The sequence below is a fragment of the Cimex lectularius genome, unplaced genomic scaffold, assembly GCF_000648675.2.
Source record: "Cimex lectularius strain Harlan isolate CLEC.00 unplaced genomic scaffold, Clec_2.1 scaffold52, whole genome shotgun sequence".
Lineage (NCBI taxonomy): Eukaryota > Metazoa > Arthropoda > Insecta > Hemiptera > Cimicidae > Cimex > Cimex lectularius.
The window spans coordinates 1,805,621-1,949,799 of NW_019392742.1; the positions used below are offsets into that span (position 1 = coordinate 1,805,621).

Below are 144,179 nucleotides of genomic sequence, written 5' to 3' on the forward strand. Positions count from 1 at the left end.
ATCAACTAGTCAGAAAATAAATATTTGGGAAAAGGCTTTTTTAATTATACATAAAGTCGAATAGATTGATAGGTTTTCAATTTGTTTCTAACTAGACATGCCTCTTTTGGATTTCCTTATGCTAATTCGAATTTACATCTCTAATGAAGTTAGTTTCTTAAGTAGCTAGAGATTTTGCAGACTTTGGATGGAAAAACACCAAAACAATTATATTTTAATTTATGCATGGAATGGTTTTATGATGAACGAATGGATATGATTAAGAACGGTGGAATAATTTAATAGATGTTAGACTGTCCAGATATCAGCAAAATACGTACATTTACAAGGTTTATAAACATTTTCTGTTGTTTCTTCTTGAGTTGTGCGGAGTGAATAATCTGTTAATTTGTTCATTTTCGAACAATTTGGTCTGCCTGCCTTTGCTGTTTTGGTCTGTCAAGCTCTTGACGACTTTTCACACTCCTTAGTGTCTTGGCTGGGATATAAGCAAGTTAAGGCAAGAAGACATACTCACGTCTTGTCTAGACCATATAAGCTTATCAATTGGGGAATTTTTCTGTCCCTTCCATTTTTAGGCAGCCAGATGTTTAGGACGAAGGCTTCTCGAACCAATCCTGAGAACCAGCAGTGGCACAAGTGGTAGTACCTTTAGAGCTAGCGGGATAAAGAAATCTAGCGACTGGCAGGCCAAAACTGTGAGGATAGGCGGACCAGAATTATCGGAAAGGATTAAACTACAAGATGCATTCTTGTTATATTTCTCTTTGAGGTCTGCAAGCTGTATTTTGTCTTTCTAAACAAACTGATATACCTATCCGCGTTGTATTAATCTGTGATAGAAGTTTGACGTTTAACCATCTTGTGTAGCCGGTCAGGGATGTAAGGAAGACAAGAAACCAAAAATAGCAAAATGCCAACGCGTGTGCTGACGAAAAACAACGAGGATGGGCGGGCCAGGATGACTGGAAATAAACAAACTGCAAGAATAATTCTTGTACATTGTTTTGTTGTGTACTTAGGGTTTGAGAAGCCCTCTTCATATGGTAGACCTCATTAATAAATTTTACAAATACACACGTTGTGGGTTGATCTTTTCGATTATCCTGGTCCGACTATATTCGCTGTTTTGAAGTTTCAGACGCTAAAACGAACAAAGTGCAATAATCATTCTTGTGATATTCTTCTTAAAGTCTATTAGGTGATGGACCAGTATTTTGTTCGTTTTCGCGACTAACAAACTAAATAAGTGAGCATAAGTGAACCAGGAAGGGCCGAAACGAACCAAACTAGAAAATGCATTCTTGTGATATTTCTTCTTAGGGGTCTGCATAGTGATGAAACCGTGGCTTGTTTGCTTTAGAGGCTAGCGGACCAAAACAGAGAGGATAAGCAGACCAGAAACAAATGAATCTACAAGATGCATTATTGTGATATTTTTTCTTGAGGCCTACACGGTCGTTTATGGGTGCGGTTTTGGTCTTTGGGATCAAAACCTAAGAAAATGCAGATCAGTCACCCTGCCTCAAGAAGAAATTTCACAAGAAAGCATCTTGCAGTTTATTCGTTTTCGCATCTGGTACTCCTAAAATAGCGAGGATAGGCGTACCAAAATAATCGGAAACGAACAAACAGTAAGATGTTTTGAAATGTCTTCTTGAGGAGTGATATATTTGTTCGGTTTTCGTTTTATCAGATAGATCAAAACTAGTCTTGGTAATTTCCGGTCATGATAATCCACCATAATATTCACCTGCCAGACGTTCTTCAACGTTCTTCAGTAGCTAGTAGGCTAGATAAAAGCAAGACACGGTAAGACAACAAATCCTCAGCCAAAATGGCAAAATGCAGAAATGCGTCGGCAAACCAAAAATAATATGGATAGACGGACCGGGGAGAGCGGAAACAACCAAATTACTCTATGGATCACTTCAAAACGTGATATTTATGGACCAATACAACCTTTATTGTCACTCCAACAGCTGATTTTATTTGACCTTATATATTTGATATAATCAACGATTAATAACTTTAATAAACTGCACTAAAAAAAATGAATGGAAACACCGGTTTCATCGTCGAACTTTCCGGGCATATTATCAGGATTTTAATAACTTTAAAAGGAATAATTTTAATCAACAATTTAAAAAGTTAAAAAATATTAATATCTATTCGAATTTTTGAAATGTGTTAAGTACAATGAAATTAAATGTCGATCGAACTGAGAATGCATTGGTCATCAAAATGATCGGAAACGACCAAGCTAAGAGGATATTTCCTTTTTAGGATATTTAGAAAATGGAAATGTGCAAACTAATATTTAACACTTTCACAATGTTATAACTATTTTTTAAATTGGGTTAATTTTTATGTAAATTAATTTTTCGAATAATCGAATAATAATCTCTCTTGTTACTCCAAACTGTCTTACAAGACCGTCAATTTGGTTTTAACACCCATTCATCCCATACTATTCATCAACTTCAAAGAGTTACAGATTTCATTACTTTATGTCCCGAGCAGAAACTGTACGAGACTGGAGTGTTTCTAGATGTTTTTCAGGCCTTCGACAAAGAATGGCATGAGGGATTATTATATAAATTACCCCTTTTTTTACCCAAGGCCTATTATCTGATTATACAATCGTACCTTAAGGAGAGATTTTTCGCAGTAAAGCAGGAATCAGAGACTTCTGAGATGGAAGACGTGCTTGCAGGTGGGCCACAAGGGTCAATACACGCTCCGCTATTGTGCACAATTCTTTACTTCTGACTTTCCACAAATGAGAATGCACTTATCGCCATATACGCAGATGACACCGCCGTAATAACAACCCTCTTCTACACAAGCTTCACTTATGTTGCAAAACCACATACCAATGAAAAATGGAGCAATTTCTGGAAAATAAAATTTAACCCGTCAAAGTCACGACATACTACCTTTACACTCCGTCGTTAGGCTTGTCCTAGCATATAACAATGAACCTCTTCCTCAATTTGAGTTAACTATTTAGGAGTTACATTTGATAGAAAAACAAAACAAAAAACAACCGACTGTCAAAATTACCATTAAAATCAAAACTTTCGACACTACTCAAACCTATTTGGATATACCGGTGTCAAGTTTATGGATCGATAAATTATTCAATTATTCAAAGATTACAAAATTTTAACAAAGATCACAGAAATCTTCACAGTTTTGCCATCCATCAAAACATATTACAGACGTTTTCACAGTTTATTAAAAAAGCATACTAACACATAAATACGATTACTCCATACCCCACAATTACCGTATGGATAAGAAACCTCTTAAATGATTAATACCGTTTTAATAATCCAGACCGGCTGCCAATAACTACTATAACTTCTCTCAATTAATTAATCTTTATGTAAGGTATTGGTTAAAATGAAAAAGTTAGTGTCACGAGGGGATTCGAACCCACAACCTTCGGCTACACGTTTAACGCCGTTGCTCTACCACTTGAGCTATCGTGGCTTCGTTGCACTCGGACACCAACTTCCCATCTCAACCTACAACCTTTCGAATTTTCCCTCCTTTTTTGTCATTTTTCAAATGTCGTGTAATCAGATTCGATTCTTGGCGACAAATGAAATGGCCTTGGAGAGCTTTAGTGAAGATATACTTCGTTTTTTTTTACTTATTAAATCCATTATGAACTTTTTTGCATGCCTTTGCCCCGTAATACATTCCCAATGAACCGAGGACTTATCCTTAACCAACTGTCTGATGGATCGACGTTTTTGGCAAATTGGTATGTCCTGATTAAACTTTCCTTAGAAAATTTATTACTTTGTCTCTCAGCTCTGGTAATTATGATATGGAATTACCCCAAATAAGGGTAATTTTGTTGTTTTCTTATTCAGAAATCGTGAGATGCGGTCTGGTGTGATGTAGGTTTCAGAAAAACATTTTCTTTATCGTGCCAACGTTTTGATCTTTATTGAGATCATCTTCAGGGACTGGGATTTATAAACATTGTTTAAATTTTGCAAATACATGTAGGATGTGAAAAAAGCCTGTGTATTTGTAAAATTTAAACAATGTTTATAAATCCCAGGCCCTGAAGATGATCTCAATAAAGATCGAAACGTTGGCACGATAAAGAAAATATTTTTCTAAAACCTACGTCACACCAGATCGCATTTCACTACTTACAAATAATCATTAAGTAACGGCCACCAAACACCACACATAAATGATAAAATCGTTTAGTTTTAATTATATCCTAATTTAACACTTGAAGGAATATTATTACTGTTGAAATAATGAAAGTTATGGGCTTTTGGCAAAGACTAGCCCTTCCTGAGTAAATCATTTTCTTAACTTGACATTACTTGCGGCTTGGAACAGAAGTTGTGCTCAATTTCCATGTTCCGATATCTTTGATGGCATTCAGTTTCTTAAGCACTAAGTCGAAATCGTAATTAAGAGAGTTTAACTGAGCTCCTTGGAAATCCTTCCATTCACATCTGGGATTCAATCAAGTGCACATCTCCGTGAACTTTCCGGATTACGCTCTCCATCTCTTTCTCTTCTCCCGGCCGAGCCGGCCCATAAACCAATAGAATAAATCCCTATCGATTTCGACTTACCGGTTATTTCCTTCCGCTCATTATTTATAATACACAAAAAAAGAATGAGAAAGATTGAGGAATAAATGGATTGGACAGATTGAAACTGTTTAAAGGGACTTTGACATAAATAGAAAATGTTTTATGTTATGTCTTACAGACTCTCTTTATTCAATCACGTCCAACAAAAAGATGAACGTAACAACGAATAAATGAGAGATTCGTTTTTAACTAATGACAAATTGTTTGTGTCATAATTATTCCACGTTACTACTTTGTACGAAATCAGCTCAGATTCTCGTCCGATCGGCCGGTTATCAGGCGAGATGAGGCTAAATAGAGATGTAGGTCAGAGTCGTAACGTTGCAATTGCCTCGGTGTCGCGATGAACCGCATTTATCAATGAGCTTCCGAGATAAGATTGCAACATTTTTACTCCCGATGACTTTTTTCACTTCCTCACAAATAATTGATCTGACCCTTCGTGTGAAGGACGGCCGTATAAGACACGTGCTAATCTTCATTGCCAGGAGTTATGAAATCGAATCATTAAAACGTTCATTCTGTAAATACGAGGCTGTGATTTTAAGATGTATTCGAGACAAAAGATATCTGCGGCTGAAAAACAAATCCAACGCCGTTTACATCCAGTTCGGTCGAGAAAGGCTTCCTCTTTTTCTCAACTAGCTGAGATCATGGGTCAGAATAGATTAGCCATCACTGCTCCGATTTCCATAAGTAAATTTCATCGGGGAGATGTGTGTAATTAGGACCGGTTATATATATGTATGAGCTTGGAAATAATTGTGTTTGATCGAGGAGGGCTTCGTTTACCCTTTTAGTGGAGGGCAATGGATTAAAAAAAACATTCTATTAGATCAAATCAATTACAACGATGAGCTTAACCCTTTATTCAGTCAAAACGCTCCACTAATTGGCCAAGCCCTTACGAGAGAAGAACTCATTTACAAAATCATCAAATAAATTAAAGTAGCGATAAACCTTGTTTTTACTTTACAATTAATTAAGGTTTTTAGTTGAGATGAAAAAAAGCTAACGGCACGAGCGGGATTCGAACCCACGATCTTCGGCTAGATACGCCTTGGTGTTGAGATAGGAAGTTGATGTCCGAGTGGATCGAGGTCACGATAGCACAAGTGGTAGAGCAGCGGCGTATCTAGCCGAAGATCGTGGGTTCGAATCCCGCTCGTGCCATTAGCTTTTTTTCATCTCAACTAAAAATCTTAATTAATTATAATGTATTAATTGGTCAAGCGGACCACGAAATTAGTGAACTTGTTTTTACTCTTATCGGCATTTCCTCGCTTTTTTCATTCGAGTGAATTTTTTTTTGCACGCAAGATGACGTTAACTGTTGGAAATTTGGTATAAAAACGCTATTTCATTATGTAAATCTAAAGTAATTGAAGAAATCTGTATTTATTTCTCCTAAACAGCACATTTACACTTTTAGAAGAGCAGGAATAGAGAGAGATTCCTCAATAACGTATTTTGGCCTGATTCTGTACTAAATTGAGAACTAAACTCCCAAGTCTAAATAGGGTATTTTTTAATGTCGGATTATCCAGAGGTCGTGGGTTCGAGTTCCGCTCGTGACACTAATTTTTCAACTCGACCATACTTTGCATAATAAATGCAATAATTACTTTGATTAATTGGACCAACTAGAAACATGTAATATTTATAGTTTAATTATAACTACTTTCAATTCGGTAAAAATAACAATGAGTGTATAAAATAAAATAAACAAAAGTGAGGGAACAACTTAATAAATTATTAAATCCATTATATTTAGTGGTCTATTGACCAAATTACAATTAATTAATGTAAAAAAATTAATTTTAAAATTAAAAATTAAAGTTTTTTTAAATTTGTATATATTTCCTTGTTCATTGTTACATTTTACCTACTTGAAGGTAGTTGTAATGTGCTACAAATTATTTAACAAAAATAATAATAAAAAAACCTAGAAATACTGCTTAATTAAACAATGATTTAATCTGATTTATAATTTTTACGAAAAGTTTGGTTGAGACGAAAAATTAGTGCCACGTGCGGAATTGATTAACGAATTAATCTTAAAATTAATTAAAATTATGTAAGGTTGAGCTATCGTGACAGTCAAGTGATAGAGCAGCGGCGTATTTAGCCGAAGGTCGAGGGTTCGAATCCCTCTCGTGGCGCTAACTTTTTCATTTCGACCAAAACCTTACATAAAAAGATTAATAAATTACAGTAATCCATATGTTTTTTCCTATTTAACCAAAGTAATAATTTAAATTGATTTACGTTTTTTTAAATATATGGCAAAAAGGGGTAAATTTGAAAAAGCTGTAGGTTCGGATGATGAGTTGGTGTCCTGCGGGACCGATTCACAGTTAGCTCAAATGGTTAGAGCAGCGGCATATTGAGCCGAAGGTCGTTGGTTCGAGTCCCGCTCGGTTTCATATCAACCACACTTTTCGTAAAAATTATAAGTCAGTTTAAATCATTGCTTAATTAAGCAGTACTTCTAGTTTTTTTTAACCTATTTTTTAAAAAATAATTTGTAATACATTACAACTACCTTGAAGTAGGTAAAATGTAACAATGAGCAAGAAACTGTATTCAAAATTCATTAATTTCGTGGTCCGCTTGACCAATGAATATATTACAATTAATTAAGGTTTTTAGTTGAGATGAAAAAGTCAATAGCAAAAGCGGGATTCGATCCCACGATCTTTGGCTAGATACGCCGCTGCTTTACCACTTGCCATTGACTTTTTATCTCAACTAAAAACCTTAATTAATTGTAATATATTCATTGGCCAAGCGGAACACGAAATTAGTGAATTTAATGATTTAAAATGAAGTATACTTCACTAAAGCTCTCCGTGGCCATTTCATTTGTCGCCGAGAATCCAATCCGATTATACGACATTTGAAAAATGGCAAAAAGAAGGGAAAATTCAAAAAGGTGGGGTTGAGATGGGAAGTTAGTGTCCGAGTGGATCGAGGTCACATAGCTCAAGTGGTATCTAGCCGAAGATCGTGGGTTCGAATCCCGCTCGTGCCATTGACTTTTTACCTCAACTAAAAACCTAATTAATTGTAATGTATTCAAAATTTAAAAAAAAAAAAAATTAAAAGGGTACCCTTTGGAATTACTCCAATGATTCTAAAATGTTGCCTGTCTAATTAATGTCATTATCTCTTTGCTGTCATTGCTCTTCAGTCGGCGTTGAGATTTCGAGGGAATCTGTTGGGAAGCAAAATTAAAGTAAAAGTGATTTATAATTTGTTTTTTAAATTTAACTTTTTTATATCTTGTTTTATTTACGATAAATCTGTTCCGTTCTTCTAAAAACGTTGTTAAACGCCAGATCCCATATTTGTATTATATTGCCTTGGATTGTAGACAATGGTATTGAACTCTTTGGCACAAAGGGTGCCGATAGTTACAATAACTTATTTTTACACTATCCAAAGAATCATATACCTACCGAGTCCATTTCCTTCTTCCTATATTCCCCGAGATTAGGAGGCAATGCTACAGGCCTCTTTAGCACCAAGAGTGCCGACATTTATAATACTTGGTTGAAATAGTGAAGAACGGTCAGGTTAGAAGTATGTCAGAAAAACGCCCTTTTCATTTAATTGCCGATATTTGGCCCCTTTATTTGGGTCAACCTACACAGAATGGAATCTGTACCCCATCAATTGAGGTACAGATTCAATTTTCCACAGAAGATAAACATCTTGAATTTATCCTCTATCATCAACGAATCACGAATAAGACACCAAACAAAATAATGAAAATCAATGAAGATAGACGGACCAAAATGGTCAGAACCAAATTACAGGTTTATCGCCCCCACAGACCTCAAGAAAAATCTTGCACCTAATTAACACTTCATAAGAGCAAATTTCGTGCACAAATAACCAGAGCAAATATTGTCTGAGAAAAGTACAGAAGGCTGTTCCAAAAGTTATGATTAAACCTCAAAATGACCTTATGACTGCATACCTATTAATCCAATGACTTCAGAAATCTAAGATCCAGTGCCTGCAAGATTTCTTAGTTGTTAACGTTTTATTGACAAGTATTCAAGTGCAGAACTTGTAAGAGACGTCGATCTAAACAAACTATGCGAAAAAGAGCGAAGTACAAAAGAAAAGAAACCGAGAGTAGCTCAAAAGCCTGTTGACAGGAATTAAAAAATTGTTTTCCTGATGGTTGAACAAACTTTAACTTGTGTTTCTGTGATAATGATGATGGTGATGAGGATACTAGGAAGCGGGGTTTGTGCTCCTCAGGCACTGCAGCTTTCTGGCTTATTATACCTTCCTAGTTCAGTGCAAGCTCTCATAAGTATTAGGTCATTGACTGTTGCTGCTACAATTTCATTCCGAGGTTTTTTTTAAGGTTAAGTCTCCATTGAACCGTTGCTTGGCATTCGAAGATGATATGGGTGGCTATTTCTTCCTCCTCACTACCTATATGTTCCGGGCCTATGTATGGTCTTGCAGATCCTCCTCTGGCCAGTGAGTCTGTTTTTTCGTCACCCAAAATTCTTTTGTGTCCTGGCATCCAAGATATCAACAGGTTGTTGTGTTTCCCCATGTTTTGGAAATTTCGGATGCATTCACTGAGTAGTTTTCATGTGATTTTTTTACACGCTAATTAATGTCAGGAGCAGGACTCGAACCTACGTCATCAGGATAGATAGATACTCCGTAGATCACGGGAATATCTATCCGTCGAATATCTATGTCGCGGGTTCGAGTCCTGCTCGTGACACTAATTTTTCATCTCCATCGACTTCGAACCGTACACTCGCGGGTGTGGACGGACCCAATACCCAATAAGTAACCCAATGACAGTTCAACGTGTCAACGTGTGTATTTCGCACACCAACACCTACCATATCAATTTCAACTTTCTTTGCATAAAAATTGATATACTAGAAAAAAATTAAAATTAATTAAGGTAATTAAATAAAAATAATTGATCTTCTTATATCTTATCTTTGTATCTACCACTACATCTAAGCAAGATTCAGGTAACCTAGAATCCTTCTGTTAAGGATATAATACTCTTTCAAAGTACTTGATCGAAATTTCTTTAATTTATTGATAATAATAGTTGTAAATGGAAGTTTAATCTGTAAGGTGACGCGTCTAGCTAGTTTGCGAAGGGTGATGTCGATCCGAGGGTCGCCTTAAGGACAAAGGATGCTAAGGACCCTAGAGCAAAGTGCATACTACCTGCTGGGATCTGTACAACACAAATCCTCATACGATCTGGATCAGTGCCTCTTTTGTTTTAATTCTCATCTGTCGAGTCTGAAAATACGCGACGAGAGAGAATTTCGATTTTTTTTCACCACGATTCCCAGTCTCATGGGGACGCCTGTCCGAGTTTCCGTCCGGGCTCGATAATTTCGTAATTGTGTAATAGTGTAATTGAGGAAACGGCCCGGCTATGTGTGCAGCATGCGATTAGGGGAGACACAATCGCACTCTGATTGCTAACGAGGCCCCGAGTTTCACGTCATTGTTCACCTAAGTTGCCGCCCTTTTAACTCCCTAATGGACAGAATCCACCTAGATTCACTGCTTCGTTGATCAGCTATACATCAATTAAAACAGAAAAAAGTAGTTACTTTTTGGGTTTCAGTAATGCTTTGTTGTAATTTTGCTCCAAAATTAGCAAATGTTATATTGAATGACTTTGAATATAAATGTACGTTTCAAGCTGGCGATTTTTTTCCTTTCTAGTGCACTATAATGGTACGGATTCAGCCAAAAAGGTTGGTACATACAATAGGTATGATGAAGCCAAAAAAAAGCATGCATCACAAGTTATGTTGATGATGTAACATTCGGGGTGTTTAGTAGAGTATCACCCGTTCTGTACTCATAGCACACCGGGAGTCATACTACATCAAGGAACCTGATTAGTAAGCCCGGTTTCAGTGGTTTGTTGTACACCACAATCTATTAGTAGGTACCTTCACCATGTCTTCTTTCCTAAGATGCTCGTTGGTTCTTTGGATCCCATTACCGCAAAAGGATTCAGGACATAACAGTTATAGAAGCCCCTTTCTTTGCAAAAGTGTCCATTCGTTCCCCTTTACTCCTGAGAGCCCGGGAAATCCCATATAAAATAAGAAATTAAATATAGATGTAAAATTTCGGAGTAATGTGGCATGCTGCCCCTTTGAGAGGTATTGCATTATAATGTACACCTATAGCACACTCGTGACTCCCAATTCTAGGAATTTGATTATTAGGCCCAATGTTAGTGATATTTCTTTAAAAAAAAGTGTAGTACCACAGCCTGTTAATAGGTGCGTTGAGTTCGCTTCTACTAGTTCGCAGAATCTGCACCTTCCTTCCTCGAGTGCCCATTCAGTATGCAGTAGGAAATCCTGTTAGTATTGGAACCCCTTCCGTTGCCATGGAATCTTTCTTTTGTTTGCTTCCATATCCGTCAGGAGGTTTTTGAATTGTGTATGTCAGTGAGTGAATTCCACCACTGAAGGGTGCAGTACTTCCCAACACAGCATCCCTTTTCCTTGCAAGGGCGTCCTCTTCGTTTCCTTCTACCCCTGCGGTCCTGGAAAATATCATATAATGACCGACAGGCATGTTCTTTATATGTGGATGTATGTTTTTACATAAAAATAAGGTTTTTTGGCATACTGCGTGCACTGAGAACTATTGCATATCCAAACCTGAACCTACAGCATACCGGTAAATCCCAATTCAAGAAATTTGAATATTAAATTCGGTTTTACGAGTTGTGTTTCTTTTAGGGTTACGTTGTACATCCCCATACAATTTCTCCTGGGTATAAATGTACCACCTCAGTCTGTTGGTACATAATTGGGTGGTCTCTTTTGCTTTTGCTTTTTGCAGACGGACTGTGTTGTTACCAATCTTCCTCAAATGCCAATTCAGTCCGCAGTACCCCGTTAGGAAATTTGTTAGGATACCGAGTCTCTTCCTCCTTCCACATGTCATACAGGAAGGCTTAACGTCCAATTGCCCTTTGAGTGCCGCGGACCAGGGGTTTAAATCACTTTAAAGTACATTTTTCATATCATTAGCAGTTAAAACCATGAGCTCTGCTAGGATTCAAACCCAGTACAGCTAATGTGGCAAATACGAGTCGCATCTGGAACACTCGGCCCCCTTCTCCTGGATAGTATGGACCTCAATACCACAAAGGGAATATAGTAGCAGCTATAGCAGTGTAGCAGCTTCTTTCCTTGCAAACAGAATCTGCTTCTTAGTTCCCCTCTACTCCTCCGTGTCCTGGAGATCCCATACCAATAGGAATGCATCAGAAGTAAACAAAATGACCTTACACTTAAGGATTTTTGAAGTTGCTCACACGAGTTTCGGCTTTGCGCCATCTTCAGTGAGGGACTGTCTGTCTCATCATCATGTAGGGTTTGATATGCCGTTCCAATTTGTTCAACGTATGCATCTGCATTAACATATGTTGCTATAAACAACGTTATTGTCTAGTGGGTCCGTTGTGAGTAGTTTGTTTTTGTTAGTTTATTTGTGTTATTGTTGGTCCTTAGAACTTCGAGTTTGGTGAATAAAATTGTTAGTTTCTTCTCTTGTGTACGTGACATTGACCACTTTTAGATGTTTGGTGTTTCGTTTTTACGATGTATTTAATAATTTGTGGATAGTGATTTTTCTGTATCGTCGTTTTATGTTATTTTTATTATTGTGTGAAGATCTTTGTTAATGTTTTTAGTGTTAAATGTCATTTTTTCAGACTGTGGATCATGTACCGTAGTGCTGCAATTTTGCGGTGGGTAGATTGTGGATTCAGGATGTTGTTGATTGCATTGAGTTTTGGAAGTCCAGTTTGTTTTTCCAGTGAGTATTAAACCTAAGAAGTTTGTGCTATTTTTTTTCTGTTTTAGAGAATTGCGTTGAATTCTATAAGTAGGTTTTCTGAGGTATTGTCTATTACGGTAAGTATGTTGATGACCTATTCCGTTTCCAAATATATAGTCGAAAATGAAAGTTATTTTGGATACCACAAGCCAAGAAATGCACTTTATAACAAAACCCGTTCAAAAAGTGGAAACAAAGATACCACTTAACTATAAGTAAGCGTGACAACACCACACATTTGTGACATCAGAACGAAAATTAGTTGAAATTTTGGTCCACGGCGGCAATTCCATAAGGACGAGGCCAAGATGCATCACTTAATTAATAAACGATAATTGGGGGCGGGGGTCGAGCAGGGGCGGTGGTGGTTCCGGTGGAGGATGACGTAGAGCCCCCGTTAATTACCCAGACTTGATTTAGTGGCTCGCCGCCCCTGCCACGTATAATGTCTTAATCAAGGCGGCCATGCGTGCCTCGCTATGCCCCCGCAGTTCGCTTAGGACCCTCTATTTTATCATATTCGTTCGCAGTCACCCTGAGTTTTTACCTCCGCTTCCTCGAAGTGATGTCTGGCGAAGGGCAAAAACGGGTTCTAGATGGATGAATTATGAGTCCTTTTTACTAAAGATTGCCCATTTGAACAATTTTCATTTTGTTCTTATAGAATGTGACAACTGCACGAAACTTAACAGATCTCGGAAAAACCTCCTATGGATTAGAAATTTATCCAATATAGAAATCGGACGAACATTTACATTTTAATTACTTTTTTTAATTTAACCTTTTTCTTTTTCATATCTGCGAGATGAGAAACTGTAATTATGCCGTTCCGATGAACTGCCAATCCTCGCTGTCAGAAAAGCATATCGCTACCGTCACTAGTTGATCAGTAGTAAAACAGTTCAATAAACGCCAAAGAGACAAAATCAACGATGGAAGCTAGAAGCGGATAGGCTTATTCTTCTGCCTCTATCTTCTTTCGTCAAAAACGAACAGAAAAACATATGTGTGTTTGAAAATGCCACACTAGGAGTAACATCGTGGGATTCTTCTTGAGCTAGCGGGATAAAGAAATTGTGGTTATGTCATTTTTGAGTGTGGCAGATTAAAACGTCGAGATTTGATCGAACAGATGATTCAAATCTAAAAAACGTCAACATGCAGTCTGTTGATATTTCTTCTACTGCAGGGAGATGAAGCTGTATTTTGTTCGATTTCACGACTGACCTAGCACAACTGCAATGATAAGCCATGATAGAAGCAAAGGAAGAGCGCCTATCCTCTGCTATCTTCTTTGGTTTTTCTGACTTTTTGGGTTTCTTTCCATTGTCAGCTATTCATGTGTAAACACAGCCCGCGTTGATTTTAGATTGAAGGCTCCTTGGGCCTACCCTGAGTACCAGAACTGGCATTTCATCTTGAAGTAGCAGGGTAAAAAAACTCTAGTTAGTACGTTTTGCGAAGTCGATCATTTATAGAGTGTTTCTCAGGGGCAGAAAAAAAGCCCATGTATTAAGCCGAATTCGAATTCAAAACCACTGGATTTGAACCCAGTACCTTTACCTTTCCATGATGATTTTACTGACGCACCTTTATCAGGACTAAGAAACGCGCAGCAGACCAAGAACAGGAAGGATAGACAAATGAGGATGCTTCGAGCTGTACCATCCAAAACGACACAAATGTTCCTTTTATTTAAAAAAAAATTCTACCAATAACATCTACGAAAAAATTCCACGCTTACCACCAATCCCACTCCAATCACACAACTTTCCACCGATCTCTTCCCAAATTTTCCTCCACGTCTTAAAATAGAGAAAGACAGTGGCAACTTGCTGTATGAGATTGACAGATATGACACTGAGCTTCGCCACTTGATTTGTTGTTCACTAATTTATTGAGGAGTCTTCCGTTGGTCCAAAAAAGCTGTAGACCATCGTGGATGGTAGTGCGCGGCACACCCAGATCTTAACCCAGTAAAGCCCGACGTATCCTTAAGGACGCTGTTTAGATTTGTTTACAGTCCATTTCCAAAAGAAGTCGAGTGGGGTGGTCGGCCAAACTAGCGTCCTTGGAACTTATGTCTCTACACATTCCAATACGTTTTCCCCCTTCTTTTATTTGCTTAGTGCCTAATACCTTTCCTTTCCAAACTGAAAAGACCTCATCTTTCACAATGGATATCGATACAAAGTAGATATTTTTTAATTATGTTTTTTTCTTTTTTTTTAATCCCTTTTTATAATATCTAAAGAAGGTCCCTTCTACTTGTTTTAATTTATACAATAACTATATTCACAAACCTTAAAAGTTAGTGTGATCACCAGAGCAGCTGTTCCAGCACGCTAAGCACTAAAGCAGTTGGATCTTCACGTATCGAGTTTTATAATAGGTTTTTATGAAATATTTCACATCCTAGCGTATTTATAATTGTTATAAGTTATTTTAGACACTTGCAATCCTTACTTGGACCTAATATGTCGAGATGATAGATGAATTCGACCATAAAATTCAAAAATTACCTTTTCATTTTTCCTTTCATACTCTTTTCTCAGGTTTGAATTTACTATCTTTTCTTTTAGATAATGGCTATGGAGGAACAGGGACTAGACGTGAAGATCGAATCCCAAATCGAAATCCATTTACTGAAAAAAAGACTATGATAAGAAAAAAAAAAATTGCTCCTACGAATATGCGATTCGTGTAGAAAATGGTGTTTCTGTTGTTCGATGGAAAGATAATTCAATTGTCTCATTTGCACATTTGGGGTGCGTCCTGTAACGAATGTGAAACGATCGTCACAACTAGTAAAAAAAAAAAAGTAGTTCAAGTTCAATGTCCGTCTGTTATCCCTAAAAATATAACGAAAAGATAGGAGGAGTTGATAGGATGGGACAAACTATCAACCTAAACAGAGTTTCGATCAAAAATCGTAAATGATATTGGGGACTTTTTTCGTGGATGTTGGATGCCTGTGTCACTATATGCATAATGTTTGGCAAATCAAAAGGCTTACTGGAACCACGATTCGGCTCGATTTCAGGAGAGAGTTGATTATAACTTATTTGACGAAATATAAGGACCTAAGGCTCTCCTGTAAAGCCCTCAGCTGGCTTAGTAGAAATACGATTAGACCAAAGGAATCATCTGATTCAAAAATTGAAAATAATAAAAAAAGGGAGATGCGTTCGGACAAAATGTAAATCCGAAAATGAGACATCTGCGGTTACAACTCAATGTGGAAAGTACAATGTTGGGCTTTGCGTTACTCGATTTGAGGATTATCACACAATGACGTAAACAAAAGTTTGGACTGTTTGTCAAATAGTATAATATTATTTGTAATATAAAATATTGAATTTTGGTGTGCAATTTTTTAAAATTTCATTTGTTTATATTTTAATCTGGTTTTTTTTCTTATTTATTCTTTCAGCTAAACGTGATTTTGTGTTCCTGTTTTCATTAGGACGTAAAAAATCTTATTTTAATTACATATTACATTAATATAGTTAGACATTTTTAACTCAATAAATTTAAAAAAACTTTCATCAATAATATGTATTTGCATATTTTCACCAATATCCAGAATACCTCCCGCAAGTGCCTAGTGTGTCCACTGGGACACGTATCATAACACGGTTACTGACAACTATATATTTTTTATTTTATTTTTACAATAAATCATAAGCACGCCAATTAAATATTTTAGAATCAAATTTTTTCAATTTACAAAAAAAAATTAATCTGGGCACTACTGGGTTAAGCTAAGTAATGAATGTGTCTGTTGTTGGTCAAAGCATCTGCCCGGGAGAGATCTCGACATAAGCATGCTTTTAAGATTTTTTTAAAAGCCAAATTTATCATTTTACCAAAAAAAATCAATGTTGTGTTTACATGTTAAGTCGACTAATAATCTCTACACCTAATTATTATGGAAAATAAATAAATACATTTTTTTGGTGTGTGTCTTTGAGTGTATTATATAGACTATTATTTCATAATCTGTTTCTTAATATTTTTCCTGCTAACGGAAAGTTAAAATTTTCATTATAAATTGTAATTGGTAGATGTTTTGAAATTTGAAAATGGGAAGTATGATTGTTTGTCATAATTTGGACAGTAATATGACAATGCACATTGCACATATGCAGCCTAAAAAAAAGTCCTAGTACTATCGTCAATAACGTAGTAACATAACAATAGTAATTTTTGTATTGTTTTTTCAAATGCTATATAAATGCAAATATATAATTTGCCTTTAAAATAAAATACTACAGAAGACAAGAATGAAGATAATTTATTAAAGGAAATAATTTTTGTTGATAATTTTGGGAAGAATACCAATCATGCTAGTATGAGAGATATCTATCGGGACAGTTATGTACTAACAATTTAGCAGGTTACGCAAAAATACACATCTTGATATTTAAAAATATATATCTATAAAATAATAACCATGTAACATATATATTTGTATAATTTTAAAATAGTTATTGGGAAAAATGTAAAATAAAGTAAACAGTTTATTCTATTAATCACTCTCACTACTGCATTTAATGTGTTGTTCAAAACAAAAGACAATTTCAACATGTTTTTTATTTGGCATTAAACAGAAATAAAATAATAATCAATCAATTACCTTGTTTCATTAATTTGACATAGTAAGTAGAGAAATCAAGATGCTTCTGAAACATCGTCTTCCCTTAACTGTATGATGATAGTAGCTGCATCATCCATTGGAAAAATTCAAGTGACCGAGAAACGAAAAGCTATTTTTTTCTTAAATTATTTTTCATAACTTGCACTGATTGCACCTGGTTACATCTCAATCTTCTCAACTCACTTTTACCCTAGCGAGGATAACCACTGCTCCAATCTACTGTAATAGCAATCAAAAACTACTGTATACTAATATTAATGTATATTGTATATGTATTATGGGTATTGTACCTTTTGCAATGGCTCCAGTCAAGCATTTGAGTATGAGAGTGTGATTCAGAGGAAGGCAATTTTATTGCCAGCGTGAATTGCTGGATGAAAACTGTCAGAAGACTGAGTGTAAACAACTGCAATAGGAAGGATTCTTCAGCTCTTCAGAGAAACAGGGCTTCATACTAGAAGGATCGACCTAGGTCTATGGATGAGAACAGTATATACATCTATCATCAGGCTCTATGAAACCGCAGCATTACGGGAAATGAGATAAGAAATCTGATGACAAGTCCAAAATATTTCAATTTCCTCCAAGACTGTAAGAATAAAAATAACCTCAAGGCCCTGCACTTCATTTGTGAACCACTTCTTACCACAGCTCAGAAAATGGCCAAGCTTCATTTTGCACGGGAACATGTGAATTGGACATTGGAAGATTGGGGTTCACTTTACAGATGAGGTGAGAATTGGCCTCAAATCATTAGGGTAAGTTCATATGGAGACGCTCAAGAGAAAGGTACGCCTCATGCTGTATGATACCTCAGGTGGCATTCCACGTTGTCATTGTTGTTCTGGGGTGGCATTTCCTTTGACGCTCGTACCGAATTGGTTGTTGTGCAAGGAAGATCTCTAACTTCACATAGGTACTTGCAAGACACAATCGAAGGGCATGTAGAGCCATTTGCCCCCCCACAACAGTGAGAGTTTCTCGATAATGCAGGCTAATGCCCGGCCCCATAGAGCATGTACTGACGATGACTACTTGAATGAGGTTGGAAATGAGTGCTTGTTGTTTCCAGCTCGAAGCCCAGATTTGAAACCTAATCGAACACATTTTGGATGCGAGTACGACGTCAAAACCGAGGTCCTAACACCATATTAGAGTTGGAAACGACTGTTTTTGATAAATGGGAAAGAATTCCTCAGGATTTTATCAGAAATATTTTACGAGGAATACAAAGACGTTTAAACTTTAACGGACGTGATTCGTGCCAGTGGTGGAAATACTCGGTATTAAGGGGACAAATTTTTCGAAATTTACATGTTTGTTTTTGAATTTTTTGATCTTTCCTCAATAATTGATTTTGGGAAATTAGGTAATAAACATTTTCTTTTTAAATATCTTATTTTTACTACCAAACCTATTTTTGGTATGCAAAATATGAATAAACCTAAATACATTAAAATTTAAGGGTGGTGCGTTAATTTTGTCCATCAGTGTATATATCAATTATGTATGAAAAAAAGCATTTGTAAGTATGTCGTGCTCAAATGCAGGGCCGATGGAAACGATTATCCGTTTATTATATTGTTATAATCCATTTATTCTAACAAATAAATAAAAACTGATGAAAGCACGGAATTCAAATATTGGCGGGATTTCATATAAATTACGTCATTGATTGAGACTATCATGATAAGCTCTTATCAGTTAATGACAGGTGCAGTGTTTATTTGGTGGCTCAACTATTTTTTAGTTTTTAGAAAAACCCTTTTCCCCGGCTTTAGAGCCGTTATTAAATAAAGAATGGCATCTTATTTTGGAGATTCCGACAGCGAGGATGAGCTGCCTCCAGGCTGGGAAGAAAGGGCAACTGCGGACGGTTCTGTCTATTATGTCAAGTAAGAGAATTCCTTATTTCCTGCCCCTTTGTCGCACATATTGGTCATCAAGAATTGAAATTCTACAGCCATACGACCAAGGGGACGCAATGGAACCATCCTAGGACTGGGAAAAAGAAAAACGTATCTGGAGGTAAAGAGAATGGGTCACCTCCACTGGATTTGTTGGCAGTCCAACGTTATATCTAGGTCTTGTACTGTACACTGTAAGATCAGGGGTTACACAGTCATTTCAGCTTCTGTCGCAGGCATTTTTAAACCCAAGCACATTCACATCGTAATACACTTATATATATTTCAATTAACTATTCTTTTTATTTTAGATTTTGGTTGAGATGAAAAAGTTAGTATCATGAGTCATGATAGCTCAAGTAGTTAGAGCAATGGCGTATCAAGCCGAACGTCGTGTGTTTGAATCCCGATCGTGACACTAACTTCATCTCAACCAAGACCTTACATATAAAGAATAAGAATTGAAATAATTAACATGGCCAATAAGACCACTAAACATAAATGGCTTAATATATTCTTGATGATGTATCTAACCCATTATATTTAGGGGTCTATTGACCAAATTACTTCTTTCAATTAATCAATCTTTTTTATGTAGGGTTTTGGTCGAAAAAGATCGTGGGTTCGAATCCCGCTTGTGACACTAGCTTTTTCATTTCAACCAAATCCTACATAAATAAGATCAATTAATTGATAGATATATGTAATGTTCACTCAAGTAGTGCAGTGGAGTATTTGTTTATTTCATGCAAACTACACTTACATTTATTTGTTTATTTCCCACAATAACTAAGTATAAAGATTAATAGTTTGGATCATCTGTGACCACAAAAATTTAGGTGTTGACATCATTGTAAGGTAAAGGTTCCGGTTTGGTACTGAAATACTTACAAATGGCCTTTTTTTCACCGGCACCATGAGGGTTCATGAAAAAATTAATAGTTGACTTAAAACATAAACACAATATCAATAACTTGTTGTTTACCTTTTGTAAAGTGTTACTAATCCTTTTACATACTTTCGATTAAAAAGATAGACAATCAGTTCAATTTAGATAAATTTTTCCAGAGCCACCTTGTCAAGTGAGTTAAATAGTTTTCAATTAAACAACAAATTTTATTAAAAATTTAATTATTCTTATTTTTTCTTAAAAACGTGGTTTTTAATTTAAAAGATATCACCTGGTTAGATGCTTTGGCCATCAATGGATGTAACACTCTACCATCCACGATGGTTTCCAGGGTTTGGGGCCATCGGAAGTCTAGATCAAAGAGAGTATTGTTTTATTGCTCTTACAGCACTATGTAACCGCCATTTAATGGCTTCCTTGTTAGGTAGTCCACTCCAAACAGTCCTTAATGTAAGGTTGAGCCCAAAAACAGTTATCAGATGAACTCCAGACATACTGCATCAGGTTCTAGAATGGAGATTATTTGCAAATCAGCATCTTGCTTACGTGAACAGTCCAGGGCTGTTCTCTTCACAGAAGCGTCGGTTTGGTTTGAAAATCATATGACTAGGACCATGTGTAAAGAAGACGTGGAGTACCTATCAAGGATCTTCATGTGCCATGCATTAATGAATGGCCTTTTCAAAGTCAGATAGTTGTGGCATGGGGTGGAATGTCCATGTCAGAACTCATTATAATATAGAATGGATGTTTGCCTGTACTATGGTACATTGACAAAGTTCTTCCATCTAATCTAATTAAGTGTCTATGTGGTCAATATTCTGCCACTGGTTAGGGAGTAGTTGCTGGAGTAGCTGTCTTCCTGGGTGTTAAAATGAAGGTAGTTGTGAATAAGACAATGTTTCCTAAATGAATATAATCATATTCAGTTTGGTTGTCTTTGTTCATCCTCGTCTGCCTACTCTTGCTGGTATGGTCTGCAAGATTCGCCATTTTCAATAGAGGTTTTATTGCAGGCTTAGGTAATTGTCGACCAAAATACAGGTTTATCACCTTACATACCTTAACAAGTAATCTTATTAATTACACAAAATCTAGTATCTGGCTAATATTTTGTTCTTATTTTGAGCCTAGAAAAAGGTAAATGTTATAAAAGGAAATTTAAAATTAAACAAAACTGAAAAGATGTTTTAATTAGGGAAGTACTTACATAAATCGTTTTTACTTAAAACTTTTCTTACTTTTTTGTCTAATGTTTTGTTAATAATTGTTTTAATATTACTCTCAAATTGAGCAATAAACCATTTGGATAGTTGTTCGAACATGTTCTTAAACACTCCAAGGTTAGTGGCATTGACTTGTATACCGCTCAGTTCATCGAATTTTAAATATTCAAGTTTAACTTCACATTTTGGCAAATATGTTAACACAATGCTCATAGTTAAAGAATTTTTTTGGATTGAGATGTCAAGCTGGCCGGCTTGATGTATCCCAAGGATGTCTAGTTTGTAGTTTTTGTAGCCGGCTTTCATCTCGGAAAGTCCCAACGCCACCTTCAAGCCGACCGTGCTTCCTTTTTTGACGATGAGAGTGTCGCCCGTTCTATGCAGCGATGCTGGATTTGTGAAATACCCCGATGTCGCCTGAAATGTACCATTGTACGGTGGTTTTCCGATTTTCTTGTTTTGATCTGGCAGATGGATTGTCACTTCTCTATCCCGTATGAAAGCACCGTGCACAAATTGTAAAATTAGATCGATTGGCTTGTTCAGATTAATAGAGACATCGTTCTTAAACAAATTGTTGTTAATTTCTTTGCTGGAGTACTCATGGGACAGTAGTATGGTAATAGCTAATGCCAATAAAAACTTCATTTCTGTATTAAAAAAATAATAAATAAAAATACACACAAAAATTGGTCAATCAGCTTATTTTAAGCTATTGTATGTATAATTTACCTCTTATTGTGGAGAAGAACAGAACGCAAATACTCTTCTTTCATTACCAAACAGTCAATCTAATCTTAATTGAATTTAATCGAGTCAAGAGTTTTAATTGATTTACTTAAATTGCCTAATTGATTACTTAGCAATTAAAAAGTTCGTTTTATTAAAAATAAAGTTTTAAATAAATAAAAGTTTATAATTTAATATATATATGTGTTTCAGAAACAGGAAGTGAAAATATTTTTTATTTTTAATGCTAAATAGATATATTTTTAGATCAGACAGAATTGTTTGAATGCCACAAACCTTTTATTTTCAGAACTTCCATTTGGTTGGGAGAGAATTATCGATGAGAATGGAAAAGTGATGTTTGCAGACCATGCGAACAAGACAGTGACGTACACGGATCCAAGGCTCGCGTTTGCTATCGAAGAGAAGGAATACCCATCTGATTTCAGGCAGAGGTTTGATGCGTCCAGCACAGCTCTACAGGTCCTGCATGGGAAGGATCTAAGCGGAAAGACAGCAGTCATTACTGGAAGCAACACGGGTAATTTACAATTGGGATGCTTTACCGATTAGGAAATATGTGGCATTTACTTTGTTGGGAATTTCAAGGCATCGGATTTGAGACCGCTAGGAGTCTGGCGTTGCATGGATGCCATATCATAATGGCGTGCAGAGATGAAGCCAAGGCTCAAACAGCCATTGATAAAATAAAAGCTGAGAGACATGATGCAAATCTCACTTTCATGAAACTCTGTCTCGATCAGCTACAATCAGTTAAAAACTTTGCTGAAGAATATAGAAAAACATATGGGTATGCTATTATTATTATTAAAAATTCTACAACTATAAAACAAACATACACACTAAAATCTTAAGGAGTTCAAATATTTTTTTTTTCATGTGCCAACTTTCCAAAATTGAATTTTTTCCTAGATAAGTCATGTGACTTAGCCTATTTTCCATCTTACTTACCACCTGCTTACATGTTGCATATGCTGTCGGCAGAATGAACGTTTGAAATGATTTGAATTGTTATGAAATAATAACCGACATAGCAAAACTAAGCACAAAATAGTTATTAAGATTAATTAAGGTTTTTAGTTGAGATAAAAAAGTCAATGGCACGAGCGGGATTCGAACCCACAATCTTCACTAGATACGCCGCTGCTCTACCACTTGAGCTATCGTGACCTCGATCCACTCGGACACTAACTTCCCATCTCAACCCCACCTTTTGAATTTTCCCTCCTTTTTGCCATTTTTCAACTATCTCAACTAAAAACCTCAATTAATTGTAATATATAATTGGTCAAGCGGACCACGAAATTAGTGAATTTAAATAGTTATTAAAGTTGAAAGACACCAAGTATTTCATGACAGTTTGATTTATAAAATTATATTATTTTAATTTATAAATAGTTATTGTAGATGATCAATGTTTTGTAGATTTATCGACCAACTCAATTCAATGAAGGTCAATGAAAAATTTTTCTATTCTAAATTTTTGCCAAGCTTTTGGCACTTTATTGTGCCTTCTTCAGAGCTAGATTTTTGGTCAAAAGTATATAAACATAAATTTTTTGATTTTTATGTCAACTAAAGCCATTTTTTTTCTTTTTGTTCCTCACCTTTTTCATTGAATTGACTTTCATTGACCAACAGAATATTATAATCAATGTTATTTATAATATGTTTGAATGTTTATAATTACTTAGTGCTAGATCACGCAAGTCAGTAATTTGCAAACTGCTTTCTAAAATTTGTTAAAGGGTGATGATGATGAGAAGGCTACTATGAAGTGGTGGTTTAGTATTCCCCAAGCACTGCAGATTTTTGGCTTGTACTTTTTCTAGTTCCTTAGTCCAGGTCAATTGACTCCATTTTCATAGTAAAACGGTCATTGCTTTTTTTTTTTTTGCAGGGTCTTCTTGATACCTTAGGCTAGGTTGCCATCTTGAAAGATCAAAACAGTGCAGATAGGTAGATCAGAACAGTCAGAAAAAATAAATTCTTCTACACGTATACCCCTGACCAACCCCATTCACTGTACAGTGCTTCACCTCAGTCATCCTTAAAACATTTAAAAGAAAATGAAAATTAATTATCTCCATTAAAATATCCTTATCTTCTTGTTTATAGTTTAATTATCATCCTCATGCGTCAGCGTACTTGAAAACGTTGCATCAAAATATTTATTATCTTTGTAACAATTTAGTCTGAAAAATCTCTCTACTCTTTAAATAAATAGCCAGTTGCTAATTAGTTGTTTTAAAAATTGGCTTTACTTGCTTTTGTACAAACATGGCTTGTTGGTCAACATCATGAATTCGTGATAGTCCAGTAAGATAAGTAGTGCAAGTACGTTTTAAAAATGCAATTAATTAACTGAAGACAGAGCAGAATTTTATTTTTTATTTTTTTCATTTATTGTTTATTTATTTTTTCATTTTTTAAAGTGCATTATTAGTGACAATACAAGATAAATAATTAGACAAAACATAAGACTATTTTTCTAATCCTAGTCATTTATTATGTTTCTGCTACAACCTTTTACATATTCACTATTTTTCGTGGTCCACTTGACCAATTAATAACATTCAAGTAATTAAGGAATTAATTAAGGTTTTAAGTTGAGATAAAAAAGTCAGTGTCACGAGCAGGATTCGAACCCACGATCTTCGGCTTGATACGCCGCTACTCTACCACTTGAGCTATCATGACTTCTATCGAAAAAGGAGGGAAAATTCAAAAGGTGGGGTGAGATTGGAATTTAGTCATGACTTCGAAGTCACGAAAGCTCAAGTGGTAGAGTAGCAGCGTATCAAGCCGAAGGTCGTGGGTTCGAATCCCGCTCGTGACACTGATTTTTTTATCTCAACTTAAAACCTTAATTAATTGACTTTTATATATTGTTTAATTTTCATATCTTTATTTGTTTAAGATAAATTTCTTTTACAGGAAATTGGACATACTCATTTTAAATGCAGGCATTTTTGGAATTCCATACAGTCAGACAGAAAATGGTTACGAGACTGTGTTCCAAGTTAACCATTTATCTCATGCATTCCTAACACTTCTCTTGGAGGATTCTCTGACCAGGGGCGTGCCTTCGCGCGTAGTCTTTGTTTCATCTGAATCCCACAGGTGTACAAATAAGACCAGTGTTAAATAACAATAAACTTGATTTTTTTTTTATAGATATTCAAGTCTAACCGCAGAGACTATCAGCGAAGGAGCATTGTCACCGAGCAGGGATAATTACTGGAGTATGATGGCATACAACCACTCCAAGCTCCTGAATGTTGTGTTCGCTGGTAAATTATCAGAAAAATGGGCACATAAAGGCATAGCTGTGTTTTCACTCCACCCTGGTAATATGGTATCGTCAGAACTATCAAGGTACTGGTGGCCATATCGTTTCCTCTTCTCAATTGTCAGGCCGTTTACAAAATCTTTGGTGAGTAATTTTTATATATTTACAAAAGTGATTATATTTGCTCTTAAATTAGTTTTTAAGAAGGTATCACTATTTTTGTTCAACAAACAGGTCATTCGAGTCAAACAAAATATTAGCATAACAATAATTAATTATAATTTTTGTTTCAGCAACAAGCATCTAGCACTACAGTTTATTGTGCAACGAGTTTAGATTTGAATTCAGTGACTGGACTCTATTTCAACAACTGTTTTAGGACTGAACCAAGTAAAACAGCAATTGACCAAAAATTTGGTAATAAAGTTTGGGAACTGACGAAAGAAATGATTTTAAAAGCTGGTTTTAAAATTGATATGTAATCTAGTTTTATTTTTTTAATTACATATGTGAAATGCAAAGTGTTCTTAAGATAAATCCATTTTTATGTTAATGTGTTTGTATAATAAATTTATAATACATTTAATGCTTTTTGTGTGTATTTAACAGATTTTCTGTTGTTTTATCATTACAACTTTGGTCTGCCTATCCTCGCTGATTCTAAATATTTCACATTTCAACCTGCAAAATCAAGAATTAAAGCATTCTAAAGTTTTTCCTTTAAAGGAGGGTTTAGTGACTGGGGGTGTTTTGGTGGCCCTGACAAGGGCCGGTGTTGTTCTGGAGTATTGTGATGATGGATCGAGGGCAGGACTCTGTGTGTGTGCATGTGCATGCGTGTGCGTGCGTGCTGTTGGTAGTGCTCTGTGTCCGAGAGAGCCATTGGCCGAGGTCCGGGACCGTGTGTTTGAAAGGACTAAGGAAGTAGTTGGCTAGTAACCCAGTTGGCTGTGGTGAGAAGGCGAGTTAGAGGCTAATGCTGTGAGTACTCTTCTTGTTGTTGTTGGTGCTTTATTAGTGATTGACGAGAATTTGTCGAGTAGACAAGACTCAAGGTGAGATCTCATCGGGGAGACGAGCCTGAAGCCAGTAGGACAGGGTCCCTGCTCATATGTACAAAATGGCTCTTCTCTGATTGGCTGTAGAGTGGAAGGCAAGACCTTACCAGCACCGATGGTGACACCTAGCGTGTACTGTGGTAACTGCAGGTGGCCACCACAGAGGGTATTTCAACTACATGGTTATACATTTTTAAGTAACTGTTGCGGCCACTGATGCTCCCACTGCCATCCCCTCAAGTGCCCTGTAATAGGCAGGATAAGGCTATGATACCTAGCAAAGGCATTCCTGTGCTATTTACACCTAGATACCAGAAGAATTCTGTTCATTAAAGAAAGATAGATCTTCCAGGAAGTTCATTAGGAGAGATAGGACAACAGATGAGAGGTTAGGTGCTAAAGGAGGTGTGCTTCAACTCCAAATAGGGATGAGAGTGGAATTAACAGCACCCTCGTTTGCTTCTGCCCGTTCACTGTTTATTTAGTTTAAAATTTTGCCATTAAAGTGGGTAATAGACAGGAATGGTCTTGATAGTCTAGCATTGTGGAATTGTGAATTTAAATTCACAAATAAACAGTAGAGATTAAAAGGATTTTTCAACAAAAGGTTGTTATTGAATGGCATGAAGAGATGTTTTATGTTTCTTGTCATAATAACCTTCATCAAAATCCACATTATGAACAGTTGAACAGATTTAACACTGCAAGCCACACGGCCTATGGTCTGACAATGTGAGGTTGCCTGAAATAAATTCTAGAAATAGGAAAAGTGGTTGATGGGCTATGAGAGAACAATCTTAGGATGAGACAAGGACGAGAATTTAGACAGGAATTGGTTACGGTATGGAGATAAGTACCAAGATTCTTGAGAAAGACCCCACCGACAAAAATGAGTAAAATAATTTTGAGATCAAAAAACGTATGTATAGTCGCATAAAATAAATGAAAATCACTCATATAACAGTTTTATTTCAGTTCCCGTTGAATTTGGGCTTAGGGCTGAAGGTTTTTAGCAGTCTGGACGCAATCCAAAGGTTCAAAACCAGTATCATACTCAGAAGGAGAACGTTGAGTTGCCTGTAACATTCGAATGAATCTCTTAACAGGTGTAACATACCGTATATTACCTTGAGTTCGACGACAACGGTTTGGCATGGGCCGTCCACATGTAATGCTGGAGACATGGCAACAAGACCATGGCTATGGTAAAAAGCATGATCCGTTTGTGTTTAAAAGGGGAACAGTACAAGCTAGAACAGGGAACCTGGTCTACCATTCTCTCCATCAAATTTCTACTCATTTTTGACAATAAAGCACTTGGCTGTTCGTAAGTAAATTCTAATCACCTGTCTTACAACAGCGATTGTTCATGTATGCTAAAGGCGCGTCTAAAACTATCAATAAAACCAGTTTAAATTGGTACAAACATATGGATCGGAGGCTCATTTTTTGGCCATATTATTCATTCTTCTATTTCAAAAGTCAAATACTTTTTACTACGCATATAAAAAATCCAGCTACGCAGTTTGGATTCAGAGCAAAATTAGTGAGTTCAACGACGAAATATGAGAATATTCGACGACAAGAAAGTGGTTTGATTGCCTGTGAAATGCAGAATGAAATGATAGAAAACGATTAAAATTTAATCCGTCGACCCTTGAGAAAATCTCAAAAAATAAAATCGCTTCGGCCTCTTTCTCGACACTGAATAGGACTTCGAAAAGGTTGGCTTGATGGTTTATTAGTTAACCTTAAAACATTACTCCTTGGAACTCAGTACATATCCTTCACGAGAGAAAAAAAGTTTTCTGTCAAATAGCAAAATGCAACATCAAGGGCTCAAGTTATGAAAGGAGTACCAGAAGAAAGCGTCATAGGAGCTTACCTAAATTTTGCGTTCAAGACTATTCTGGTTTGGTACGACGGATTTGTCAAAATCCTAACGTTGTTAAAACGTTCCTAGTCACAGTCCTAGTGATACGATCTTACCTTGGAAGGCAGTCTAGTGTTCATACATTCAGATTAATGCTCACAAACTATTTTACATAGTTGTCATTTTTCAGTTTCATGGAAATATTTAAACAGATTGTTTAAATCTTCCTTATCTATCAATTATGATGTGAATTTTTTCAGTTGAGACAGTTGCTTGGTTGTCCAGGATAACAAGTGTTAAGGCTTGAATGAACTTTTGAAAAAAAAAGAGTATATTTTCCACTTACAAATAATGACGAAAATCGATATTGGGAACAATATTACGAAACAAAGTGCTTCAAATACTGGTGCTTCACATAAAGAAATACATCTATTTAATTTTAATTTTTTTCTTCGATTTTTTATTAGCAATTACATCAGTGGGCTATGTCTATTATAACTAAGCATGACTTGTTAACAGTATATAAAATTTGGAAATCCGTTTTACCAATGGCAAGTGTAACAGTTATTTTTTTAAAATAACAAACCCAATTTTCTGATTGACAAAGAAACGTTTTACTTTCCTACTGTTTTGCTTATATTTTTTACAAATCACTTTGTCAAAATGTGGTCCACAATTTTTTTTTGGTTTACAGAAATATAGCAAATTTTGTGCACTTAAAGGAACTACTTACACACTTATGTTTCTCGAAAAATGACAAAAGGAAAATGTATCAAAGTATATTTCCACAAAATGTCTTTTTCTAAATTCACCAACCGATCCCTAAGAAGGCAGAATTCAGAATTAATAGATAAGGCAGTAACAATGCAAAGTTCCTTTCCATCTTCGAAAATATATTAATCGTGTATTATATTTTTATATATTTTATTATGATGGATATGTATTATTCTGTTGGACAGTAAATTGCTATGATATATTTATTGTTACAGACGGCTTCATTTTTTGAGGCCAATATTTTCCATATTAATATATGATTTTCATGTTATCTATCAAAAATACTCAGAATACAAAGGTATATAATCATAATATTTTGATTTTCCTTATTTTTATTTTATAATTATACAAACTGTAAGCAGGTATATACAAAAAGATGATTGTATTGAAAAAATTGCTTACACAATCTCAACTTTCATTACTTTGCTCGAAATTTAAAGAGGAAAAAGATATAGTTTTTCTTACATTTCTCAGTCTCTTCTAATAATATCTCGCCGGCATCTCAAAACGACAATTTCAAAATCCCTTTGCACAATTTTTAAATATTTTAAACATCTTCATGGTAACTTAAAACCTGTATACTAATTGTTTCAATGGGAATTATTTTATGATATATAAGGGATTGAAGAATGTGGGAGCACTAGGACAGGCGGTGATGTACGCAAAATTATTACAATAGGATGATAGGTTTTGATCTGAACTTGACTACAATCAAAAAATAAAATAATTAAAAAAAACACTGGTTTTTGGGAGGGCTTTCCCAACAATCCAATCACAGACACTTCCTCTTGCGTGGTAACTTCAACACTATTTAACAACACAATAAAATACAAAAGAACAACAAAAATAAAATCCTTATCCCATACGAATAGGCCACAAAGTCGAAAAATCTCCCCTAAAACATTAATTTGCAATAATATGACACAGAGCAAAATTTCTAATTAGTTCTGAAAATAAAATCTATTCTATACAGAAGAAATAAGGGGGAAAACATATCTATATTAAAAACAAACAAAAATAAATTGGCAAAACTGTACACAAAAGTCAAATATTTTTGAAGCACAGACACACGCAATTAAAAACCCTCCATTTCTTAAATCTCATTTAGAGTCCGTTCAATTGCTTTTGCATTTGTCTAAAAGGGAAGGCTTGCCATGAACATGTTCTCGATGAGGGGCGGCGCTGGGACGAGATCCTCCAACTTGAGATAAAAAATTCTCTGGAGCCCCTGGACGCTCAGCGATCGGAGTTCGGGAAGTTTACCGAGAAGTCTTGAAAAGTAGTGCGACTTCCTCTGAGCCTCGGCGTTATAAGTGACGTGATCTCGGAGGGATCCGATGATTTTCATTTGGAGCTGTTCTACCTTGTGCGCCTCCCTCAGACCGTGCCGTTCTGGAACAAACAATACATCATGTAAGTAACAAAAAAAAATCATCATCAAAAATCATTTTCAAAAAGAGGAGGGGATAACATGCAAATCTATTTTACGATAGCCTTTCGCCCAGTTTTTATGCCTGATTTATCAAATAAATTGATTAGTTTGTATATTTCCTCTGTGCATGTGAATATTCTGGATTAAATATATGAAAGGAAGGGGGTGCTTAACTTTACACCCAGGCATATTGAGTACTCTGGGGTAAGTGTGTGACGTCTGAAGAGTAAAAGTAAGTTATTAGCGAAAATGGAGTTGTTCCAACCCTGCCCCAAGGGATGGCACTACTTGGGTGTAGTGTATGTGTATGTTTTATAGGGTCCTGTGTTTTTTATGTTAATTTAATGTAATGAATGTAATTATTAGCGTGAAAGGAAGAGGATGTTTCACACCACATCCAGGAATATTGAGTACTCGGGGGTGAGTATGTGACGTCTGGAGAAAAGTAAGTTATTAGCGAAAATGGAGTTAGTTCAATCCCGCCCCGAGGAATGTAGTACTTGGGTGTAGTGTATGTGACTTCTATGTTTATATAGGGTCTGTGCTTATGCTAGTTTATTGGAATGAATGTAATTATTAGCGTGAAAGGAAGAGGATGCTTAACTGCACATCCAGGAATATTGAGTAGTCTGGGGTAAGTGTGTGACGTCTGAAGAATAAAAGTAAGTTATTAGCGAAAATGGAGTTGTTCTAACCCTGCCCCAAGGGATAGTACTTGGGTGTAGTGTATGTGTATTTTTATATAGGGTCCTGTGTTTATGTTAATTTAATGTAATGAATGTAATTATTAGCGTGAAAGGAAGAGGATGCTTAACCCCACAGCCAGGAATATTGAGGATTCTTGGGTGAGTATGTGACGTCTGGAGAGTAAAAGGAAGTTATTAGAAAGAATGGAGTTGGTTCAAACCCGTCCCGAGGAATATAGTACTTGGGTGTAGTATATGTAATACTACTGTATGTCTTTATTCTTTAATATACATACAAAGTATAGTATATGTAACTTCTCTGTTTATATGGGGTACCGTTAATTTATTGAGATGAATGTAATTATTAGCGTGAAAGGAAGAGGATGCTTAACTCCGCTCCCAGGAATATCGAGTACTCTGGGGGATTGAATGTGACCTAGACTTCTATGTTTGTGGTGATGTATAAATATGTATTGTATATTTTATTCTATAGTTGACAACCTAAGGTAAAAATGAGAGGTTAGCATTTTAAGATATCATCTTAGTTTTCATATAAAAGCAGGAGAGTCAGACGCTCAAATTGCAGGCTGAAAAATACCCGTGAAAGACCAGTAAGAGATTAAAAACACGCAGAGGGTCGGCGATGACCTCAGCTGCCCCTAAACTTCCCACATTATTATTATTATTATATGGCCGCTGGTTTACGCTAGGTTTTGTACAGATTATCAAATGTGCAAAAAAAAAATCGGTTGGGTGCTCTGATTTTGAGATCAGGCCGATCAAACCCACAGAAAGACAGGAACAACTTTGTTCTAAGTACTAAGCCGGGTGAAGGAGAGAAAGTGGGATATTCGCTTTTCTAAGAGAACCTTCGTATCCGATGTTATTTATGGCAAAACGTCCACTAGATAAAAGATCAAAGATTTGCGGCCTAATTATCTATTCTTTCTGCAAGAAGACGTAATTTTTTATTGTAATAATCAAATTATTGAATATTAAATAAAACAAATTAATATATCTCGTATAAATAAAACAGTTTGCTAGAACTTTTTTAAACTGAGTTTACTACTAGAATTGGTCATCAAATCATGACATTTCTGCCAACTTTCATTTGTTAGACACAAATTTTCCAAGTTAAAAACTTTTCAATGGGTTTTATTGATGTTGTAAGATACAATAATTATTATTAGTCAAAAACCACTATTTATTGATTAATGTTGGAAGGGGCGATGGGTGGGCAGGCACACGCGACTCGTTTCACATTGACAGTTAATTGGTCATCCGAGTCGAAACCAGAAACCGTCGTTCAATTATTCACAGTTGACGTGAGAGGATTTTGAATAATTTTGTACCTGGGAGCTTTCCTTATTTGGCCGCATGCTCAATTGTCCAATTGGACGGAAAACGCTATAGATTCAGATTGACAAGAACGATTGTTTAACCGAAACGTGTTGATCCATGACCAATCGTCATATTGTGCCATACTTTTTTCCCCTCCAGCGATGAAAAACATCAAAATGTACATATCAAGATTAACATAATTTAAAAATTAGATAGATTTAATGACGGCTTGTGGATGTCTACAGAGATAAACCTGACGTTTCGCCATATTCAGTTTTGTGTTATTTTGTCATCGTGTAGAAAGTGATTTCTTCTACTCATATCTTAATCAATTGTTGATCTATTTAACACAAAAAATGTATAATTAAAATAATAAAATCAAATATGAACTATGAAATTTATCTTGGCGATCTGCTATATGGTGAAATTATAATTGGATCGCCTTTGACCATCCAGGTCTGTCCATTATCGCTGGTTTTGATTGTCAGGTTTAGGGAGATTGCTCTGTTAAGTCTGATTAGGGTGAGGTAAGACAAAAAAACCAAAACCTGAAAATGGCGAAATGCCTGAACAGACCGAACCAGCAAAAATAATCGGACCAGGTTGGAGAGGATCAGCGGGTATATTCAATTTGAAAACTTAGATTTTCATAGTTTCTCTAAAGATATTAATAAAAACATTAAATCTACGTTAACTAAACATTAAGTGAAAAATTAATTTTACTTATTTTTATGTAAGGTCTTGGTTGAAATGAAAAAGTCAGTGTCATGAGCGGGATTCGAACCCACAACCTTCGGCTCGCCATACGCCACCGCTGCTCTAACCACTTGAGCTATCGTGACACAATGGAATTAATTATTGTCTATATTTTTTTGCTTTGCAATTTTTAGAGGTTGGTCAGAGATGTAAGAAGGGTGAGGGAAGATAAAAACCCATCAATGCGTCTGACAGACTAAAATAGTGAGGACAGGTGGACCAGGATGACCAGTACCAACCAAACTCCACGGAAAACAAGGTACTCGTGAAATAATATTTTTGAAGCACACAGACGCAATTAAAAACCCTCCATTTAATATTTAAAAAAATTCACTAATTTCGTGGTCCGCTTGACCAATTAATATATTACAATTAATTAAAGTTTTTAGTTGAGATAAAAAAGTCAATGGCACGAGCGGGATTCGATCCCACGATCTTCGGCTAGACACGCCGCTGCTCTACCACTTGAGCTATCGTGACCTCGATCCACTCGGACACCAACGTCCCATCTCAACCCCACCTTTTTTGAATTTTCCCTCCTTTTTGCCATTTTTCAAATGTAGAGCAGCGGCGTATCTAGCCGAAGATCGTGGGTTCGAATCCCGCTCGTGCCATTGACTTTTTTATCTCAACTAAAAACCTTAATTAATTGTAATTAAAAAAATAATATTTTTCAAATTATTATCTTCGGAGTAACTGAAAATTTAAATTTCCCAATTAAAAATTGGTTGTTTTCGGATGTCTTGACGCACCAAAACAGCGAAGTTAGGAGGACTAGAATGGTCTCAAACGATTTAATTATATGACTGCAAATGTCAAGATCAGACTTCATTAGGTAATTTTATTAGTTTGTATGATATTTGGTCATAGCTCATAGACTATAAAATTCATCGGAAAAGTTAAATTGTTTTACTTGTTATGAAGATAACAATAAAAAAACCATTTTGTTTGGTCGTTTCTGTCTATTTTGATCGGCATAGCCTGCCTTGCCGGATCAAAATAGTAAGGATAGGAGGACCAATGTGGTCAGAAAGGACCACGTCACATGACTAAACATAAAAATAAGATTTCATTGGGAATGTTAAATTTTCTTAGTTGCTCTGAGGATTATAATAGCAAAATGGTAGTTTAGTCGTTTTTGGTCTTTTTGATGTACCTATCCTACTTTGACCTATTAAAACAGTGAGGAAAGGCTGACCTGGATGGTCAGAAACGATCGAATTATATAACTGTAAATATCAACACGACACACAACAGTGTCACATATACACAGAAAACACACTTTGAATCCTGAATATGATCTCAGTAAAGATTGAGAGACATTGAAACTAAAAAGAATATATTTTTCTAATCCTACATCACACCAGATTTCATCTCACGATCTCTAAATAATCATAAATATACAGTCCATATTTCATTGGAAAAGTTAACTTTTTCTTAATTTCTCTAATTTCGTGGTCCGCTTGATCAATTAATATATTACAATTAATTAAGGTTTTTAGTTGAGATAAAAAAGTCAATGGCACGAGCGGGATTCGAACCCACGATCTTCGGCTAGATACGCCGCTGCTCTNAAATTCAAAAGGTGGGGTTGAGATGGGAAGTTAGTGTCCGAGTGGATCGAGGTCACGATAGCTCAAGTGGTAGAGCAGCGGCGTATTTAGCCGAAGATCGTGGGTTCGAATCCCGCCCGTGACACTGACTTTTTTTATCTCAACTAATACCTTACATAAAGATTAATTAATTGAAAAAAGTTATTACGTTCAGATTTCATCCTTAGTTTTTGTGTAGAAAATAATCACAAAATTAAGGTGAATAGACGAAGGATTTTGCGATGAGACGGATGTTTGTTTTTTTAAACGCCTCTGATTATACTAATTTTCTCTGTTATATCTGGCCTAGTATATGCTTTTGGTATGAAATGACGCACAGACTAACCAATACGATGCATTTGACTAGCAAAACCAGCGAGTAAAAAGTAAAAGAGGATGAACAGAACAGATTCTTCACCCCTTAAGAGTAAAATGTTTTAATATAATACTGTTAATTTGTATATTTTTTCCGACATGTACATTTTTTCATGGCAAAATGGTTGTTAACATCAACCGATGTAATCGCAACCAACAAGGGCAGAAAGGCGCTCCCCCTTCTGCGTGTTGGTAAATTTTTAACGCGGATGAGTGTCCGAAGTTGGCTTACCTGTGATTAGTGTCAAAGCGCATAGGCAGGCGAACGAGGAAATGTCAATCTCCATCGCGTGCAGTGACTGACAGAATTCTAGAATCGGGTGAAGCCAGTCGCCTAGGCTCCGCTGGCACTGGTTCCTGCTCAGGACGACACCGTTACAGAACGTCATCTTCATGTCGACGACTCTCGACCTGCGTCAAACATGGGTTTATTAGACGTCGGCTTTCTATTGTATTTAATTGTCGTTGCGCATTGGTCCAAGGGTGATTGAGGGAAAGCCACCGGAAGGAGCATCCCATCGCGATTCGGTGAAAGTCACCTAAACTTAATAACACGAGATTAATCAAAGGCCGAACGCTAAGACGAACCTTCAGATATCCCGGGGAAAAAGATTTCACGTGTAGCCAAAGTTAAAATTGACTATGAAAAAAGCGTGAGAACCAAGAAAGCAATCCGCCGAACGTGAGTGACGAGAGGGAATATTATAAACGAAATTCGAGCTAAAAACTGACACGGAACAATCTCAGATCTTCCATTTTGTTTTACATACACATTTCTCTCGTTTTTTTAGAATTAATAATACATTTTTCTTTATTTGTACTCTCATATCATTTTCGTTAAGGTGGCTCCAGAAATGCGGAATTCGCCGAATCCCGACCAGTGGGCGATTATTCGCCGAGCAACAATATTCATGATCGGCTTTTTGTCGATTTTCTTGTCCGCTTCAAAGTGCACGAATATTCTTGAAGTGGCCGCACTCGAAGCATCAACACATTCGGGAATCAATTGTACTTTACGTAAATCAACTGTAATCATCAATCAACAGTTATTTATTATTTACTTCCATTTACTGCTATTTATTTTTCAATACTAACCGATTCCTAACTAGTATAGATGTATTAATGAAAGAAAAACAGAGCTCTATTTCTGTTGGCCCAACTTAACAGTCTTGGAGTTCCTCGATTTGAACCAAAAATTTGGAACGCTTCCCCTCCGAATTACAAAAATTGGAACGAGGTTATCGATGAGTGGAAACGGATCAAAATGACATATTTCCATTTACTGCTATTTATTTTTCAATACTAAACGTTTCCTAACTAGTATAGATGAATTTATGAAAGAAAAACATAGCTTCGTTTCTGTTGGTTAAGAATAAATCGACCCAACATAGTCTTGGAGTTCCTCGATCAAGCTGAATCAAAAATTTGGAACGCTTTTCTTCGGACTCACCAAATTCGGAAAGAGTTTTTCGATGTGTGAAAAAGGATCGAAAGTAAGATGGGGCAACTTTGTGGCCGATTTGAGACTAAGTTTGTAGCCACTACACAAAACGTGACCGCAGCTTCACTGTTGTCCATCGCGATTGATAGTACATGTAAGGGCTTGCACCACGAATATTCGCTATTTCCGCGCAAACTGGGTGGCTGTACAAACCCCGCATGTGTATGCGCTATTTGGCGAATGCCAATTCATCTCGAGACTTGGAAAATATTCGGCGGCAATCGGCATTCAGCGAATACCGCTTGTCTGGAGCCACCTTTACATAAAAATATCCTAGAGCGCCTAAATTATACAAACGTCGACTCAACTAACATACAAACTAAATTGCTTACACGAAATACGGGTTTCTAAAAGAATAAACACAAAAGTTTTAACAATATTATCATTGTTGCAACATACCTGTACGCTAACCGGAGGACGAAAAGTTCTAAGGAGGCGGATTGAAAAAGTAGGTCTTGGTCTTCTCTGCAGAGTTCTGAAAAGCCTGGGATTTTTTCAGCAAAGTGCCTTATGACGTCCACTGAGGAAGTAAGGAGATTGTAGAATTGCTGGGTTTTCTCTGTCTCGGACATTTGCACGTCCTCCTCGTTCGGCTCTCGGTACTGAAAATACACAAACTTTTCACATTGTCCATATGTCACGACCTGGTCTAGTTTTCACTTCGAATTTCCGTACGTGAATTTGACAGATATGCGAAATAATTTACCTGAGAATAATCCAGATTCGAGATGTCCGGACTAGTGTCGAGATGGGCTCGAACGAGTGCGGTGATGAGTGAGACGGGCGGACTCGGTGGCGACTCCTGGGGCGACTTCGGCTTCGAAGGCAGCCTCCCTCGTCGCCCTTTTAGAGAGTCCGTCCTGACTACTTCTTTCACCATCCCGACGCTGAGGCATTTCTGGAACCGGCAGAACTGGCACCTATTCCTCCGCCTCTTGTCAACAGGACACGACTTTTCGGCCAGACAGACGTATTTACTACCCTTTTGTACTGTCCTCTTGAAGAAACCTACGCCAACAACAACGAATACCAATTAAGCGCACATAAATCACAACGTACATCTTTTTTTGAAAAATGTGTTCATTGAGTGATTTTATTTTTAAATATATGCATATTAGCAGCATATTTTTTTCAAAATTGTTTTCCTTTTAAGATTTAGAAAGAGATAGTTTGAATGGCGATCGTGTTTTTAGAGAGTGTAGAGGTACACCTCCGAAGGGGGAGAAAACAATTGGTTACGGATCGATCTGTTACGAGTGAAATCGCATACTCCGGGTCTCATATTTCACCTTTCTTTTCTCACCCTATGAACGTTACGCTCTGAAAATCCGTTCGTTTACAAATATTTAAACATTACTTTATTTTTGTTTGTTTTTTATTCGGGAGTGCGACATATGATGTTCTTTGCAACGTTTTACCTTTGCATCCTTCGCAGGTCCTAACGCCGTAATGCTGACAAGCTGCTGTGTCTCCGCAGACTGCACACAGCTGGGACGGCGAGATGGCGTTCGGCCGTTCCGTCGGCGACGAAGACGCTGAAGACGAAACGGAAGCCGAAGGACAAGGCGTCGTTCCCTGGCGCAGTTTTGGCGAATCGCTACTGCTGCATAAAAACCATAAAAATATTTATAACAACTATTAAACAACATTATAAACATCGAATAGCAAAACATAAAGCGGGCTCAATTTACATACATTTTAGTTGCTATGGAAAATAAGAAACTCGTTAATTTTTAAAGCGAATCGGTTTGAATTCTGTTTTCAATTGAACGGTTATCCCGATTTTTTAATAGTAACGAAATAGCTGTCTTTCAGAAAATTTTTGTAGTTGCACGTAAAAAGTTTCTCAGCTTTGATAGTAAATAACAGCGTTGGCTAACAGGTTTACGGCAAAATTCATATTTCTCAATTGAATTCTGATAATGAATTTTCCCAAAAGTCGACGACCAAGAAAGAAGAACATGATGAATATCGAAATTGGTAAGAGTGAAAATTGTTACTGAAATAAAAACGGTTTTGTATATTTTTCAAAATGTATACACTAATAATCAAGACATAATAAACGGACTTTCTTAGAACTTCATTTGCAGTATAAACAAACTGACAAATAATGTGTGGTCATTTGTGACTGTTAATCGATATTTATTTAGAAATCGTGAGATGCGGTCTGGTGTGATGTAGATTTCAGAAAAACATTTTCTTTATCGTGCCAACGTTTCGATCTTTATTGAAATCATCTTCAGGGCCTGGGATTTACAAACATTGTTTACATATAACAATTACATTTTGGATGTGGAAAAGTGAATGTATACAATGCAAAATATATATTTTATTTTTTTAATATTTTATTTATTTATTTATTTTTATTTTTTAATTTTTTATTCATTTTTTTTTTATATATTCAATCAAAGTATTTCTAAAAAAAAATACTGACAAATAATGTTGTGTGTGTAAATTTTAATGTGCAGATTGGCCGTTTCATGTCACCTCGATCCACCTATTCTTGCTGTTTTGTTCTGTTTGGATGTTATTATATTTGGTCGAGTAGCTTTCATTATGTTAACTGTTGAATGTAATAGGATGTCTATGTTATTTGTGTAATTCTGATTGAATTAATATGGACTTTTTCGTTTGTTCTGTTCTGCTATTTTGATTTGAGTTTGCCCTGGTTTGCTATTGAGTTGTAGCATAGTTTTGTTTATTTGTTTACAATCATTGTTCAATGGTGTGTTCGTGATAATTACATTTTTAATAACTCCAGTATATTTAGTATAGACCAAATTACATCTTTCAATTAATTAATCTTTTTATGTAAGGTTTTGGTTGAAATGAAAAAGTTCGAACCTACGCTCAAGTGGTTAGAGCAGCGGCGTATTGAGCGGAAGGTCGTAAGTTCGAATCCCGCTCGTGATACTTTTTCATTTTAACCAAAACCATTACATAAAAGATGTTAATAACTTTATTACTATCTTTTCTTGTGAGATAATTTTTAAATAAGCGAGGTGATAACTACAGGTTTTTTTCGTTTTACAGATCTTTTCGATCATCGTGGTCCGCCTATCCTCGCTGCTTTGGTCTGTTTCGGCATTTAGACATATTCGACGGTCTGTTCGTGTAAGTTTTAATACTTTAATTCTGAAGTTCCTTGTGAAATAATGGTTCAAAAAAGCGAGGTGGTGGCTACATGTTCAATTTTTTACATGATGCTTCCGATCCTGATCCTTCTTTCCTCGCTGTTTATCTGCTATTATTGTTGGTCGAGTTTCTTTACTGTTTTAACTATTGAAAAGTAAGGGCTGTCGGTTATTTCCTTGCTTTTGATGGATTTAGTGAGACTTTTTCGTTTGCTACGATTTGCTATTCTACTGCAGAATCGTTTTATTTTTATGTTGTTTAGTTTTATAAGTGTAAGTTTTTCCACATGTCTGTTTCGGGATTTCGTCTTCGTTGGTGGACGGTTTCTTGTACATATTTTTCGTGTGATTTTATTACGTCGTTGAGGAGGTGATACAGTATTTTGGTTGGTTCCAGTCCTGATTCGCCTATCATCACTGCTTAATCTGTCAGATTCAGTTCTACTAATAGCACTAATACTTTACTTAACGGTTGCAATAAAAGTTTAATAGATAGAGTGCAAGAAAGCTTATTTATTTATTTTTTATTTAGGTAAAATGCTAAAAGACGCGTTTTCCAGGTATGCCTTCGGTTGGTTCTATTGCTTTTTTGAGATGTTTTCATTCTGTTTTTGTCACTTAGCCATAGTCGCTGGTAGTTGAAGTTAACTTTGAATAAACTGTTAGGTATGGAACAACGGGTTAGGTTGATGATATATGCCGTGCATAAATTAAGTTATAAGATGATTAGGTATAATTATATATGTTTTGAATGAAAGTAATACACGAGCTTCGTAAGTGATTAAAATGAAATGTACTATTATTATGTTAAAGATAGCAACTCCCCGACGGTCATATGACCATATAAGCATTGTCCGGTATTACTAAAATAAATTCTAAAATATATAGTGATCAATAAAGACAATTATTATTTTACAAGTCTATGTTGGTAAGTACGTCTGTTTCGGCTTGCCGTCATCATCATCAAGTATATCTGACTAAATAACTAATTTTGTTGTGAGATTTGATACCGTTGAAGTTGAACCATGAAAATTGCCGGAGGCAGCTCGCTGAGAAGAAGAGGAAGAAATGTGGCATGAAAGGCAACATTAAAAAGATATTGAAAGGAAGGAGATCGTGGCGCGCCGATTTTGATCCAAGAGATCTAAATAAAAAAAGGCTTTGCCAAAATTATTCAAACCGGCAATTATAAGGCTTCATTTATAGGAGGCGTCCGTTAAAACAAAAAGAAAAAAAGCGGCATAAGAGGTCTTAGCATCGGCCTTGCCAAGGCTGAATTTCCTATCAGACTTTTAAAAACCCTTTTATTGTTTAACTATAAACCGATTTTATTGCTACTGCACGTTTTTTGGGATTGAACACCAAACGTAGTTCACAAACTGCTTACAAATTTGCAAGAATGCGCTTCTAAGATGATTTCGATAATACCAAATAATACTCAGATTTCATTTGAAATCGAGTCCTCTACGATCCGGAAGTTGTTCTGCTATGAATTTCTAATACTCTCGTCTGCTGCCGGCTTCAAACCTATAAAGTGAGATTTTTACGGCTTTTTTTGACTCGTGATTACCTAGTTGTGCTAGGATGCAAGGTCAAATTTCACGATTCTCATATCAAGGCCGGATCTGGGATGCTTGCGTGGCCTCTTATCTCGACTGCCATTTTAAGAAAGGTTTTGTATCCTGTGCCAGATTTGATTAAGGGTCGGAAGTGATTCGCGGAAGGACGGATAAAATCCATTGTGATAACTTAAGGTTGAAAAAATCAACCGTCCTTTTATGGTCATATACCATCAAATCACGATAGTATATGTATTTATATCTTAAATTTACAATGTAAGTATAAATTTGAAAAAGCCGACAAAAAAGTAATGGTTTTGTTATTATATGCTATAATATAAGTAACTACTTGCGTAAAGGCCAAAAGATTTACTGATAAATAGAAGTTGAATGGCTTATTTAGTAAGCAAGTTACAAGAAGACGACCGTTCAGTGGGCGCGTTTTTTATGTTTAACTAATTTCACCATTAATATGCTAAACTCCTCGAATAATGTCCCCGTCGACAGTAGCAAATTACGGATCGATTTAGTGACAATTTAGAACCCGCATGGCTAATTTAAAAAACAAGAAAACGGGATTGAATGAAGAGATTAATGAGTCGATCGTCGCTGATTTGGGTCAATCGAAAATAGAAATAGATCGATCTGGGCCTTGCCAAACGTCTAGTCCCGGGGAGCATTACCAGGATAATTTTCATGCAGTCGACCTCGAGGATACAGAACCTGTTTCGAAACACGAACGGATTGGTCCGGGCGAGTTCCACAAACCGACTTATATTTCAGGATGAAATGGGGCTCGTGAGAACGAACATACACCGGTATGTAGTCGTGGAATGAAGTTATCCTTGGTCTCGGTTTGGTGTAAGTTCTTGATGCGGGCAATTGTAACTAAAATGGTTTTTAATAAGAAGTTAAATAAACTGGATTTGGTAAGTGTCTGAAGAAGCCGGATAGGTAAAGTCGGAAACGCTACTGTCTCAGTCAAGTGCGCGAATTATCTTCAGACTATGTTCTAATCGCTTTTTTCATGGGGTACACCTTGTTTAGGGGCTTTTTATTATTTTTATATATTTACAAACGAATTTTTTTATTGAGAATAAGCTCACCTTGTCGATTCTGACCTTTGGAGGGGAAGAGAAGCTCGCCGTTGCCTTGGGCCGAGGGTGGTGTTGACCGACAGTTCGGTATTGGTCGGGAAGTGCGGAAGGCTGTAGGATTCCTGGTGAGCAATAGGGGCGGTGGGACCTTCATAGCCGGAGGGCGGCTGCGCCTGCGGGTGTTGGTTGAAATAGCCCTGGTAGTATTGCTGTTGCTGCGATGGGGGCGGAGGTTGATGGTGCGGCGGGGGCGGTTGCTGTCCAGGCGGCGGCGGTGGTGGAGGAGGCGGCTGGTGGTGGTGATGGTGATGATGGTGGAACTCGTACTGGGCCCCCGGTGACGCCGCGTCTTGGGGTCCGGGATGGTGGTGATAGGCCGCTACGTTGTAGCACTCGTCTTCCATCTTGAAGCCGAGGCTGGCGTACGTCTCTTGGAAACTTGGCAGGGGTGGAGGGTCGGGGGATCCGCTGCTTTGTTGGTGGAAAACGACGTCGTGGAACGGGTCTAAGTCGTCTGGCAGGGTCGTGGCTACTTCCTCCGGATAAGGCGCTGAGAGCAGTTCAGCAAAACTGCTTGATCCGAACGAATTCTGAAAAGAAAACAGAAAAAACTTTAGAATCGTCTGATTTTTTATCTTTAAATTTTAGTTTAAGGAGACATTCCATTATTGCTATAACAATTTAATAATAATAATTTGATAAAATACATTCCAAGTATACAAATCTGTATTTAGCTAATCGACGGCTTAGATTGCGGAGATTCTTAAGATCGGCTAGAAACACAGAGCAAAATTTTCCGTTTTACTTTCTTTCCCTCAACGTGAGATTTGAAATACGACGTTGTTAAACGAAGAGATTAACCATGGGTAACCCGAGACCGACCAATATTAACCATCCTCTTATACGCCTATGGGAGCGCGTTTCTCGCTCATATCGACGCCCCCCGTATATGAGTGGCTTAGATTTAATTTATACCCGTCCTCGGCTCTGGCTCGGATTTAATTCCACCTAGGATATTTATTACTCTTGGAATAATATAAATCTGAGCCGGGTACAGCAAACAACCGAGACCACCGAGCAATAAAAAGTACCTCGCTCGAATTCGCCATTATGCTTGTGTAGAGTTTGTTGATCTGGTGTTTTTAGAAATAAACTTACACAATCGTGTGATAGACCTATTAATGACAAAAAAAATCATTATTTAATAATTAAAATCAACTTTTCGTTGGCATCAGGGATGTGGACAATAGTTAGATAATCTCCTCGCTAGTTTGGTCTATCAGTGTCAGAACTAACACTTGAACTGATCAGGCACGTAAACCATATCGATCAATTTCCGCCAATTTGATAATGTAATTTTTAAAAACTAATAATTTTAAAAAGTTCACCTAAGTTTTTTTAATTGAATATTTGGTTGTTTTCGATAACTTATTTATCTACAATTAATTAAGGTTTTTATTCGAGATAAAAAAGTCAATGGCACGAGCGGGATTCGAACCCACGATCTTCGGCTAGATACGCCGCTGCTCTACCACTTGAGCTATCGTGACCTCGATCCACTCGGACATTAACTTCCCATCTCAACCTCACCTTTTGAATTTTCCCTCCTTTTTGCCATTTTTCAATTGACTTTTTTTATCTCAACTAAAAACCTTAATTAATTGTAATATATTAATTGGTCAAGCAGACCACGAAATTAGTGAATTTAATTATTTATCTACCTCCGCTAGTTCAGACGCCATCTTCAAGACCTTGGGTTATAAGCAGGGCGAAGCTAAGCTTATTAAGAAGTGAATTTGTTTTATGTTTTTACTGTTTATAACCGTATGGAACTCAATTAAGAAAACTAAAATAAAACCACCATTAAAACTGCAAACTATGGTAATATTCCGATCCTGTATTGAAACCGGAAGATTCTTGTTGAAGCTTGCAAGGTGGTGGACCTGTAGTTTGGTCTTTTGTGGTCATCCTGGTTAATACTCGCTGTTTTGGTCTGCCAAACTGTTTTCAATCTCCAACCATACAACAATACCACAAGTAAAAAACAATTGACGTTCATTGAAAGGTTTTCATAAAGCCATGCCGTATCAGGTCTGGCAGGCCATAGGACAGAAGATAGCTAGACCAATTTGATCAGGAACAGCCAAATTTTTGAAAGCTGCACTATTGTTGTTATTGAACATAAAAGCTCATTTTTAACCCAGCAGAGACAGAGAGTTTTAGAAGTATCTACCATTGTGTCAAATATAAGTGTTTAACAAACTTATTAAACGCTTAAAAGGAAATATATTGTCATAAATAAATTAAAACCCTATAAATGTAGAAATACAAATGCCGAAAGTTGTCTGGCGGAGTAAACAAGCGAGACTAGTCTGACCAATGTTATCGGGGAGACGGTCACATCCAAGTCCTAGACGCAATTTTTCACCATTTGAATTGTATTTGTATACTATTTGCATGTAAATAATTTTTATGTTATGGCTGTTCCATTGGGTGGATCCGCGTTGGAGGGATTTGCATTTATTCGGGCATCAGTTGTTATAACAGAGCTAGCGGTTCGGGAATGGCAACTTGAAGCGATGATCACGTCTGAGGAGTTATTGAGTAGAAAACGGCCTTGCCGCTTCGGTTGTCACTCCAGTGTTATTCGAAACATAATTCAGTCCGCCTCGGGGGTCTCTTATTACAAGTAGCCCCGTTCCAAATGCGGCCCAATCCGTTTAGATAATGCATATCGACACCCCCGGGCCATTCTTGAAATAAGCAAGGTGAATTGCTTGTAACTACCGTTTTTAAGACGGGTTCATTTCCTTGACACCCTCCATCTATGATTGATCTTTTCCAACGACGTCGAAACTGTTCCACTGATTTAATAATAGTTGGCCAGATTTTCTCGGATAATCTAGGTCAAAAATCATCTCGGCATGTAATGTATCAATGTCATCCATCGTAAAGTAAACAATTTAAAAAAAAAACTAATAAAAATTGTTCATTTTATTTACAAACGTACATTCTTTTAAAATGCTTCAACTGTCAACACCCTTCCAAGTTGTCCCTACATAACATTTCTAATAATGTCCTTTACAAATTGAACATTCCGGCAGAAATTTCTTGTCAATTATTACAAATAAGAAAAGCAAATCTTTTGAATTTACAAGTATTCATCATTTCTATCTTTTGAATTTGTAAATGGTCAGAAAAAAGGCAAACAAACAAATTTTTTTTACGAGGGTTCGCATCAGCAGAGGTCATATAAACCCTCAGGGTTCCAGTGTTTTTGAAAAAAAGCCCATTCGTAAGTATGTCGGGTTCGAATGCAGGGCCGCTGGATTCGAACCCGGGACCTTTACCTTACAGTGATGAGCGCCATGTCAAAAACTAAACCTTGCGGCCACCGACGCCCCTGTATGTATATTATTATGATCATTCTTTTAGAGAGTTGAGTCCATATTTATATCTTAGATATGTTAGTACTGTTTGACTAAAACATGGAAAAAAAAACTTTATCAAAAATAAAAAAAATAAAAGGTATGATGTCTTCTCCACGTTTCGAAAGTTTGGGCTTTCTAGTAAGGCATGGCAGTTATCCCTAAAAATGTGAGCTCCTGCTGATTTTGGTTATAGAAGATTATTATAAATGCTAAAAAAAAACTTTTGAAATTGTTAGTGTATAGAACAAAGGAAACAATCTTGCAGTTTGGTCGTTTCCGATTATTCTTGCCCGCTTAGTCTTAAATCGTGGTGCTGTCTTTGTTCTGTCTGTCCTGTTTTTTTTTCCACGGTTCATTTTTGCATGTTTATTCACGACCGACTAAATAACACTAAACTGACTTTTAATGAGCTTAGTGTCAGCCTGCTTATTGATGAAATTCCGAATTGTAAAAAAAAAAAACGGGGGGTAAGCAGGCAGGGATGATCGAAAACAATCGTACTACAGGTTGATATTTTTTGTACATTTGTAGTTGCATAAGGACGATGTCGTTTTCGATTTATACCGCATTCAAAATGTGTAAATATACTAATTCTTGCAGTTTGGTGTCTCATACTAGTCTGCCTACCCTCGCTGGTATGGTCAGTCAGACGTGGCTCGGCATTTTGTCATCTTCAGTTTGTCATCATGTCGAAATCGTGCAGGTATGTTTGTTCTGCCTGTTTTATGCAGAGCCAGTCTGGGTGTTCTCGTCGATTTTTGACCAGTTGTGATTTGTGTGTTCAACTTGTGTTGAAAAATGTATTTATTTCTAGGATTTTAAGTTCTCCGATTTTTTCCCTTTTTTATAGTCGTGGAGTAATTTTAAGCTTAGCTATGTTCAGGGCTAATTGGTAAATTTAATTGGTCTGTAATTTCTACGTGAGAGTAAAATTATTCATTTTTACCGTACTCTTTACTCTCGGTTTAGATTTGTTTGGTAATACGAACTAACTATCAGTGACGATTGGAAATCCAAAATCATTAAACAAAAATCCGTAAATTATAAAAATGATATAATCTATCAATCAACGTTCGGTTGTAAATAAGGACTGGGCGTTTTTTTCAGCATTCGAAATACCATCTACGGCAAGGGTCATAAAAAACCGAGATAAGTATACTGAAGAATATCCGTTCAACCGCTAGTTTTGCAACAATTTGTCATTTACCGGCTTCGTATATATTTTCCACGTCGTTTCAGAACATCAGGCCGTTCTGAGGTGGTCGACCTTGCCTTCAATAGAACCGATCATTAATCACCTATTCAAGTTTCAGAAGACCCAGAGACTCAATTTTTATACGATTGCATTTATTAACCGAGAATCAAGTTTTGTACGAGTTTTAAAAACCGGATGCAGGACAAAATAAAAATCCTGTCAAGTAACTCGCCAAGTATTTATTTTTAGAGTAAATATGAAATATTAATCGTTAAAAATTAGTTGTCTTTTTTTATATATGAAAAATGGAATGGATAATATATTGAATATATAATGCGTCCTATATAAACAATGTTTGATACAAAGTTATCTTTATAATGATTTACTGACATGGATTTGAAAAGAAATTTCGACACAATTATTTTGTGTTTTGTACGGGGTGATAACGTAGATACAACAAACTTTCTTTGGTTGAAATGTTATTTTATTCTTTTGCAAACATTAGTTCTTTGAATTAATTGATCTTTTTATGTATTGTTTTGGTTGAAATGAAAAAGTGTCACGAGCAGGATTCAAACCCACGACCTTCTGCTTTATTTTTTCGATTTTTTCCTTTCAACCAAAACCTTACATAAAAAGATTAATTAATTGAAAGTAGTAATTTGGTCAATCAAACCACTAAATTTAATGGATTAGTTCTTTGGTTGGAATTTGATAATATTCACTTTTATCCATTAGTTCTTGAATATAAAATTGGTATTATTTGTTGCCATGACGTCATTTTTTCAACAATAGGAAGTCATTTCAGTTGACAATTGATCTTTTTATGAAATGTTTTGGTTGAAATGAAAAAGTGTCACGAGCGGGATTCAAACCCACGACCTTCTTCTTTATTTTTTCGACTTTTTCCTCTCAACCAAAACCTTACATAAAACGATTAATTAATCGAAAGTAGTAATTTGGTCAATTAAAACCACTAAATATAATGGATTAGTTCTTTGGTTGGAATTTGATAATATTCAATTTTATCCATTAATTCTTGAATATAAAATTGGTATTATTTGTTGACATGTCGCCATTGTTTCAACAATAGGAAGTCATTTCAGTTGACTTAATTGATCTTGTTATGTAATGTTGTGGTTGAAATGAAAAAGTTAGTGCCAGGATCGGGAGTCGAACCTATGACCTTCTGTTTTATTTTATTTCTTTTTTCGATTTTTTCATTTCAACCAAAACCTTACATAAAAAGATTAATTAATTGAAAGAAGTAATTTGGTCAATCGGACCACTAAATATAATGGATTAGTTCGTTGGGTGGAAAATTTGATAATATTCAATTTTGTCCATTAGTTCTTAAATATAAATTTGGTATTATTTGTTGACATGACGTCATTTTTTCAACTTCAGTATGGTGAAGAAATGTGCGAAATGCCTAAACAGGTATGACGAGCGAAAACCGACCGGTTACGCAGGCTGGGACAATCGGAGCTATAACAGCGAGATTAGGCGGACCAGGATCATAAACTACCAAAATATATGTCTCCGATACTCCATTACAACTGGAGATCGTTCGTTGCGCTTGACAAACCAAAACAGCGAGTATACGCTGACTGGAGTCTAGGTTGATCACCACGACGCCAAACAAATCATCATCCATGGTTTGAGCTAAATTTAAAAAAACGTAATGTCTTAAAATTTGTTAAATAAAAATACTTTTTCGGGTCAAAAATGCAAATTAAAGGACTTAAAGCAGCAAATTGTTCCATTGCCGGGTTTTGCAAGCTAATGATAGTAATATCGTGTCAGATTATCCTTACCCCTATTTAACTGTAACTGGAAAACTGGTAGATCATTATGTATTGGTTTCACTTAGTTTTCGAAACTAAATAACACAGATTTACCGCAATTTTGCTCACTTATAACGAAATGAACTAATTGTAAACAATAAGAGAAGCGTGGTTGAAAAACATTACTTATAGTTAGATATATGGCTTAAAAAAATGTTAATGCAAAAAGATTTGATTTAAGAGTATTACGGTAAACTAAACAAGTTTCAAGATTCTGTGTGCAAATTAATGCCATTAAATTTAAGGTTTTCATTGAGGAAGTTCAAGCTATTGAAAGATTTTATTTGGTAAGGATGAAATGTAATTCCGACACAAAAATATTTGACCAAAAAAATAATAATAAAATGCAAACACTTGGAGGAAATTTATGTTAAAAAACTCGTATTTGATGGTTATTTTAGTATAGAGCCGACCTTAGAGCACTGGGAAATATTTATGCAATCACCAGAATCCTCCCGGTTCTCCAGCAGACTCATTAATCGGAGGCTTTACATTCATAAAAAAAAGTCCAAAAGACAAGAGGTTTCTCGGTTACGGATGGATGTAAATAAAACAAACACAAAATAGGCCTCATTAATAACAAAACCCGGGATAAATTGAAACGGAGTGGGCGTGCCTTTATCCAGGTCATTGTGGGTTGTTACGAATAAAAAAAAAGATATGTTCCTGACAAATTTTTAAGCGGTTTTATCCAACTGGATAAAACAAATCAAATTGTAAAATATATGCTTTAAATCTCACGCTTATCAGCGCTTAAAATGGCTAAAACATTTCTCCTTAGAAAACCATCCCATTTATAAACATTTCAAAACCATTCCTGACTATTTTATTTACAATATCTTTTGTACAAATTTGTCTTACAAACTCAATTTATTACCGTGTTTGTAGAATAAGGAAAATATCCTTGCAATTCATTTATATTTTTACGCGTCATTTTCATTTTGCTAGTGTTTTGTTTGGTGGATAAACTAATGCATGAATCTCTAGATTATTAGTGCAAAAATTGCTTTGGTTAATTGTCAAACCAACATTTAATTTGAATAATACATATTGCAATATAATTGCAGGAAGCTTTCTCGTGAGAATTATTTCTAGCCCACTGTCATTCTATTATGGAAAACGGACGTACAGTTTAATAGTTTGAACAGTTTTTGTTACAAACAAAACCCTATTTTTATTTTTTATTAGTTTTTAACAGTTTTTATTAGTTATTCCATTATCGATCAACTTTGATTATACTTAATTCACTACTTTCGTGGTCCGCTTGACAAACTCACGTGCCATTAACATTTTTTTCATCTCAACTAAAAACCTTAATAAATTTGATTATACTATGGTTTGAGATATTATTTGGTACTCGTGTTACAAACTTTGCCAGTGGATTATACATTCAAAATGGAATCAAAAAGTCCTAATTAACTATGGTCTGGATCTCAACAGTTTCGGAGTTATTTCCCTTTTTCAGATTTTTTTAGATTTCACAACTTTGTTTCAAATAAACAATGATAACTCCAAAACTGGAAGGTTTTGGACAAATCCGTTGATATCATTGTTACGTTAAATTATCAATGAGATGGGATAAATACTAAACTTGTAAACGTTGGTGAACTAAGCGTTTTAGTAGGCAGAACTTTGAAAAATAATTGTGATCCAGATTGTTCGTATGTGAAAAATTGATTCATATTTCTAAGGCTGATGACATCTTAAGTTTAAAACGTTTAAAAATGTTTTTTTTATTTATTTTTTTTATTTCTTATATAATTAGGTTTATTGAGAATTTCGCGCAAATAAGTTTTGAATGGAAATATTATCGCTATGTTACGAAATTGGCTGAATTTTTGTAAAAAAAAATCATACTTTTACCATGTTATGGTAGTGCCTCGAGGAAGGCCAAATTTCGGTTTCAAACCCAAATTAAAAACGTTTAATAAATTCATTCAAAATTTCCTTAAGTTTTTCATTTTTTTAAATCTTTCCATCTTTCCTCTTTACCAATCCATCAACAACGGTTTTTACCTTTCCGTCATCAATTTCTTCATATTTTAAAAAGTAATTAAAAAAGCAATTACACCACTAAAAAGGATATTAAATGGAATACGTTTTCTGAATTTTGCTGGTCTATAGATTTGAAAATTGTAGTTTAAAATCACCATAAAGTTTTTCAAGATTGAAAAAAATTTTTTTTTTCAAAGTTCTGGCAACTAAAACGCTTATTTCACCAATATATACAAGTTTAGTATTTATCCCATCTCATGGAAAATTTAACGGAGTTTTCAATGATATCAAAGGATTAGTTCAAAACCTTTCTGTTTTGGAGTTACCATTGTTTATTTGAAGCATAGTTGTTAAATCTAAAAAAAATAAAAAAAGGGAAATAACTCCGAAACTGTTGAGATTCAGACCATAGTTAATTTAGGACGTTTTGATTTCATTTTGAATGTATAATCCACTAGCAAAGTTTGTAACACGAGTACGGAACACCCTGTATAGCCGAAAGCTTGGCGAATGCATAATACAGTGTATTAATTGAAGGTTCACGTAGAGAAAAATATCTCAAACCAGAGTGTGTTTTTTTGGTAACACCTTCGTAATTGGTTAATTTTATTATAAGAATGTCATAATTTAAGTAATTAACCATACGTTTTCTGCGTTTTAGAAAGAACAAAGATGTGAATTGCATGTGCTCGATATTTTTAAGTGGTAGAGTATATAAAGGTGTTTTATTTCTTTTGAAATGAACCTCCATAAGAAGAATGGTTGCTCGACGTCATTTCGGTGTTCATTTTGACTGCAGTCCACCCTCGTAGAATAGCCGCTTCTGCCGAACTCGGGCCCAATCCGGATCACGCTGCAAGACATGCGCCTCGTCAATCTAGAGAAGCGCATGCCGATTTCACCCCTCCACGATTAATAAATTAATCCTTGGCTCTGGGCCGGAAATAATTTTTTAAACAACTGGGCCAATCTGACAACAATCTCGGTATGTTGGAATAAAAAATGTATTTTATTTGTGTAAAACATGGGGTGGCGTTAAATCAATAACAATCCTGGTCCAACTATGGAGAAAAAATCACATAGTTTACATATTGATTAACACTCTAACAAGCATAATAACAAAACAATTTATATGCACAAGATGGTCCATACACTTTTTTAAATTTAATGACGAGTCCTCAAAATAGGTAGTGACCTACATTGGAAATATTCTAAGATTAAAATTATAGTAAAAGGTTGATTCAATTTTAGACATTTTTAAGCTTTACATCTGAACGTAAATGGACACGAGACTCGATGAACTACCAGCCTACAAAAGAGAAAGCTTGCGGTTTTATTGACTGACAAGTCTGAGTGATTGATCACTGACGCAGTCAATCATCAATGTCACGAGCGAATTAAATTATTGGTTCATTAATTATTTAGGGTAAATAAGTAGGTGAGCATTTATCAGATCATCCTGGCTTGCATGTATTTGCTAGTTTGATCCAACAGATGCGTTTGAGCGTTTTACATTGGCAAAGTGGCAGGCAAAACCAGCGAGGATAGATGGACCATGGATGATCGGACAAGGCTAACAACCAGAATTGTGAGATTTTCTCTTGGGATTTGTGGAGTGATGAACCTTTAATTTAGCCGTTTACGATTATTCGTTGACCATTCCAATGTGCATAATTCCACTGTTTTGTTTGCGTTTTTCATATCTCCCTCGCTATAGGGTCGTCAGAAGGTCGACAAACTCACCGCAGACGATGGCGGGAAATCGAAACGCGTTTACCGACCGAAAGATAGGCAGAAGCTTTTCGCCTATTTTCTTCTTAAGTGATTTGTCAGGAGGCCTAACAACACCACTTTCCGTTAAGATGGCAGTATTCCAACGCGTCTGGCAGACCAAAACAAAGGGGATAGGCAGAAGCTTTCCTGCACATCTTCGTGTTAAGTGGTTTGTCAGGGAGATAATAAAGTCAAGGCAAGACTATCAGTGATGATGGCGGGAAGTTGAAACGCGTTTGTAAGACGAAATCAAGACGCGTAGGCTGACCAGGGTGGTCAAGCCGACCGAACAATAAGTTTACCACATCGTAAATCTAAAAACAAATTTAATCATTTTTATTTTGTTCTATCATAAAATTACAACTTTTTATTTGGGTTTCTCGACATTTTTCATATTGGTATCAGTGGTCATCATCTTCACAAATCCTAACTCGGAAACAATTTAAAATTGCAATTTGTAAATAAACCCATAATATTTCGTTTAACTTTCAGAATAACAGGAAGATATTACGCCGAATCAGTTCAATCTAAAAAGTTTAAAATTGCACTAAAACAACCAGTCTTCGATATAAAAATTAACGATGAATGACAAAGCTGTAGTGTTTTTTTTTGTTATTTTACTTTTCGGAAACTTGAATTCTCCTTAAAAATGCATTGAGGGTAAAACATCAAATCTAATTTGGCACAATTGTGTATTGACCCATATTTATAAACTGACATTGAAACTATCCGTGGTTCGTTTTCTATTCGGACTTTGCCTGTAGACTCTTAAATCTGGTCATACATCAACTAGACTAAAAAAAAAAATTTAGTTTAGCCTTTTCAATAAAGGCAGGTCTATTATTTTTCCTTTTTCTTTGTAGAGTTAGCTTAATCAGGTTAAGTGTAGATGTTTTTTTTTCGTTTGAAATGGAGAGTGACTTGTGAAATGTAGTCCCCCAACCATTTTTATGGTGATATTTATGTATTTATTTCTTGATTTTCACGAAAGTATTCCGACAATCCGAATGTCTTTCTAATCCGAACAGGTTTCGGTTGTTTTGGGGAAAATTTTTTGTTCGGAAAATATAATGTTTTCTGCAGTATTAAGGGTTAGTTATTTTGGTTTCTCTCGCGCCAAAATCCACTGCTGATTTTTCTCTTAATTTTCATCCAAACAACGTGACTTCTGATTGGTGATAAACCTATAGTTTGGTCCTTTGGCGAACTTTTTCAGTTTGGTTTTGGTCTGTTGTCATAGTTGTTTTGTCTATGAGTCGTCGCTGACTTCTACGGTGGGTTAGAAACAAAATTATTGTTAAAAACTGAAGATGGCGAGACACCGAACGCCATCGACAAGCCAAAATTATGAGCAAGAATAGATCAAAGTGATCCGAAAAGACGTAACTGAACTACCACCGTTGTCATGTTTTTTATTTTTTATCTTTTACTTTGGCTTATTTTCAACGTACATGTGCTGCCGATCTGCATTAATCGGCCAATCCGAATTTTTGCTAATCTGAACATGGCGGGACTCAAATTTATGTCCAATTTTCGATCTTCTGGATTGTCTTGGAGCAGACGTACACTTGATTTATAATATTTGATGGATCCTTATAAAAATATTGCATACTGAAATTTCTGTTCAGATTACGGATTTATTTACGATTAGTATTCCTAAATGTTGTCCTGGTATCAAGTGATTAGAGGTTAGAGTGATGCTCTAATAATAAGAAAAGAGGGTTTTTCTTTACTTGAGCAAAGAAAAGTTTAATACAGCAAGCATAATTAATAAGACACCAACAACAACAATCTTGTAGATGATAACAAAAATCTTGAAAATAGTGGGAAGGACAATAGTCGACTGACGCAGTGAAAAATCTTCAGCTACCTCAAATCTACAACCAATCAAAATGACAAATTGATCAAATTAAAAACCCTTGTGAAACAGGCAAATAACTTGGATAAGAAAGTCTCATTCAGACCGATGCACCGAAACTGGAGAAAGCTTTGGATTTGGTTTAGATATTGCAGATTCGATAATATGAAATTATTGGCCGAGGCAGAAGATAGCCAATGTAGGTTCTGCCTAAAATGTATATGGAAAAAGTAGTAAACAACACATGGTACTGGGAAGTTCTAATAAGAAACAAGGTTTTCTTTACAAGGAGAAAGAAAAGATCAATACTGCAAAATAATTAAAGATACACCAAGAAGGTTGTTGAGGCTAATCAAAATCTTGAAGATAGTAGGAAGCATATAATATAGTTTTACTCAGTGACAGGTCTGCCTGTAATTATTCAATAAATTTAAGTCGTTGAGCAATTTTTAATTGAATCGTTAAATGATTGCTAGTTAATGTTAAGACTGTAAATATACTGTTAATAAATAATATTAGAATAATAATACTAGTATTAATAATAAATTAATACTAGAAGAAGTTAACAAATATCAAATGATTCTGCTTTTCAACTAGCTTAATCAAATGGAATTAAAATCCATTTTATGTTATAAGCAAATTACAACTTGTAACTTTGCAATTCGAACATTTCTCAGTAGCCTCTTAAAGTCAGGTTTTCATCGGTTTCATATGGTTTCCCCCTCCTTTTGTTAATAAATCCTCGAGTTGTTTATTAACAATAAAAATCCCCTTGCCAAATATATTTTTTGTAAATTTATTTCGGATAGATTTTCATGGCGGAAGGGCTAATTAAGGTGTGCCGTGCCCGTGCATCGAGAAGGGGTGGTTATGGTCGGCCGCCCTCGCCTTCTGACATTTCGCCGCCTCCCTGATTAGTGGAGGCGGCACCCAACCGGCACCGCTTTATCGCTCCGCATTCAAATTACTTTCCCCCCAAGATTCACATCCCTCCCGGGGCTTCCAATTTTTCATCCTTTTAATAGAGACATAAAATTTCTTTTAGAAAAAAAAACACAAAAGAAGATTCTTCAATAAGCCGACGTTTATATTGCTCACAATAGGCCAAGACACTTGCAGGGTGGTACATGAAAAAAATATATTGTAATTTTAAAGTGAATATTTTTTTAACTCTAACTTGCCCTGGTTAAAATAGTCGCGAATCCACAAAATACTCCATTTTAGACCCCAGAAATCCGACGGAATCATGATTATCCTAGTGAAAAGATTCCAGAAGCCTCGTCTTTTCCAAGTGTTTACTGGATTTGTTATCAAAACGTGAAATTTCTTTTAGCAACAAATACAAACAAGGGTTTTATATTTTAAAATAAATTAGAGACCCAATAATCCGCACTAATTAAGACTGAATAACTGCAATAGTGCAGATACAACCAGTAAAACTGGTCTGATTTATTAAGGAATATATAATACCGGACCCCCTACACACATTTACACTTTGAAAATTAAGTTTGAAGTTTTGAAAAAGCTGTACAATAGTGTAGTTTAAAAATTGTTTCTGATTTCTGATCTAAGGCCCGCTGTTTCGGTGAGTTTTTTGGCTATCGTTTAATATTTTTATAATAAGTTTTGTTAAAACACGAAACAAGCCGAAACACACAAACCAAAACGTTTGGAAGGATCAGACTGTAGACTCATCACTTTGAAGTCTTCACAATTTAAGAGCAAATGTACGGGTAAATCAGCAGTAGAGACTGGAGTGGGCAAAGTCACTAACTCACCATTAATAATTTTCAAGTTTAACTTGAAAATACAAAAAACCTCGCTTCGTGTTTGGATTATAATATTTACACTGGGTAGTATTTTAGCATAATCGAAATCAAGGTAATATATTAACAGTTCGTTTGCTTTAAGGTTATAAAGGACATAACAATGAGAAAAGTTTAAGATGACTGCGCTCATAGGAATGCATTTTGAAATTTCACTTCAATTGAATATCTGAATATCAATGAAATTCTTCTAGAGATTTGACGTTGTTTCTCGAAAACATTAAAAGCTGTGGCGTATATTTTCTTAAAAAATTGTAACTTCCCAAAGGATGTATCGTTTCGCAAATCTTAAGATGACTGCTCTCGTACAAAAGTACCGCATGTATTTATTAGCGCGAATGTATTTTAAACAATCACATCAATTGAAATTCTTCTAAAGGTATGACATTGTTTCTTAAAAAAATTAATAGCCCTGGCGTATGATTTGTTAAAAGTAGTTGAAAATTCCCAAAGTCTTCCAAGTGACAGTCAAAAGACTCATAAATTTGTTTGCCTAAGGCGGGATATAAAGAATATATCGCAAATCGTAACATAACTACGCTCATACGAAAGCACTGAATGTATTTATTAGCGTGATGCATTTTGAATTATCTCACCAGCTGCAATTCTGTTTTTTGAAAACAAATAATAGTTCGATCATCTTAAGACCCACAAGTTTAATGAAATTTTATTTATAGTTTTCATAATATCCCAGAATGTTTGTAATTACTTTTATCCCCCCACTTTTATCTGATGAGACTTTTTTTCTATAAGATCATTCGAGAAGAGTTCTTATCCGACGTTTTTTAATATTTACAATCGTCAATGATTCATCAGTTCCATCATGATCCAAAACGAAGATTAATGATATTTTTTTTAATATTATGTTTTCTGGAGTGTGGTTATGAATACATGCTGGATGTATTTATTATCGTCTATGTACTTACAACTCTTACATAAACTAAATTGTTCCGGGAATCGATTACGTTCCTTGCACAAATGTACTCCGTACAAAACTCATCTCTGGAGAAGAAATCTGTACAAAATTTGATATAATATTGAAAAGATCTTTGGCATATTTAGAAAAAATGTTTTCATGTTACAAAATAAACATGTATTTAACTTTAGGAAATTATATCTACTTATTTCAACGACAAGTTTCGTTTGGAACTTTAATATTTTATTTATAACAGGATTACGAAGTCTTGCAAGCACATCCTATTTTTTGCCAGTTTTCAAAAAGGTGAAAACGTTTTAACCAGTGTTCGATGAACACTGGTTAAAACGTTCAGTAATTGGTTCCAATTTGTTTGAAACATTACAAAATAACGAGGGGTGAATTGAGAAAGGTGCAAAAGATCCTTGAGAAATTTTAAACTGGCTTTCCCAATTTCGTTTTTAAGCAAGGTGGAGCCGGCGTTTCATATTTTTCTTGATTTAATACAACCATGAACTTTCTCAAAAAAACAACAAACAAACTACAGGGGTTCTATTACTTCAATAATCCCACGTTTTAATACGATTCAATGCTGCATAATCGAAATGTACTAAAATAGATTTTTCAATAGTTAGTTTACCTAAGCGGGGTAATGAATATATAAGTAAATGTTCGGATAAGTTCGTTCATGCGTACGTGATGAATGTATTTATTAGCGCGTGTAAAATACCACATCGACTGAATCAGTCCAGAGTATTTTCTTACATACATCCTGATTTATAACTGATCGAAATAGTTGCAATTGAAAACAGACGTTAGGTGATATTTTCAATAGTTCGTTTACTTCAGGCCGCGTCGAGGTTATATCAAAATGTATATATTACCAAGAATTTTTCGAATCTATACTTCAACTGAATTTACCAGAGATTAGATTCCGTTTTTTACATTAAGCCTGATTTACAACTCGTTGAAACAGTTCCAAATTATCCAAGAATCTTAGAAACTCTGATAAATCTGACGGAATAGAAATTACCGTTTTGAGAAGATTCTAGTAGATTCAACCCTATGTAGACTAGACAACAAAAACAACGAATGAGTTATTCTTCAATAATCCGTCTTTTTACTATTTACCGTCAGCAAAACTTTAGCACAATCAGACACTCATAAGTGAATGTTTTATTAGTGGTTAATTTGAGGGGATAATGCTAAACATGGATCATAATTATCTGTTATTTCTCTTAAAATGATACAAAAAGAATTATAAAAACTTATTTATTAGCGCGAATGTTGTTACCATTGCCAAATCAGAGAACTTGTTCCAGAGATTCGATTTCGTTTATTGTATAAACCAAGATCTCTGATTTATAATTGGTTGGATAATTGGTCGAAATACGTGATTAAAAATCTTCAGAATCTTCCACATGAAACATATGATCTGAATATTGCAGATTCGATTGATTCTCTGACTTAAATGTAGAACACTAATTTATAATTAGTTGAGATGGTTGAAAATCTTCTAGTCACCCAGGATTCCAACATAACTGCCATTTTTCTCTCTTTTTAATTGTTTAACTTGTCTTTACTTGTCCACTTAATTTAGAGGAATGCCAATTAAGAAGAAGAAACACTATTTTACTGCATTCCACATCATCATGAACTAGATTTCAACATTAAAGTGGTCAACAAAAATACCATTGAATATTTAAAAAATAAAAATGAAGTGGAATGACAAATAAAAAACAAAGGAAGAAGAATTTAATTGCGCGCCACATCAGTTTTAAATTAAGGGGAAAATATCCAGTTATGTTGTGTCACGTTGTTTAAATCACGGCGCTTGTACTCATGTACTATATGTATTGATTAGTATTCTCATTAACAAAAACAAACTAGAACTGTTATTTTTCTTGAATAATCACAGCGTTTTTATTATTTACATTCGGCAAAGATTTCATCATGGTAACATGACTTTTTCAATATTTCGTTTACTTGAGAAGGTAATATTCAATATTGTATTATATATATGTCATACGTGCTTACGAGAACGATCTTCGAACTCTCACATTAACTGAAAAGTTCCAGCAATTTGGTTCCCTTGTTTACGTCCACTATGGCAGCAGTTTTTATTTATTTATTTTTTATTTCCATATCGAGGTGCCGGTGTTTTTGAAAAATCCATTTTACGACGATAGCTTATATAATGATTTCAATATAATTGATAGTACGTGATAAATGAAATGATTTACTTGACACTGTATCGAAAATGGATTTATTAGCGAGAATGCGCTTTGAAGTTTGACTCTCACATCAACTGACCGTTCCTATGATACGAATCCGTTTTTTACATAAACCAGGAGAAATGTGTGGTGATTAGTGACCGTTAATCGATAATTATTCAGAAATCGTGAGATGCGGTCTGGTGTGAAGTAGGTTTCAGAAAAACATTTTCTTTATCGTGCCAACGTTTCGATCTTTATTGAGATCATCTTCAGGGCCCGGGTTTTACAAAACATTGTTTACATTTAACAAATACATTTAGGATGTGGAAAAGTGAATTATACAATGCAAAATATATTTTTTATATTCAATCAAAGTATTTCCACTCACTCAAAGTATTTGTCTTCTGTGTAATTGTGCCATTCTTGCGTGTCGTGTTGAGAGTGCCAGTGAGATTTTGCTGTTTTATGTTTATACACGTTGGATTTTGAAGGGGTGGAGAAGGAAGTCTGTATAGAAAAGACATTTTTGTATAAGGCGTCGGCTTCTTTGAGGTGAAAAGAGCCGACGAAGGGAAAAAATGTATTGGTATGGTTCGGCCAGATTATCCTTTCAGGATTATATAGAAAGGGATAAATAGGAAAAGGAAAGCTAAATTGTTGGACAATTAGACTATGTGAAAAATATTTGATGTGTGGAATGTAATGTAATGATATATGTATGTTATCTATATTGAATTTGATTAATGATATTGGCATAGCTGCGACTGAGTTTACATGTATCTGTTCTGTAATTGATGCTGTGTTTATCTCTGTTGATATAAACCATTTCTAAGAAATTACGTTTATGTTTGTTTTGTTCTGTATATAATATTTTTGGATTTTTGAAGTTGAAATTGTGTTGGTGTTCAAAATGGTGGGTAGTGAGTGCTGTAGGATTTTGCTTGGTTTTTTTTTGCAATCATAGATATATTGCTTTACTCTCTTGTCCAAGACCGACTTCCTTCCCCACCCCTTCAAAATCTGACGTATATAAACATAAAACAGCAATTTTAACACATTTAACAAATACATTTAGGATGTGGAAAAGTGAATTTATACAATGGAAAATATATTTTTTAAAATTCAATCAAAGTATTTCTACTCACTCAAAATGTTTGTCTTATGTGTAATTGTGCCATTCTTGAGTGTCGCGTAGTGAGTGCCAGTGAGATTTTGCTGTTTTATGTTTATATACGACGGATTTTGAAGGGGTGGGGAAGGAAGTCGTTATAGAAAAGACATGTTTGTATAAGGCGTCGGCTTCTTTGAGGAGAAAAGAGCCGACGAAGAGAAACAATGTGTTGGTAATGGTTCGGCCAGATTATCCTTTCAGGATTATATAGAAAGGGATAAATAGGAAAAGGAAAGCTAAATAGTTGGACAATTAGACTATGAAAAATATTTGATGTGTGGAATGTAATGTGATGATATATGTATGTTATCTATATTGAATTTGATTAGTGATATTGGCGTAGCTGCGACTGAGTTTACATGTATCTGTTCTGTAATTGATGCTGTGTTTATCTCCGTTGTTTTGTTCTGTAATGTTTTTGGATTTTTGAAGTCGAAATTGTGTTGGTGATCAAAATGGTGGGTAGCGAGTGCTGTAGGATTTTGCTTGGGTTTTTGCAATCATAGATATGTTGCTTTACTCTCTTGTCCAGATATTGGGATGTAAGACCGACGTAAGTTGCCGGACAGTTTAAACAGCTGATCTTGTAGATTACGTCAGATTTATTTGTTATTGGTGTGGGATCTTTAATTTTGGAAAAAAGTGTTTGAATTGTTTTATAATTTTTGAAAGCTATTTTGAAGTTATCGGACGAGAGAAATATGTTTAATCCTTCCCCACCCCTTCAAAATACAACGTATATGAACATAAAATAGCAAAATCTCACTGGCACTCTCAACACGACACGCAAGAATGGCACAATTACACAGAAGACAAACACTTTGAGTGAGTAGAAATACTTTGATTGAATATAAAAAATATATTTGCATTGTATAAATTCACTTTTCCATTCCCTAAATTTATTTGTTAAATGTAAACAATGTTTGTAAATCCCAGGCCCTGAAGATGATCTCAATAAAGATCGAAACGTTGGCACGATAAAGATAATGTTTTTCTGAAATCTACATCACACCAGACCGCATCTCACGATTTCTGAATAATTAATAAACCAGGAGAGTAAATTTATGAGCTGGATTAAATAATGTCAAAATTGTTGTTATTTAAGTTAGTGTTTATTAATGGCTGTCAATAATGTAATCTGTAAATTTACGAAAATAAACTAAATGTGGTCGTACTGCCGATTAATATGTCGTTGTTAATATTTGCAATGCGAGGTGATTTCAGCATAATCAAAAACACGTTTTTTGAGACACTTTCCATAGTTGGTTTCATTGAGACGGGTATCGAGGCTATATCGAAAATGAATTTATTAGCGAGAGAGTTTGAATTCTCACGTCAAGTGAATCGTACTAGGGATTCGATTCCGTTTCTTACATAAACCACTGATTTATCGCTTTTAGAAATAGTTGCTAATCCTCAACTTCTACCAGGTGAAACCCTAGAAAGACACCGTAAATCTGTCCGAATCGTAATTATCCTTTTGAAAATATTCCAGAAGCCTCGTTATTAACATTTAACTTCTCCTAGTGTTTACTCCAGGCGGTTGTTATTAAACAGGTCCGGTTCGCTTCAGGGTGGAAATGAGTTACAACCCGTGCTGGCCGTTGGTAATTACTGTGACAGCAACTCCTCCAACGCGGTGAAAGCGAAACGCCATTTTGTCCATCGGCCGACTCCTCCAGCCGCAGTTATTTGTCTTTCATAATTTCCAATTGCGCAAACCAAATTAATCGGAGTGGGCTTTTCACGGGTGTCCATTAATTCCTTGATGCCGAGGATTTGTTAAAGTTGCAGATAAAGGTCGTTTAAAAGAGGTCGTTAAAGGAGCAATTTTTCTCCCGGTAGATTTCAGGTGCAAAAATATAACACGGATGAAAATCCATTATAAAAAAGAAAAAAAGAACGGTCCGAAAGTGATGAAGTAGATAAACCTATAGGAAGTTTTATAGTTTCTCGATAAAAAAATCCATTTCAATTAATGGAATAAATCAGATTTTACAGGCTTAAAGTGTCTAGTGGCCTCTCTGAGTCCCTAAAAGACACAAACACCCTCGATAACATATGTTTACACTATTAAAGAGCTCCCCTCGTTTTCGGCGCTCGGGTTACCGGCCTTGTCAAAGCAAAAAGGGTGATCTCGGCCGGAGGGAAATGATTATCCTGTTGATGTCCTGGGTGAATTTATAGCTGCCCCGAAGGGAAATGAAATGATTCTTCGATTCATCGGCCGATATACGACACCGCAATCTGCTCGCAGCTTAATCAAGCCGCTTTATACGCCGACATAAGGGAGTGGGTGTGATTTCCGGCTATTAACCGGCCCCGGGGTCTTTCAGGATAACAGATCACCCGATCGTATGCAGGAGGTCAGAACGTTTCGACGTGACAGAAGAAAGGAGAAATTATTTACTTTTAAATCTTAAATCCAAAAGCTGGAAAATCGATATCATATAACTTATCATATATATTAGTTCATTTATGTCTTATGCTGGGGCGTCGGTGGCCGCAACGGTTTAGGCGTTGACACGGCGCTCATCACAGTAAGGTAAAGGTCCCGGGTTCGAATCCAGCGGCCCTGAATTCGTACCCGACAAACTTAGAAATGGGCTTTTGTTAAAAAACACCGGCACCCTGAGGTTTGATATAACCTCTGCTGTTGCGAACCCTCGTAAAAAAAGAAGAAAAAAAGTCTTATGTATAAACTACAGCATTCTCAATGGTCATTTTTATTTCTTCACTATACATTAATTAAATCATCTGTAGATTTTAAAACTTTTTTAAAAAGTTTTGAAATGTATTTTGAATATAGTAGTACTACCAAATGTAACCTGGTATATGGAATATTGAGGTATCCTAAAAATAAGCCACTCGAAGTATAAATAAATGAATAAAAACTTTAAAATATTGAAATAAATAAAGAAAACATAACTACCACATATCAAAACAAAACTTGCATGTAATGTGGTCGATTCTGAATATTAGGATCCGCCTATCCTGTCATTGCAGAACTGAACAAAGTGGAGAGACAAAATCGTCCTCATTTAACATTTTCTTAGTTTGTTAATTCATTGCTATGTAGTTTGGTCGTTTATGATCATCCTGGTCCGCCTACCCTCGCTGTTTTGCCCTGACACGACAGGATCTCCATTTCAACATCTTCTGTTGTCAGTTCGTCGTTTATTTTATTTTTTTAGTCATGTTCCTTCTGAAAAAAATTACCATCAAACCACCCCTTAAGATGACGAAATTCGGTTAATGGAAGGGGAAAATGTGACTAGAACGAATCAGCGAGGACAGGCGGACCATAATGATCGGATAGGTACAACACTTAAAACCATCAAAAATAAATCGTACATGTTGCTTCAAAATTTTCAATTCTTGTTGCGTTGATATAATAATTTTATTTTTGGTTGCTGACACAACCTTGCCTGCAGAACATCGTACTAGTCTGTCACGGCAGGATCAGCATGTCATCAGCTTCAGTATGTGTTTCTTTTTTTAAAATTCCTTTTTATAGGTTTGGTGATTAACAAAATAACTGAAGGTCGAGAAATTTCGGAAAGTATCTGAGAGACCAGGAAGCAACCAAAGCCGGATAGTGATGATCAGTACGTCTCAACTACAGATACAACACCCTGGCAAACTTCAACAATAAATCCTACAATCTGTTATTTCAATTTTTAAATTCCGTTTGAGTTAATAGCACCATCATAAATCGGAAAAAAATACTTTGCTGTTGCAATTTTTCAATTTTATTTGAGTGATAAATCACGGAACAACTTTAAGGAGTATAATTTTTATGTTTATGCTTAGCAGACCAAATCAGAGATTATATGCAGCCAAGGAGGAACAAACGACCAATCTACTGGTCGATTCTTATGCTAACTATGCTATTATGGACTAATATTTTACCGATTACCTTATATACAACGTTTTTTGTTAAAACTAACATTTTTACGAGAAAAACAACGATTGACCTGCTTGTTTGTGATGGGAACTATAGAATTAACAGGATCCAACCGATATTCCAGTTAGAACAAATCGATAATTGATATGAACAACTCAGAAGAAATTTATACCTGGACATTATCCATTTTTCACCCACTGGTTTGGATGTAGGCTTTCGTCCTTGGGGTCCGATAACCATCTCAGTTATATTTTACGACGCGGCTCTACGGACCCAAGCAGACACAAGTGACCAAAATCCTAGGAGACGAATAATTTAATTGTCGTCTTGCTCCGACTCTGATGCTAATGTCCAGTTATTAACATCTATTACCATAACGAGTTATTCCATTTGGTTAATTTTACGATGCAGTTGATATAATAACAGTCATTTTATCCAATTTAATTGGCAAATTCCTGTTCAAAGAATTGTATGATTTGTATTCCTTTGGTCTAGAGGAATTACCCGTATGATGTTTTAAAATTTAATTTAATTTGGTTAATTGATTAATTTTATCTTTGTTACGGATTACATGACAACCAGTCATAGATTATCATAAATACCGTTATAAAGAGCTAGTTTGTATTCTAATTCTCGTCCAGAAAATAAAAAATTATATTAATTCGAACACTTTTATTCTTCTAAACAAAAATAAGTCGTCGATAAGGAAAATATATTATTTTTTCAATTAAAAAGTAGGCATTTTAACGTTGGATTGATTTTTTTTAAACAAAGTACAATAAAACATTAGTGATAGCTCTTTTAAGTAAAATCTGCAGCAGATATATCCTCAGATGGTATTTATTTTTGTGGAGTATTCATAAATATGATAGAAAAAAAGAACACTTATGAACACCGCGAAAATGTTTTTAGTGAATTGAATTAATTATTAAATTTATAACATTTTTTCGGAAGAGGTTCAAGAAAATGTCAGGTTATATTAAAATTTTAATTTTGTGAACGGATCGCACAAATACATTTTAAAACAGTACAGGGATTACAGGCAATTTTATAAAAAAACAGTAATTCATCCATCTCAATTTTTGAAATGTCGAATAATTTCTCAAATTTTAAACCAAAACCACTTAAAAACCATATACAAGGGGAAAAATCGCTTAAACAAAACCGATTGCTGCCCGAAGCCCAGGTCGTATTGGTGCGATCCAATTAAGCAAATTATGAAAACTGATTGAATAAATTAAAAATCTGGATGATAAAAAGTAAAAGGTTCGGAATATTAAGAGGCACAGGGGGGCCAATCGGTGGCCCAAGGATGAATTTGATTAATGAAACTTACTGCAACCTTGTTAATTTTTTCAGAATTTCAGAAGACTAGAATTTTTTTCAAATAAATTTTCATGTTATTTAGTGTTAAATTTAATAATAAATGATACTTGAGATTTTTTCATGAAATTGGATTTAATCAGAATCTCCGACAGAACAATATACATGTAAACCATATGTCAATTTAAAACATAACCGAGAAAAAAAAAAAAAAAAAAAACAGCATGAGTACTCTATATGGGTTTTACGTCATATTAATCTGAAGTTGCGTATTGTTTTATATTGAGTAACCAAAGCCGACTGTAGAAAGATTACAAAAGTTTAATAATTTTTAAATAAAACTCCATGTGTACGGTATACTAAGTTCCATAAGTTTTTCCTCCGAAATTTTGTTTATAAAAGTACTTTCAGGAGACAAAACCGGTGTAAAGAACAGTGAAATTTTATGATTTCTTTACCAAAATAACCACTATCCGAAGTACAGAATCACTAATATAGCCCACTAACGGAATTCAGAAGTATCATATGTTTTTTACCCAAAGCAGACTGAATACAGAATACAAAACTTTTGTAATTTCCTCACTACAACCTCATAGAAGTTTTCATGTCCTTAACCAAAAATCGCCCGTATATTAAATTCAAAAGTTTAAAAAAATCTTGTCAAATACAACCCACTAAAGGAATTCAAAAATTTCATACGTGTTTCACCCAAAATAGCCTGAATACAGAATACAAAACTTTTATAATTTCCTCACTACAACCTCACTTCTATGGAATATAGAAGTTTTTCATGTCCTTAACCAAAAACCGCCCGTATACTAAATTCAAAAGTTAAAAAAAAATCTTCTTCAATACAACCCACTAACGGAATTCAAAAGTTTCACACGTTTGTCAATCAAAGCAGCCTGAATACAGAATACAAAAGTTTCACAATTTCCTCTCTACAACCTCACTTCACGTAACTTAGTCAAAAATCGCCGTTTCCAAAATAGAAAATTTTCACATAATCTTCACTAATGTTTATAGAATTCAAAAGTTGCGCAAATTTTTCTATGTCTGATGATTTTTTTAAAACCAAAGAAGCCTGTTTACTGGTTAAACAATTTTCACAAAATCTTCACCAATAAGGCACATCTACATCAATACAGAAGTTTGTAAGCTTTTCATCCAAAGCAGCCTTAATACAAAATACAGAATTTTCATAACTTCCTCGCTACAGTCCCACCTCTATGGAATACAGAAGTTTTTTATGTACTTAACCAAAAACTGTCCCTATACTAAATTCAAAAGTTTAACAAAATTCACCAACGGAATTCAGAAGTTTCATAAATTTTTCTCCCAAAACTGCCTGTTTATAGCATACAAATGGTTCATAAAATCTTCACCAATGCCTATGAAATTCAAAAATAGCATATCATTCCATGTTTCATAAGTTTTTCACCCAAAAGCAGTCTGTATACAGAATACAGATGTTTAATAAAATCTAGGGGGCGTCTGTGGCGTTTGTACGGCGCTCATCACTATGAGGTAAAGGCCCCGGGTTCGAATCCAGCGGCCCTGCATTCAAACCCGACATACTTACAAATGGGCTTGTTTTCAAAAACATCGGCACCCTGAGGGTTTATATGACCTCTACTGTTGCGAACCCTCGTAAAAAAATCTTTCTTACAACACCACGACTAGGAAAAAAGAGATTTCCCGAAATTTTTTTAAGATAAAACAATCCGTATATAGGATACAGAAGTTTCATAAGCACTTGAAAATATAATTTCCCCAATGTTAGAGATTTGTATGTATGGAACTATAAATTTTTTTCGATTAATAAACTTTTTTGTTGATTTTCAGATACACCATTAAATTAAATTTTTCTCTTATAAAAATGCTCAGAAATGTATGAGTGTTTTGATTGCAAAAATGTATGAATTCTTATCAAACTTGAGACTTTTGTATTGAACTGTCAACTTAAAAAAGCTAGAACAGAGGTTAGATGATCAAAAAACAATCCATTGAGAAAAATAAGAAATAGATACTTAGATTTCCTCTAATGTCCCAGATAACACCGTTGTTACTATTTTCATGCATTAAAATATAATTTAATTCCCTTGCTTACCTGAGTTTGCAATAGCAGCATACTTGGGGACGGCTGGTGTGGCGAAGTACCGGAGCTACGACCTATGAGAGCGTCGCTTTCTCCCTCCGCCGGCCCTGCAACATACCAACAGACTCTTACATATTCTTCAACGTTGCTTAATACGGAAACCAGGCAATCTTCGTGTATTACAGCCTTTGCACATCATGCAAGCGTTCATTGGAAGCGTTCATTTAACAACAGTAATAAAATTTGAACTCAGCCGAAGCGACCCACTTAGTTTTGAGCTTATCTCGAACGCAAGTGAGAAGTGCGATTAATAACACTGTGATGTAAAAAAGCAGTGGTAATTTATTGTATTTAATAAATGATTCTGTACAGTTGTTTAGCATTTAACCGACTTACTAGATTTTTCAACCGGCTACTTTTTTTTTATAATTGCAATTTTGAATTGCGACTGTTCAACATGGCGCGTGTTATGTACAATCGTTGTACATTATGTGGGCTTTCGAAATTTTTTAAATGGGTCATTTGATTTCATTCATTTGTTGTTGGGATTTTACTACAGTTTTACTATGAACATAAAAGTTCAGCCTGAAATGCAGAATAGGAAGAAGGAGACTATCAATTAGTTTAGTACTCTGAGATTAAAAACAGTGCCCACCCTAGTTTTATTTAGTAAATACTTGCAATCCTTTTAATTTTTATTTTTTGTTGTTTACTGGATATCTTTAAAGAAAAATATAAGATGTAGCTAAATAAAAAAATTAAACTGAGTAAAACAATTTTACAAAAAATGTTTATTCTTCACTAACAGCTCCCCGTGGTCACTTCATAAGTCGCTGAGAATCGAATCCTGATTACACGACATTTGAAAAATGGCAAAAATGAGGGCAAATTCGAACGGTTGTAGGTTGAGATGGAGAGTTGGTGTTCGAGAGGATCGAAGTCACGATAGCTCAAGTGATAAAGCAGCGGCGTATTTAGCCGAGGTCGTGGGTTCGAATCCCGCTCGAGACACTGACGTTTTTATCCCAACCAAGACGTTACATAAAAAGAATAACTAATTGAAAGAAGAAACTCGGACAATTGACCACTAAAACATAAAGGGTTTACCAAAAATGTTTCCATGGAAACAATGAAGAAAATGGCCAATTCTGTATGGAGTATTTCATCTTCTTGGTTGATACCGCTTGCATTCGACGTTGCTGTGGAATATTTTCGTATTCCTTCAACAGCGCTATTCTTAACTCTTGCAAATCTTCTATCACTGGGCGATTTTTACCCTCTTTCACAACTCGGCCCAAAGATGTTCAATACGGTTTAAGATCCGGACTACATCCTGGTCACTCCAAACATCGAATTGAACCCCTTTCGAAGTAGTCACCAACGATTCAAGCTGTGTGGGGCCTTGCACCGTCATGCATAAAAACAAAACAGTCGCCAATTAGTAGCATATAAGGAACATTATCTGAAACACAGCTTCAATGTATCGCGCAACTCTTAGGGAACCGATGACTATCAAATTTGTGCGACCTTCTATAAAAATGTTTGCCCAAACCATAACACGTAATTGTCACGAGTAATGACAAAACCTTGACTCATCCGAAAGTAAGATTTTAGTCCAATCTTTCTTAGACGAATTGATGCGATTTCTTGTGAGACTTAACCGATCTGTACTGTGCCTTTTCAAAAGATCTGGACCATTGGCAGGCTTTTTCGCTTGTTAGCCAGCTTCTGAAAGTATTCCCCTTACGTTTACATTTCTAACTTGTTGAAGTCATTACTTGATCTCAACAAGAGTAGAATCTCGATTACGGAATACATTTGAAACAATAAAACCATCAGCTCTGAGGAGACCTGATCCATCCGTTCTTGAGTAATCTCCAGTATCTTGGTAGCGATAGAAGACCCTTCATAGAATTCACTAATTTCGTGGTCCGCTTGACCAATTAATATACTACAATTAATTAAGGTTTTTAGTTGAGATAAAAAAGTCAATGGCATGAGCGGGATTCGAACCCACGATCTTCGGCTTGATACGCCGCTGCTCTACCACTTGAGCTATCGTGACCTCTATCCACTCGGACACCAACTTCCTATCTCAACCCCACCTTTTGAATTTTCCCTCCTTTTTGCCATTTTTCAAATGTCGTGTAATCGGATTGGATTCTCGACGACAAATGAAATGGCCACGGAGAGCTTTAGTGAAGTATACTTCATTTTAAATCATTAAATTCACTAATTTCGTGGTCTGCTTGACCAATTAATATATTACAATTAATTAAGGTTTTTAGTTGAGATAAAAGAATATGAAGTGTACTTCACTAAAGCTCTCCGTGGCCATTTCATTTCTCATCGAGAATCCAATCCGATTACAAATTTGAAAAATGGCAAAAAGGAGGGAAAATTCAAAAGTGGGGTTGAGATGGGAAGTTAGTGTCCGAGTGGATCGAGGTCACGATAGCTCAAGTGGTAGAGCAGCGGCGTATCTAGGCGAAGATCGTGGGTTCGAATCCCGCTCGTGCCATTGACTTTTTTACCCTTCATAGAGTTGTTCTAGGAATATTAAGCACCCTGGCCATATACGCTTGACTTCTTCTATCTTCCAACAATGCTATGATTCTAACCGAATCTGTATCACTTAAAACCCCCATTCATACAAAATTAAAAATGGTACAAGTTAAAACATCAAACCATCGGGACTAGAAAAAAAAGCTTTACAGAAAAACCAACACAGAGATTGACTATTCAAAGATTTATTTATAAAATCAACTTGAAAATGGAAGATTTTATACGTGTTTTATTTACATCTGATCCTTCAAAATGGACCACATATTGTTCTAAAATGAATGGAAAATTGTCTAAGAGATAATTAACCATATTAAAGGTGGTAACTTTATTGGCCTCTCAGTGTATATACAACTTATTGATATTGTGACATTTCTTGAGATGATGAACCTATCATTTTGTCGTATTAGATTATCCTGATCTGCTTTTCGTCGCAATTGACATAAACTCATGACTGAGGATGATAAAGGAAGGTTAGGCAGACCAAAAAGATCGGAAAGGACATTGATGGATGATGGATATGTTACAGCCACCTTCTACAGACATTCGACGTACTGTAATTGTAAGTACTAGGTGAAAACCTCTAGACAGGAATGTTTAAGGATATTGCAAGTCGCAAGTCAAATGGAGCCTAGAAATGATGTCACAATAAGTCCTTAAGAACATAAGCTTTTCCGGCAGGAGTTATTGTTTATCGTTTAGTTCAACATTCGTTACATCAGTCAACTTACATCGCTCTCTCGGTAAAATATTAAACAAGCCTAAAAAAGGCCCGTTGTGGCAGGATGTTACGCGGGTTGGGTCAGTCCGTGGCTCATTTACATAAATATAAAGTTACAATACCGAGTTGGATTTCTTGTGCGTTTGTCACAGTCGTCCGAAGTGGACAGAACGCCTTTCTTCGCGCCACTGGCTGACAAATATAGCAGAAACACTGATTTAGCATCCCAAGTACGGACATAGAATATACAGAGAGGAAAAAACAACAACTAAAGAACATAGAGGGTAAAAGTTTAATATTTTTACTACGGTAAAGAAGTTCGATGTTCTTAATTTTAATTTATATTTAATGATCACGGTTAAAATGAAAAAATGGGCTATTATTATTATTATTTTTCCCATAAATACCAGCTCTATATACATGAAAAAAATCATAAATCCTTATTATGCAGGCAAACTAAAGAAACACCATACACATTGAAAAAAATATATTTCCCCAGCGTAAATTAGTACATAATATGCAAAAAAAATTGATGTGTCAATAAAGCATTGAATGAAATTAGCATTAGCATACAAATTATTATTAGGGATCTAATAAAAATTCATTACAACAATTTTTATATACAACATAATAAACTACTTTATATCGTGCTTTTTTTAGTGACTAACCCACCACCGAATATGGCAAAACGAGGATAATAAGTACAATCAGATTACAAGGTTTAATTTTTAAAAATTAGTAAATAAATCGTTAAAAAATGGATGAGAAGTATGAATATCTTGATTTTTAAGTAATAGAAAATTAAGAAAAATGACCATTCATGTCACGACTTATTTTAGATTGATTGAAAAATATAACTATATACAGAGAACACTTCTTCCAAAAACAGACCAGGAGTTCAGAGATTTATCATATCTTGCGTCATGCCTACTCGCTCTTTATAGAGAGCCAAGGTACGACAGAAAATTACTTGGAACCATCAATTCATTTCTCCCCTTACGCCTTACACTTTAGAGTTTTCTATTAATTATTATTCATTATAAACAGCGAAATTCACCTGTAAGGATATTTTGGCTAGTCGGGGATTCGAGCAGGGTGAAACAATTAGACCATCTAACGATTGAAGAAGGAATTTTTTTTCGTCAAAACAGCCAGGATAGGAATACCATTTATCGAAAACAACCACAATACAAGTTCATCACTACGTAAATCCAAGCTTGAAATTTTGCAATGATCTTTAGTCACCTTTTCATTCTACATGGCTATTTAAGATTTAACCAGGGAAATCAAGACCACAAGCCAACCACTATATATAAATGGCGAAACGATAACGATGAACATTTTTGGTCGTCTACAAGGAAATTTTGTCAAAAAAGGTCAAAGAAATGATCAAACTACAGGATCATCACTGCGCATATCTAAACTTAAAATTTTGCTGTAGCATTTAATGATTTCCATACTAAGCTACTAAGGGAAGGAGCAGGTCTGGTCAGGGATACAAGCAGGGTGAAGCAAACCACTGAAGTATTTAGTAAAAAAGGCCAGGATGATCGGACACAATCAAACTTCAGGTTAATCACGAAGCACATATGAACTCAAAATCTCGGACTTTAGGAACCTTGCAATACTTCAGATATAAGAGTAGGTTTGTTTGTCAGGGTGAAGTGTGTTGAACTTGTTAGGCCCGTCGTTATTCGCGTACTAATTGAATTACTTCGAACGTTTCGGCACTGCGCCATCTTCAGTGAGGAATTGTCTGCTGACCAACCCCAACGTCAACTTTAGGGAGGACTAATGATGAACATCGATAACGATCAAATTACACATTTTTTTACCAAGCAGATCTAAATTTTCAATTTTGAATTTGAAGGAAGACAAGCAAACCACTGAAGACGACAAAATGGACAAACACCAATGACCGAGGAAACATTTATAGTCAACAAGAAAATTTGATCAAAAACAGCCAAGACGATCGGAAACGACCATTTATATATGAATATCTATTCGAAAGAAACCTTAGCTTGAACGATCTCAGTCCTCCACCACTAGTTACGATATTTCGCGCAATAAATAAATAAATAAATATACTACTTCATTTTGAGCTCTAGGAAATATATAATATATAATATAAAATGAAATGTATAATTAGAATGATTATCCATTCTGAATATCTTAAAATTTCTATATTTCCTAGAGCTCAAAATGAAGTAGTCAAAATATGTGCCTATACTCCAAAAAATGTTTTTATAGTGATGTTATCACCCCTACTAATCTACTAATATCACACCTAATATATATATATATTAACATTAAGATATATTATATATTCTTATACATTTAATTGTCCAATGATACAGGAGCGCTTGTTTTGAACGTTTAAATGCAAAAAAAAGGCACAGACAAATGTGCAAAAATGAAAGGCAACAAGTTGATGTCTAGAAGAAGAAAAAAAATGTTATTTTTTCTTTTTCAATGGTAAAAAATATTTATAATGTATGCTAATATTTTATGTATTGCATTGATAAATGAAATGTTCTACTTAGTACCGTGATTCACGCTGGTGATCATATCGAGAGGGGCCTAGCACATATCGTTTCTTCAAAGTTGACTGAGGGATGTTCGCCCACCCCCGAGGCTTTATATACGTCCTCGTCTCCATCCCTCGAGGGCTATTAAAATCACTGGTATTTGAGAAGGCGAGTAAGCGCTTGCGCAGGATTGATCATATTTTTTAATATTCCCCCTTTGTGCTTTTTTTTTTCCTCTCCATCCCCATTGTCGGCAACGGGGGTTATGGCGTGTGACGACCCCTGATGAAATCGAAATTCAGCCGGAAAGCACCATCCTTTGTCCACACTAATTAATTGCCGCCCCATTTCACAAACTGACGGCTTCCAGGATAAACAGACGGTTTTGTCACTAATTACACTGAAAATTGGACAAATTTCACATCGGATTTCACTAATTTTTATAATATTTCAACTTGCGTTTTGTATTTCGATTTATTTCTGGCTCGTAATTTGCCATATTTAATAACGAATCAGTCATCATAACTAATTTTACGTCTATTCTATTTATACGTTCCCGAGTTTAAAATTTGTATCAAAAACATAAGAACAAGTAGAATTTCACGTCAAGAGTAACGTAAAACAACATTACATATTAAATTCACTAATTTCGTGGTCCGCTTGACCAATTAATATATTACAATTACAATAATTAAGGTTTTTAGTTGAGATAAAAATGTCAATGGCACGAGGTGGGGTTGAGATGGGAAGTTAGTGTCCGAGTGGATCCAGGTCACGGTAGCTCAAGTGGTAGAGCAGCGGCGTATCTAGCCGAAGATCGTGGGTTCGAATCCCGCTTGTGCCACTGACTTTTTTATCTCAACTAAAAACCTTAATCAATTGTAATTACATATTAAACTTAAGATAAATATTAATTAATGTAGTAAGTAAGATAAGTATGAAAATAATTGCTGCCCAATTCAAAATCTGGTAGCAGCTGAACAGCCCCTGATTTTCCCTACTTACCAAAAAAATTACGGTTTTCATTGGATTTACATTTAAAAATAAATTGTGAATATCAATAATCTTTGCAGTTTTGTATTTTCATTTTGTTTTCATCTTCTAAAAAAACATTTGTGTTGTTTAATGATTTTTGACTTGATACCTCATCTTATAAAATTCTGAAACACTGTTCCAACTAAATAAGTTTTCACTAATTACAAGTAAAACTAACAAAGATTTTTTCGAGATTCCATTAAATTTTATAATATTTAAAATAGTTTTTTTATTTAGACTTTTTTTTAAATACGATTCTTATTTTTTTTCTTCTTCAGAAGCTATTTTTCTTCCATCAAATTTCTATTTTAGATGAAGTTATCGGTTTGAACTGAAAAATAAATTCTGTAAATTCAACGTGAATTTTGTATTGGGAGGCATTAATCATAAACTGGAACGAAATATACATGTAGTTGTAATTTATTTCGATTTGGTCATATAAAATCATTGAAATTGTTTTTCATTTCCTGAACATTTTATTTAACTTTTAAGATTGGCAACCGCTTTTTGGACGAAGGACTGATTTTCTCTATTGCTTAACTCAACTTCTACTCGATCGACTGTATTTCTGATACGCTTTTGTTTTTAAGAAGAAAACTTTTTGAATAAGCAAAAAAATGTATCGATATTTAAAGGCGAATGGCTAAGGCACATTTTAAGATCCTATAGCACTCAAACTTTCATCGATTTTGTCAGATCTCCGATGGATTTCATGGAAGATTTTCGTTTCCGTAATAAAGTACGTAATTCTTCTCAGGGGACTAGCGATCTTAACTGCTAAGAAATGGCTTTCCTAGACCTTTTTCTAGCTATTGTAGGGCAGTTGCATAGAATATGCTCTGTTGTCCCTATTTCTTCAAAATATAGTGGACATTGTTCATCTGTCTATAAGCAAATTTTTTAGTGATTTTTTATTAAAGCACGTTCTGTCAATATACCATCTCAATAATTCGCTTAACTCTGTTAATATTGTAACTGATGTTTTTTCAACCAAATTGTTTGCTGAATGGTTTGTTTTGTGCCTTGAACTTACATGCACTTTGTTTGATATTAATTTATTCAAATATTAAGAGCTATGGCTTTGTTTTGTAAATAAATTTTTTTTATTAGTATATATTATTAGGAAAGCGTATGACTGATCTTTGAGGCTGAAATACCCTTTTTATTTCAGTGAGATTTGAACGTACAAACAAGAAAGTGTGCGTTAAAGTAGTGGTAATTTAAAATAGCCGCAAGTCTGAGACTTTCTTGGAAACGCGAAAGTCTTTTGACTATATACTTCGCCGAAGGTCTTGAATCGCCGGCTCGTTTAATAAGTCCTTGGCGAAGCCCCGAAGACATCTATCAGAAGTCGGTCAAGCGAGTACTCCAGATTCTCGATTTAATTGGGATCCGATCGGCCCACGCGGATCGGTAAAAGTCTTTTCCCACTCCTTTGATCATCCGGACTGAACTGTCCTTTGATGAAACGCGAAAAACATAACAAATCGACTCGATTTGGGACTGTCAGAGACTGCGTTCTGCGTACTATCTTTTCATCTCAGAGATAACGTCCATTTAAATAAACGACCAGTCATATCGTAAAATGTAATCTATTAATTTGCATATGTAGGTGTAATTTGTCATAAAAACATTTAGAAGTGTCTGGTACCAGATATCATTTATTAAATTGCATATGATAATTGATAAGTGTTAAATCCAGAATATTTCGTATTTTTAATGTATTAAAGAATTTAATTTAGAATGGTTCTGTTGAAATATAGATGTAATAGAAGATCGTCGATTTTTCTAACCCAAAAATTGAGTTGGCGAAAGGACACTTTCATCATTGGCCCGAAGCAATGAAAAAAAGATTGGACAACCTTTTCATTTGATAGGAAACTCCATAATAACAGTTTATCTTAATTGCATGCATTTAAACGAAAATTAAAGTGGGCAGGAAAATCGATGAATATTCAAATTTTCCCCTTTTCATAATGTTATTTTCGAAACGGCAAAAAAATCCAGCATCGTCCCAATTGCTCAAGCCGAGGGACAAGAAACCAGGCCCATAAACAACTCTTTCGACATTTGGGCTCTTCCGAATCCGAAGAGAACTGAGAGTTTGCCCATACAGCAATTAACGACTGACAGAGCTTCTTTATTAGTCGCAATTAAACGGGTGTGATCCATTTAAATCCACTTTTAAGGTTTATGTAACCTGGGCAAAAATTATGGATCCTTTATCACTGATGTAAAAGAGAATAGATACAGATTGATTGTTAGTCTGAAAACATCCGGCAATACGCTAAATACTCCCTGATTCGTTTAATTAAGGCAAATATTGCTGTATCACCAAATCTTACAGTTAAATTAATATTAGGATATCTATTTTATTTTACATTTTTTATAAACATATTTCAAAAAATGTTACAATATTAAGTACTTTTTAGCTCGAAAGGTCGCTCAGACCATGGCCATAAGACTTTCAGAATTTTGTTTACACCTTTTAGCTTGATAAATATGATAAAAATTAGGACATCATAAATCAATCCGTACTGTTTCTTAAAAAATGTTCTACTTTGACTTTAGTTTCCAGAAGTAGCAGCGATTTACTTTTCGTGTGACGAATCTTTTTTTTTTCTTACACCAAAATGGCGAGAAGCCGAAACGCGCCGATATGCCAAAAAGAGTGAGAATAGGAATACCAAAATACACACCCATATACAATATACAAATAATACAAAATACACATAACAATCGTTCTGAAATTAGCTTGGAACCAAAAAAAAAAAAAATAAATAAATAAATAAATAAATAAAAATAGAGAGAGGAGCTTTTGTGATTAACATGTACAACTTCTCTTTCAGCCTGCTTCTCTGTAGTACTTTTTAAAAGTATATAAAAAAATTAAATATTCCAAAATGGAAAAGGTTTCCTTTAGCTTAAATTTGAGTTTCTCTTGGGGGTCTGCGGAGATAAACTTGTCGTTTGATTTACGAGCATTTAGGACTACTTATAATCGCAGTTATAGTCATTTTGATTTATAAGGATTATAAGCAGGGCGAGGCAAGCTAAAACTACTGAATCCTCACAGAAGACTTAAGAGAGAACAACTTATCAGAAGCCTTAGAAAGTACGAAAACTTGTAAGACCGAAACACTAAAGCAACCTTGCACATGGTGACCACGTTGAACATACCGAATGGATCTGTGTGGTTCCTGCTCATCCTATCCTTTCAATCCTCCTCCTCAGATAAAAAAAATAAAATCCTCAGATAAATCGTCAGCTCCTTACTACATCACAAACTTTACTTATCCACAACGACCTCACACTCCTTTTGTCAACGAACTGATCCGGTCCCGATTCCAAAAGTTTCACACCGACCTCTCGATCCATCCTAAACCATACTGCTTGAGCCCTCTGTACTCATTCGCATTCCGAGAACCCTCCAAGTCGTCTTAACCGATGATTGCCTCGAGTCTTCTTTCCTCCTTAATCCCTAACAATGAGTGCCAGCATTGGTATTGCCATAGCGTGAATTAGTGTGAGCGTTGTGACCGTGTGAAAAAAGTTTTGTTATCACTTTTGTATTATGCACTTATATGTATAGGGTACAAATAATAATTTAAAAATGTATATTTATGATATGTATAATACAATAATTTATTATTTAATTCACTAGTTTCGTGGTCCGCTTGACCAATTAATATATTACAATTAATTAAGGTTTTTAGTTGAGATGAAAAGTCAATGGCATGAGATGGGGTTGAGATAGGAAGGGTGTCCGAGTGGATCGAGGTCACGTTAGCTCAAGTGGTAGAGCAGCGGCGTATCAAGCCGAAGATCGTGGGTTCGAATCCCGCTCGTGCCATTGACTTTTTTATCTCAACTAAAAATCTTAATTAATTGTATGTTATTATTTAATCTCAATTTTATCATTTATCGATCTGATTACCCATCAAAATTCTATATTAAACTCTGTCTTATGTGAAATGTGGCATTTGCTTAATTAAAATTTAAAATATTAATTTGAATTACTTTCCATAAATTGTCCATAAAAATGCTTGGATTTCCATTACGCATGAAGTTATTTATATAAAGCAATAATTCACCTTCAATTAGTGCATTGCCAGCATGCAATAACTGGAAAAAAATTGTTAAAATTACTATAAGATAAATAATTGAAATATTACACAATGAGCAAAGTTTAAATTTGTAAAACTTATATATACGTACATGTTATATTTTTTTATTGGACAGATAAGAAAGATACAATATATGTAATTACAATTAAAATTTATGTTACTAGTCACTCCCAACAGTATTATTATGGATTATTTAATGTTACGTTTTCCTGAGGGTCAAAATGTCTTGCAAAAGGCGTGAGTAAGTACGAGGCTCGTTGTTTTTGAAAAAGGCTACCGTTTTTCATTCGCCAGAACCTGTTTCGCGCTTAACGGCCTTCCGTAATTATTAGCTCAACTAAACCGCTAATTTCACGCAGTGTTTTAAAAGTAAGAGAGAAAAAGAATAAAGAAAAATAGTTGAAGATATAAACGGTGCGAGTACTCGAACAGGCTATTGGAATTATTTGAAGCGATGCTTCAGAAAGTACAAACACAAAACAATTAATTTAATTTTGCAAAAGAATGGGTTACAAAAAAAGAAAGGGGATTTAAAATGTCAGTAAAGCTTAACTGGCGTGTAAAATTGACCTGGACGTGTTCTGAGAGGAAGACAACATCTCTAAAGTAAAATATAAGCTCTGGTTATTGATTTGATCTAAACCCATTTATAAAACAAGCGGACTTTATTTGAAATATGTTTGCAGAACATGCTTTACAACGGCAAACTTTCTTTCGTTTTAAATAAAGACATCATGTTTAATCATTTTTCCAATTAGCTACCAACTGTATGATTAATACTTTCAGGGCTAATAAATACCAATAAATAATATAGTGGCCGTGATAATAAAGGAAGAGTGTAAGTGAAAGTCCCATTGGAAATAATAACAGGCTGGTCCCGAGACGGAAACAGTAAATTCTGGCATCTATTTTCATTAAATAATCCCTGGTGCAGTACTGGTTGTCATTAACCTGGTCGGAGATGTATGAGAGGTCCGTGGGCAGGGTTGCGTGTAGAAAATACGGGGTTGACCAGCCGGTTTTCGGGCCCCCAGGGCAAATTTGGCGCACACCACTTCCATGATTGAAAAGTGTTGATAAATCGCTTTTGTAAGTAATTGATTATTTATGTCTTAGGAATATAAACATCTTAGGCCTTTTAAATGTAAAAAGCCCACAGATCTGAAACTATTTCTAGTCGTGTTAATAAACACACAATTATTCTTGACATACCCTGCCGAATACCTCAAATCAGTAGGAATGGTTTATAACATCAGTACTAAAAAAGTGTCTGACGGTTCCTGAGAAAGTTTATATTTTGTAGTAGCTTCAACCTTTACATAATATAATGCCTGTAATAACCATAAAAAGTTGGCGAAATTGCACATAAAGTCGGTGCGTTCAAATGGAAAGAACTCTTTTATATCCCTTTTATGTTGAATACATTTATTTATTTGGATTAGCATTGACTATCTATTTGAAATTTAAATTTCGTTCACAAATTACGTTTTGAAATCTGAACTTCTTGTCTAATTTTGGACGTTAATCAGATCCATCAATTTTTTTTTACAGGCATCAAGAATTTTAGAGTTTTTAAATGTTGTGTTGAGGTGCAAGAGATGGACTTATAGATTGTTCGTCTCATTTCATTCAAGTCCGGATATCCTCGCTAGTTTTGTCTCCATTTTAATTTTTCTTAAGTGTCTGATCTCTGAGAGTACTCTCAGCACGACACGCAAGAATGGCACAATTACACAGAAGACAAACACTTTGAGCACTGAAGATGATCTCAATAAAGATCGAAACGTTGGCACGATAAAGAAATTTTTTTCTGAAACCTACATCACACCAGGCCGCATCTCACGATTTCTGAATAATTATCGATTAACGGTCACTAATCCACCACACATTATAATCATTGTACTTTGATCGTTTTCGTACTTTTTATCTGTCAGACTTTAGTGATGGGTCAGGGTTATAAACAGGGTGACGCAAGACAGGCAATAGAGAAAAAAAAAAATCATCCATATAGAACAATAGACGGATTGATGTTATTAAACGACCTGGAAGCTTTAGTGGAAAATATTGAAAAAATATATATTACATGCGTTTAAAGTGGTAGTAGCCGTATGAAATTTTTTACAGTATTTATTTTAGCATGTTACTTTACATTAGACTCTGGGTCAGTAACAACTTGAGCAGCGGACTCATAAAAATCATTTCTAGGTGTAGTAGAAAAAATTGAGGCACGCAGGGATACAAATACCATTATTTACTAGGTTTCTTGTCGAGGTCTGCGGGTTGAAGAACTTGCACTCGTCTAGTTTTTTTTCATGAACACACGGCGAGGGTAGTCGGACCAGGATGAATGTAATCTAGAATTTATTGTTTGGTCGTTTACGTTCGTCCTATCTTCACTAACTTGGTAAGCCAGACGTGTTTGAAATTTCATCAGCTTGTCTTTCCTCACCCTGCTTATTACCTTGACCAGCCACTAAATTAAGCCAGGATGGTCGGAAATGACCAAACTACAGGTTCATTGTTCCTTACATCTCAAGATGAAATTTGACAATATAACTTCCATAGTTCTATATATTTTCATACTACCATATACCACAAAAGCGGAACAAATGGAAGAAGAATGGACGTGACAAGACACTGGATGAATTCACTGCAAAACAAATAAAGATGCTTCTCAGGAAAATAAAAATCTACCACTCTCTTAGCAGACAATAATAGAGCATTGTACTGGCCATTTCAAGCATTAAATACTACCGGAAAAAATGAGTAAATCCGCGGAAAATTTGGCGCTTTCATTAAACAGGAGAGATATCGAAACGTGTCCCGTGTGACTAAAAGACATTAGCCTGGAAACTTTAGAAAAACACTAACACCTAGAGAAAATAGCAAATATTAACCTTTACCCTATAAGTTGAAAACATTCTGGGGGATGAAAATAAACTAGGGTCATAGAACATTTAAGTCACACTGGAAGAAAGGGAGACTATAGTCTCCAGTGACCTTCATATAATATCTACTAATGTACTATTGACAATTTTGGAGAAGTAGTCCTGAAACTAAATTCAGTATAATTTAGAACACATCGTAGTTTAAAATGTTATGTTCCTATCGTCAAACAGTCAAAATAAATCCATTATATTTCGTGGTCCGATTGACAAAATAACCTCTTTCAGTTAATTAATCTTTATGTAAGGTATTGGTTGAAATGAAAAAGCTAGTGTCACGACTGGGATTCGATCCCACGATCTTCGGCTAAATACGACGCTGCTCTTCCACTTGAGCTATCGTGGCTTCGATCCACTCGGACTCCAACTTCCACTTCAACCTACTTTTCGAATTTTCTCTCCTTTTTGCCATTTTTTAAATGTCGTGTAGTCAGGATTCGATTCTCGGCGACAAATGAAATGGCCACGGAGAGCTTTAGTGGAGATATACTTCGTTACTTATTAAATCCATTATATTTCGTGGCCCGAATGACCAAATAACTTCTTTCAATTAATTAACCTTTATGGAAGGTATTGGCTGAAATGAAAAAGTTAGTGTCACGAGCGGGATTCGAACCCACGATCTTCGGCTAAATACACCGCGAATCCCGCTCGTGACACTAACTTTTTCATTTCAGCCAATACCTTACATAAAGATTAGTCAAAATAAAGTTAAGTAGTGCTGAATTCTCTGTAAATAGAAAGTATTGACTTTCGTTGACTATTAATATGTTAGAAGTCATTAGTATTGTATTATTTATCATATTTTTTTGTATAGGGTCACTTCCGACATTACAATAAAACGCAATACACACTAATAGATACCTATTTTATTTTAGTTAAATGACCATAATGAGTTACATATGACCTTTTGTTTTTAATTTTTCGAAACGTCGAAAATTGATTTTTTAAATGTCGAAATTGGCCCAGGGGCCCAATGGGAAACGGTGGTATAATGAGGCCGCCAATTTGGCAATGAGGAGCGGGCTTCTATTACAAGAGGAATCCACTGGCGATTACTTCACAGACCGTTGCAGTATCTGAATTGGAAGAATCAGTACGGTCTAGGATTGAGGAAGGGACAACGGTGACCTGTTAAGTTCCTGTTTCTCCGTCTCGGACTGTTTTTCATCGTGATTTTTAACTATGGAACTCTTTGCTTTTTTACGGTGTAATCAAGTAGAAATTAATCTCGGGACCTCACACGTGGTAGCCACTGGGCAACTGGTAATAGCGCATAATTGGCAGCAGCCAGAGACAATGGGGCTAAAAGCTGTTGCGGTAGAATCGTGACTGAATTGCCACCAGTTCCTTTCGACATCTATCTCTGCCCTGATATTACTCAAAGAGGCAAAATGAATCTTTCCAGGGGTATTTCAGCCTAATCGGAGATTGCTCGTAAGTGTTGTGCTTTTGCATAATTTCTCCTTTGGGTATCTCTGTACAGTACGACAATTTTAGATCTAAATCTGCACAATAATCAGTTACAGCAAAACGGAGGCCGCGCAGTTGCAAAAAACGCACTAAAAACATACAAATTGGCCATGATTCACCACTTTCACTTCAAAATGACCTATTACCTTTAAACTATAAAATCAGAACCTACAACTTGATCGATTTTAGATTTGACGATAGGGTAAATAATAACATATTGCTCCGTTATGTTACAGATTATTTTTAGACAGTTAAAAAAAACTAGCTATAACCAGCCAGCGTTGATCAGGTTTGATTAAATAAATATTGTAATGACCGCAAAACGAGAACACGCAGCATGAATTTTGCAGAATACATTAAAGTTCAAAGAGCTTTCCCGCCTTACAAGATAAATAATTTTATAGTAGAAATACTAGATAGATTTTGAGATATTTGTACATTTTAACTGTTTTAGTTTTTAAGGTGTGCAGTAAATTTGGCCTGATAGGTTTGCTGATTGGCCCATCTGCTTATGCCCTTCATTCACCACTGAATGTTTTCTGATAATGCTTTTTATTTATTTTCAATTAGATCTTTGAAATTATTATAATTTTTTTATGATTGTAGTCTTAGCAGGCTAGAAGGCGTTTAATAAACTTAAGTTGTGAAGTTGTAAAATTTCTTTCCTTTTTCTTAAGTTCCATTTTGGTATGTTAAGTTCTGCCACTAGTTTGGTAATTCGATCTATTTTGGTCGGTTATTTCAGTAGGCTTGTTTTTCTGTTCCACCCTGCTTAAGTCCCTAACCCACCACTTAAAAGGACGATGTAATTATAACCACCGGATAGACCAAAACATATAGGATGTTCAAATGACGAAGATGTTCGGAAACGTCCCAACAAAAGGAAATACTTTTTAGCTGTCACTAGTTCCGGTCGTTTCTAAACATCCAGGATCGACTTTCCTCACTCTCAGGATGCGCAAACATACCACTGAAAATCGTCAAAGACCGAAACCCATCTGACAGACCAAAACATTGTGAATACGCAGTCCAGGGTGCTCAGAAACATCAAAAGAAGGAAATATTCTCCTGACACTGAAAATCCTCGTAGTTTGGTAGTTTCCGAACATTCTGCTCCGCCTATTCTCGCTGTTTTTATTTATAATACATTTAGCACGATCTATGCGACTATCACTATCTACGACGCTCAAACCACCCTATCACTGAACACGGAGAAATGCCCAAACGCATTTACCAGACTAAAACACTGAGGATATGTGGACTAGGATGATCGGAAATGTCCCAACAAAACAATATAACTTTATAAAATCTGACCTTTTGACATTTCCGATCCTGCTGGTCCGCCATTCCTCGCTGTTTTGATCTGTCAGATACGTTTCTAATACGGAAAATCAGATGCCGAAACGCGACACCTAAAATCAAATATAGCCAGACCATACAAACTACAGGGTTTTAAAGATATAAATATAAAGGCCTTATGAAAAATTTATCACGACGTTCGATAAAAGGATGACATCAGATTAACGAAAGCTGTCAATAATCCTCCATAGAGCCACGTTTTGTCCAAACGAAGATAACCGAATCATGATTTTGACTTTTTCTCCCGTAAAGATCACAGGTCGCTCGCGGCCCTGTTCAAAATCATTCCGCCTTAGAAGCCGGTACTCAAAAATTCCTAACCTTGAAGGAGAAATAATGTTTCACTGTCTAGTATGAGTCGTGTATCTCATAGTTGACCTACAGACGCTGACCAACGTATAAGGTCGTTTTTCATCACTTCTCAACTACCGTTAATCAAGACGATTTGCATAATTCTCAATGATTGTGGATTAGTTATTAAAAACAATTTACATTTTCTTTCTTTTGGGTAAGATTGACAGGCGACACGCTTTTGCATTCAGGTTGGGGTCTTTGGAATTTAGTTTAGTCAGTTCCGGTTGTCATTTTGGACGTCTCAGATCATATCTTGATCCGTTTATCGTTGCTGGTTTTCTCTACCCGAGAAAATATTTTTAGTGGTTTGTTGTTTGAAGATGACACTATTGTCGATATGCGTCTGACAAACCAAAAAGGAACAGGATGATCATAAATGACGAAACCCGAAGTTATGTGAAAATGACATTGTTTTACCTATTTCATCTTAAAAAATCAACTTTCTTGAAAAAAAATCGAGTAAAATATTACTCCTATTTCAAACCAGGCAGGATGGGCAGTAAATATTAATGAGGGCTAAAATATCCGTTTCGTACATCAGTGATAAAAGCGATTGTAAAGGAGTGTTGACAAAGGGAGGAGGATAAACGGCTCTCGGGCGGATTTTAGTGGCAGCAACATCTTTATTGCCGGTCTAATTACACAGGTTCATAAAATAAATGTTAATCAAGGTTCGACCCGGCTTAACGACGCATAGGTCCAAGTCGTAAGGCGAAAAATCGTGAGATCCTGTTTAGTGTTTAAGTGTCCTTAAAGTTTTTATTAGTCGGAACATAGATGGAGTGTGTATCGAGGTAATTGAAATACAAGTTTTACCGTTAAACTTTCCGTAGATAATAGAAAATATTGTCTAATAATATTTTCGATAAAAAAAATAAATATGGTAGAAATATTTTTTTTTAGAATAACGTTCGGTTGTAATACGACTTTCATGTAAGCGAAAAGTTATATCCAGTCAAATTCTGCCTACGGGTTGTCAGGCTGTGAGTGGAGAACAAGAAAAAGAAAACTATTCGCCTAATCATGTTATTGAATCGACCGGTCTTACAACGGATAAAAAGGAGATATGTAAGTGGAGTTCTTGTAAGTACGGCTTTTACTTTCTTAAGTCCTTTTTAACAACTTTAAAATTGCAACTCAACATAGTATTTTTTAACGTCACTAAAGGTTTTAGAGTCCTGGTGTATGATTACAAAACTGCAAACATGTCGTCTATTTCATGAAGTTCCTTGTTTTGCTGCGTATTTTCTTTCTTGTATCCAGAAGGTTTTTGGAAGTTACTAAAACAAAATATTTTCTTTTTCGTTTTTATTCTTTTGGTGAAGGCTTGTTAACCTTTATGCCATTTTTAAAAAGTAAAAGAATTATTTGATGAGTGTGATGGATTACTAATCGAGTCTGTCTTGGAACGGTGAAGTTTTATATAAATGTAATATCTACCTCGTGGAATTATTATACTACAGATTTCTTAATAACGCGATCCAGTTTGATTTCTCGTCACGTTTTGTGCAGGAAGAAAACACAAATAAAATAATCAATCCGGTATAAGGACGAAGGTTTCGCATTGATGTAGACAACGAAAAAACTTTTTTTTTTTTTTTTTTCATTTTGGAGGGGAGAATTAAACAGGCCACGGATAGGTTATAAAGAAAGCTGTACTTAGCGTGTATGCATAAATTTAGAAACAGTTCATAATGTCAGCCTAAATGGAAATACATGGCGGTCTAATTTGGGGTTCGGGTGTTTAACATCCTGTCGTCCCCGCTGATTTTATGCTAACATTTGGATACCGTTTTGGTTTATGCCACAAATCAAAATTAGCCTCCCTGCTCCGGGTCGCCGGTTAATTTCCGCCTATTAAAAATCGACCAGCGTTTGATAACTTCATGATTGTAAACCGCCCGTCGATAAATAACCCTCGGATCGGAAATATCTGTCAGTAAATATCTCTTAGGTGGGAAACAGCGAGCGAATTGCCGACACACATCTGGATTGGGCGATTCTCTTAATTGCTCCAAGATAAATAAAACGCGGCGCTTATCTAATAGCGTATCATTATTCGAGAAATGTATAATTACCGGGGGCTGGAGACCGTTACTGGAAATCAAAAAGAAACTCGGGATAAAATTCTCTTAATAAATCAATTGCAATCAGTTGGATGTTGCTCAAGAGGCGGCCACTGACAGTGACAAAAAACGGGATTGGTTTTTCATGAAATGATCGCATACGCGATTCAATCGCCCACACCGATCGTTTCGACAATACGCAGACGGATTGTAAAACGAATGTTAACAACAAAAGACAAAATTGACAAATAGATACGCGCAAGTAGTACGTAACACGTATTCTTAATTGAAAATTTCAAAATGGTGTCCTCCTTCCAGAATCAAATCTATTCATTGTACTGAAGTACATTTTCTCGTTTAACAGGTTCGGTAGTTCGCAATCTTTAGCGTTAGTGTTGTGGCCTTGCCTTTTCCTGCATATAACCCTTACCACCAATGAAGATAGCGAAAATGCCGAAACACGATTGATAGACTTCCTGATTCCAGACATGAAAATCCAATAGAGCAAATCAAATATAATTAATATGCTAGGTTATTCACCTCGTTCGTTTTACTTACCTTTTTCTACTATTATTCAATTTTTTCATGCTTTACGTATCGATAAGGGCTATGCCGGGATTCGAACCCAGAATCTCTGGCGCGACAAATACGAAGTTCTAACGACAAGGTTCTAACGACCATCATGGTCCCTTATGAGGCTTTTAGACTATTATGAACAAACTGAGGAAATGTTTATGAACGTATAAGGTAACAATTTTAAACTGTTCAAAAATGTATAGGGATATTGCCACTTTTGTAATATTTACATTCCTTAGTATATTTATTTTATTTTTACCATAAATTGCATCATTTGAAATTATTGTTTTTTATTGAAGGAAAATTTAATTAAGATATTTTGAAAAATAACAAAATTTGTTTAAACAATTAATACCGTGTATAATGTCCTCTGTTTTGTTAGTCTCTGTGCACAGTTAAGCATACTGTTAATAATAATATCACAAATTTCATAAGGAATTTCACTTCATAGATGTTGCAACACTGCAGTATGTTGTTGCTGGTCTACTGGCCGCGGATGGTGATCGAAAAGCCAACGCATCCCACATGTGCTCTATGTGTTTGAGTTCTGGAGAAAATGGGGAAAGGGGTAGATGGAAATTCCCAGGTTTTTAAACATTGATGAACAACTCTGCCGCTTTTAGAGGGGCATTGTCATCCAGAAACCTTATGAGATGGGATGTATTCCTCGATAATTTCTTGGACATAACGGATCTCGGTGAGGTTGCCTTCAACGATATGGAGTCTAGATCGTCCTCCAGTGTAAATCCTAGCCCAGACACACCGCCTCCTCTAAACGGATTGAAGCGAGCACTAACTAGGGGCATTGTATGCATCAGACAGAAACCAGTCTCATCAGTAAACATAACAACATTCCAATTGGCGCTTCTAGGCGCTCCCTGCACCATATTCTCCTGAGTGCTGGTGGCGGGCTGATCTGTTGCTGCAGATCATTTCAAAGGGTGAATACTATCAGAGGCCAATTTCCCACAAACTATTACGAAACCCTTGTTGTCTTAAAGGCCTTGTCAATAATTTGTACTTCATTTCGGATCTGCCGAGCATTATGGAAAGGTTCCGTTTTGCAGCAATGGCAATATTTCTGTCCTCCCTTAGCGTCGTAATGCGCTGAGATCCACTACCAGGCCTCGTATGGCATTTTCAGTCTCTCGGCTAAAGCCCGGGAGAATACGCTCTGAGAAACGCCAACTCCCTCTGCGATATCTCTGACTCATTATCACAATAATATTGATGAACTTCTGGTTTGAGATGATGTCTTTCCATGGTTAAACATAATACAACTGGATTAAAATAGAGAAAAGACGAGAAAACGTGTTCACAAAATGAGTAATCTTAATGTGGTTAAGCAAATCTGTTATTAAAAATGAAGATTAACATTCGTTTGTTTTTGGTTTGTCTTTTCTATTTCGATTTATCCAACTAAGAAGAATATACCGGTTAATTTATTAAAATTAATAAAATACGAATAAATTAAAAATGTTCCAATTCATTTTTGAGTCGTTTATTTTGATTTGTTTTAAATCAGTCCCCGGTTTTCTTTTAACCCTGGCTTATATATTTACCGATATATAGAGGTGAGTTTGCTGTCTTGCCTTATCCTGCTTATACCCCTTATCACCCCCTTATCACCAATTAAAATAGCGATAATATTGAACTATTCGGACAGATTTCTTAAGGCAGGCAGAATAAGCAAATATTAATTCTAGATTCTTCACCTCGCACTATTCAGCCAGATATTTCAATTATTCACATAATGATGAAAACCGATTTGCGTATTGACGGTGAACATAGGAGATCGTAAATCCATGTTGAAACGGCATTGAGTCCCTTATTGGGTCTTATCTTCGCGCACGGGACTATTGAACTGCAAAAATGCGTTTCGGCATTGCACCTTCAATGAGGAACTGTTTGCAGATCAACACCGCACATCAAATTTAGGTCGAAGAAGTTATGAACATGAATAACGGATCAAACTACGCATTCTTCTACGCGCAGATCTATACCTTAAATTTTGCAATACACTTTATTGCCATTTCCATACTAGAGTTATATTGGCTGGTCGGAATAAAAGCAGGGTGAAGGAAAACAGATCACCAACTGAACACAACGAAATGATGGATCATTTTTAGTCAACTACTTGGAGATTTGGTAAAAAGCCACTAGGCCATTCATGTCGTCCCCCGAGGAACTTTTAAACTGTTATTACCACATTTGGAGAAGTCAACGAACGTAAAATTTTTATTTTTTTGTATTGAATCAGATCCCAATTATTGTTTAATATTGATGTGTTTGGTTATGTAGCTATATTCTGCGGTGAGGTTGCTGTCTTACCTTACCCTGCTTATAACATTGACCACCACCGAACATGGCGAAAATGTCGAAACACCTGTGACAGATTGCAGGCAGCATTCCCGGTTTTTTCACTCGCAGTCATCAGCCAGATATATCAATTATTAACATCAGGATGATAAAGCAATCTGTATCACGACAATAATCATTGCAGATTTTAAAATTTTTAATTTAAAACACATAAGATTATTGTCAAAAAGGAAATATCAAATTGTTGTAAGATCCTTTTACCGGGTAGTATATATATGTTTTTATAAACCAACCAAAATCTGTCTTTTTTCAGAAGTGCGATATTAAACTTTAGTCTATTAAAAATTCAATTTTGTAGTAACTTTTTTGCCTTTTCCATCTTCACTGCATCAATAATACACAGTTTAAAATTTCCTGAAATATACAATTCACATTTTGCCAAAATCTGACATCCAGTTTGGCGTGTCCTTATAACGTATGCAAATTTCATTTAAAAAAAGTTTTCCCATTTCAATTAGAGTAAATTAATAAACCTCATAAATTTTAAAGAAAATTAGGAAACATTTAAACTGAAGTGAAGTGATTCCTGTCATATGGGAGAGCTTAGAATTGTTGATTGTGAAAGGAGATTTCCTTCAGAGGGTAAATGTTGCATGGACGCACATGCTTTCATTATCTTCAGTTTCCAATCTGCTTATATATGAGATATGCTTTTCAAAGCACTGGGATCGCGAGGAGAAAAAAATAGTGCTGTATCTTGGGCAAAGGATCAAGAATGATAGGTACAGCTGGGACTTCTGCTGTAAAGGATATAGAGGGTTGGCCCAAACACACTGCCCTGGGCTACTCCCGCGGTCAGAAAGCAAACGGAGCACTTTGATCCTTATCAGGCCCGAAAGATCTACTCGGATAGATAAGACCGGAGGATTCATTAAGTTGAGAGGGTATTTGGAAGCTTGGTCGAAAGATTATGCCATGTCAAGAAGGGCTCCTACGAAACATTCCCTGCGTTGAATAGATATGCTGTCCTAAACGCAAAAATTCCAGCCTTTGCTTTCTACTCATAGTTGAAACGAGATTGCTCGAGTTAGTCAAGACCTACTAAAACTTTTTACAAAAATACAAAAAACCGAATAGGCAGATTGACCATTCGAGTAGACCTTGGGGCGAAATGCAATTGGAAGGTACGTGATTCCGTCGAAGTCGTTTAGGGGATTACGTATCGGGTTTCGAAAGGACAAAGTAGGACACGGGATCACAGTCTCTCTCGGATAGATCACAAACTACCTCTGACCTCCGTTCCTCGTAAATCGTAAACTCGAATCCTTTCGATCTCTGCCGTCGGATCAATTTACGCCCTGCCCTAAATGGCCATTGTTAGATACGTGACCGAGATACACGTTTATTAAGTAAAGACGATAGGAAAACACACATAATTCGTCGAAGGTTAACATGAAACATCCACTCGTTTTGTTATAAATTATATTTTTTAAAGATGCATGCTCGTTTGATACGTGCAGTCTTAAATTTCAAACATTTTGAACTAAAAGCTTATAAATATCAGATGCCACACGAAAAAATAAATATTGATAAATATTATATTGTGACATAGTTCTAAATATAAAGTAAAAAATAAATCTTTAATTTATGTTGTGATATTTAGTTTTGTAGTTGTAGCCTATGACCCATATTTATCATTCAGGGTTATAAACAGGGTGAGGCAGCAGGTCTACTTTATAAGCTTATTTTAATCCAAGCTATCGACAAAAAACTTACTATTTAAATAACCCATTGAAACGGTATGTTACTGTGGATGACGTCCAAACATTTCAATATTCAACATTTCCAATCCTTTTAATCTAAAATCCTCAGATCAATTATAAATGTCTGTGCTTGGACTCTACCTTCTACTACGACTTGTAAATACAATTTATCCAAAAATTAATCCCTCCAAAATTTACTAAGTTCCACAGTAAGCTGACAATAACCTCGCCCTTGCTCAATAGATACGAAAGCGTCTCAAGCAGCAATGACCTTCTTTCTGAGGGATCAGAAGTTAATAAATAAGAAACGTTATAAATTAGAGAAGTGAAGAGAAATGGGAGAATAACACCGAGGAGCAGCTCCTCTCAATGCAAATCAAGTATGTAAATTAAAGTTACAGGTTTAATTTTAAATTGCAGATGGGAGTAAAAAAAAAAAAAAAAAAAAAAAGAAAGAGAGAAAAGTGTGAACATGGTAAAATGGGTTAAGCAGGCTAGAAATCCTCTTTTGGAATAGAGTCTGGAAATTCGGAAATGAATTGAGATGATGCAAAAATAAATAATAATTTGAAATAATTCATCCAAAGATACCATTATTTTAAAAAAGGCTAAAAAATTCATTGTTTTGATGACAGATTTTACGTCTTTAAGAAGGATATTTCCTGGATCATTAAAACCTTTAGCTTTGAATCCCATTGACCAAATTTAAAGATAATTTATGTATTTGCTGCCTAACAATTTTTGACGATTTTTTATGTATATTTATTGGAGAATAATATGATGAAATCAGAAGTCAATTATCTTAATTTGATCCTGAGAAAAAACCAAAACCAAAACCAAAATACCTTAGAGCGGGAACCTTTTCAGGAAGCACAAAAAACCCCTACTTTTCGCTTATAGTTAACATCAACCGATAATTCTTTTCCTTTTTAATATAAAATAAATTAATATAAGGCGTAATATTAACTCAAATCTTCTATTATCACCTTAGGTCAATGTAATCATTCTCCTGGATATTTGTAGGGCCGTGAAAAAACAAGACTACACGATTTCATTGAAATTTTGTTGTAATTTAACTCAATATTAACAATTTTATTATTTTAAAATTATAACGTGTTCAAGAAACGTGCAAAATAATAGATATGGCTTAAAACATAATGGCTTTACTTGCATTAATTTATGCTTTAATAAATGAAAAAATAAATTTGGGCAAATTAGTTATTGGAGAAATATTATTATTAAAACATACTTCCATTTTACATTTTGAATTTTTTTAAAATAGTTTTAGGGCCGACAAACATTGGTCATCGCAAGCCCTCTCTTTCGTACCTTTGCATTTCTTTTCTTATTTCCTTCGAGTTTTAAACTTATTAATTTCTTTTACTGTTTCTCCGGCCAAGTTACGATGTTTTCTGATATAACGGTAATCAACTCTCTCTTGTCTTTACCCTGTTCCTAGCCTCTCTCTATCTGAGGGCCTCCTTAATGGTTGATAAAATAACACAAATAACAAACACGAACACATAGAAACATAGGGTAAAGACAAAAACGTGATAGTCTGGTTAACATTCACAATACTCCAGACTTAACGATATACCTCGGAGAAATTGAGGATATGCATCCATTCTCGCTAATAAATTATATTCACCCACCACACCCCCTCCTTCATACTACTGCAGAGTACTCAATATTCCTCGATTGGGGATAGGCCCTTCATTCACGCTAATAAATTCAATTCGCCATTACCCAAAAGTGCTAGATATTCCTAGAGTTACTTGACGATACGTCCGTCCATTCACGCTAATAAATTATATTCCCACATTCATTAACACTACCACAGAATGCCTGGGGTAATTGGGGATAAGCCCTTCCGTTCAAGCAAATAAATACATTCGTTCCAATAAATACACGTATCACAGACATGAACGAAACATCCTATTTTTTCTTGTTTTAGGCGTAAAATTAAAATTGACCCAATTCCAACAAAATTTGCTTTGTTTTACGGGGTTTCGCAACATCACAGGTTTTATCAACCGTCGGCGTGTTTGTTCCGCGATTTCAACGGCCACCGAAAATGAAACAGAATGAAATTATTATTAAAATGGATTGATATCGAAGAGAGATAGTTTGTTAAATGTTCTAAATGAAGTAATAAAGTGTAAGTGTGAAAACATCATTTAAAAATTGGCGTACAGTCGAATTTTAGGTATCTACATTCTAAATGAAGGTGGGCTTTTATTTTAAGTTTATCCTTGTGGCTTTTCTATGTCAAACATAGTCTGTTATATGTAGTCCTTTACCAAACGCTCGTTGACTTCACTATATTTTCCAGCTTCTGTCCACTATCTTAACACCCCCTCGTTTCGCAATGACCTATATCTTTCTCCTCATAAAACCTCCACATTTGGGCGGTCTTTCTAAGCTCGAGCCACAAATCTCTGGAATTTTTCTTCCATTGCTAATGCGCCAAGCCGGCCTTCGTCTTTTAAATCCTCTTCTTCTAGCATCTCATCTCCCTCCAAACATAAGAATGCTCGTTTTCTGTGACATTTTCATCCTTTTATTGAGACTATTATGTGTATATTTTTTTATATTTTGTATTATGTGATTTATCTGAATTTATTTCACTATACGTTAATGGCAAATCTTCATTTATTCAATTGTAGGATTTAGAAAACCTTTCGGTGGCAGTATTTTTATTATTCTTAGAGGACTCTAGTTCAGTATTAAGTATTTTTTCTAGCTCAAACAAAGATTTTTATCTTGGTTGAATCAAATTTGATATCTTCTACTTCCAATCTTTTCAGTTCATCTTCTATCTGGTTTAAACCTCATTGGAATTTCACATTTTGACACCTTCGATGGTTGGTTTGAGTTTTATGCTAGATGATGAAGTGTCAAATTATTCCTTTTGTAAAGATTTCACGTAATATTTAAGTATTTTGACTCTGCTTGCATTTCTACGTTTTCCATGAAAACCCAGTTTGTATTTTGTCTAGCAACAATGGGAACATTGATAATGAAATAGTTTTATCGTGTAGAAAAAAAAAAAAAAGACAGTGGACACGGATAATGTTTTGTAGCCGAGTACAATGGATCGCCTTATCTCGGATCGAATTAACTGTGTAATTAAAGGGAATGCAAAGTCGTGTTGGTCGACACTACTAACAGGCGCCTTTCTAAAACAATTAACTTTAAAAAGAAAACTTTATTAGAAAAAAAATAATCTCGGGTAATTATTATACAATATTTAGGTCGATGGTATATATAGCTAGGGTATATGTTTGTTGTGATTAATTACTAGCTTTTATTTAGTGTTTTGATTTGATTTGTAATAAAAAGGATTTTTTTGCTTTTAGGGTTCAAGCCGGGGTGCCGATTTTATCGGCGCGGTTTTCAGCGGCCTATAATTTATAGCGTTCTGCTCTTAATTGTTCATAACCGCACGTTCGCTGATTCGATCTGCAATATTAGCTTTCAGCGCCGGATATGGGGGTTAAGCAAACGATGTTTCCATTATTCAGGCGGACTACGAAGCAATTTGGAAATTTTTTCCTAAAACCGGTATCTACTTTTTGAACCCTTCTTTGCAGAAACAACGTATTATCTACATATATTTTATACTACAATATTTATGCACAATAAAAACATTTTTGTTTTAACGAGGGTATTTCAACTACGAGGTTGAACCCTCGGGGTGCCGATGTTGAAAAAAAATTATTTGTAAGGAAGTCGGGTTCGAATGCAGGGCCGCTGGATGTGATGAGCACCGTGTCAACCCCTAAATCGTTGCGACCCCCCCCCCTCAAATAAAAACATTATTACACCATATAAAAAATATGCACATCTCATTATTAAACTTTTTTCTGTATATATTCTGCAAATGCTAATTCAAAGATCGTTCAAGATCGGAATGTTATTAAAGGTAAAATTTTCAGATAAGTGAATACTTTTGTACAACTTTTCAGTAAATCTTACGAAAATTTATTGCTAGAAATATTTTCGCACTTGACAATCTTGCAAATAGGTTTTCGAAGAGAAAAAAAAGTGGTTCTCCTTTCTGATTAGAAATTCAAATTTCTTCATCGGCTCAGCTGACGTATCGGGATGGATTATATTAATCATTTGACCCCGATTGCTTCCTTTTAATCAAGATCACTAACTATTACAAACAAATTTAATTCCTTTTTCAAATATTAGCGTTTCTTAAAAATTTAATAAGAGCCAAAATAAATAATTATTAAACAGGAATTTTGCAGAGAAAATTCCTCAACTATATAATACGCAAGACCAAAAAATTTAAAGAAAATTTCAGTAACCAAAATAAAAATTAAATTGATATAATATTCGTTTAATTAATTGCATCCTAGTTGTAAATAATAGACCACTATTATCTTTTATGAGCTTCGCACGATTTAAAAAAAATTAAATAGATAATTTATTTGTAGCTTGTACTTTATACAATTTAAAAATAAGCGCGTATGTTTTTTTTTTTCACCTAGTCACAATATTGTCACTATGGAAGATCACACGTTGACAATAGGAATATTGAAGTCCATGAAAATTTACCTGAGGGCGTTTTATTTGAAAGAATGGACACGATGGATACTGGATGGCTTGGCGGAACCCGACAATCCGACCATTCCGCTTCATATGTCTAAATTGGTCCAGGGATATTAATTCTTCGGTAGGGGTTCCACGTCAGTCTGCTGTCCAGGTTAGTGTCTGACATTAGTTTGGAGTGATTTTGGACTATTCTTTCTTAGTAATTATACACTGTGTACATTTTTCCTCATTCATTCTTGTCGTACTTTTTCCACTAGTATTTGATAAGCTCAAGGTGTTCTTGTTTGCTCGAATAGGATACGTGTTTGAAGAGAAAAGTTTTGTTTTTGTAAACCTTGTTATTCAGTATAAGGAAGCGGTTTATTGAAACAAAGACTTAGCTAAAATAAAACGGCCCGATGATAGTACGAGGGCAAATTGTCGGTGACTTACTCCGATATATTTCCTTTTAAACATTTTCACGTTTTGATAAATGATTTATCAACTCAACTACTATGTTCACTGTCAAATTTAATTATGTAAATTATTGAATTTTCTTAGTGAGCACTGTTGGGTGATAAACCACCTGAGTTGGATTCTCGTTACTTTGGTCCGATAATTCTCGCTTGTTTAAGTCTGACAAATTCAATTTCTTCTACATAATGTTTATAGTTTGGTTGCGACGCAATGGAATTGTGAAAAAAATTATTTTTGCAAAGTTTGTCAAAAACACCAACAGCCTCGTGAAAAAACCGTGGCCAACCACTGAAGGGAGTGAAATATCGATACCTCTCCAGTAAGAACAAACCAACATGTAAAGGCAGATCAAATGATATCGGAAACGACCAACTACAACCTCAATAGAACCCAAAATCTATAATTTAACAAAATACTTAAAAATAAATAAGTTAAATTTAATATCAAACTAGAATACACGTGACAATTTTGTGTTAATTTTTATCGCTTTGGTATCCTTATCTTGGGTGTGTTTATTGGTTATATCTCCACCTGCTTATATCCTTGACATCACATACGATATCGATAAGATAAAAAACGTCTGACAGATCAATAAATTGAAGATACACAGATCAATATGTGAAATAAGCAAACAAAATCATGTTTTTTTTATTTCTTCAGAGGTCTGCACGATTTTGTGCCATTAGGTATAGTTATTTCTGATCGTTTCGGTCCGCCTATTGTCGCTGTTTTGATCCGTCTGGAGAGTCACACATGATAAAAATCGACTGCTGAATACCGAAACGCGTCCGACAGCGAGGACAGGCGGTTAAGGATGATTGAAAATTATAACATATAATTTGAAGAGTAGTACATGTTAATATTCTTGTTTGGTGAAATATTTAAAAAATGCGATGGTGAAGACGCTTTGGTAGATAAACAAAGTTTAATATTGTGCTGGAGGAAAGAAAATGGCGCCTCGCAGGATGCGTTCGCATAAAATGTTGGCAATTGTTTTAAACTGAGAACTAGGGTCGCAAGTAGCTTAGATCCTTTACACTAGAAGACAGTACAAAAAGAAATCTACTGAAAGTCGTAAAGTCATGGCTAGCATAGGATTCCCGCTGTTTTTTTTGTTTTTTTTTTGTTCCTCCTCCGTTTTTCCTTAAAATTGCCATTTCGATTAATTGTTTCTTTGTTGTATATTGTCGAGTACTACTAGAAGTGCAGCAGCCGTAGTTTTGATAAAGATAGCCGGGACTTTCCACGTGGGAAAAGTGGGAGCGCGTTCGATTCGGGAGGGGGCACCGACGGGATATAACGGGAAGCCAGTTTGTGGGAGGATCCGTCCCAGAGCAATAAGAGAACCATTGCCGTTAGCAGACACCCCCTCGCATTCCACTGCAGATTTGCTCCTTAGTAGCATCCTAGCATTACTCACTAATCAGCGTTCTAGGAGAATGGTTCAGCATAAGGCTATAACGCTATCCGGTTGGTTTCGGAGTAACTATATGCCCACCTTGAACAACACGATTGACTCAGTATGTCGCTGAAATCGAAAGTTGATAATTTTCCAAAGAGGATCATACTCAAGAACCTCGACCCTTTTACAAGCAATATACCTGCAATGAAAATAATAATATTGTAATAAAGAAAAACCACCATAAAATATAAAAACCGATAAACGTTTTGAGAGCTGCTGCGTTCCAATAATGAGTTGTTTTGTAAACATAGAGGAAATAATTTTCCAAAGGGATGAAAATCCGATGGTTTTTGTGAGCAGTTCTGTCAAAATAAAATCTATATAATTAAGATACCATCATCTACGATAACATAAGATGTTAAAAAAACTATAATTTTTGGTTAAATACGAAATTGTGATTAATAGGTTAATAGTAGCGTATTCTAATTCAAGGCTGATTTCATCATCCGGTAAAGAAAATTATTTAAAGTTATTTATTATTGACAATGACAGCATGATGGAGACCAATCAAAATAAGTGTAACAATTCAAAAAGGCTAATGACACTTTGTCAAATTTATTGAGGCAAGAACGATGAATTTTGGTACTTAAGTTAATTAATTACCTAACATTTCTTCAACATATTTTTGTTAGGGATATAAAATGGCCTTCGGCCAAAAAATAAGAATAATATTTGTTTTTTAAATGTGAATAAGTGGCTCGTTTCCGATCATTTTCATCTGCCCATCCTGGAAGTTTTGTTCTGTCAGATGCATTTGGTAGGTCAGGGTTATAAGCAGTGCTCTCCCTGCTACCAAATACGCAAATCGACAAGACGATGCGAAAGGCCGTAAAACCTGTCTCACAAAGAAAACAGCAAAGATTGGCCAAAATGATCGGAAAAGGCGGTTTATCACCTGGCAAAATTCGCGAGGAAATCTCAGTACTACTAACATAGTTCAAGTTACGGTAAAACTATCATCTATGAATATGTAATTTTTAAGAACAATCTTATTTCTTTTGTAAGAGTTTTCAATAATTTTCTTCGTTGTGTTGTCAAACGCGGGTCGGCGTTTCGCCAAATTCTCTTTCTTGTCATTTTTCTTTGCCGAATCAATCGAGGTTCTGTCTGTTTTATGTAGGTGTTTTTTTGTTCGGTTATGGTGAAATCATAGATGTACTAGATATACAGATGAAAATGATCAGTAACGACCAATTATCCGATTTTATTTCTGTGCTAATTTATAAGTAAACCTCAAGATTCAGGTGGTCTTTTGTCTTGCGCAAATGTACGAAAAGGACTCGAGAATGAAACAGACATGCACAGTACGAAGATGGTGCTAAAATTAAAACACTAGTCTGAAATCATGTATTGCTGTACGGTGAAGATCAGTTTTGTCGTTTCCGAACATATTGGTCCGCTTATTCTTGCTGTTTTGGTCTGTTACATGCATTTCCTAATTACACTATCTTAATTAAAAGGTTTCGGTTGTTTCAAAATTGAGAAAATATTGACAGGTTAAAGGATACGCGGATCAGTAGATTCAGAAACGACGAATTGCATGTTCATAAAAAAAAGGTTGAATAGAAGTACAGTCTTGATCGTATAATAGTTTTAAGTACCGAATAACCATATTAAAAAAAATGAATAGGTTTATTATCTGTATTTAATTAATAGCTTTCTTTGACATACCCAATATAACATTGGTTTTGAGTCAAATATTAATCCAAAAAGCTGTTATTTTCTATGTACGATTGTTGAGACAATACATTATGATCTTTTTTTCTTGCTTTAGTCTAAAAGGTGTAACCGGTCGGACTGGATTGAGTATTTAACCGAGGCAAAATCGACATAGGTCGTGAAGGCGACCGTTTTCAACCCTGGCCGTTATTACCATCGTTTCGTATATTTTGAATTGTTAATTGCCGACATAGATTCGGCGTTTTATTGGAATAACAGTCTTGTAAATGGCGTAATGATCGGACGTTTAAAGAAATAAATTTTACAAACGAGACCTGAAGAAATTTAAGAACATTGAACGTTCAAGATATAGGGATATTTAAAAAACCCGTTATTATTAATTTTCGAAAATCCCCACAAATCCTGCTTTAGATTATGGACAATTTATTAAGCGTATTTTTATACTTCCAATGTAAGAAAGTTTATTTGTATGAAAATAATTAGTGTTATACCGACGTCTCGGCTGTTTATGCCATAGCCATGGTTCATTTTCACAATGAAATAATTAAAATAAACCAAAATTGTATAAAATAAAAAAAGGTTGGTGACAATAGCACGTTATTGTGCTAATATTATTTTCAACAGGCCTTCTTAAATCTGCCCAATAAAAAATATAAAATCTAAGTAAAAATTGAAATCTAGATCAAACGTCATTTGGATGACAAAAATCCATCACTTCATTAAAAATAAAAAAGCTATAAAGTTACATATAGTATAATTATGCATAAACGAATTCATTATTCATTCAATAAGGTGTTCAACAAATCTCACCGTATTTTACATTTTTTCTTTAAATGTAAAGCTCCCGTTTTTACACAATGCCCACATTGATCCGCACACATAAAGTCTTGATCAAATAAAGTTGTTTTTTTGTGTTATTTGCCTATTTTGGACGGTATTTACGAAGAGCGTAAAAGCTGTGAGAGTGCTATTAATAATAATAATTTATTTTTATGTTTATTATGTTTCGTGGTCCGCTTGACCAAATAAATTCTTGTCAATTAATTAATTTTTAAGTAAGGTTTTGGTTAAGATACTACTACTGACTTTTTATCTCAACCAAAACCTTAATTAAAAAATAATAATAACAAGCCAAAAAATTATTTATATAATTTAATAAAAGGAAGAATTGATACATGAAAGTAAGTTTGTCAGCCATTAAGTTGAAAAAAGTCAAAAACCATACGAAAAATGTATACGTTTTTTTAAATTCATAGAGCAACAGGATAAAACTGCAATAAATTTAATATCGTTACCACAATTTTTTTAAATTTATTACGTGCCAAAATAATTGTTTAAGCGATATTTTAAAAACCAATACTTGTTATGGCGAAACGGGCTATTTTGCCTTGACTTTCCATGTCTTCGTTACACTGGAGATAAATAAATCTCTAAATAACTGACAATTTTATTTACGACTCACAACCAACAGTTTGATCCTGTTTTTCCTATCAAAAGTAATTAGGACAATTCGTTAATTTTAATAATAAATTTAACAATAAAGACAGTGTTTTAGATGTTTGCTTTTCCCAATGGAATACGCTTTTATCGGTAGAGCCGAAACAAACACATAAAACTTATACATATTTAAATTTGTACATTAATCATCAGTGTCGAGGGGACTTAGATTTAAAAAAATATATTATACCCAAAACGAAAAACTGTAAGATATTTTTATAAAACGTTCCTTCTGGGAATACAACTCATTCCTTCCTTATTTTTCACGTACTATTTATTTTCTGCTGTTTCATTTTAAATTGAGAAATTATATATAATTGTTTTTTAATTGCTTGAGTTTTTAATTGATTTAATTTTAATGACTTAAGTCCATCAGTTATTGCTGATTTATGGTAGTTTCGCGCGTATCAGTGCAACGTCAACGAGCGAGAATAAACGGACCTAATAAAATTATAAAAATCTATCAGTGCACATATTTACATTAATTACCCTTTGTTATATTAGTTCTGTTATACCATTATTTTTATAGCTACGTGTTTTTTCAAGCAAAAATGCGATTACGCTTTGTGACTAGAACTTTTTCAAACTCACTCTGAATTTTTACAAAATTTACAGAAAATATTGTCAAAAATTTATGTTTTTTCCTTATTCGCTAACTCTCATAAGATATCGCATATCTCAGATCTCTTTTTTTTCTTCTTCACCTACAGATCGAGTTCTTCAGTTTTCATCTGTGAAGAATCTGTATCCCGGTTGGCCTCCAATCAAACTCCCCGTTCGATAAATCCGAAAGTCGGGAAATTTCACGCATCCTTTCTCAAAATTGAAATTCGGCCAAATTTAGCGAGAGGGGGCGGTTCCTCCATGCGGTGGAGCGACCTCGCGGATGCGTGTCGAACCGTCGGGGGTGTCGCAACCGCCCCGCTAGTCGGCCGCCAGCTCTCGTACTGATAGTTCTACTTCGTGCTCGGCTTTAAAAGGCAAATTTCAATTTTAAACGCATAGCGTGCTATAGAGGTTATTTTTGTTTTAAATAAAATTTTGGAACTCGGTAAGGTACTGTAAATCAAGTAAAGAGTTTTTGCCCTATCCTTATCTATTTCGTTTCCTTGTAGAATAGTTCAAACTGTTTCCTTCGCTAATTTTCTTCTACTTCACTCTTCGAAAGATGATTTATACTAAAACTCATTGAATCACCTTTTATCTCATCTATGTATGCCTAGATATTATGAAAAAAGTTTGATTTTTCACACTCCAAAAGAGCTCTATACTTAAACGGTTAATTAATGCTTAAATCTTTGGAGTTATTTGAGATAGTGTATTTCAACTTAACAAATAACCGATTTTATAATAAAAAATTATGTCTCTATTTATATTTAGACTATATAAGCCTGTATAGTCGGAAATTGTTAAATTGTCTCTAACGTTTCCAAATAATTTTTATTTAAATTTAGTCTATAATTAATAATAAATTAATAACTGGCCGGCCGTTTGACGAAGGGGGTTGGTATGTTGATAAGGGCGAGAAACTTGCCAGTGGCGCGATGGGTGGTTCGCTCGTGGAACCAATTAGTCCGGGAAATTTCAAGCACAGCCAAACACCGTTGTTAGTATACCAAACAATTCAAGGCAAATTTTGTTATTTGTGTATTTTGCTTAATGATGACTTACGATACACAAATCCTCTTTTTTTATGGACGGCCGAGGGCTGTGCCGGAAGAGTACGGTTGTTGTTGGCGTCACTGTTGCAGTTAGTTTGTTGTGCCCAGTTGATCATAATCAGAGTACCGAGTCACATAACTGATTGACGACACAATCATACCTTGTGTGGATCCGGGGGCAGCCTCCAGGTTCCGTCCGGCTCCGAAACACACGCACTTGCCTCGAAGACGAATAAATGCACTATTCACTGAATCGTTAGAAAATTTTTCTCTCTCCTCCCGAGACCGGTCGAGTCCGTGGACGTCCGATTGAAGCAAGGTATCGCGAGCGACTGCCAATGCGAGCCCTCCCAACCATCGCTATTATAAAACCTGTGCCTTTCCCCTTGTCCGTCCTGTGACGTCGGGGCCGTGACGTCGTCATCGATCGACCACCCCATTGGAGGCAGGAGCCCGCAAGCGACGTCATCACCGGTGTGACGTCATCTATCAATGACGCGCCTCCGTACTCCCCCGCCCCCGATCGATCGCCGCCTCCACGCCGGCCTCCGTTCCCACAACAGAAAAAGAGTTAGCCGGTCGGATAAGACTCCCGCCCCCGGCCAGCCGTCTGCCACCCCGCATCTCATTTCGCCCTTCGGCCCACCATCTCGAAGAATCCACGTTCTACAGTATCCTATGAACAATTAGTCCAAAATACCAGAAAATCTTGTTGGCTCCGATAGTGATTAATTATTAAGGAAAAAGGTTTTGATATAAAAAGTGTTATGTTTTGTATATTCCTGTGATTTGTATTGATCGTCGTCTCCCATATTGGGACAACTTGTGAGATCGAAAGAAAAACAGTAATATTTATGTTTTTAAATAGTTAGTTTATTAGTTACAGTATTGTAAACCACTGTTATATATTTATGAATTTTGTACATATTTATAAGGTATATACTTGTAGTTAATATAATGTAACAACTTTATGTAAATTATGTAAAAAATATACACAAATATTTTTTTGTATAAGAAAAACAAATGTTGGTTCGCCTTTATCCCATTTTCGACAAAAAATCTCAATACCTACACGAACAAATACAACTGTAAAGCACTTATTTATGAGATTTAAATATATAAATTTGAAAATGGTTTAGAAACAGAGTATGGATAAAATTTAAATAATATAAATTTGAAAATGGTTTAGAAACTGAGTATGGATAAAATTTAAATAATATAGATTTGAAAATGGTTTAGAAACTGAGTATAGATAAAATTTAAATTATATAGATGTAACAAGGTTTAGAAACTGAGTATAGATAAAATTTAAAAAATATAGATTTGAAAATGGTTTAGAAACTGAGTATGGATAAAATTTAAAAAATTCTTGTCTACGACATGAGCACTGCTGAGTTGAAAACTAGAGATGGTATTTTTCATACTTTATACGATAACTAGTGATTGTATTAAGTCTATTAAGTCTAGGCCATTAATGAAGCTAACTTAATTTTAAAAGGAAAGCGTGAATTGTTAAATCAAAATGTAGACTTGTGTGAAATGTGAACATAATGCAATTTAAAACGAGTAAAAAATGTTTATAATTTATTTTGTTGTTTATTTAGTTTGTCCTATTTTGAAACCTTACAAAACAAAATATATTAATAAAAATATACAAATTGAGGGTGAACTTTGTGTGAATCTAAACGGATTAGACCGGGACTGTTTGTCGTACCGATACCTTTATCGTAAAGTAGTATGGCGAAAATTCCATAATAATACTTAAGGTAGTTAAATCGTCAAGGTCGACACGATTTCATAGCGGATCTAAATCCAAAGCACGATTTCTCAGGTTTGATTTTAAATCAGGTAAATAAATACTTAGGAAAGGTGATTATTAATGTATCGTTTCACAGTTGGAGTATTGTCAGTGAACTGCACGGCGGCATTGGAAATTCCGTTCCTAACGGTTCTTAAATCTTAGAAAAATCTCCATGGACCATATACCATTGGTATTTACACTCAAGAAAAAACGAAAAATCGGACAATTGTATTTTGTTTTTTATTTCAAATGTATATTTATGGTTATATTGATTACAACGTACTTATTTTAATATAAACCAAATTAAACAAGATCAGAAATTTATGAGTTTTAGTAAAAAATATTCAATTTTGATGGTTGCTAAGAAAATTCTCTAAAAACCCGAAAATCATTTCGTGATAGGTGAAAATTTCACTAACAATTTATTATCTAATTTTGCACTCGATACCGCCTATTACCTCCTAGGAGGGGCTTTATGATTCCTAGGCATCTAGTAAATAAGAAATCGGATTTCATTTTGTGAAGGAGAATCCCATTCGTCAACAAGAGCGGTTTGAAGCTGTTCAACGCTTGTTGGAGGTCGCGAACGATGTTTAACCCGTCTCTATCAAGTCCCATAATTATGGGATTCATGAGCGTGCTGGCCAATTCATTGTGGTAATACCTACATCCTCCAAGTAATGGGTAAAAACCCAAGCTACACCCAGTCAAACATTATGATGCGTTAACACGAATATGTCCCCAATAATGAATGGAGCGAATGAGACCAGGAGAAATTCCTCAATGCACCTTAGTGCAGTCAAAGAACCATTCTGTATAATAATGAGTTGATGATACTTGCAAGGTTGATTCCATCCATGACATAACTATCTTTGAAAAGGTGTCTCACGTACGGCATCAGAATCAAAGCATTCCCCGCGTTTTCGACGTACACGGTCCCGGTCATCTAATTGCCACAACCCATACCGGCAGTGATCTGTGAAGAGAGTCTTTCTATTCGATGCCTCTCCAGTAGTCGAGAACCTGACGCGGACGTCTAGAGACTAGGCTATTCTCACTGTTTAATGATGACTGTTTTAGAGTTCATCTTTATTACGTATCATTTCGAGTTGACTACCTATGAAGGGTGCAGTAAAATGGTGGGTCCGTAGTGAGGTATGAGAAATAAAACGACCGTCTCTAGCCGTCGTACATCCTGTGGCCCTATCCCTGGACGGTATAATGCTAACTAACGGACGCTACTTCTGTCGTTGCCCAATTTATTGTTTAATTAAAGAAAACAATTTAATTAGCCACTCGAAAAGTTGGCTCTGGAAAGGATGAAATTGAACTAGTTTTCTTTATTTTTAATTTAAAAAGTGTAAAAATACCATAAACTTAAAAAGAAATCAGTAATGTTATGTTTTACTGATTTAACTTAACAATTAATTTTTATACCTAGTTATTATAAAAAAAGAATGGGAAAACCGCTGGGCTCGAAGAAATAGAATTAACCCTGCCAAACTGTAGCAGGTTAAGAAAGAAATCGGTCCCTGGTCCACGGAGAACGGTTCGAAAAGGGAAAAGGACATACTGACAAGATTACGCATAGGTCATACAAGAATAACGCACGGGCACCTTCAGGCCGGAAAGCGACCGCGTAGGTGCCCGTTATGTAAGGATAGAATAACGGTCGAGCACCTCTTCAAGTGCAGAAGGCTTGATGTATATAGACAATATTTTGGCATATCATCGGACCTGTGCGTAGTCTTGAGACACGGCAGCGGGCACAGATTGCTGTTCCGGTACCTCAGGGTATAGGGATTTTTAAATGTGTATAGTTTTATGTGTTTGTGTTGTGTCTGTGTTTGACTTTAAGTTAATTTATTGGAATGAATGTAATTTATTTCATGAAAGGAAGGGGTGATTTAACCCCGCCCCGAGGAATATCAAAGACTCTGGGGTGAGTGTGTGACGTCTGGAGAGTAAAAGTAAGTTATTAGCGAGAGCGGAGAGGGTTCAACCCCGCCCCGAGGAATATCGAGTACTCTGGGGGAGTGAAAATGACCGTACCTCTATGTTTCTATCGAGTTTTGTGTTTGTGTTAATTTATCGGAATGAATGTAATTTATTAGCGTGAAAGGAAGGGGTTGCTTATAACCCCGCCCCGAGGAATATCAAGTACTCTGGGGTGAGTATATGACGTCTGGAGAGTAAAAGTAATTTATTAGCGTGAAAGGAAGGGGTTGCTTATAACCCCGCCCCGAGGAATATCGAGTACTCTGGGGGAATGAATGTGACCAGACATCTATGTTTGTGGTGATGTATATATATGTATTGTATGTTTTGTTTTTATTCTGTATTTGACAACCTGAGGTACAAACGAGAGACTAGCATTCTAGAATATCAACGTAGTATATATCTGAAATCAGAAAGTCAGTAACCAGATCGAGACGCTCAAATGGCTGCAGTTTAAAACAAAATATGCGCGAAAGAAAAGAAAAAGATGAAAAACACGCAGAGGGCCGGCGATGACCTCAGCTGTTTGTCGGCCCATAAACTTCCCACTTATATATACCTAGTTATTATGAAAAATAAATAAGTAAATACTAGTCCGGTGTTTCGTACTAATTGTCAACCTGTTCCCATGATCTTCAGAAAGTGAGTGGATTTGGCTAGTTGGATGGGGGTTGTTTATAGATAAGTGTGTTTTAGTCCACTTTTCAAGTCATTATTAGTAATACTACAAAATGCTCTTAAATTTTCGAAGACTTCAATACTTTTATTAAAAATTATTAAGTTGATAATCAAAATTAACGATACTTAATATACTATACATGTTAATTGTATTAAATCGCTAAACAGTCAAGGCCGACACGATTTCATAGCGGATTTACTTTTCAAGCATAGGATAAATAAACACAACTTTTCATTCTGATTAATTTATTTTTTATTTGATTCTTTATTCATTTTTGTTATGCTTTTTTCCCGTTAACTACTTAAATTTCAATGTCACCACTTAGTACGATAATGCACTTATAAATGTAAAACAATCTTTGATAATCATTTAGCATTTTTTCCGATCCTCGCTTAAACAACTTAAAATGATTGGATGTGAAGATAACAAAATGTAGAAATGTGTCTGATAACCCAAAACAACGAGAATAGGCAGATCCGATGATCAGAAACGACAAAGCTATTTATTACTCTACAGAACAGGTGACATTGAAATATCCGCAATTTAAAACCTACCATATAAGGAAGCATCTGAATTCGACCTTATTACAGCTTCCATTCTTCCTAAACAACCGCAAAAAGCACCCAACTGTTGGGTTCAACCTCAATCGATAGCAGACCTTGCAGAATATATTTTATGTTTCCAACAGTACTGCATACAATTTCTTAAACTTTAATTTTATTAAAAACATTGCGAGAGCTAGTATACAAGAAAATCACCAACATCTCCAATCACACTTCGTTCCTCACATTCGGCCCCATTTTGGTTTTGTGACTGATCAATTTATTATATGTTTAATGTTAGTTAATAATTAATGTTACTAGCTATTGTAGTATAATATTTTCTGTTTAATATTTTCTGTAATATGTTTCTGAATATTATTTCTCTATTTATTTTTCCCACTTATTTACACATGTACATTGAGAGGAAAAAAAGTTGTGACCCTTAATATTTTTAATTATCTTTTAGACAATCCTCTATTGATTATCTTACAACAATATTTGGTCCGTTTTAAAGGATTAGGGATAAATAAAACCAGATAAAATCTCTCATTTTCAATTTGATTTTGTTAATTAATGTTTGAATCTATTCTTTGTTGGTTTTTCTGTAAAGCTTCTTTCCGGTGGTTTGATTTTTGCAAGTTATACCATTTTTAAGTTTCAAATTCGTTTGAGTGATGGCTTTAAGTGATACGGATTCGGCTAGAATCACAGCCGATGATGGAAGACGTCAAGCTTATGTGGCCAGGGTGCTTAACATTCTCGGAACAGCTCTCCGAAGCTCTTCCATCGCTCCCAAGATACTGGAGGTTACTCAAGAAGGTAGGAATCAAATCGCCGTCTTTTCACATCTCAGAGAGATGACCGTTTTATTGTTTCGAATGTACTCTGTAATCGACATACTACCGCTGTTAAGATCAAGCAGCGCTTTTAACGAGTTAATTAATGATAATGTCAGTTTGCACGATTAAAAAAAAATCGTTGCCTGTACATGTTAATACAGATTTAACAATTAGTGCGCATATGTTTTCTTTTTCCCCTGGTCTCAACACTGTCACTATGGCGAGCACTTCATCTCGCAGATCAGTTCGTTGACTAAAGGAGTGTTGATGTCGTTGTGGATAGTGAGGTTAGTAAGCGTAGTAAGGAATTTTGTAGATTTGTCTGACAATTTTTGATTGGAAGGATTGGATGCGCTGATATGTTGAATGGCTTGGCAGGACCCCACAGTTCGAGTCAGTATGTCAAAAGTGGTCGCAGTAAAGTCTCGTAAAAGGCTGGTTTAGTGTTGATGGTCAAGACAGATTCCTTTTGGCCTTTTGCTAAATTGCAGCCTCTTATGTCTTGCATTGGGATTCCACGTCAGCCTGCTGGGTAGATATAGTCCTAAATATTTGACTTGCATGGAAATCGGCATCCCCTTGTTGTTGATGATTATTTGAGGGCAAGAACGTACACTGAGTAAATTTTTCTTAAAATCTCTTTAATTCCAGTTGTTGCAAATAGCTTGAATAGCATTCATGTTAGAATACAATATTGCGGTATCGTCCGGGCAGGTGGTGATGATTGCTGCTGATGGTATTAGGGTGTATATGTAGGTCAGTAATACATATGATACAATGGATGGAAGCTAGAATGCTCCCTTGTGGGACGCCGACTTGTCTGGATTACAAGAACTCGTTGCTTCATCTCACTATGAAAAGGGAATGTTGGCTCGGATTAATGCCATTACTACGGAAAAACCTTTTTATGCGTATTTTCAATAACAGACAGATCTTCCAATTTTTTTACGTTCTTACAATAGACTGTTTAAAATTGTTTTGGGTGATTCTGTTTTGAACTAGAAGTTTCTTTTCTTGTGGGCATTAGTTTTAAGGTGTATCCTCCTTTAGTCTTGACTGCAATGTACTCAGTGTACTTTTACGCTGAAAAAGCAGTCTTGCCCTCCATTGTATATCAACAACAAAGAGATACCAGTTTCCACTCAAGTAAAATACCTGGGACTATATCTCGACAGCAGACTGACGTGGAATCCCCAAACAAGACTTAAAAAACAGCAACTTAATACAAGACTTGGACTGCTACGAAGACTTTTAAGACCGAAATCGACTTTGACAATTAAGACAAAACTAACACTATACAAGACTTTACTAAGACCAATATGGACATACGGAGTAGAACTGTGGGGCACTGCCAAGCCTTCCAATATCCAGCGCATCCAGTCCTTCCAATCGAAAGTCCTTAGACAAATTGTCAAAGCACCTTATTATGTCACTAACCTCACTATCCACAAAGACCTCAACATTCCTTTTGCCAACGAACAAATCCAGTCCAAATTCCAAACCTTCCATACCAACCTTTCGAATCATCCTAACCATACTGCTCGATCCCTATCCACTCATTCTCATCCTGACAACCCACCACGTCGCCTCAACCGACGATGGCCTCGGGACCTCCTTGATACCTAGTCATAAACAATGAGTGCCAGCAATGGCTGGCTCCTCAAAGCATGTGCTCTACCGGTGCAGTGCTGGCATTAGTACTAGTGTAGTGCTGTGTGATTTATCATTCATGTGTACATATTTGTATAGTATACAATTCTGTATAGGTAACAAATAAATTTTAAAAAAAGTCTTGACTCTTCACAGATGTATTAGGCATCACAAGGTGTGTTATTCTGAACAAGATTTCCGATAAGTGTTCACGAACCAGGTTCATGAGAAATCATGATTTTGAATTAGATCCGCTATGAAATCGTGGTGACCTTGACGGTTTTCCTATCTTAAGTATTATTATTGAATTCTCACCTTTCTTGATACTAGGCGATAAAAGTTCTATATTTTGGTATGAATGGTGCTGATAAACATAAACATAAAATTGAACGGTGCAGTCCGTAAATGACTCACTTTGACATACCAAATTCACCATCTTTCTACACACCAAAGGATTGGAGTGATATATTTAAATATAATGAAATTTGATTAACCAGTCGTAATTGTTCTTCTTCCTTTCTCATCATCGGCAACAAAAATCCATTTCCCCCACGCAAGCAATAATTGTTGCGCATCAGTGCACCAAATGTTAAATAATCATTAATAATCATGTTGCTAATTGAAATTCTCTAATTTAGCGCAAGGACCACTCTCTATGTTCGCTTTTTGAAACCAGGCATGAACTACTTACAACTTATTAGCAGAAAACATTTATACTGCAAAATCATTCATGTACATCCTAAAAATGTAAAAAAATGCATATTGAGGTAGGTAATATAGTCTGAACAATATTGTGGATGTCGTCATTTACCATATATAGAAGAATGAGATCAGCTTTGAAATCATGGCAGCCTTGACGATTTATCTATCCTAAGTATTAATATTAGTATTATTGAATCTTCATCATGATACGTTTTGATAAAATCATCTCTACTGTTCTCTACCTACTCTCATAAACGCTAAGACCTGTAAAATGGATGGAAACAGCGCTCTTTTCGCCAATGAGATGTTTTAATAATTAAAAGGCCTTCAAGTAAATAAAAAATCACCAATGAACAACATGCCCTATGTGAACTCATGACTTAATGCCATCGTAAGTTGATGTTGTTGATGATAAAGATACTAGTGATGGTGGGGTTGGTATTCTCTAAATACCTCAACCTTTTAGCTTATTGTATCTTTCCGAGTTCTTTAGATCAGTTCATTTGACTCGATCTTTATTCTAAAAGGAAGTACATCATTGACTGTCAATGCTGTAATGCTTTTTCGGTTTGTCATCGAGGGTCATCTTAGTAGTCTACATTATGTCTTCACCTAGCGGTTGTTTCGTGTTAGAAGATGATATGGCAGTTTCTTCATTACGTAACCTACAAACGTGGTCATCTTGGAAATAATTATTATTTCTCAGATGCCGGTGACCAGGAAAGAGCTCTATATCTAGTTTTGCCTAGTGTAACTGTAAGATACCAGTTTTGGTGAGTGTTCTTTAACCATGAGTGTCTGGCACCATTACAGTTCGTCTATTTCTCTTTTGTTTTGTTTGACCCATTATGAGATGAAGGCGTCTATATTTGATCTAGTTCAGTGTAGTTTCTGGGCATTTAGTTGGTCTCTTAGACCCCCTGTAGTCTAATCATTATTTTTCATTGGTCACAATTTCTTTGTGCTCTGTTACCAAAGATGTCGTTAAGTTGTTATGTTATCGAAGGTTTTGGAAGTTTTGAATGGACTCATTATTTTTGGTATGACTTTTTTCTGTGCTATGCCTTTAGGGCTGCTTGGCTGCCTGACCTAATGAAGAATTGTTTTTCAGTAAAATTTTCATCTTTTTCGTCAGTTTTAGAAGTTGGTCCGAGTATATAAGCTAAAACTGTATTAAATTTTGATAGATTTGTTTTGAAGTATGTATGGTGATAAATTTTTAGTTCGGCTGTAAACAGCTGCAACTTTTCTATCCACAATCGTTTGGGCAGCCAGGCGCTTTTCGGCATTTCGCCATTTTTAGAGATTGCTTAAGAGATAAAAAATGTGAGAGGCAAAAAATTAGTGATTTGGGAGCATTCTTATTGAGATCTATAATAGTGGGAAAATTTTCCTAAAAAGTTTTCCTGTCCACACTAGTTTTTTCAGCGTTTCGCTATTTTTAGAGGTAGGTCAGGGATAGAAGCTGGATGACGTAAAGTTACGTTAATTCTGAGATTCTTTCTGTCGAGGTGATAAAATTACAGTTCGGTCAATTTTCATCGCTTTATTCTGCCTAAGACACTAATTTGTTCAACCAGTCGCTTTTCGAAATTACGCCATTTTTACAGGTTAGTCAAGGGATATACGCAGAGAGGGAAAGCTATGTTAATTGTGAGATTCCCTTAAGAGGTCTATAATGGTGAGAAAATCTTATAGTTCGGCCATTTTTGATCGTTGCAGTTTTCCTATCCACACTAGCTTGGTTTGCCAGACGCATTACGCCAATTTTCGACGTTGGTCAGGGTATAAAATCAGAGTGAGGTATAAATTTGTTAATCGTGAGATTTCATCTTGAGATTTGTAGTGAAAAAATATAGTTAAACCTTAACTATCAACTTTGTTTGCCTGTCACCTAAAGTTACACGAATTGGACGTTTTCACTATTTTGAATAAGACCTTTTTACGGGCTAATGTTTTTTGGCTTTGAATTTGTCCGATGTTATAAGAATTTTTTTCAGCGATCGTTTTTAAAATCTTCTATAACACAAACAATGATTTAAGTTGAAAAAACCAAGATTACTTTCATAACGAGTTCGATTGCCCATATTTTCGGACTTTCCAAAGACCCCAACCGGCATCTTCGTTGATTTTAGTGCCATTTAGATACCATAATTTATACTTGATTTTCTCTGTACTTTTCCCCCTTTGTTGTCTGTTAAAACTGTACTTAAATACTGCAAAGGATGTCTCCGGGATCTCCATTTCCAGAAATGGGTATCTGATTCTAGAAGATATTGTTATATGTTTTCAATGTTTAAGCCCCTTTGAATTTCTGTTTTAGCTTACCCTTGTATATCTATTTTCATGAAGATAGAGCTAATAGTGAATCTTTATTGGCTGGTGTACAGTTTATTATGTTTTATGAGACAACACAGTTTCATCGCTCAATCAAGAGAGAAAATAAGAACAAATAATTGAGATCTTAACTTTTAAAAATAATTGGTGTCCTTAAATATTTGAAATATATTATTGTCAGATAAATAATTAATTTATGTTTTAATTTGATCTTTAAGCGACTTGTGTTAATTGTTTATTCGCGTTGAATGTTATCTCTGTCTGTTAGTCCGATTGTCTCAACTATTAATATAATTGTCTCCGGTATCAAGCAGTCTAAGTGAAACTGACATTGAAAAGTTAAATAGGTGTTAACCCTTTCCTCGGGGGCGATCTTTTTGTATCTCTGAAACCGGTTTTCGCCAGAGAGGAAAATAACAAAACTCTACCAGACTAGGCCAATATAATACGAAAGTTAAATCGTCTAGAGCCGTTTCACAAGACTAACACTATAAAGCACGCTTCACGATTTAAAAAAAGTGGAACGCTAACTTTAAAAAATAATTGATTTTATTGATGACGTTCACAACACAAAACCTCTTTTGTAATTAAAAAAGAATAAAGTAAACATTTATATTTCATTGTTCTTACCTTTCTTAGACGAGAAAGAAATAAAGTTCAGCCGTATTTAAGATGAAGATGATGGATATTAGAAGTGCGGTTTGTACACCCCACGCACTGCAACCTTATTTATATTTCCGCCTTGTTGTACATTTTTACTCCCCTAGTTCAGTGTAATCGACTCAATCCTTCTCGGAAGTATTAGGTCATTGATTGTCGCTGCCTCAATTTCATCCCCTTTTTTTAAAAATCCTATTTTCTGTCCCTATCCTGCCGTGGCTTCGCATTCGGAGATGTTAAGAGTGGCTGTTTCTTCCTCATCATTGCATAATCTGCGGATATCGTTAAATATGCCCATGTTGTGTAGATGTTTTCTCAGGTGCCAGTGAACGGTTATTAATCCTCTGAGTTTGGCCCTCTCCAATTGCAGCGGTGAGCTTGGTGAGGTTTGTTTTAAAATGTTGTTTAGTTTGTTTTTACTGTGTCTTGCGCCCCTAGAGTTTATTCACTTCTCTTTTTTTATCCTTCTCTAAAGAAGGGTTCTGTATTTGGTTTTGTTATCCCAAGTATTGGTTCAGCGCGTATGAATCGTCTTTCTTCTCTCTTCCAGTGTGTCTGATTTTCCGTTACCCAAACTTGCTTTGCCTCCTGGCACCCAAGATATCAGGTTGTTGTGTTCCCCAGGTTTTGGAGATTTGGATGAATTTAGACTTGTTTCGATGTGTCTTTTTAAACGATAATCGTTATATCCCATCTTCTGAAGATTTTTTCCCAGTGTACCATTTTTAACATTTTCTAGGGCTGCAGCATTGTTAGCATATAACAAAACACTTGAAATACCGAAGTGTACCCCCCTAATGTTAAATTGGTCATATTTTGAGCTTGTATAAAAAACTCGATCCGGTTCCTTCGTTTATTTTGGTACCATCAGTATACCATATCATTGTATCTGATGCTTTAATAAGTTTTTCCTTTTCTTTATAGACTATTTAGACTTAATTGGATGTTGCAAAGAATGTTTTCGGGATCACATAGTCAGTTACCATTTCTAAGAACGGGTGACTAATTTTATTAATTATGCTTTAATTGCATTGTTTCGATCCCATCCAATTTGATTGGTTCCAAATGCTAATTTTGCTATTTCTAGCTTCTTGTAAGAACTTTCCAGTGGCAAAATCCTAGTTTTTCTGAAGCTCCGCTCCACCCTAAACATTATGTTCATTGTTCTAACCTTTCATACAAAGAAATAAGGTTCAGCGATATTTATGACTCGATTCAAAAAATCTAGCGATGAAGCGAACTTTAATCCTGTTGTATAAGTTTGTTGATTACTCTAACAACTATAGTTAAAATGGAATAGCTACCTCTGATGATTTCGTTTTAAATATCTTCAAAATCAATTTATGTTTTAGTGGTCAATTGACCAAGTTACTTCGTTTAATTATTATTCTTTTTATGTAAGGTTTCGGTTGAGATAAAAGTCAATGTCTCGAGCGGGATTCGAACCCACGACCTTCGTCTAAATACGGCGCTGTTCTACCACTTGAGCTATCGTTACTTCGATCCTCTCAGACACCATCTCTCAATCTCAACCTACAACCATTCTAATTTTCCCTCTTTTTGCCATTTTCAAATGTCGTGTAATCAAGATTAAGCTGTTAGTGAAGTGATACTTCTTTTACTTATTAAATATTAATCCATTTATGTTTTAGTGGTCAATTGACCAAATGACTTCTTTCAGATAATTATTCTTTTAATGTAAGGTTTTGGTTGAGATAAAAAAGTCCCCGTGGCCACTTCATAAGTCGCTGAGAATCGAATCCTGATTACACGACATTTGAAAATGGCAAAAAGAGGCAAAAGTCGAACGGTTGTAGGTGGATGGAGAGTTGGTGTCCGAGAGGATCGAAGTCACAATATCTTCAAAATGTTAACCCAATTAGTAAATCTCTCCTATTTGTTTGTTTCAGAATGATATAAAAATCAAGGACCAAGTACAACGCCCCAAGGATGAATAATGGAGGTTTTGAGCGCAAAATGCTTAAAAATGTATTGCAGTTGACTCAGACTATTTAGCAATGCTGATTTAGCGATGAATAAATTTTTTGTATTATTTGTTATGACTGTACCGACCTGGATGTCTTTGGCCTTCTTTATTTTCCAACAAATTATAAAATTTCATTCTTACAAAAACATAAATTATCAAAATGATTCTCTAATCAACCCACAGCCAAGAGAGACGAGGAAGACGTAATAAGTGTCAGTTTGTGCAATATTATTGGAACTTTTTATGTCAAAATATTTTCGTCCGTCTGATATAGGAAGAAAGAGGCCTTCAAGGTTCTATTAATTTCGACGCGATGAGATGATCATCGTCGACAGGACGAACGGTCAAAAAGGACCTTTCTCCAGTCAACGTATTTTATCGAATCTTTTACTACGACTAACATCTGTCCACTTGTAGAATGTCTGTTTCTAAACAAATAATTAGGACAAGTTGGAAAAGCAATCAACGTGCGATTTCTGACGTGGCTATCGAAGTGTTAACAGACGGACAACGAAATATGCAATACATTCAAGTCTTACTGGTTGCATAACCGACATTAATTTACTAAATGTTACGATACGACGTGTATAATTGTACCTAAAAACTTATTAAGGTTAAAAATATCATATAATACAGATTTATGCTAGTTATTATAAAATGATAATTTTGAGATTTGGCAAAGTTATATTGCTGTTATAGTGCTATGACAATATACATTGTGATTTATGTAATCAATACTTGTAATTATGGTCTTATCTTTTTAAAAAACATGTAATGGAAAAATATTTATTGTGAGTTTTCATTGTTAATAAAAATTTCATAATGTGTTTTTTGTTACACTAATTTTCAGAATAGGGGACTCAAAGATTCGCTGGCGTCTCAAGCGCTATTCTCATACCGTGTGGCATACCTACTCGCTCCCTATATGGAACCTAGGAATTGCATCCCTACGGGGGACCCATTGAGCAAACTTTCTCTGCATAACGGGCACATAAGTTTGCTTTTGCCTGAAAGTGCTTTTGCCCATGGGTCGACCAAGTGTGGCTAATTCTGAATCGGTTTAGTATGATTCTTGTTCTGTGGTTTAGTAAATATATAAAAGGTGTATGTACATATTGAATTGCATACATTTTTTTACACAATTTGTGTTTTATTTTGAACCGAATTTAAAAAAAAATTGAAGATTTTGAGGACATTTGTGACAATTATTTTAATTAACAAAAACTTATTTAACTTAACATATTTTTTTAAAGAAGTATTAAACATGTACTAGGTATAATATGTGTGCCTGAGGTAAGAAACAGTAAAAATGAAAGATAAACAATATATATAATACAATTAATTAAGGTTTTTTGGTTGAGATAAAAAAGTCAATGGCACGAGCGGGATTCGAACCCACGATCTTCGGCTAGATACGCCGCTGCTCTACCACTTGAGCTATCGTGACCTCGATCCACTCGGACACTAACTTCCCAACTCAACCCCACCTTTTGAATTTTCCCTCCTTTTTGCCATTTTTCAAATTTTATACATTTTATCTCAACCAAAAAACCTTAATTAATTGTAATATAGAGTGGTAGAGCAGCGGCGTATCTAGCCGAAGATCGTGGGTTCGAATCCTGCTCGTGCCATTGACTTTTTTATCTCAACCAAAAAACCTTAATTAATTGTAATATATTAATTGGTCAAGCGGACCACGAAATTAGTGAATATATATAATGTTTTGTTGTTCAACGATAATAAATAATATGTATTACGAACACCAGAAAAACATTATATGAAACTGTATGTAAGGTATTGGTTGAAATGAAAAAGCTAGTGTCACGAGCGGGATTCGAACCCACGACCTTTGGCTAAATACGCTGCTGGTCTTCGACTTGAGCTAACGTGACTTCGATCCACTCGGACACCAACTCCCCATCTCAACCTACAACCTTTCGAATTTTCCCTCCTTTTTGCCATTTTTCGAACAGTTCAGAACGGTTTTCATTTAAACCGAATTACTTGCCATTGAAACATGTGCACATGAAATAAATAACAAACATCGCAGGGGTGCATCAATAATGATACCAGAAAATAAAATCAGTCTGGAACTGAGCGAAACCCGAAAAACCTAGTATCCACAAACAGCCTGACGCTAAGATGGGCAATTGGTCATGAGGGAAGTTCAGGCATTGAGGCAGCAGGCATATACATCCAAAAATCCAGTGATGAGGTGATTAGTAGTGTTACTACTAATTGCTTACTTCCTCCTTTTGTTTAAAGTATTTGTTTAAAAGTGTATTGTCCCAAAGTATGTACATATTTACAAATTGATATCAAATTTATTTAAGCCAAGCATTTGGCGTAAGTGTAATTAAGTAAATTTAAAAACCTACGTGGGTTATTTCATAAATACACTTCTTTATTTGTACAATGTACAATTAGATGTAGCGACATTTTTTATTTTGGTGTTTTTTTTTATTATTTTTTTTTTTATTAGGATTTGCAGTTGGAATGAGATACATTTAAATGAGGTCGTTTGATGAGTAAAGAAAATATTATTAAAGAACCGTGTCAACGTGTGTGTTAAACGTTGAAAAAACGGTTTTCTCAAAAAAGTCGGCCAAACGTTGAACAGATCCGACTCCACTGTGGTAATTATTTAAGAGGGACGCGAATGTAAATTGTCCGCCTGGATTAAACAAGAGTTCTCTGATGGATATATCCGATTAGCGAATCCCCAGACGATTTCCAAATATAATCCTTAACGTATATCTCTCTCACTCCTCCTGTTAGATTTCACCCACCGTGGAGAAACTTGGTGTCATCTTCGGATTTATGGAGAGGTCCTCCGGGGATATTGTTTTCGAAAACCAGATTATAGAGAGTCGCAGAGATGAGCAGACCGGTTCCACCTTCGCCTTCCTCTTTTTCGCTTCTCTCTTTCTTTATTTTCCCGTTTCTCCTCTACGACGCATATATATCGTCCGCCTTTCTAGCTGGCTTGAAAAGTGTATTTTTTTCAGTTGAATTTTTTTTATTTTAATTTTAAAGCGTTGTTGGAATATGGCATCCCGAATGATTCAGGATTTTTTTAACAAGTTTTCTCAAGGAAATCAAGTATAATATGTTTAATATAATAAGTATATACCCAGAATTTTTTGAATGCGTACAACTAAACTTAATATAAAATATTTCTAGCGTTTTAAGCTTAAATTATTGCCATGTAATTTAAGATCATGTTTCCAAAAAAATGAATTTTTCAGATTGTGATTTAAAATCACTGTTTAAACAAAATTTACACAAATTAAAATCAACTTTATTGTAGAAAATACCTACTTTTTGTAAAATTTGTATAGAAATATATATTTTTTTAAAGTTTATAACACAGAATATAACTGATGCCTAAAAAGTAATCACAATTCACGGATGTGGAGATTTTGCTATTAAACCACTTTATATCACGATACTTGACTTTTGATATATTTAATAACTCGATGAAATGTAGAAAAAACAACAGATATACAGTTGAGAGCAGATTGTTTCCGATTTTTATAGTAGGCCTTGCTGTTTTGGTCAATCTGACGCGTGTCGGCTTCTCGCCATTATCAGATGTAAGTTCACCTTGCCTTCTAGGTGTAGGTTCCTCATATTAGTTGGAGAAAAACTACATACAGTGAACCCACGAAATACTAACCAGGCTATAGGAACTGAACAGGTTAAAGCTGGCTATTGAATTAAAAAAAAAAACTCACTAGATCTATTTATCTCTTATATCCTATCCTACACTAAAGTACACTAAACTAGTTATTAGTTGGGACGATTTCGATCGTCTTTATTCAATAAAGGGAACTAGTGAACGTATGAAGAAGCCGAAACATTTCTGACAGACAAAATACAAAAGAGCGAGGAGAGGCTGACCAAAATGATCGAAAATGGCCAAACTAGTTTCATCACTTCGCACATTCAAAAATCAAATAACGGGTGATGTTTAGAAAAATAGATTTTTATCCCACTTCCTTCGCTCCTCCTTCAAAATCCAACGTATATAAACCAAAAACATTAATTAATTACTAATTTTTAATTATTTTTATCAGCTTATTTTTAATTACTCAAGTAAATATACTCAATTTTTCGAAATGAAAAATTTGTGTCAGGCGAGATTCGAACCTACGACTTTCGGCTAAATACGCCGCTGCTCTACCACTTGAGCTAACGTGACTTTGATCGCCCATGCCACAAACTTCTCATTTCGACCCCTCCGTTCATTCCAATTGTAAGCAAATCGCGGCTTCATACAGAAACACTTTTATTGTAACGATTGTACTACATTATCGGGACTGTGTACAATTCACAACCAGTTTGTGGCATGGGCGATCGAAGTCACGGTAGCTTAAGTGGTATAGCAGCGGCCTATTTAACCGAAAGTCGTGGGTTCGAATCTCACCTGTGACACAATTTTTTCATTTCGAAAAAATTGTTTATAATTAATTGAGTAAAAACATTAATATCTCACTGGCACTCGTAACACGACTTACAGTAATGGCACATCTACACAGAAAACAAGCACTTAGAGTGAGTACGAATATTTTGATTGACTCTAAAATTTCTATCATTGTACAAATTTATATTTTCACATCTTACATGTATTTCTATAATTTAAACAATGTTTATAAATCCCAGGCTCTGAAGATGATCTCAGTAAAGGTCGAAACGATGGCACAATAAAGATAATGTTTTTCTAAACCTACGTCACACCAGACCGCATCTCACGATCTCTAAATAAATAAATAACATTAGACTATCTTCGACAGCAATATATACACCAAGTAATTAATTAATACCCGTCCCGCCAGAAGTGTAGGGTATCAAGCCCCTTCGAACATGAACTTGTGGCGTACTAATATAACCAATGTAAAATGATTAGTCCATGTAAACTTGGTCATTTTTAATTAAAGAATATGTCCATTTTATATTAGAAGAAATTGAAGGGATTACACGATTGTGAATTTACAGGTAAAATCTTTTTGGAAGACTATATTTCTTCTAAACTATCGTAATTCTTGTACTTGATATATTATCCTGACATTGTCGCATGATTACTCCTTTCAGCCGTTTGCAGTTCAATTAAAGGGTAATCCGATCGGCGCGGCGTCCATTTCCTTCTTTTTACATTTTGAAAGAGGGAGAGAGAGAGACAGACAAAAAAAAGGAAGAGGAAATTCTTCAGCCTTCTGCTATTTCTACTTAAAACAAAGGCTAAACGGATTTCATATAATTGAGCGGCTCGCCATCCAAGGAATCCGCGGCGAAAAATCTCACGAGTCTCATCGGGAATGCCTCTTCCTCTGGGATCCGTTTCGAGATTCGCTGGATGTCACATAAAAGACCCCTCTCTCTGATCCTTTTAGTCGATTAGCCAACTGTCATTAGTTTGACTTCCCAGTGGATGCTCTGGTCTCTTCTCCGCAATATATTCTTACTGCCATCGAGGAAAGGAGATAACTGTTTTTATTGTGCTCTAGGCATCTCGCATGCCAGACTTATTTACTATGAAAGTCCGACATGGACGAAAATACCTGCGGGATGCAGGTATTTACTGGTTTTACGATAAAACTGAACGGTTTTATGCTTTATCTAATATAAATCATAGTATAAAAGGAAATCTGTATTATATAAAAATGTACCCCTTATTGAACTGAATTCTGCATTTTTTTATTAATGATTTCTCTGTGATTGTATTGAGAAAAAATAACCTTGACAATTACCGTCAGTAATCTTTATGTATATGTACCTACTAGGTTATGTATCTTTATGTACAACAATGAAGAATAATAGGTTGATTAACAACTAGAAAAAAACTTCTTCTCCAAACTTAGATGAGCTAAAACTTAATTGATTGCTTTTTTATTGTATTATCGTCAAAGTGAGGAAGTACAATACAAGATAAAAACGATGATGGCATATATTTCACGTTAGATCTGCGTTTTGTACCATGGCGTTTGACTGTAAAAACTATAGTGAATAGGCGGACAATGTTGATCAGTGACGATACCGCTAAAGTATGTATATTTTTAATTCATTTATTTACAATTTTCATTATTTTCATATATTTATGTACAATGCACTTCTAATATGCAAAAGCCAAAATGTTGAAATGACTACTTAATTATTATTGTGTGAACATGCACGGGCCCACAAAAGAGCATGTAAGCATGTAAGCCATGAACGGCGTCCATCGTGATGTGTAGGTTATGTATGCGGTAGGTTGACCAACATGATGGAGATCACTTGGCAATTATCCTTTGCCAATTTTAGGCAACTAAGCTGTCGCTTAGCCAACGTCGCTTCGGTCTACGACAAGCATGACAATTCGCGGATTAAGGGATTTGAGTGATCGGGTAATTTTGAATGAAAATTTTTATAACGGAATTGGATCTGATAGGAGTGATATTTTTAAGTTACTGTGAATTGTTTGGCTAGAGATATAAAAGGGAGTATTAACTGTTGTTTGAAGATTTTTAGATTGTAGGGTTTATAGCCTGTCTGGACAGTAACGCTTAGCGGTTCCGTATAGTTCAAGTCAGTACGTCCATATTGGGGCTAGCAGTACAGTCTTTTTTGTTTTTCCCTGTAAGTTTGGATTGTTTGTGAAGTAGTCTTTAGAAGTCTGAATCTTTTATTTAAACTTTATGTAAGGTATTGGCTAAAATAAAAACGTCAGTGTCACGAGCGGGATTCGATCCCACGATCTTCAGCTAAATACGCCGCTGCTGTACCACTTGAGCTATCGTGACTTCGATCCACTCGGACACTAACTTCCCATCTCAACCTACCTTTCGAATTTTCCTTCCTTTTTGCCATTTTTCAAATCCCGCTCATGACACTAAGTTTTTCATTTCAACCAATAAAGACTAATTAATTGAAAGAAGTTATTTGGTCAATATAACGGACTTGCATTTAAATTTTTACATTTCGACAGGCTCCTCAGAAGCCCAGAGTGCAATACCTTATCACAAATGCCTGATACCTGTCCAGGCAGAAACCAGGGTAGTATTGTTTTCAGCTCGAGGCAGTGGGAATGTAGTCTAAAACGCGATGAGCTTGATGGATAGTCAATTGAAAGCCGAATTGATGATTGGCTGTAATATGGGATGGAATTTCGTTTATAAAGGCGGAGAAACAGTAGTTTTTCGAAAATCTTTTCGCTTGTAGTTAAAACAGTGATTGGTATGTACGAACGAGGGGGGTGAGTTTGGTTTTGTTTAGGTATAAACTTGTTTGAAGGGAATGTCCGTAGGGTGGGAGACTGTGTAGTGCGAAGAACAGTGTTGAAAAGATATGAAAATTATTGCTTTTTTAGAGAATGGGATAATATTTTAGGAGTAATTAAATTAATTAGAGAAAATGCCTTGGGAAGAAGGGAAATTTGTAGAGATTCATGAAGTTAGTTGAGAATTTTGGTGGTTATGGAGTGAATATGTTTGATAAATACTATACTTAGTTAATCTTTATGTAGGGTATGCGTAGACATAAAAAAGTCAGTGTCACGAGAGGGATTCGAACCTTTCGAACTTCCCATTTCAACCCAACCTTTCGAATTTTTCTGGTTGGAAGTTGGTGTCCGGGTGATCGAAGTCACGATAGCTCAAATTGTAGAGCAGAGGTGTATTTAGCCGAAGGTTGTGGGTTCGAATTCCCCTCCTGACATTGAATTTTTTATCTCAACCCATACCTTACATATAGATTAATTAATTGAAAGATGTTATTTGGTCAAACGGACCACGAAATCTAATGAACTATGCTTAGTGTTCAGCTTTAGCCCTGTTTTATTGTTTTGTCGGATTTAGCTCATGATCCATCCCATGATCTGTTCGTTATAGAGGGTGTGACGTGTTTTTGTAATTTAATATATTCTTAGTCGCAATGCATAACGAGTTGCCAGTTGTCAATGATTCTGTATATGTGGAATACTGATTGTTGATGTAATTGTGTAGTTCTTTAGACAGTTTTCTAGTTTCTAGTCGGCTGAATGTTCCTTTTGCCCGAGGAGTATAAACAACGCGAGAGGAACGAACTTTACACGAATTAACGAAACAATGTCTAGGGGAACGTGCAAGGTGATAAATCTGTTTTTTCTATCCTCAGGATTTGTCTGTAAAGCAAAACTACAAGAATAGGAACAACCAGGATGATCAGAAAACATAATCAAGCCCCAGTAGCAGACATAGCTACAATGCTTTAATTTTATTATTTTTCATTATTTTTTTTATTTCTCTCTTTTCTAGTTCATGTATGTGTAATTGAAAATAATTACATAATTTAGCTCTTAAAATAATCAATATGGATGACACATATTTATTAATGTACGTACAATTGGTGCCAAATTAAAAAAAATATATATTTTAGTAGGATGGTTTTACTGTGTACTTCCTTATTTTTTCTTCTCCGTTTGAAAAATTTCACTTATGTGTATCGACCATCGTTCGAGCCGATTGAACAGGTGATCGGGTGATCAGTTCGGAAATGACAAATGAAGGTTGTATACAGGATCCGTTTCGAGAACGGCAAGGGTTACGTACTCGCTGGCGGAATGTGCAGGAGGACGAATGTCCTTTCCCGGTCGACGAAATGATTCACCAACAACGCCTGATATAAGTCCTTGAGTGAGCCCGATCTCTCAGACCAGACCGCTACTTTTCAATAATTTTATTTCATTTTTCCCCCCAGTTTGAACCAAAGGTTTCAATTGGGCGTCGAGTCGAAACGGGACCTAGCAAGTGCCTGGGGCAATTAACACACACTCGGACGCACTTATTCGTTTATTTATCGTTAAATATACCTTGTGTTTATTTCTCAAATAAACGATTGAAGCTAACGTAGCAATAGTCCACAAAATATTGCAAAATATGCATACCAACACAAATTAATATTAAAATTTCAATTTATTTTTCTAGATTTAATAAGAAATGATAAGAAACTAGGTTGTCACACGGACACTTACTTTTGCGCCATAGCGCGCCTATGTGTCCGGTATGGCCGATGCAAACGCCTTTGTGGGAAAAGCTGTGGTCTGAATCCAAAGATGTCCCTATGGCTGATTTATATCGCTTGTTAAACCCATGATAGCATACGGATCAGTGGTTTGGTGGACTAAGACATTACAGGTAAGGGCGGTTCAGATTTTCAGTATTGTTCAGAGAGGTGTTTGAGCATCACTGGGGCAATAAGGACAACCCCCTCGGCTGCCCTGGAAGCCTCCTTCTGAATCGACTACCTCTACACACTTTAATCGTAGGGAGAGGCCAGAGCCACTTAGCCTATTGCAGTGACAAGCTCCAATAGCTTACTCACATAACAGAACTTTGGGGATGCCTACTGATGCCATGACCCCTAACTTCAGTTTTGACAAAATGTTTCTTCAAAATACCTTGTAGAGCAAACTGGGAGAAAGTGATCCCAGTTAATGCAAACCATATCTGGTTTACAGATGGCTCCAAAACCGAATATAGGTCAGGAGCTGGCATTTATGGAAATAAAGCAAGATCTCGAATTCATATAAGCTTTAGACAATATGACAATATACCGTTTTTGAAGCGGAAACTGTAGCTATTGAACCAGGGAGATAAAAGCTTGGGGTTTATCAATAGTCCAGAGTCGTTCGGGCGTGCATTAGACTACTGCTAGGCATTGGAGAAAATAAAATTACCTTTGTCTGGGTGCGAGGCACAAAGGGCATAGGGGCAATGAAGAGGCCGATGAATTGACCAAGGAAAGTTCAAAGAGAACACCTATTAGCTTGAACGCTTTTGTGGCTTACCAAACTGCAAAAACGCGGATCCGTGGATTAATAATAGATTAATGGATTAATAGAATCCATGGAAATGGATTAATAATTAGCCCTCCGCTCAATGGAAATGTAGCCCAGGACAGCGGCATGCAAAAAATATATGTTGCACTGTCAGAAAATAACAAAGTTACCTTTGTGTTGGTGCTAGGCACAAAGGGCAGAGGACCATCGAAGGGGCCGATAAATTGGCCAAGGAAAGTTCAATGAGGACACCTATTGGCTCTGAACCATTTGTGGCTTAACAAACTTCCAAAAACGCGGATCCATTAGAGAATAATAAGTCCTCCGCTCAATGGGAATGTAGCCCGGGAGAGACGCATACGAAAAGGTTTATCAAAGGGCCATCGCAGAAACTAATAGCAGAACTACGTGCTAGGACTAGAACAACATTAGAACTGTTTACTGGACGCTGCAGCCTCCGGAACATATATATCGACTTGGAGTACCAGAAACAAGTCTGTGCAGATATTGCCAAAAAGAAGAAGAAACAGCGGAACACGTCCTCTATTGATGCGAAGGCTTATGGCTTGTTAGGCTGAGATTCCTGGGAGAGGAAAAGCCAGGGCCTGAATGATATACACGGAAGCCATTGAAAAAGCTTGAAACAATAGACCTATACAGGCCGCGGTGCAAAGGTCGTAAAGAGGCCGGCTCCTATATAATTTAATTTAATGTGTCCGGCATAAACACGACGGTTTCTCGTGTTCCACTAAATAAAAGGGTGTCATCCCTTGGCTCCATATAGTGAGCGAGTAGGAATACCACCCGATAAGAAATCTTCCAAGTAGAAAAGAAATTATCACTGAAAACAGAGCTATGCCGAAACAAGCCTTATCTCATTCAGGGAGCGAAAAAACACTAGTGAAAATAGCGAAATTCCAAAACATCAGAGCTCATCTTCTACTGGAAATGGAGAAATGCCATGAAAATTCAGAACTAACCCAGGAAGAAAAAACAAATCATCTGTGAAAACAGCGAAATGGCAAAACAAGTAGCAATTATTTGTGCGAAAAATTGATAACATCAAAACATGTTTTTGTTGGTTGATCATTATTTCCGAAAACCGGAAAATAGGCGAGCCTCGTCGAAGAAGAAAAGTGGAGACACCTCGTAACCCGTGCTGTTATATTAATTATTTTCGATCTACTTTTACTGTTAGCAATAAATATTATATATAGTTATCTATATGATATATAAATATTATATCAAGTCTGACAAATATGGCTATTTTTTGTGGAAGAATCGGAAAGCCTTTGAATCTGAAATCTCTTCTTTTGACAAATTCCGTCAGCATCTCTTCATTCTTCATCATCCCGAGGATTCCGCTTCATATTGGTTACAGCAATGTGGACCATGTAGCCTAAAAACGCTAGGTTTAAATGAGCCGAAGATTTCTATGGATCTCGTTCACATAAGCGAGATGTGTGGGGTCCGATTCTTCGGCATGAAAGGGCTCCCGAAAAACATCTAACTCGGGGGGAAATCTTCAGAAAGGGTTTGAAAAAAGTCCGAGTTAAATAGTGCGAGAGGCGGCCTCCTTGTGACTCATGACCGGCGGCGAAGATGTGACGCCGGGGCAGATTTCTTCCTCTTCCGAACCGGGCATTAAGATGCATCCGACGATAGCGTTCACAACCGGGCATCGATCTACCAGCAGAACAGATGATACCAGCTGACCTTGGTCGCGGAGACCCGCTTAAATAACTTTTTTCCACCCGCCTTCGACCTAGTAACGAAAACACTGAACGCAATCAAACTCTTCCACTTGTACGCTTTCAGTTGACCTAGAATAATTCCAGATGGAACTTTTTTTAAAGAATGTAATATTGTATCTGCATACAAAACGTCTCTGGTTTCATTGGGCCTGTAGGTTTGCTCATACAACGCTGAACAATTAGTTAAAACTATGCGATTATTTTATAGTAATCAGCACACCAAACTGGCGCTCTTTTCAGTTCTCTTGTAAGTTATAAATATTGTTCAGTTGTATATTGTAATAAATAATTATTTTTAATGATTTTTAGATTTATCGACCAACTTATGCAGATAATTTTCTTTTGGTTGTTATCAGAAATGTGGTCAAAGAAAGATATTTTTAATTTTAAATCCCTAGCTTTCGGAACTTTATTGTACCTTCTTCAGGGATCTACAAAAGGGTATTTTACACATTTTAATTTTGGCCAATTTAACATTAAAAAAATATATATATATATATTGTTGTTGTTGTTGTTGTTTTTATTTTAATTTACGCGCTTTTTACTTTAGTACACTAATTTATATAAATATCACAGACAGTAAAAAGCGCGTAAATTAAAATAAAAACAACAACAAAATAAAAATTGAACAACGACAACAAATAATAAATTAGTCTAGTCATATCATAGTCGAAAAGGTGAAGAAGAAACTGAAAAGGTTTTCAGTGTTAAAAAAATACATACATATATATATAAATAAATATTATATAAATAACTTTTTACCAAAAATCAGTATGTACAAAAATGTGTGTCTTGCTTTGATATATATTTGATGTTAAATTGGCCAAAATTAAAATGTACAATATATCCTTTTGTAGAGCACTGAAGAAGGTACAATAAAGTTCCGAAAGCTAGGCGAAGATTTAAAATAAAATATATCTTTCTTCGACCACATCCCTGATAACAACCAAGATAAAATTATTTTTAAAAAATAACAGAAGACTCGCTGTTTAGGCTCTTTGACTAAATATGACTGTCTCCCTTTTTCTTTTTCTGTGATTCTTTTTCTCTCTCACTCCTCCTCTCTTTCCTTCTCTTTCTCACTCTCACTCTGATTGTGCCTGTCAGTCTCTAACAAATATGCTTACTCATCGTTCAGATAAATCTCAAATAATTTTTCCCTGATACAGTCACAGATGCACGAATGTTTTATATGGTTTTTACACAAGAATTGACCAATCGTGAAGCATAAGTAATAAAATATAAATTATTCTAATCTTGGGCCTTGGTATCACCTATACGTACTCCATAATAAATCAGATCAATGTTAGATTTTACTGGCGGGATCGTATTTATTTGTTCAACGGAATTGCGTAAAAAGTTTTATCGATTAAATTTTCAACTCAGGGTGTTAAATTTAGATCGATTGATAACCTTTTGTTTAGGCTGTGTGTGTCGAAAGACTTAGCCGGTGAACTTTGACATGACAGGCCGACGTGGATTATCGATTATCCTTAGGAGATTCTCTCTCACCCTGATGGTCAACGATCAAATCACAGTTAAATATTTTATAAGTTGTAGCAGAGGTTAGGCGTTGATCGTCTACGTTTTCGTAGGATCCACGAAACAACAAACAACATAGAAACAACCTAATAACAGGATCTATTCTCCTGAGAACAAGAGTTTTTGAAACGAAGAAACGGCCGGGGCAAATGTCATCTAAAATCTAACAATTTCTTGAATAACGTGAAATCAACCTAGCGATGAAAAGGTAGATTAGGCTGAATGGAAACAGCCAAACTGCCGGTTCATCAATAGAACTACTGCATTTTACCGTTATCGAGAATATTGGTTGGTAAGGATATAAGTATATATATATTATGCAGGGTGGGCGACCAAGACCCGAGGGGTTAAATGCCTGGGTAGACTCGTACCCCATCCCTAAAAGGTCCGGGACTTGGTCGGCTCACGCATCCTGCATAAACCTCTTGGACTTGTTCACAAACCCCAAGATTTTGGACCATTTTATCTCGGGGAGTGATTTGGTGATGTCCTCTCCTTCAAAGATTTCAAATCTAGACCTAGTATACCTATCACATTCTGCGAGGTAGTGCTTTGCCGTTTCTTCTTTTATTTTGCAGAAGCGGCAAAAGGGATCCGGTAGGATACCCATTACGAAGAGGTGTCTTCTCAGTGGGCAGTGGCCCGTCAGAATACCTATCAGCCTCCTAATTCCCTTCCTTGTGATAGAGAATAGCCATTTCGATTCAGCTGGTTTGATCGCCTTAACAAACTCTTTGATTGCCTGTGTCCGGGGGATAAATTCCACTCCCTAAGGAATTGTTTCATGCCCCAGTTATTAATACTCTCTTTCGCTGTGCTCATAGAGTTAGGCAACACCGGTTGTGGCCCGACAAACGCAGTATTAGAACCTTCTTTGGCTAGGCCATCCGCCTTTTCATTGCCATGGTGTCCCTTATGTGCTGGTATCCAAACAAGGGTTACCTTGTTCTCAAACCTGAAAGAGATCCTATTGATAAGATCTATAGTTTCCTCCACTAGTCGTGAGGTTGACAAATCTTTTTGTAATGCCCTAAGACTAGCCTGACTGTCAGAAAAGATTTTAATATCTTTTCCCATAATTTTATTTCCCATAAGTGTTCTACAACCCACATTGATGGCCCAGATTTCCGCCTGAAAAACGGAGGTGTTATTGCCAAGAGGGGAGGAGATGCTTATTCCTAATTTCGGTATGTAGATTCCTGCACCAGGACTACCTTTGATAAGTGAACTATCTGGATAAAAGTAGGGTGAATCATGAGGCAAAGCCAACATTGAAGGTAGCATCTGACCAGTCGAAACAGCGTCGACGACTCGGTAACAATGATATGAAAAGACAGAACTACAGTTTCTCAAGAAAAAATCTCACAATAACCAATATTGACTCTTCAATCCTTGCTGTTGGTCCGGGTTATAAGTAGGGTGCAAGTCAATAACTTCGCAACTGTAGATAGGGTAAGGCAAAAAAAATCGATTGGCAGATCAAAACAAAGAATATCAGCTTGGTAGAAGATTAAAATAAGGCAACAAATCAGACACTGAAGATAGCACACCCTTAAAAATTGGCAGACTAAAACAGAGCACATAGATACCCAATAGACCAAGATGATAGCCCAAAGCTATCATAGTTCATGATAGACAGAAATATCAAGTTCAAAAAGAAATTCACATTTACCTTAGTCGATTATATGAACAATTTAATTAACTTAACGAACTTATTTTTCACGATCCCTCAGTAATCAACAACGAATGTCACAACACATGAATTGATTACCTTCAGATCATCAAAACCACAATCCATGTTTTTTTTTTTTTTTTTTTTTTTTTAAATTGGCCTTATGATCTTGCATATTAGCCATAGTACGAATTTTCTTGTGTGTTCAAATTGGGGGTTATCGGGAAAAAAAAGGGCCAGAGGCGACGGTGGGAATCGAACCCACGATCGCGGCAACAATCCATGTTGATCGGAAAGAACCAAGTTTCACACCAACCAGCCCAAGATAAAGGTTCATCAAACATCAGACTTCGACCAGAAATCTCTAGTTTTTCTGCTGGCATACAACAAGCAAACTGCAGCGTCATACTACAGCAGACCAAAATATTCAAATACGACGAAACTACATATTACTCATCCCGCAGAACTCAAGGACCATTCATTATTGAACATTCAATGCTTCAGCTAAGAAAGTAGTTTGACTCGTCCTAACATTTATATGAAAAAAAGCCAATTCCCTCCGACATTGAATATGGCGAAATGAACCAACCGTTAGAAAATAGACCCGAATAGAATATAATCAAACAGAAATGCTTCATTTTGGTGTGGAGGATTTTGGTTGGTAATGTATAATATGGTGGTATAAGCTGATGAAGCAAAGTCACTTTGGAGGTGGCGCCATACAGCCATTTTGGTGGCAAAATAACCACAGATTCTTCGAATCGGGTAAGACGTAAAAAATAAGTCACTTAACCTATTATCAACCCTTCAGTGTTTCAGCTAAGAGAGTAGTTTATTAGACCAAGGTTAAGCATGGAAACCAACCATCCAATTGATGACAGCGAAATGGAGTAAGGGCGACTGACAGATAAAAACCAACGGGAGGTTGACCAGAATGGTAAGAAACGACCATAAAAACAGAACAGGTCATAAAACAGAAGAACAAGATGATCAGAAGCAAAAAATTTCAACTTCCTCACCCATATGACCTCAATCAGAAGTCTCACTACAACCCTTCAATGATTTAAGAGAGTAGTTTGACTGGTCTGGGATATGAGGCAAGGAACCACCCACTGAAAACACTGAAATGGGTCTGACAGACCAGAACGAAGATAGGCGGTAGATGTCAGGCCATGACCAAATTATGTACAGGTTCCTTTAACCGTTGATTAAATAATAAATAAACATTTACTTTATCAAATCTGGTTTATGCAATTGACGGATCCTGTCCGAATTGAACGACTGCAGATGAAAATGATCAAAAACAACCAAATTACAGGTTCAATTTCAAGGTACAAGTAATCTATCCACAGGCTGACATATCGAAAACTGCCAAACCACAAGTTCGTCATTACATAGGTCAAGATTTTCACAAATAAAAATAATGCTGGTTCATGATGCTGGAGAACGAAACATGAAACCAAAGGTTAATTATGGGAATTTATTAATGTTACAAGTACTTACAATTTAATATTATAATTTATAAAAATAATTGACTGATGCATCAGTGAATAAGCCAGCAGTGAAGATATCAATTAACATAATATTTTCGTGTTATGAATGAAATATTTGCTGTTTAATTGTTTATCGTTAAATCTTTCAGTCGGAGATGTGTTATGAAAGGTTAAGATTGGAAGAGTTTCCTTGAAATTCGTGATCCATTAAACTAATCTTTTAAACATTAACATTTCTTGTAAAATTATGTTATATTTGAGACTTAATCCAACTTATAGGTGTGTAATTAAATTCGGTGAGATCACGTTCCAAATCAACTTACTTCATTCGTTTCAGGTAATTGTCAAATTATATTAATAAGTTGTTTAAATTTATTCTTTAGTCCGAAAAAGACACTTTCGAAAAGTGCCGGTCAACTGCAAAGTGAATAAAAACCAATCGAATGAAACATAAAATATGTTAATAAGCGACTGGATGTGTGTAATTGGCATAGTGGAGGTGGGCGGAACAGAGAACACAGCGTGGGCCTACGCCCCCAATCTGCCCGGAGGCTTTTGATTTAGGGTGTTCATCAGGTCGGAAATTCTAAACTGGCGAACAAGCACTACGACACCGTTTTCTTAACACCCATTAAATTGAATAACGAAACATGAAGAATAACTTGCAACATACGGAGTAATCATAACGCCTATATTACTATGGTTTTGTTTCATGATTACTACGAATTGTTAAATTAAATCAATACGAATGAATTGGTTATTTTCATTCCATTATTACTTTAAAATAATAAAATTAATTTAAGTGACTTGCTAGATCAAAATAAAAATATGGCTACATTATGTACTAACCTAAATCGATTAACGCTAAAATAATTAAGATGATAGTTATTAACGACCTCTATTTTCAGACATCGTGAAAGCATAAGTAGAGTTCATATTAAATAATTGAAGGGATTCAACATATTATCTACCATTTTTGTTTTTAATTTTTAAGGAATTCGTTTGAATAAGCCTGCTGGATAATTACCAGTCATTTACGATGCTTAATGCCAGACATTTACAATCAAACTAAAATTTATTTGATAATCGTCCGATGTTATTCCGAAGTCTGCCTCACTATCGTTTTCGATTGGTGTGAAAGGTCATGAAGCCATATTTTGGCTGCCTGGTCGCTCGCTAGATAATCCTAGGTTTAGTCGTGCCTGACCATCTTTGTCCTGTTATGTTCGCTATTTTAATCTTACGTTAATCAATTAATGTTGTCATGAGGGAGATGATCCTGCAGGTTGGTTGTTTTCTATGATTTTATTCTTTTTATCCTGGCTAGTTTGATCTTAACTTAATGAAATATCGTACTGCGAGATTTTTCCTAGACATCTTCGAGGTGAAGAACCTATAGTTTAGACCCTTCCAAGCATCTTGGTTTGAGGAATGATGGACCTGTAGTTTCGTCGTTGGCAACCGTCCTGGCCAATAGGATGACGAGTCTGTAATTTGCTTCTTTTTTTGTCACCTTGGTTTACTTTTTCTTGATCAGGTGAATGTGAAATTTCTCTGGACATGTGAGGGGGTGATGAAACGTAGTTTGTTCGTTGTTTCCATCATCTTGGGTTGTGGTTGGATGATTTCGAATTTTGATCTTTTCTGATCTTCTTGTTTCTCTTATCCTGGCTAGTTTGATCGTAAGGTAATCAAATCACTTACTCCGAAATTTTTCGTACACTTGCTTATATATATANATTTATTTATTTATTATGCAGGGTGGGCGACCAAGACCCGAGGGGTTAAATGCCTGGCTAGACCATCCCATTTTGATCTGAGGATTGATAGTCTTTTGTTCGGTCGTTTCTGATCTTCTAGGTCCGAGTCTGCACTTACCGCAGCAACAGCAGAAGGTATCGTAGGTCGTTTGAGTAGACCAGGCGCAGAGTATAGTAGTAGTATACCGTTCCTTCGACCAATCAGGTATTGTGCTGAAAGCCTAACTGCTTGCGGAGGATAGTCCTTCGCTTATTCGTTTTAGTCCAATTTTAAGCTAATCAATTAAGTAGTTTTGAGATTTGTTGTCGTTTTTTGTGGGAGTGTGAACGTGAAGATTAAACGTTGCCGAATATCTTATTAAGCGGAATGATGATCTTCAGTTTGGCTGCCGCCGATTTTTTTGTTTCGTTCGGAGATGAACATGTATTTTTATCATTCCAGTCATCGTTTTTATCCCCGCTTATTCTTAGTTAATCGTGTCACGCATTGTGAATTTTCTAGTAGAATTCTGTGGGTCGAGAAATTTACATTTTGACGCTTTCGATCATCTTCGTCTACAGGTTGACGAACCTGGGGTTTGGTCGTTTCTGATCGCTCTGGCCCGCTCATCCTTGCTAGTTTGGTTTTGGGAGAATTAAATCAGTTAATTATGAGATTTGATGTTGACGTGTGAAGAGTGTTGAACAAAAAGGATCACCTTCGATGTTCTCTGTCAGCGGCATGAAAAAATCTATAGTTTGGTTTTTTCGGATCAACAGGATGACCTGTGGTTTGTTGTTGGTTCATGGATCTTCTTCTTCTAGGTGAGAAACCGTAGTTTGATTATCTCGGCCATCTTTGGTTGAGGTTTGAATATCGTTATGTTGGTCGGCTTATCCTTGACAATGTGGTCTTACGATTTGGATAATTGGGAGCTTTGATGTCGACGTCTGCAATTTTATCAATTATTAAGTTATATAATCATAAATTTAAGTTTAAATTATAAGTTTAAGTTATATAATCATATATTATTAAGTTATATAATGAAACAATATTTACGAGGATATTTCAACTATGAGGTCATATGAACCCTCGTGGTGCCTGTGTTTTTGACAAAAGCTGATTCGAACGTGGGACCTTTACCTTAGGGTTATAACTGCCGAGTTAACGCCCAAACGTTGCGGCCACCGACGCACCCTAATTGTGAGATTTGTAGTTGATGTCTGCCGGTTGATGTAGGCGTAGTTTAATCGTTAGCCTTCTTGGTCTATTGATTTACAAAGTGTAGTTTGGTCCATGATCTTGGTCTGCTGGGTGATTTTTTGTTGTTTTCAATCATCGGGTAATATGATTTGGTAATCCGGATTTCATACCCGCTATTCCCACTATTGTCAGATTTTTGTTGATACCTGCGGGTCGACGAGCCTATAGATTGATCGGCTTTGATGTTCAGCGGACTGAAGAATCTACAGTTTGACTGTTTTCGATCATCTCAGTCTGAGTAATTGTGAATTTTGGTCGTTGCTTATTTACGGTCATATTGAGCTGAAGTATAATAAAGTTCTGTTTTAGCTGTTTCTGAATTTCTAGGTCAGTCAATCCTCGCACTTCGCAAATTGGTGACTGAAGATGGCGAAAATCTACTATTTCATCATCTTTCTTACCGCACCACATGTTCAGCAGTTGGTTCTTAGCTTATTGATAGCATCGACTGTTCATAAAGCGTACTTGTTTTTCGAAAATTCCGTGTGTAGTTCTTGATTTTTTGCAGGTAATTGTTACGCAATTATTATAAATGGTTTTGAATTTTTGATGGAATATTTAAATCACGAATGTAACTTCATCAATGTGTGTCATAATAATAATGTAATATACATACCTATATGTATATGGTACATCGGTCATAATTATTGAGTCCAATCTAGCAAAAGCTAGATTTAAAAAAAAGTTTTTCTCAGTTCTAATTGCATGCATGAAATTGGCCGTGAGGGCAGGAAATCGCAAATTGCCGCCTCAAAACTGACCACCAGCGGTTTGTAACCAGATGAGCTTTTGTGAAAGAAGGGCGTTCAACAATTTAACCCAATTTTGCAACATAATCGTCGGATGGGGCAACAAAAGTAAAAGAGGATAAATTCGAAGGCCACTCCGTCTAATAAGCCGTCTCATCAGCCGACCGTCTCGTTTTTTGCGCCTCCACTTTTCGTTTTGCTCCAGGGACATTAATATGTGTCCCGTGAAACAATCTGAAAACCGGTCTCCATATGGCAATTTGGATAATAAGGCCTTAATTCCACATTATTCATTTCGCAAGGAATCCACCTTTCAGCTTTATGAATTTTACCCCAGCGATGATAAAACGGCCAAAATGTGTGTGATCAGAAGAAAAAAAGACTTGCCACCTCAAGTCATGAAAAGGTTGAGAAAAGAAACGAAAGCATCAAAAACATAAAATTATCACATTTTGTTGAAATAACTTTTAAAAATATAAAATATTTCCCCCCAAAACCGTACAGTATGGCAGTTGTCCTGTTTGCCTAGAAGAATGTGATGGGTTTTTCAATATAATTACCAAATATGGTCTATTTTCACAATTTGTCCACATGTTACTCAGAGATTAGATTACTCGATAAGTAGATAAGATATAAGATTACTCCATAAATAGCTAAGTAGAAAAATATAGTCGGATGCATTAAGTCTCACACCTAAATTTTCCCCGATAGTACAGTCAAAATGTTTATAATGTTGTTCTTTAAAGATATCATCCCAGAAAAAAAAATAGTTATATTAGTTAACTAGGCAGCTGTAAGGTGTAAGCCATACTTTTGGCAAACATGAAGATCCGGAAGAGGTAAGTCAATTGAACAACGAACGCCTTTCAAGAACAGATTTCCTTTCGAATTTCCCTAAATCATCAGGAAACCTGATCAAAATTGACAAAATGACTTCAGTACGGCACCTTGATACAACAAATAGTAATTAATCTTCGAGAGAAATCATTTCAATAAATGAAAGTATTTAGTTCTTAGTTAATACTATACTGAACAATCCGATCAAAAAATAATACAGTAACTTATAAATAATAAAAATAATTTTGTAACTGAATTCGATGGCAGGGAAAGCACGGATCTTTAAGAAGAAGAAGAAAAATAACTTTATTCTGGGACTGGTGTCCCCTAAGAATAATTTATATGAAATAAATAAAGGAGGTTCCTTCTATGAAGTTAACAGTAAAAAAAATCGAAATCTTGGCACAATGTATACCAATAAGGCAGGACAGAAGAAAAAAATACTAGAATATTAAACAAAAATAACAAATGTTAACGTGAGGTCTCTGCTTGGAGGGAGAGGAGGTGATTATACAGGTGGGATTTAAAGGAGGAAAAGGAGGCAGCGTGACGAATAGAAAGGGGAAGGGAGTTCCAGAGTTTAGGGGCTCGGATCAGAAAGGATCTTTCGAAGGTATGGGTTGTATGTTGCGGAAGGATAAGGTCGATTGGGGATGAGCGGGTCTTACGAGTGAGATGTGAGGAGTTGAATTGGAGGGATTGGATGATGTAAGGAGGACGACGAGTGTGGATGGACTGGAAAAGAAAGCAACCTAGGAAATACTGTGCACGGAAGGAGGGGAATAGCCAGGAAAGTTGGGAATACAACCCCGACACCCGGGATCCCCGTGGGGTGCCGTACACAAATCTTACGCAACAATTCATAATACGCTTCAATCGCGCGTTCTCCCCCTCCGAGAGACCACCGTATGCCAAACAGCTATAATCGAAGAAGGGAAGTATAAGGGAAGATACAAGGAGTTTGCGGGTGGAGAAAGGTAAGAGAAGCCAGGACCGACGAAACAGGCTGAGGGAGGCAATGGAATGGCGGGGAATTTGGGAAATGTGAAAATGCCAGGAAAGGTTTTGGTCAAAGACTACTCCTAGGTTTTTAACCGAAGAGCAGAAGGGGATGGGATGGTTATTTAGCATGAGAGGTGGGATGCTGCGGAGGGAATTGAGGCGTTGCCTGGACCCGATAATTATGGCGGTGGATTTGGACAGATTGAAGACTAGGGAATTTTTATGGGCCCATTCGTTGATGGAGTTTAGGTCTTTTTGGATCTTGAGAGTGGCCGAGTGAAGATCGGAAGGGTGCAAGGATATCTATATTTGGGAGTCATCGGCATATAGATGATAGTTACAAGACTGGATGGAGTCTGGCAGATCATTGATATAAATGGAAAAAAGGATAGGAGAGATGCTAGAGCCTTGGGGCACCCCAGATTTTAGAGGGAGGAAGGAGGAGGTAAGGCCATTGGGAAGGGTGACAGCTTGGTGGCGATTGGTAAGGTAGGAGTGGAACGAACGGATGGTGCTGGCGGAGAAGGAAAAAGATTCGAGCTTAGAGAGGAGAGAAGAGTGAGGGACAGAATCGAAGGCTTTAGAAAAATCAAGAAGGACAAGCATAGTAACTTTCCGTTGGTCCATTGCTAATCTTATGCTTCTGATGATTCTGGATCTTATGGGCCAGTCGTGCTTAACTCATTCACGACGGCCAGCGTCGCACTCTACTCTCTTCACTTGGAGATTCAAATTCATAGAAAGTTTGCTGTTTAAGTTATTATTTTTACCGCTAGTTAGTGTGGGACATTTAGAAAACAAAAAATCATTATATACCGTTTTAAGCAACACACTCCTTCTTTGAACTTCATCTAAATTGAGACTAGAGCGCGATCACGCTCGCAGTACCTGAGTTGGGGTAGGGGTCAGTTTATCATTATAAAAAGGTCAAACGATTTGTTTCTTGGTAATTTGTGTTAAAAAGCATTAATGCATTGGAGTGGTTACAACATCTTCACAAGGAGGCTCATTGAAATCGATAATTCACATGGGGAGGTTATGGATGTCGAATCACCGATTTTACTAAAATATTTTTGGTGCTACTATGTCAAAAATATTAGGCGCGAGCGATATTACTAATGGACCCTGTGTTTTTCTGCCTTCGCTGTGCATGTATTTCAAAGTTATTAAGGAAGTAGTTTAATGATAAGTACGAAAAAATACACTGCCATTACTCATCATTGAAAACGTTGGGCAATTTGACATTGTGGTCCATCAACAGAGATAAGACTTCAGAACGTAATTTTTATAATCTAGAGACAGTCATCTCATTTCTGTATGAACAATCAGGGAATGATGAAGGTGTCCCATATCGTCACATTTTATTGTGAAAAGTCTTGATTTCAATGGCCGCGACTTGATATACTTAATAATTTGAACAGACTCGTCCAAAACGTTCTTAAAAGATGCTGGCATTTGTTTAATAGCTAATGCATGTCTGTGGAAAACGCTATATAAGACTGCTGCTGCAAAATAAAAAACGTTTGTTTTCAGTACTCATTGTTATTAGGATTTTTTCTCACGGACTGTAGTTAGGGAAGTGCCCGTATAAATAGGGTGGGACCAATGATCCATTTTGGGATGCAGGTTTGGATTGGTGGATCAGAGAACTTATGCTCCTTACTTTAACGGGTTATATATAATAAGAAGTGTTGAACTGGCACGGGGTTGATTAATGGGTTAGTCTGCACTGGACGGTTATGATATCAATTGTTCCTCACTGAAGATGGTGCAAAACAACACGCCTCTGAGTAACATGGATCATTTAACACGTGTTTACTTGCTTGCAGATCAACACCCAACATCAACTTATTTTAAACAAAGAAAATGCTTTAGTTTAAAGAGAATTATCGTATATTATGGCGCACTCCGTCAAAAGCTTAGGTCATACATGTATGCATGTAAACGTAAATGGATTTAGAAGATAGCAGTTGTAAATAAATCAATGCAGATATAAAAATACAGTGTAAACTGAAACCGTGTTTCTGAGAGAACACGGCCAGAAAAGTTAGCAATACGATTCAAAAGAAATATCTACGTCATGAAAGAGTCCATAATAAATTCATTATCATTTCCCAATACCAGTGTTTGATGAATCGATTCACCATTCTCTAAGTACTCACCCCAGGCGTGTTTTTCACAGGCGCTGAACTGGGTTTCGAAACGATCGCGCCCTGGGGGAGACTGATAGCTGGAATCGGGGAAAAAACGAAGAAATTTATTGCCCGTTTGGCCTTTGACCAATGCCATATTTTCTCGGCGGATCGCTCTCGTGCTCTTGAGAAAAATGCAACATGACGATCGTTCCGTCTTGTAACGTTTCATTCCGACATTGCCCATCCAAAATGCAATATAAAGGAAAAATTACAAGGAAAGACAGTAGAACGATTGACAGCAGGGGAACCTGAACATCTGATGTTAAGTTACACAGCGATGTACAATAAACAAGGCCAGCAGTCTGATGTTAGACAATTTTTCAACTTCATAAGTTTCACATTTCAGTTTACAAATTCCTTTTTTGCTTTATCATCGAGGATTATGTTTAAATCGTTTCATTATAAAGCATATGCTTGAATTGATAATATCTTGTCAAAGAAGCTTAGTGTAAAGGTTTTGGTTTCACCTTTTCTCCTAACCGTCGACGAAAAGAACAACAAACAATCGGATGAACTTCGACAAATTAATCGGGCATGACATAAATTTTTACGGTTAAATCCACTGCTTATTAAGTTGAGCGCGCGATAATTCCGTCCGCGTTGGGTCACGCCGTTGCCCTGAGGTGCTTCTCACGGGCTGCCTCCGGTGCTGAGATCCGTCCTTCCAAGTACGCCGGACAACAATTTTTCAACATTACGACCATTAACGGTCTTCATTTCTGCACCATTTTCTCACGGGAGAGCTTATCTTCATTTTAATGTCCATACTGATGGGGTGACACAATTGCAAGATTGCTGAGACGAGGAAGAAGTGGCTAAGTGGTATCGGCTGTAAAAACATAGTTTACTTGTTACCGCTATTATGTCTGTGAACTTTGTTGACAGAAGATATAAGATAGACCGATACAGCGAGGTAAGGCAGACGAGTTCATCTATCGGAAAATACCTTTAGGCATTTATACTTTATACCTCGTGTTGCCTTCATATATTGGACTGCCCTCCTAATCGTCCTATTATCATTACTTCTGTGGAACCCCTGCTTTTATCCCAGACGAGCTAAACTACGCGTGTGAATGGTTATTGAGTGATCACTAAAGGCTATTGTGATAAGCCATTAAATGATTAGTGATTGAATAGGGCCGAAAGTGCGTAGGTTTCGAGTGAACATTTCCGAAACGAGTGGGCCTGAAGCCGCAACACGCATGTCACACCTTGTGACCTTAAACTTGTACTTTATCATTATTGGTGGCGGAAATACATTTCGAGCTGGTGTAAAATTCGGCCGACATTCTGGAATATTCATCCTTCTCGGGTCGACTTGACATCATTCAGAGGGCGGTTTAGGGCTCAGGGGGGCAAAAGGATGGCGTAGGACGAGAAACGTAGGGTTGAGGGCAAGGTCAGACGAGGCGAATCAATACGAGGCAAATGTGGAGCTCTCATTACCGAGCGCCCTCCACATTTCGACCACCTTTTTTTCTTCAACAAAATCGACCTTAACAATAAGATTCGTTGTATTGCTGAAGTGAGAATTCTTTTCACTTCCGACAGTGATATTTTTATAAACTAACACAAAGACAGTTTCATAGGAATGCTTATTTGTAAAGTTCTGTGACTGAATAAGTTTGTAATCTTTGCATAAAAGTTTTATTAAGAAAATTCTCAAACATCCTAGATGATCAATTAAAAATTAGAAACAAAATCATGAACATCGGTAACTAATTGAGAAACTATTACAATTTTTTAAAGGTTTTTTCTGTTATAAAGTTGGTCAATTTAATTTTCTGTTGTTCATATGATTTCGAAAATCTATCAAAAATATTCTTTAAAAAATTAACTTATTTATCTATTATATAATATTAAAAAAAAAGAAACTATATATTAAAGAAGCATGGTAATGATATCATGTTTCTAACTTGTGGAATTCTGAATCCAACGCGTTAATATTACACAGCAGAATATTAATAATTAATTACTTATCATTAAAAAAATTATACGATCCTATAGATCAGTATGATGTACAATTATCACAGCTGGTTCGCTTCATCAAACATTATTTATAGATTGCAACAGCAATATAAAGTTGTAGAATAGAATTGTGTTTTTTTACTAATTTGCCTAAACTACTCATATATTTTTATTATTAAATTTATGGAAAGAAATATATGCACAATGAAGTTCATCTGAAGTACCTTTTGTGAACTCGGTCATGGCCGAGAATTTCTGACATAGCGTATATACCATATCATATATCCCCCGTTGCCTTTACAACCGAGTCTCTTGGATCTTTGAGGAATCGTCCGAAATTTTGAACCGTTTTGTAAGTGTGTTAACCGTATATCATCTATCTTGTGTGTAATGTGATCATTTTAAAGATAGGCTGGACATATTGGCAAAACAATGCAGCATCCCACAAGGGAGCATTCTTGGTCCAATCCTTTATACCATTTATAATGCTGAATTTTCTATTCATCACTACACCATCATTTGCATCTATACTGATTAACTGAAATTTTTTCGTCTAACCCGAATCCTATCCAAGCCACCTCCAACATCCAAAAACACCTCGGGGGTTGACACCTACTACCTTGCATAGTAAAAAAGAGATGTGACCAGATGTGGTCGTCGCTTCTTTTGAAAAAATTACAGTGGGTTGATATTATTATTTATTATTTAGGGATGGATGATTTGGACAACTACGAAAGCTTTTAGGACCTAAATCAATTTTGACCGTCAAAACTTAACTAAATTATACTAGACAAGAATGGACCACGTTGGACATACGAAATGGCACTGTACCAAGCCATCCAATGCACAGCACATCCCACCCTTGCAATCAAATATCCTCAGACAAATGTGTTGACATGTCCTACCACCTGACTAACCATACTGTTCACAGCGAATTCAGCCTTCATTTTATCAACGAACTGATCCGATCCCGCTTCCAAAAGTTCGTCACTAAGGTCTCCCATCATAACCGAACTGCGAAAACCTTATTTCCTATCCTGATAAGACAATAAAGACAATTGACTCGAGGCCTCCTCACTCCTTGATCCTTCATATTCGGTGCCAGAATTGGGGGATTTTTCTTAGCTTAGCATTACTGGCCATAATGTCAGTGTTGTGACTGGGAGAAAGAAAGCAGACTCACTTATTTGTAGATATGTACATCTTTTGTTTAGACCTGTAATTTGCCTGATCGTTATTATCAGGACTTTGTTGCTAATACAATTAACTTTGCAGAACTATCGATATGTCATATATCTAACAACTGCTGGACCGCCTGGGTGCTACTTTCTTTCTAGAGACGGTAACGTTCGGCCATCGCGTATACGCAAAGAATGATGAACTCTCTTGGTATTCAACTTGCACCGAGAACAGCTCTCCATGAGTGAGTTCTTATTCAACCAAATAATTTGGAAAAAGCAAATCTCCTCTCACTTGTACGACCACCTAGATTGACTCAGGTTCAACCTAAATTCCTTACAGCAGAAAACACTGAATTTCATAACTGACTAAAATAATTCTACCAGAATAAAGTATTCAGACTGAATATGAGTCTTCAACCTTGGCATGTCTTCTATGGAAGGACCAAACGTACAAGAGTAGATGACAAGATTCCCCAAGAATCAAATCAGACAACTACGCCTTACTTCTCCTATAGTTACCACATTTACTAATCGATGATTAGCTTTTATAAAATTCACTAATTTCGTGGTCCGCTTGACCAATTACTATATTACAATTAATTAAGGTTTTTAGTTGAGACAAAAAAGTCAATGGCACGAGCGAGA

General features: G+C 35.8%; 3 protein-coding genes across 5 annotated transcripts; 1 reads left to right on the top strand and 2 right to left on the bottom strand.

The window, feature by feature from the left end:
- Positions 1 to 18,866: 18,866 nt before the first annotated feature.
- On the top strand, positions 18,867 to 25,853 carry LOC106666808 (WW domain-containing oxidoreductase). 2 transcript variants are annotated; one of them, XM_014394270.2, is made up of 7 exons: positions 18,867 to 19,076; positions 19,145 to 19,209; positions 22,264 to 22,494; positions 22,563 to 22,764; positions 24,912 to 25,097; positions 25,152 to 25,410; positions 25,560 to 25,853. In XM_014394270.2, exons 1-7 carry the CDS (start codon positions 18,982 to 18,984, stop codon positions 25,746 to 25,748), a joined length of 1,227 nt encoding a protein of 408 aa, XP_014249756.1. In that variant the 5' UTR covers positions 18,867 to 18,981; the 3' UTR covers positions 25,749 to 25,853. The 2 variants fall into 2 exon arrangements, with proteins under 2 accessions (XP_014249756.1, XP_014249757.1); XM_014394271.2 differs by lacking the exon at positions 19,145 to 19,209 and having other exon boundaries at positions 18,880 to 19,076.
- On the bottom strand, positions 21,166 to 22,059 carry LOC106666809. The gene is made up of 2 exons (XM_014394273.2): positions 21,957 to 22,059; positions 21,166 to 21,874 (listed from the first exon to the last, which is right to left on the bottom strand). Exon 2 carries the CDS (start codon positions 21,870 to 21,872, stop codon positions 21,189 to 21,191), a length of 684 nt encoding a protein of 227 aa, XP_014249759.1. The 5' UTR covers positions 21,873 to 21,874; positions 21,957 to 22,059; the 3' UTR covers positions 21,166 to 21,188.
- Positions 25,854 to 27,272: 1,419 nt separating the features above from the next.
- Positions 27,273 to 103,529, bottom strand: LOC106666815 (probable nuclear hormone receptor HR38). 2 transcript variants are annotated; one of them, XM_014394281.2, is made up of 9 exons: positions 103,161 to 103,529; positions 68,013 to 68,107; positions 42,469 to 43,034; positions 38,073 to 38,257; positions 37,361 to 37,662; positions 37,054 to 37,256; positions 35,386 to 35,564; positions 27,452 to 30,363; positions 27,273 to 27,401 (listed from the first exon to the last, which is right to left on the bottom strand). In XM_014394281.2, the coding sequence occupies exons 1-8, from the start codon at positions 103,264 to 103,266 to the stop codon at positions 30,107 to 30,109; spliced, it is 1,893 nt and encodes a 630-aa protein (XP_014249767.1). In that variant the 5' UTR covers positions 103,267 to 103,529; the 3' UTR covers positions 27,273 to 27,401; positions 27,452 to 30,106. The 2 variants fall into 2 exon arrangements, with proteins under 2 accessions (XP_014249767.1, XP_014249765.1); XM_014394279.2 differs by having other exon boundaries at positions 42,454 to 43,034; positions 103,161 to 103,528.
- Between the last annotated feature and the right edge of the window lie 40,650 nt (positions 103,530 to 144,179).

Excerpts from the sequence above, each read along its gene's own strand:
- LOC106666808 (XM_014394270.2), top strand. The coding sequence starts at position 18,982 with ATGGCATCTTATTTTGGAGATTCCGACAGCGAGGATGAGCTGCCTCCA. Across the intron at positions 19,077-19,144 it reads GGTTCTGTCTATTATGTCAA|CCATACGACCAAGGGGACGC; the intron begins GTAAGAGAATTC and ends GAAATTCTACAG. Across the intron at positions 19,210-22,263 it reads AAAGAAAAACGTATCTGGAG|AACTTCCATTTGGTTGGGAG; the intron begins GTAAAGAGAATG and ends TTTTATTTTCAG.
- LOC106666809 (XM_014394273.2), bottom strand. The coding sequence starts at position 21,872 with ATGAAGTTTTTATTGGCATTAGCTATTACCATACTACTGTCCCATGAG.
- LOC106666815 (XM_014394279.2), bottom strand. The coding sequence starts at position 103,266 with ATGATCAACTGGGCACAACAAACTAACTGCAACAGTGACGCCAACAAC. Across the intron at positions 38,258-42,453 it reads CAAAGGTCAGAATCGACAAG|CAGTAGCGATTCGCCAAAAC; the intron begins GTGAGCTTATTC and ends GTTTTTATGCAG. Across the intron at positions 37,663-38,072 it reads GACCTGCGAAGGATGCAAAG|GTTTCTTCAAGAGGACAGTA; the intron begins GTAAAACGTTGC and ends TTGTTGGCGTAG.